Consider the following 144,179-nt stretch of genomic DNA (forward strand, 5'->3'; position numbering starts at 1 on the left):
TCAATTTCTAATGCTCCTAGATTGTTTTGCGTTGAGAGTTACATTCATTCTGTAGTCCACAATCACCTGACTATAAATTCTTACTTTCTTCTGCTAGTTATCTGGGTGTATTAATACGGTCTTTCCCATCTGCCTTGTAATCCAGATGGCAAACACAACTACTTGGCTCAAAGCCAGCTGTTTAATGTGATCAAAATGCACTGATATTCCTAGGCCTCAGCTTAAGTTCTGTACACACTGATCTGCACAGATTTCCCATCCCATCCACATCTCAAATTTAAAATTTGGCATCCTTGAGTTCAAATTCTACCAATCCCTCCCTATCTCTGTATCAAGTTAAAAATCACACAACACCAAGTTGTGTGGTATCTCCAAATCATATCTCGTATCCTTCTCCAGCCCTGCAATGCTCTCTGTCCCCTTCCACTTCCGCCCCCTGTCTCATCATCAGTTTTTATCTCTCCAGCGCACCGACCAAGCCTTCAGCTGCCATGGCCCCAAGCTGTAAAATTCTCTCCTAAAGCCTTCCTACGTCTCCCTTCTTCTTAAAGATCTTCCTTAAAAGCTACTCCTCAGACTGAGTACTTGCCCATCAATCCCCTTGGCTCCTTCTTTGACACTGCGCTGTCTGTTTTCTGGACTTGGAGTGTTTTACTACAATGAAAAGGCACTATATAAATGCAAGTTGGTATGGTGATTTGATCACTAACCACTCATTCCTCGTCTTACATGGGAACAGTGAAAATGCCAAAAGGACTTCTAAAGTCCTGGAGTGAGGGCTAGGGAACAGGAGATTGCTATGCAGGAGAGAGGCAAAAAGACAGGGAGAGGGAGACTTCTGAGGATTGGGGTGAAACTGTAACAAACTGACAAAACTAAACTGTCTGGCAGTCAGTGCAGCAAATGCACATGGACGAGTACAACAGACCAGGGACAGAGCTCCAGGTCGACCGAGAGGCCCACTTTGATACCAAGTTTCTAACTAAAGTCACTCTGCAATGGCGGTTTGATCTATTTTATAGGTAACATTTGAAAAGAATGCGGCAGAGGTTGGGCGTCCAGTTTTGAGAGCACCCTGCCTTTCACCTCACTACCATTGCATCCAAATGGAGCAGGGCACTGTGGGTGGGAGGGCCTGGAGGTCCCATCTATTGAGTTTTCCCGCTAATTGACTCTGAGATTCTTTTGTGGGTTTTCCGCTTGCCATTCCCAAGAGATTCCATCGGCTGGATTATACAGATTGTCGTGGGCCCCCTCCAGCCATAACTGAGAAACAAATCTGGGGGGGGGGGGGGGCTAAATTTGCTGATGCCCTCAGGGGGTGAGTCAAAAAGAGGGCATTAGGAGCCTGCTAAGGGAAAGTAACAGATTAAGTGAGTGAGCAGATGTGAACAGTCTGAGAAAATGAGAACTTCTGTTCACCTTGGCAGGAAGACTAAGAAAGGAATACATTATTTAACGGACATAGATTGCATAAGTCTAAACTGAGGAGGGATCTGGGTGTTTTGGTAGATGAATCACATAAAGTTCATATCCGGGTACAGTAAATGATTAGGGAGGCGAATGGAATGTTGCTTATTGCAAAGGGAATGGAATATAAAAGCAGGGAAGTGTTGCTACAGGCATCACTGAGAGTATTGTGTACTGACTTGGTCTCATTTAAGAAAGCATATAAATGAAAACGTTCAGAGAATGTTCATACAGCCAATTGCTGGGATGATGGCATTATTTTAAGAGGAAGTGTTTGACAGGTTGGGCCTGTATCTATTGGAGTTTAAAAGAACGAGAGGTGTTTTTATTGGAAGAGGTAAAATCCTGTGGTGACCTAACAGGGTAAATGCTGAAAGGATACGTTGAAGAGACCAAAAACAGAGGGCACAATTTCAAAATAAGGAACGTCCCATTGAAGACAGAGATGACGTGATTTATTATTCTCACAGGGCTGGGCATGTCGAAATGTGGCATAGATTCCAGCCCAGACAGGCCTTTCCCTTCAAGACAAGCACATACAATGTGTGACATTCCTGTATAAAGGTACCCACTTTCCCTTCACTCTCTGTGTAATGCAGATGGTGTTGTGTCTTCAATGTCTTTGTAAAGAAGGAAGAACATGGTCAAAAAATCATGTGTACGGTTATGCTAACTTGAACTAGTTCAAGAGATGGATTCATGAAAATATACCACTTTGTTGGGTCCTGCCAAGATCATATGATGTGGTAAGGAGCAATGGTCAAGCCCTGTGAAGACATAACCAACATAACAGATTATCTGTATAAGTCTCTGATATTGTAACCATGTAAATAGTTAGTGCTGTAAATAAACTTTGAGATATCTGTTTCACAAGAACCTTACTCTTTGTGGTATATGTTCCATGGGCTAACATACATTATATCAGAAACCACATCATGGATGGTGGATGAGCAGTGTCCAAGCATGTTGGTGCACTATTGCAAAGTTTGGGCATGGTTGGATGGTCTCTTTCAGACCTTTAATTAATTGTACGTTGTGAAGCAAGGGGAGAAATCTAAACAGAGAAAAGTGCAATCAGTGGATAAAACATAAAGCATATTTATAGCCTGGCAATGTGTTTAAAGCTCTGTCAATTAAAGTATGTTAATTTCCCCACGTCATAATTTCCATAATTTAAGCATCTTGTGGTTACACAGGAGGTCAAAGGTAACTCAGTCAGGCAGCTGTTCAATTCGAGTTCCATGTGGGGGAGTCAGTTCCTTTTGTTTCGCTCTCTCTTTGTGAACACTGGAGCCTGTTGTTGTCGAGTGCTCAAAGCCACCATCTATTCATATGTTTACCAAGAGCTTCTGCCAAGGGGTCTGCACTCAGTAACTGCATTGCGGTTGAACACTTGTACTGTAAATTAGATATTCCCACTCTTGTACCCCCACGCGTTCGCCTCCAGCTCAGAGCGCTGCTCCCAATCTCTGTGCAGACACTGCATTTATAGACCTGGGCATAATGTTTCCCACTTGTGGGTCACGAGGTCATGTAATTTAGTCTACACAGAGTTTAATTGTAACGCGGGGAAATCTAGGGCGATTGTGATGTCAATACTGACGTGTATCATGGACACTCTTGAAGTAATGTTTCAGCTTTTGATGCATGGCTCATTGTTGAACTAACCACACTGTAAACCCAAGCCTCTGCCCCTGCCATAATTTTGAGGCACTATTCTGAAAGCTTGGCACATTAGGCTATACGGTGTAGGAGCAGAAGTAAGCCATTCATCAGGGTAAAAGGCCCAGGCATAGAATTAAAATATACCAAGAGCACGGGTTTCCACTGTAAGTCATTAAGCTTTGTGTTCAGTGAAAAGATGATGTATGTGTATAGTGTCTTAAATAACTTTGGATACTCCCAAACCACTTCAGCCCCACTGAAGATCAGTCAGTGTTGTGTTGTAGGAGATCCAGCAGCCAACTTGCCCAGAGCAAGGTGCCACAAACAGTGAGAGAGAAATGAGACTTTGATTGCCATCTTAGGAAAGGACTGAGGCCTGTGCTGTGCTACTCTGACCTGTTTCATGGGGAATGGAACCACTGAAGCCTGATAATGTTCAGTGTCAAATTACTCCTGAGGAACGGAGGAGGAGCTTGATGGTGAATAGTAGTGAACTACTCTATCCGCATATGTCCCTCATGAGTCCATTTCATCCTCATCAATAGTTGGATTGCAAGACCTTTGCAAGGATAGTAAAACCTGCACCCACACCTCCCCCTCTGCTCCGTCCAAGGCCCCAAAGGAGCCTTCCACACCCATCATAGATTTACCTGCAGTTCCATTCATGTCATTTACTGTATCCGTTGCTCCCGATGCGGTCTCCTCTACATTGGGGAGACAGGAAGCCTACTTGCAGAATACTTCAGAGAACATCTCCGGGACATCTGCACCAAACAACCCCACCGCCCCATGGCCAAACACTTTAACTCCCCCTCCCACTCTGCCAAGGACATGCAGGTGCTGGGCCTCCTCCATTGCCAAATTTTAACTACGCGACGCCTAGAGGAAAAACGCCTCATTTTCCACCTTGGGACTTTCCAACCATACAGGAGCAATGTGAATTTCACCAGTTTCCTATTTCCCCTCCACCCACCTGATCCCAGTTTTAACTCGGCACCACCCTCATGACCTGTCCTATCTGTCCATCTTCCTTCCCACCTCTCTGCTCCATCCTCCTCTCCGATCTATCACCATTACCCCCCCACCTCCATCTACCTATCCCACTCTCAAGTACCTTCCCCACCCCAGCCCCACTCCCCTGCCATTTATCTCTCCACCCCTTTGGCTCACAAGTCTCATTCCTGATGAAGGGCTTAAGCCGATTCTCCTGCTCCTCGGATGCTGCCTGACCTGCTGTGCTTTTCCAACACTGCACTCTCGACTCATCCCTCCAGAGACATATAAGGTATGAATTAGGAACAGGCCATTCAATCCTTTATTCTGCTCTGCCATTCATAAACACCATCTGATTGTGGCCTTGATTCCATTTCCTACTTACCCCAAAGATTTACAAGGATGTTGCCAGGGTTGGAGGATTTGAGCTATGGGAGAGGCTGAACAGGCTGGGGCTATTTTCCCCAGAGTGTTGGAGGCTGAGGGAGGATCTTATAGAGGTTTATGAGAGGCATGGATAGGGTGAATAGCCAAGGTCATTTTCCCAAGGTAGGGGAGTCCAACACTAGAGGGCATAGTTTAAGGTGAGAGGGGAAAGATTTAAAAGTGACCTGAGTGGCAACTTTTTCACACAGATGGTGGTGCGTGTATGGAATGATCTGCCAGAGGAAATGGTGGACTTACACCATTTAAAGGACATCTGGATGGGTACATGAACAGGAAGGGTTTGGAGGGATATGGGACAAACACTTCCAAATGGGACTAGATCAGCTTAGGATATCTGATTGGTATGGACGAGTTGGACCGAAGGGTTCATTTCTGTGCTAACTTGCTCCAGTATCTCCTCAGTGACAAATTCCATGTCTTTTTCCCTGGAGCATCAGAGGCTGAGGGGTGACCTTATAGAGATTTATAAAATCATGAGGGGCATGGATAGGATAAATAGACAAAGTCTTTTCCCTGGGATCGGGGAGTCCAGAACTAGAGGACATAGGTTTAGGGTGAGAGGGGAAAGATATAAAAGGGACCTAAGGGGCAACATTTTCACGCAGAGGGTGGTCCGTGTATGGAATGAGCTGCCAGAGGAAGTGGTGGAGGCTGGTACAATTACAAAATTTAAAAGGCATCTGCATGGGTATATGAATAGGAAGGATTTAGAGTGATGGGGCCAAGTGCTGGCAGATGGGACTAGATTGGGCTGGGATATCTGGTCGGCATGGATGAGTTGGACCGAAGGGTCTGTTTCTGTGCTGTATATCTCTATGACTCTATGACCTTTGGCTTTCTTGGTGGTCAAGAATCGATTTACCTTTACTTTACAGATATTTAATAAACCTCTGAGGAGGTGGGCACCATTGATTCACAACTCTGAGAATAAAAAGGTTTCTCCTCATTTCTACTTTTAATGGAAGACCACTTTTTGAAAGACTAGACGAACCTCTCCCACAGGGGAAACCATCCTTTTGGCATTCAGCCTGTCAAGTCCTCTCAGGATCTGATCCGTTTTAATGAGGCCACCCCTCTTTCTTTCAAACTCCCGTCGATATAGGCCCAGCCTATCCAAGCATTCCTCATAAGATAACCTCTCCATTCCCAGGTATCAGTCAAGTGAATTTTCCACATGAGCAATTCACTTGAGGATTTATCCAAAATTCATGGCACCCAGGCTGTTTTCTCATGTGATCACTGCTTCCTGGGATGGGGAAATTGAATCTAGGATCTAGCTCATTCCTCTATTTCCTGGAAACATTTGTGGAAGTGGGTTGGGCCATTGGATAGCATTGCTTACCTCACCCAAGAAGACAAATCTTTTCCCTGCACTGGATAGAAGGAAGCAGATGGCCTGAACATCCTCCTACCTCGTAGAGTGACTGTAAGTTCTTTCCCGCTTGAGCTGTAACACACTTAACTGCTCAAAAGGTTACTTTAAGCAGTAATGTTAAGTGAGCTCCAGATCAAGGGTCACCTCAGGTCATCCTTTCACTGCTACAAAGCCTTTAAGTCATTGGGAAAAAAGGGAGAATACAGAAACTCATTGCAAACAAATGGAGGGGAGAAGAATGCGTCTTGTCTAACAAAAACAGTCTTTAACAGAGCCATTTAGCAGTTAGATACAAATGTAAGTAGTAACATCAGATTACTTTGACATGAATGATGTAAATCAGAAGACATGTGAGCCTACAGCATCTATCTTCGACGGTGAAAAGAAATAACCTGACTTTTTGTAGCACCTTTCACATCCTCAGAATGTCACAAAAGCCAATTACTTACATCTGAAGTGAAGTCGCTGCTGTAATGAAGGAAACGCTACAGCCCATTCGGTTCCAGCAAGTTCTCACAAAACAGCTGTATGATGATGATCAGATCCTCTGTCTTTGTAACGCTGCGTAAATATTGGCCAGGATATTAGGGAGAAACGTCACTGTTCTTTTTCAAAATACCGCCTTTCGTGTCCAGTCGCGAGAACAGACAGAGACAGAAGCAACCCATCTGAAAGGGGTGACTTCCAGCGAGTCAATTATGACTGAATCTGCCTCGACTCAATCTCCAGTTTTCAAGTGGATTCACAAATTGGTGGCGGCAATCACACCAACCTTCTGCTTACTACCTTGATGCATTAGCAGCAATATTTCTATCTGCTTGGGTGAGGACAGATACAGCAGTCGAGCCTGTGATGCTGCCAGATGTTATGCTTTAGTCTACACCCACTGCTATGTTATCCTGCACAAAGACGTGAGCACAGCACTCTGGCCTACTGTTTGGTGCAGCACCAAATGAGACATTAAATTTGGTCAGGAGGAACAACAACAGCATTTTGTACAAGAGCAGGGGAGCTCTCCTGTGTCCTGGACAATGCTTATCTCTCAGCCAACATCATAAAAAACAAATGTTCTGATCCCCATCACATTGCTCTTTGTGGGAGCCTGCCAATTGCAAATTGTCAGCTGTGTTTTCCTACGTTGCCAAATTACGCCCCTAAAGTAACGCACTGGTTGTAAAGACTGTTGGAGATGCTGAGGGGCTGATATAACCTTACTGCCAATGTGGTGTCATGTATCCTAGGGCCACAAAATAGAGCCTCCCACAATTACTCCTCTTTAATACCATGCACCATCAACCACCGCCGCCGCCCCCCCCCCCCCCTCCTCCCGCCCCCCACAAGCCATTCTCCACCACAAAATGAAGCATGGCAAAGAACAATTTCTTAAATCATTATGCGATAAAAAATATTGCCTTAGGTTTCTGGGAGTTTGCATTGCATTACCAACACCTGAAACTAGTGTAGAGAGTCTGAGGAAGTTTAAGGCGAATGACATGGACTGCAAGCCATGTTTGTGATTCTTAACTCCTAATTTCAAAAATATTGGCTTGAAATTTACAGTGGGTTTCGGGACCTAGCCATTGGGGGTAAAAACCTGACCAGCCACAGGGCTGTCTCAGTGACCCCCAGTTAGGCAGCCTCCCCACTTGTCTGCTCTCTGCTTGGGGACGTGGTTCGGCTCCATTCAGATGGTCAGAATGTATGAACGTACAGAAGTGGACCATTCAATCCCTCGAGCTGGCTCACCAGGACATTGTGTTTCTGATTCCACATTCCCATCTGCCTCCGAGAACCCTTGCTTCACTTGTCTAATGAGAATCTCTCCCCCACTGTCTTAAAAAGATGTAATAAACCTGCTCTTTGAAGCAGAGAGTTCTGAAGCCATCACAGCCGTTCTGAAAGATGGCGACATGAATAGGAAGGGTTTAGAGGGATATGGGCCAAATCTGGCAAATGGAACCAGATCAGATCAGAGTGTCTGCTGAGTGTGAATGAGATGGACCAAAGGGTCTGTTTTCTGTATGACTCTGCTGTATGACTTTATGGCTACAGGCTCCTCCTTATCCACAGTGAATGTTACTCCTTCAAAGAACCCCAATCCTTTGGTTAAAGATGACTTTCGTTGGATGAAAGCTCTTCCTTATTGGATTGAGTGTTTCTAAGTTTGCAGCAAGAGCTTCTGTAATGATCAATTCTAACACCGTCCCTGTGACAGACTTCAAGCGAACTGGCTTATGGTTTTCTTTCCTGTACCTCACTCACTTCTCGAATTATAATTACTAATTCCCAGTCTGGTGAAACCTTTCCTGAATCCATGGAGTTTTGGAAAATGAAGGCGGAAGTGATCAATGGTCCACTAACATCATTGTGCGAGTGCCGCCTGAAGCCAAATCCTCAGTCCAGTTCTGCAAATGCTTTTAATGCTTGGTGATTGTGTAAATAAGTGAGAGTAGGAATTTCAACCTTAACTTCATTTTGGAAAGTCAACACAATGTCAAACTCAAATTGGATCCAGATTGCACCCAGAAATTCTATTGGGAGTGTCCTGTGTCCTACTAGAGAGCTGGAAAGCAACAGCGAAACCCCAATTTGAAAGAGGTAATCTGGAATTGTTTAGTCATTAATGCTAGGGTTTGATTGTTTGTCTGCAGATGGGAGCATGACATTGCCATAATGTAGAGATATTAAGTTGCTCAAACAGACCATTAAGCAGTCTTTCTTAGCTCAGTCAAAACATCACAATGTAATTCTAAATCTCAGCATGAGATAGAATGGGTTTGATGGACTAAATCACCTTCCCTCATTCCACTGATTGTTAAAACCTTTCCTTCTGTCCAAGTAATAACAGTCATTACCACTTTAGGCCTAATAAAGGCTTACTGCTAGCAGCAGTGCCAAGCCAGTCCAGGGTCAAAGGTCATGGCAGGCAAGTCTTTCACTGCAACAAAGCTTCTGACCCTCATTATCTGTAGCAATCAGGCAGACAATGCAACCACTCCTACAGTTCTGTGTGGACGGACTTGTCAAAAGGAGAAAGAAATTTATTTACAACATGCCTTAAAAAGCAGCAACTTCTAGAAAACGCTGACGTTGTCTCCTTCTTCGACAAACTGCAACCTTTGGAGATGGATTAAACCAGCCAAGGCAAGGCAGGACAGCGACAACTCTCCGGGCTTATCCCTGACTCTCCGGGATTTGCAAACTATTTTGCAGGACACTGCCATGAGCAGACACGAGGAGAAAAATCATTAAAGGATTAAGGAAGAATGCTGTTCTTTCTTCAACTTCTGGAAGCACTTTTGTTCAGCATTTGCCAGGTGGCGTGAGAATGGTGGAGTCATGAGGTTGAGGGTATGGGCAGGGGGAGATGTGCAGAGAAGGGGCAAAGTTTTAATGGTGAGATCGTTGAAAGTAGGAAGGAAGGAAACTGGGCCTGGAATTTTCCCACCCCTGCTGGCACCATAGAATCCCTCCAGCATGGAAACAGACCATTCAGCCCAACAAGTCCACACTGACCATCCAAAGAGAATTTCACCCAAATCCTATAGCCGTGCATTTATCCCATGGCTAATGCACCTAACCTACACGTCCCTGAACACTATAGGTTAATTTAGCATGGCGAGGCCACGTAACCTGCACATCTTTGGACTGTGGGAGGTAACCAGAGCACCCAGAGGAAACCCACACAGACATAGGGAGAACACGCAAACTCCACACAGACAGTTGCCCGAGGCTGGAACTGAACCCGGGTCCCCGCCACTGTGAGGTAGCAGTGCTAACCACTGAGCCACCGGACTCCCGAATATTTTCGAGAAGACTGGGTAGGAGGCGAAACAGCTACCGACCCACAAACTTTGGATCGCCGATAGAATCAATGAAGGGACTGTCGCATGTGTTGAGATGCATTGCTTTGCAGTGCAGCAGTGAATATGGTACCCCAGGATAACTATTCTCATAACGCTTGGTTCCTGGCTTTGAGCTGAAATCAAAAGAATGTAGCACTGCATCCAACTGGAATTTTTCAGTGATTACTTGGTGGGTGGAGTTAGCCAACCTGACATGCTACCCTCCAAGCTTGTGAATGCAGTGGGAGCTAAGGGGGTCTACCCCTCCATGAACATTTAGGAATGCCCCATCCCTCAACCTCTGGGCCAAAGGTCGCTGCTGGTGCAAGGTGTTGAGTACAGCTGCGGGCCACCGACCTCCCAGCAATTTCTCATGATCACAACACTTAGAACAATTGTGGGATTGAAACATATAAAGGAATATGGGCTGTTCCATTATGTTTGTATGGGGCTGACGATATAGGTTGGTAACTGGTGAAAAATCGCCAATTGTAATTGGTATTGAGGCAGTGGCAGCTTGTGAAAGTGTGCCCCAGTGCTTACTGCCTTCAGCCCCGAGCAAACCTTTTAACATCTATCACTGAGATGGACAAGAGCAGCAGGTCAGTTGGAACATCATTAGCCTGACATTTCCCTCAAATCATACACCAGGCCCACATTGACAAGTATTGGCCACTTATTATATTGGAAGTTGGGGTCCCCATTATTCAGTATATCCTGTGTACTCATGGACAAGTTGGACTGAAGTGTCTGTTTACGTGCTGTACACCTCTATGACTCTATAACTGCGTTACAGTAGTACGTAGTCTTCATTATGAAGAGAGATGTTTATTGGGAGCCACATTATCCTAGTATGAATGCACTGTTTGGGAATACCAGAAGATTTTATTCTTACAGGAATAAAATCTAACTTTCAAATGAGAATGAGAAATGAACAACAGTCACCCTGGCATCATGAGTATCTGCCCTTAGCCACTGGTCAAAGGATTCAGACAATTGTTTAACACAGCACGAACTACCAGCCTCTAGAAATAGGGAAGTGGGAGCAGAGGGCAGTCCTCATCAGGTCATCCATATAGGCAGCAGTCCTTGTCAGGGAGCTGTCTTCACCAGAGTCAAGATGGACCAGAGGAGGAGGAAGACCCAGGGAAGAGTTCCCTAACTCATCGGTGAGAGATCACAACACAGCCCCCCTCATCTTTACTGAGATTGATGCATTCTGCACCAAGGGCTTGTTCATTCTCTAGTATCAGTGAATCATCTTCAGTTGTTACTGTTGTATACCTGCTTTGTTTAATTCACTTACGTATCTTATCTAATATGTTACTTCTTAACAAACTCGGTGGCACAGTGGTTAGCACTGCTGCCTCACAGCACCAGGGACCTGGGTCCAGATCCCGCCTCAGGCAACTCTCTGTGTAGAGTTTGCACATTCTCCCTGTGTCTGCGTGGGTTTCCTCTGGATGCTCCGGTTTCCTCCCGCAGTCCAAAAATGTGCAGGTTAGGTGAATTGGCCATACTAAATTGCTCGTATTGTTAGGTGAAGGGGTAAACGTAGGGGAATGGGTCTGGGTGGGTTGCTGTTCAGAGGGTCAGTGTGGACTTGTTGGGCTGAAGGGCCTGTTTCCACACTGTAAGTAATCTAAAAAAAAATATTGAGCAGAAGGAACATCACCATCGCTGTGATGCAGCAGGGTAGGGAGAACTTTACTTTCAGAGTAAAAGAGTAGGGAGAGGTTTACTTTCAGTTTAAAAGGGTAGACCAAGAAGCTGGAAGAACACAACAAGGCCAGGCAGCATTAGGAGGTGGAGAAGTCAATGTTTCAGGTGTAACCCTTCTTCGGGACTGCTGTTCCACTCGTGAAGAAGGGTTACACCTGAAACGTTGACTTCTCCACCTCCTAATGCTGCCTGGCTTGCTGTGTTCTTCCAGCCTCCTGCCTGTCTACCTAATCTAATAGATCTGAGCTGTGTGAAGCCATCATACATTAACTGTAAACTTGATGTTTCTGAAAAAAAACAAGCAGCCCCTGTTTAGTACTGGAAGCAAATGTAGCTTTTTCGATTCGCTCTTTCTTCAGTTTTCCCGTTTTTTAATAAAAGTTAAATTTAACAACTGCTTGAGGGCTTCACAGACCATGCTGCTTGCACAATCCTGAGACATTATGGGGATTAGGGAAAGAGTATAGTGGCTTGAAGGATGGGTAATCTCTGCAGCTTCAACCTTATAGTTGTAGCTACAAAGACAACTGATCAGTTTGTGGTTTAAAGGGCTGATTTTTACGTGCTTGACCATCTATTTACAATGAAGTGTCAACCAGACTACCTAGTTGCCCTCACAAATCTTTACTTCTCATTTCCCTTATGCTATATTTACCGTGAAGGGCAGGAACCCATTTGACCTGGTGCCCAGCTGGGCTTTAAAGCACATGGACGGTGGCAGCAAACCAGGAAGGGCCCAGCAGTGGCGAGAACGTCCTCCGACACTGAGTGCACGACAGCATGAGGGTGGCACCGTAACGCCCACTTTCTGAGGTAAGCAGCGGAGAACCACGCAAGATGCATTGCTGAATGTTGACAGAGAGAGAGAGAGAGAGACCCTCCTTGAAACTCCTTGAAGTTGACACTCAGCCAATTTTTCGGATGATTCAGCAGTCAGTACGTTTGAAAATTTTGCACATCAGTTAAGTAAAATCACCCGGGGCCAGGGATTGAGAAATCCAGCTTCGAATATCATGAAGGGGGGGACTTTTCTCTTTACATAAATGGCAGGAGTTTAATCCGTCATCCTCCCTGATACATTGGGTAGGATGACGTCAATGTGGTCACAGAGCAGCTGTTCCTCCTAAACATATATAGCAACCTTTCCATGCCAACAGTATGACCTGTGGAGCAGCTAGCTGTTATTTGTAAATGGCCAGGGTTCAACAGCACAGCTGCAGAGTACAAGCTTGTTCCAAGATGCCAACCCTAACAGCAAACAGGCAGAAGACATGGTGTCTTCACAGAGCAAGACGAAAAGAAATGCAGTGCTACAAACTGGATTCCTGCTGCACATATGGTTCAAAATTTTTGAAGTGCATAACAAAGCAGTGATTTATTCTCAGTCCAAGAAATTCGGGAACAAATGCGGATTTCTACCGTAACTTTCACAACCATAGGGGGCACCCTCCCCACCGAAGAATTCCACAGCCAATCAAGAATTTTTTTTTAATCGAAGTGTATGTTAAGACAAGATGTTAACAAACCAAGCCATGAGATGAAAGAGCAGTTAATCTGTTTCCACTTGGTGTTGCTTTGGAGAATTAACGTTGGGCTAGATTTTGTGGGCGGTGAGGGAATGGCACTTCCTGTTGTCCATAAAGGATGGAGCAAGATCTTCCTCCTTCCTTCTCGGACGTTAAGCTGAATGTAGCATCGCCCCAAAGAGATGTCAGTGATGTGCAATCGCCAGAGGGCAGGAAGAGAAATCATGATTTTTGTTTTGCAAAATTATCTTCTCTTCATGATTCTCCTGTTTAAGCATATTTAATACTGCTGAACACCTAAGATGTGATTAATAATCGCATGACATAGCTGGAGCATTGACAACACTCTGCAAGTCCAGACAACCTGTTCACTAGCACCTGGAGACTTGGCCTGCAACCTGCTGTGACTAAGAGCTTCCCAAAGTTGTCCCGATTCCCAAGAAAACTGTGACACAAAGGAATTGCAAATTGCTACCGTGGGCAGCACAGTGGCACAGTGGTTATCACTGCTGCCTCACAACGCCAGAGACCTGGGTTCAATTCCCGCTTCAGGCAACTGTCTGTGTGGAGTTTGCATGTTCTCCCTATGCCTGCGTGGGTTTCCTCCAGGTGCGCCGGTTTCCTCCCGCAGTCCAAAAATGTGCAGGTCAGGTGAATTGGCCACGCTAAATTGCCAGTAGTGTTAGGTGCATTAGTCAGAGGGAAATGGGTCTGGGTAGGTTGCTCTTTGGAGGGTCGGTGTGGACTTGTTGGGCTGAAGGGCCTGTTTCCACTCTGTAAGTAATCTAATCTAAAAAATACCAAGATGTTAATCGCATTCCAATGAGCCACTGAGATGAGTCATTAACACCTCCTCTCCTCACAATGGCCATTTTGATGAGGATGGTTGAGATTTCTTGTTCCTCTGAGTGGCCGAAACAGAAACCACTCAGACTGGAACCTGCACTTGCTGAACGGTGGATTAGCCAAGGGAAATGGAGGGTTATGGGGATGGCATAGTGGAGTAGTCAGAGTGGGCATTATTGTTTTGATTTTTGACTTCCATTGCTGGCCTTAACAGCAGGAGAAGAGCAGCTCCAGGCTTTAGCAGCTTGAAGGCATCTCCCTCCTGAAAGTCTTATCTACAGAAAGAATCTTGGAGTTGATCTGCCTCTCTCAACAGGACTACCTGTACAGGAAATGCTGCTGTCCTTTCATTTACACCCCAACTCCCAGGAAAAGAATCGTTACAATTTCAACCACTGACAGACTGCTAATTGGGCGACTGGCATCAAAACTCATTCCAAAATCTTTGAGTTTTTGAAAGAAGTTCATAAGTTGCAATTTCTTTCCTTCCCTGTCTCTTTCTTTCTACCTTGTATGCCTCAGTGTGAACTAAATAGCAAGCCAGTTCCTCTGCATTTTGACTGTTCTATTAAATAAACCCTACCTTTTGTTTCACCTTGAGGGATTTTGCTGTGGATTTATTTCCACGATTGGAAATAAGAAAGAATCTATGCGGGTTCAAGGCTAGTGTTCGCTTAGAGACTGAGTGAACAGCCCTGAGATGCAGACAAAAGTATCCTGTGATTGGTCTCCTGACTTAGACGCAGGTCCTTCAGCCCATCAAGTCCACACTAACTTTCCAAAGAGCTCCCTCTCAGGCTACTCCACTATGCTATCCCCATAATCCTCCATTTTCATTGGCTAATCCACCTAATCTGCAAATCTTTGGACTTTGAGAGGAAACCCGAGCACCAGGTGAAAACCCACACAGCCAAATGAGAACGTGCAAACTCCACACATTTACCTAAGGCTGGAATCCAACCTGGGCCTCTGATGCAGTGAGGCAGCAGTGCTAACTGCTGAGACACTGTGTCACCCTGACTTCTGTAAAATCTTCAGATCAGCAAAACATAAGTCAGGAAAGCGAAAGCTCACTACTGGCCTGGATGGGTACAGTTCCACAATACAGAAAAGACTTCATTTGTTCAGCACTTCAACATTCACTGCCCTGCTCCACTGTGGCTGCAGTGTGTCCTACCTACAAGACACAATGAAGCAGTAACAGATTTTCTTCAGCAACACTTCCCAAATCCAAGGCTTCTGCCACCTTGTCGAATAATGACAGCAGGCACATGGAAGCACCACCCCCTACAGGTTACCTTTCAAGTCACATGCTGTCCTAATCTGGATGGCCGTCATCATTGTTGGGTCAAAACCCAGGAGTACTGGAGGACCTTCACCTCACGGGCTGGACAAAAGATTCTGAAGGGACTTGATAGCACAGAAGATGAGAGATTGTTTCCACTGGGCAGGACACAGAGGCCTAGTCTCAGGATGAGGTGACAAGAAATGACTTCACTCTCAAGATGTCATGGCTCTTTTGGAATTCTGTAGAGTGTGTGGAACTTGAGTTTGTAGGGATAGGCCAGATTTTTGGTCCGTCATGGAAGAAGGGATGTGAGAAGCAGGAAGGAAATTGGAGTTGAAGCCCCCAAGATCAGCCGTGTTTACAGTAAAGAAGGGTTGCACCCGAAATGTCGACTTCTCCACCTCCTGATGCTGCCTGGCTTGCTGTGTTCTTCCACCGTCCTGCCTGTCTATTTTGGATTCCATCATTTGCAGTTTTTTTTGTCTCTATCCATACTAAATAGCAAGCAGGCTCAGAGGGCTACTCCTGCTCATCGGCAAAAGTAAGGACTGCAGATGCTGGAAATCAGAGTTGAGATCACCTCCAGAGTTGGTGCCGGAAAAGCACAGCAGTTCAGGCAGCATCCGAGGAGCAAGAAAATCGACGTTTCAAGCAAAAGCCCTTCATCAGGAATAGAGGCAGGAAGCCTCCAGGGTGGAGAGGTAAATGGGGGTGGGGTGGGGCTGGGGAGAAGGTAGCAAAGAGTACAATAGGTGAATGGGGGTGGGGATGGAGGTGATAGGTCAGAGGGAAGGGTGGAGCGGATGGGTGGGAAGGGAGATTGGCAGGTAGGACAGGTCATGGGGACAGTGCTGAGCTGGAAGGTTGGAACTGAGGTAAGGTGGGGGGAGGGGAAATGAGGAAACTGGTGAAGCCCACATTGATGCCCTGGGGTTGAAGTGTTCCGAGGCGGAAGATGAGGCGTTCTTCCTCCAGGTGTCGGGTGGTGAGGGAGCGGCGGTGGAGGAGGCCCAGGACCTCCATCTCCTCGGCAGAGTGGGAGGGAGAGTTGAATTGTTGGGCCACGGGGCAGTGGGGTTGATTGGTGCGGGTGTCCCAGAGATGTTTCCTGAAGCACTCTGCTGGGGGGGGCGTACAGTCTCCCCAATGTAGAGGAGACCGCATCGGGAGCAACGGATACAATAAATGACATTGGTGGGTGTGCAGGTGAAACTTTGATGGATGTGGAAGGCTCCTCTCTCTTTTGTCCTTGTGACTTCTGCAGTGCAGTTCAGTAAAGCAGGTCTCACCACCACCTTCTCAAGGGCAACCAGGGACTGGCAATAACTGCTGGCCCAGCCAGCGACAGCCACATCCTGTGAATGAATGAGGAATTAAAACTTGAAAGTAGCTAAGGCAGATGTTAGAACAAATTAAATCTTGAGCAATCCATCCAAAATGCCGAAGGACCTGGAAGCATGTGAATACTTTGTTCTGTTGCTCGATGTGTGGTTAGATTGCATATTGTAATGACGAATAAAGACGGCAATAATAATTCAGAGGAGCAAACTCCGAGGAGGAAAATGTAGGTGGTTGGTTGGTGGGGGTGGGGGCTGGGGATTAAATGAAAAGTCCAAGGAGAAAATGAAATCAGACAAAAAGGGATTTGTTTTGGAGCTGTATTGAGGGATGTGTCAAGGGGTATGAGCAAGGTTGAAGGCCCACTGCATTAGCGCTGTGTTTGTGTCTGAATTCTTCATGCTGTTTCCCATCTCTTCCTTTACCTTCCACCAGCCCTACAACTCCACAAGAACATGGTGTTCCTCCAATTCCGGTCTTGTGCATTCCCAATGATCTTCACTCTACCATTGGCCACCTCTCATTCCCCTAAACTCCAATGAGTATTGACCCAGTCTGCTTAATCTTTCATGGAAACAAATTCCTCATCCCAAGAATCAGCTGATGCTTTGAACTGCTTCCAATGCCAATATATTTCTCCTCGAGTGAGGAGACCAGAAGTCTACACAGTGCTCCGTATGAAGTCTTAGCAATGTCCTGTACAGCTGTAGCAAGGCTGCCATTCCTTTATACTCCATTCACCTTCGAATAAAGCCCAAGATTCCAATTGCATTCGCTATTTACTTGCTGTACCTGCACGCTAACACTTTGTGATTTGTCAAAAAGGACACTCAGCTCACACTGTGCTGCAGCATCGCTCCATTATAACGTGCTGCTTTTCTAATCCTCTTTCCTAAGTGGACACTCTTTCCCACATTATACTCCATCTGCCAGTCTATATCCTTTTGCTGACTGTTCTTATCAAGCAAATTATAACTGATGCATCTGCAACTCTGCAACCACTTCATTCAGTCCAGGGGTACAGCTCATCAGGTCCAGGGGATTTGTTGGTCTTTAGTCCGGTTAGTTTATCTGGTCAATTTTCTCCAGCGATTGTGGTTCTTTCCCCTTCATTTTTGCGCCTTGATTTTCTACCATTCTTGGGATTTTTAATGTGTCTTCTGCTCTAAAAACAGACACAAGGTATTAGCTTGAATAGGTAGATTGGGGAGTTGGGCAGAGAGATGGCAGATGGAGTTCAATCTGGACAAATGCGAAGTGATGCATTTTGGAAGATGCAATTCCAGAGTGAACTATACAGTAAATGGAAAGGTCCTGGGGAAAATTGGCATACAGAGAGATCTGGGTGTTCAGGTCCATTGTTTCCTGAAGGTGGCAACGCAGGTCAGTAGAGTGGTTAAGAAGGCACACAGCATGCTTTCCTTCATTGAACGGGGTTTTGAGTACAACAGTTGGCAGGTCGTGTTACGGTTGTATAAGACTTTGGTTCAGCCACATTTGGAATACTGCATACAGGTCTGGTCGCCACATTACCAAAAAGCTTTGGAGAGGGTGCATTGGAGGTTCACCGGGATGCTGTCTGGTATGGAGGGTGGTAGCTATGAGGAGAGATTAAGTAGATTAGGATTATTTTCATTGGAAAGAAGGCGGTTGGTTTGGGGGGGGGAGACAGGATCTGATTGAGGCCTACAAAACCATGAGAGGTGTCGACAGGGTGGATAGCAAGAAACTTTTTTCCCAGAGTGGAGGACTCAATTACTAGGGGTCACGAGTTCAAAGTGAGAAGGGAAAAGTTTCGGGGAGATATATGTGGAAAGGTCTTCATGCAGAGGGTGGTGGGTGCCTGGAATGCGCAGCCAGCAGAGATGGTAGGGGCAGGAACGATAAAGTCATTTAAGATGTATCTAGACAGATACATGAATGGGCAGGGAGCAGAGGGAGACTAGATGGCAGATTTAAATAGAGGATCTGGATCAGCGCAGGCTTGGAGGGCTGAAGGGCCTGTTCCTGTTTTGTAATGTTCTTTGTTCTTTGTTCTTGAAGTTCAGTTCCTTGTTTCCCATTACTGTATTAATTCTGCAATTTCATCATCTAAGAGACCAATGCTTATTTAGCTACTCTCTTCCTTTTTAGATGCTTGCACAAGTTTTTACAGTCAACATTTACATGTTTCTATTTATATAATGGTAGTATTCTTTCATAGTCCAATTTTTCTCTCCACTTAAAAAAAATTATTTAAAGGTTTCTAAAGTATCCCCAAAGTTCTGAGCTTCTGCTAATGTTTGCATCATTATTATATCTTTTCTTTCAATTTGATACCATTTTTAACTTAATAAATTAGTCACATATTGGTGCAAGCTTCTCATAATATCTTTATTTCTCAAAAGAAAGTTTATAAATATTTCCTTAAATATCTGCCACTGTTCCTTTTTCATATTTCCTTTAACTTAGCTTCCTAATGCACTGTAACCAGTTCCATTTTCCTACCTTTGCAATTGCCTTCATTTCAGCGTGAAACAGGTGTTTTAAACTCAACTAGACTCAAAGAGCTGCACAGCACGGAAACACACCCTTCGGTCCAACTTGTCCATGCCGACCAGATATCCTAAATTAATCTAGTCCCATTTGCCAGCATTTGGCCCATATCCCTCCAAACCCTTCCTATTCATATACTTTTAAATGTTGTAATTGTATCAGGCTCCAACACCTCCTCTGGCAACTCATTCCATACACGCACCATCCTCTGTGAGAAAAGGTTGCCCCTTAAGTCTCTTCTAAATCTTTCCCCTCTCACCTTAAACTTATGACCTGTAGTTTTGGACTGCCCCCAATCTTGGGGGGAAAGACCTTGTCTATTTACTCTATCCATGCTTCTTATGATTTTATAAACCTCTATAAGGTCACCTCTCAGCCTCCAACCCTCCAAGAAAAATACCCCAGTCTATTCAGCCTCTCCCTATAGCTCAAACCCTCCAAACCCCGGCAACATTCTTGTAAATCTTTTCTGAACCCTTTCAAGTTTCACAACATCCTTCCAATAGGAGGGAGACCAGAATTGAATGCAGTATTCCAAAAGTGGACTAACCAATGTCCTGTTTGGCTGCAACATGATGTGGTAACTCCTATACGCAATGCACTGTCTCACAAAGGCAAGCATACCATACACCTTTTTCACTATCCTGTCTACCTGCGACTTCACTTTCAAGGAACTATGAACCAATGTCTCTTTTTTCAGCACATTCCCCAGGACCTTACCATTAAATATATGAATCCTGCTCTGATTTGCCTTTCCAAAATGCAAAACCTCACATTTACCTAAATTAAACGCCATCTACCACTCCTCGGACTATTGGCATATCTGATCAAGATCCTATTATAATCCGAGGTAACTTTATTCGCTGTCCACTGCACCTTCAATTTTGGTGTCATCTGCAAACTTACTAATCATCCCTCCAATGTTCACATCCAATCAATTATATAGATGACAAAAAGCAATGGACCCAGCACTAATCCTTGTGGCACACCACTGGTCACAGGCCTCCAGTCTAAAAAGCAACCCTCCACCATCACCCCCTGTCTCCTACTTTTGAGCCAGTTCTGTGTCCAAAGGCTTGTTGTTCCAGTATTCTATGGGATCTAACCTTGTTAACCAATCTACCATGCAGAATCATGTTGAATGCCTTACTAAAGTCCTTATAGATCACGTCTACCGCTCTGCCCTCATCAATCCTCTTTGATACTTCTTCAAAAACTCAATCAAGTTAGTGAGACACAATTTCCCACATTCAAAGCCATGTTGACTAGCCCTAATTGGACCTTGCCTTTCCAAATACATGTAAGTCCTGTCCCTCAGGATCCCATCCAACAACTTGTTCACTACTGATGTCGGGCTCAAATCTTTCACCCTCAAATGGAATGTAAAATTCTGTCATGTTAAGATCACTGTTACCCGGCGAATCTTTTACAATGGGGTCAGCAATTAATCCTATCTCATTGCACATTAACAAATATTAATTGCCATTTTGGTTCCAAAATGATTTGTTCCAAGAAATTGTCCTGAATATATTTCATTAACTTATCCTCCAGGCTGACTTACAAATTTGATTCATCCATTCTATATGAAGATTAAAATTTCCTACAGTTTTTGCAATACCTTTCTTATAAGCCCCAATCATTTATTTAAATTCATTCCTACAGTGTAGCTATTGTCATTTGGACTTATAAACCTCAACCACACTAGTGACTAATTTCCATTGCTATCTTTACCTCCACCCAATCTGACTCTGCATCTTGGTCCTCCAAACCAAAATCATTTCTCACTATGGTAATAATCTCATTCTTTACCAACAAGACCTCTCACCCTGCATTTCCTCACTTTCTTAGAGGAGAAAGTGAGGTCTGCAGATGCTGGAGATCAGAGCTGAAAATGTGTTGCTGGAAAAGCGCAGCAGGTCAGGCAGCATCCAGGGAACAGGAGAATCGACGTTTCGGGCTTCTTCAGGAATTATGCCCGAAACGTCGATTCTCCTGTTCCCTGGATGCTGCCTGACCTGCTGCGCTTTTCCAGCAACACATTTTCAGCTTTCCTCACTTTCTGTCCATCCAAAACGATAAATACCCTTGATTATTCAAATTTCGGCCATAGTCATGATGTAATGGCTATTGTTTCACATACATTCATTTCAATTTGTGCTATCAATGCACCCATCTTGTTGCAAAATATTGTGCATTCAAGTAAAGAGCCATTAATTCTATCTTTTCACCATAGTTCCTTTATCTGACCTTATTTGATGGTACGTTACCCACTCTGTCCCTTCCTGTCATGCTCGGTTATTTCATTACTCACATTGTTACCCTGCACTACTGCCTTGTCCTGTCTATATAAATGCAAGCTGTTGTTGATAACATAAGTTTGACTCTGTTTCATAACTCACAGTTTTACTTATCGCCTGTGCAGCCATCAGAGTAAATACAAAGCAGATGGAGGACTGTGTGGGGAGAATGAAGTCAGTGAGAGAAACAGGATGAAGAACAGTGTTGTGGGAATCAGATAGAGATGAACAGAAAGAAACCTGGAATGCGGATGGAAAAATCTGATAAGGACCACAAGTGTTGGTAATTGACATGGAATTATATAGAAATTGACAGTATCAAAACAGATTACTGTACATATCTGTGAGTCTAAGTCTGACAGCATTTGCGGAGAGAGAAGCAGGGTTAATGTTTCAAGTCCAATGTAACACTGAAAAAGAATCTTATTAGATGAGCAATATGAACTCTGTTTTTCTCTCTCTACAGATGCTACCAGATCTGCTGACATTCTCTGCTTTTGTTGCAGGATCACACCTTGAAGTTGTCCTCCCCTCTGACTAGAGACAGGAGTGTGGTGCTGGAAAAGCACAGCAGGTCAGGGAGCATCCAAGAAGCAGGGGAAATCAATGTTTTGGGCAAAAGCCCTTCATCAGCAATGAGGTTTGTGAGGCAAGGGGGTGGAGAGATAAATGGGACAGGGGTGGGGCTGGGGGGAAGGTAGCTGGGAGTGCAGTAGGTTGATGGAGGTGGGGTAATGGTGATAGGTCAAAGGGGAGGGTGGAGTGGATAAGTGGGAAGGAAGATGGGCAGGTAGGACAGGTCATGAGGTCGATGCCGTGTTGGGAGGTTGGATCTGGAATAAGGTGGGGGAGGGAAAATGAGGAAAGTGGTGAAATCCACATTGATGCCGTGGGGTTGGAGGGTCCCAAGGCAGACACTGAGGCGTTCTTCCTCCAGGCATCGGGTGGTTAGGATGTGGTGATGGAAGAAGCTTGGGACCTGTGCAGTTGGAAGGGTGGGGTTCGAGGGCGGAGGTGCTGGAAGTGGATGAGATATTCTGGAGGGCATCATCGACTATGTGAGAGGAAAAATTGCATTCTTTGAAGAAGAAGGCCATCTGGTGTGTTCTGTGGTGGAACTGGTCCTCCTGGGAGCAGATGTGGCAGAGGCAGAGGAACTGGGAATAAGGGATAGTGTTTTTATAGGAGGCAGGGTGGGAGGAGGTGTAGTTCAGGTAGCTGTGTCAGTCAGTGGCTTTGTAGAAGACGTCCATGTTAAGTCGGTCACCGTTGATGGAGATGGAGAGGTGCAGGAAGGGAAGGGAGGTGTCTGAGATGGTCCAAGTGAACTTAAGGTCTGGGTGGAAGGTGTTGGTGAAGTTGATGAACTGTTCAACCTCCTCGTGGGAGCACGAGGTGGCGACGATACAGTCATCAATATAGTGGAGGAAAAGGTGGGGAATGGTGCCGGTGTAAATGCGGAATATGGACTGTTGCATATAATAGACAAAGAGACAGGCATAGCTGGGGCCCTTGTGGGTGCCCATGGCGACCCCTTTCATCTGGAGGAAGTGGGAGGATTCAAAGGAGAAATTATTGAGGGTGAGGACCAGTTCAGCCAAACGAATGAGAGTGTCAGTGGAAGGGTACTGGGGGGGATGCCGGGAGGGGAAGAAATCGAGGGCTTGGAGCCCTGGTCATGACGGATGGAGGTGTAGAGGGACTGGATGTCCATGGTGAAGATGAGGCATTGGGGGCCAGGGAAACTGAAGTCCTGGAGGAGGTGGAGGGCTTGGGTGGTGTCCTGAACGCAGGTGGGGAGCTCTTGGATTGGAGGGATAGAGCGTTGACAAGACGTTCGATGGGGCAGGAGCAGGCCGAGATGATGGGTTGGCCGGGGCAGTCAGGCTTGTGAATCTTGGATAGGAGGTAGAACTGGACGGTGCGAGGTTCCCGAACTATGAGGTTGGAAGCTGTGGATGGGAGCTCCCCTGAGGTGATGAGGTTGTGTACCGTCTGGGAGATGATGGTTTGGTGATGGGAGGGTGAAGTCATGGTCGAGGGGGCGGTAGGAGGTATCTTTGAGTTGGCGTTTGGCTTCAGCGGTGTAGAGGTCAGTGCGCCAAACTATCATTGCACCCCCTTTGTCCACTGGTTTGATGGTGAGGTTGGTATTGGGGCAGAGTGGAGGGCTACGCATTGTGAGGTGAAAGGTTGGAGTGGGTGAGGGGGGTGGACAGGTTGAAGCGGCCAATATCCCGGGGGCAGTTTGAAATGAAGAGATCAGAGCTCCCCTTTGATTAGTCCTACCAATCCAGGCCGAGATCCACTTCCTTGGTTGGATGCTGATGCAGCCTGATCCTGGTCTCACAAATAAGATAATAGTGGCAGTTCTTTGCAAATTGCTTCCAAATAAGTGATTAAGCGGTGAAAGAAAGACATTGTCCCCAGCGAACAATGTTAGACACCATATATTTTCCAAGCTTTCGGACTGTAACATGGAATGGAAGTTGGGCTGCTTTAATTGAAAAACGGGACGGTTTTGCCACTTGGGAAAACACTTGTTGCATATTGTTGAGCTGTGCAACACTATGTCGCTTCTTGGAAGCAAAAAGAGGAGGTAAATCAAAACTTAACAGCATTGCCGAGCTTTCGTTTTGAGAAACTTCCTCCTAGCAACAGCTCTCTGATTGGTTGAGCTGCGAAAGGTTTTATTTAAAACAATAGCTGTTCGCGCCAAGAGCAGCAGAAAGAGTGATAACATCCAAAGCTTGCAAATAGCAGTCCCCCTTCCTCCACTGTGTGGTGGTGATGGTAGAGACTGCAAAGCTCAGAAAGCTTAAAAGAGATAATTCCCACAAGATAATTGTCAAGTGCCTGATCAATCATCAAATCGAAGGACAGCTCTCATCAGAAGCACAGTCAGAAATTTGCTGGGGGGACAAAAGACTCAGCAGGTCTGGCAGCATCTGTGCAGAGAAAGCAGAGTTAACGTTTCGAGACCAGTGACCCTTCTCAGAATAGATTTTTGCTCGGAAGAGGTTGCTATCTATGCTGAAGCTGACCTCGGGGGGAAAGAGCAGCAAATGTCTTTAAGAGTTGGTGCTCGGCCTTATCTTCAGGTTGAAAATGTGTTGCTGGAAAAACGCAGCAAGTCAGGCAGCATCCAAGGAGCAGGAGAATCGTCGTTTCGGGCATGAGCCCTTCTTCAGGAGGTTTGCTAACAAGATCAGGGTTGGATCTGAGAGAATGGGAATGCCGCAACTTCGGAGAGAGGCAGGTTAGAGTGGAGGAATTAATGCAACCAGTATCAGGTCAGCAATTCTCAATGAAGAGAGTCAAATGCAGGTAAAATGACAGGGGGAGGAGTTCAGGTGGATGCTGTGTATTTGAGATTGTGCTTCTGACTGGTTGCAGTTCTAACGGTGGCCACAAGAGGCACTGATGGGACCGCAGACCTCGCAACTCTGGATTGGCCAGCCCGTGGGGTTGGGATCACGTCCATTCAAGGGACATGAGACCTAACAGCGTTTTCCATCATGTCTTTTTGTTTTTTAAATTTCAGATTTCTTGCATATGCAGTATTTTGCTTTTATTACACAATTGCCATTGATTATTCACATATCCAGGATTGGCTGTACGTTGGGTTGATAAGGACTTTACCTGGGATGAAAGAAGGAGCTTGGATTTATATAGCACCTTCCATGAGGCCTCAAAGGCCCTTACAGCCGATTAAGCAGCTTTTGTGATGTAAGAAATTTTTTTTAAAAATCTATTTACAAACACAATCAGGGAAAACTCCCTTTTTAAAGCAGAATTCTAATGGGAAAAGCGAAAATAAACAAAACCTTACACTTAAGATGTCTCCATGACCTCAGGATCTCCTGAAGTGCTTTATAAGCCAATATAAGACATTTGAAGTCCGGTCACTCTTTTATAGGACACACTGTAGCAAATACGCACCACAAACAGCTACAAACAGTAAGGTGAAAAATAATCGTCTTTACAATAATTGTGATGCTTGGCAATGGAAAAATATTGCACATTATTCAAAAGAAAATAGCCCTCTTGTCCATTAAAATTGTACATTGCCTCATTTGCCTGAGAAACAGAAAAGCCCTCTGTTTTAATCTAGTACAACACTACCTGTACGTTATCCTTTGAACTAATTAACCATATTGATTTCAGCAGTCATTGCCCTATCGTAGAGATGACATAAGTATGGCAAGCTAGAAGTCACATTGAAATAGATACTGCCCCAAATACAAAACCTTTTTCTTGGAAAAAGGTATGCATGCATCATCATTTACATTTTCAGTTACCAACAATGCACATATCTATTTTCTTGCTTTAGCAGTTCATCATTCTTGTCAGTCTCTGTATTAGCCTTCCATACATGGTCTTCAACTTGATGCCAGTCTCTTAATGGCACAAATATGCAATGTTGTAGGCTGTTCATTTGGGGGATGTTCCATCGTGGGGTGTGTCATTTCCTTGTTGTTTGTCATTGTCATAGTACATCTTATTGTTCTGTTGGGGTGCTATGGACACCTGGGACTGATGGTTGATTTGTGTCTGCGTTGATGAAGAGTTAACTCCTTACCGATCAGACAACTTGCAGTTGAGGAACAACTGTTCCAGTTGCATTGTTTTTGTTCTTACATGGGACATGGATGTTGCTGGCTGTACCAGCATTTATTGCTCATCCCTAATTGTCCTTGAGAAGGTGGTGCTGAGCTGACCTCTTGAACTGCTGTCGTCCACTTGCTGCAGGCATACCCACAATGTTGCTAAGGGGTAAGTTCCAGGATGTTGACCCAGTGACACTGAAGAAACAGTGATACATTTCCAAGTCAGGATGATGAGTGCTTGGAGATGGTAGTAGAACGTAAAATATGGAACAGTACAGCACAGTACAGCCGCTTTGTTGTGCCAGCCTCTTATCCTACTCGAAGATCAGAATAACCTACATACCCTTCATTGTACTATCATCCATGTGCCTATCCAAGAATGGCTTAAATGTCCCTAATTTATCTGACTCTACTACCACTGCCGGCAGTGCACTCCACACACTCACCACTCCCTCTGTAAACAACCCATCTCTGACATCACCCCTAAACCTTCCTCCAACCACCTTAAAATTATGCCCTCTCATGATAGGCATTTCTGCCATGGGAAAAAGTCTCTGGCTATCCACTCTATCTATGCCACCCAATATCTTGTACACCTCTATCAAGTCACCTCTCATCCTTCTTCACTCCAATGAGACATAGGACTTATACACTTAATGGTAAGGTCCTAGGGAGTGTTGCTGAACAAAGAGGCCTTGGAGTGCAGGTTCATAGTTGCTTGAAAGTAGAGTAGCAGGTAGAGAGGATAGTTAAAAGGGTGTTTGGTATGCTTTCCTTTATTGGTCAGAGGTTTGGATATAGGAGTTGGGAGGTCATGTTGAGGCTGTACAGGATGTTGGTTAGGCCACTTGTGGATTATTACATGCAATTCTGATCTCCTTCCTATCGGAAGGATGTTGTGAAACTTGAAAGGGTTCAGAAAAGATTTACAAGGATGTTGCCAGGGTTGGAGGATTTGAGCTATAGGGAGAGGCTGAACAGGCTGGGGCTGTTTTTCCCTGGAGCATCGGAGGCTGAGGGGTGACCTTATAGAGGTTTATGAAATCATGAGGGGCATGGATAGGATAAATAGACAAAGTCTTTTCCCTGGGGTGGGGGAGTCCAGAACTAGAGGGCATAGGTTTAGGGTGAGAGGGGAAAGATATAAAAGAGACCTAAGGGGCAACATTTTCATGCAGTGCATGTTGCATTTTTAGATTAGATTAGATTAGATTACATTACAGTGTGGAAACAGGCCCTTCGGCCCAACAAGTCCACACCGCCCCGCCGAAGCGAACCCACCCATACCCCTACATTTACCCCTTACCTAACACTACGGGCAATTTAGTACGGCCAATTCACCTGACCCTGCACATCTTTGGACTGTGGGAGGAAACCGGAGCACCCGGAGGAAACCCACGCAGACACGGGGAGAACGTGCAAACTCCACACAGTCAGTCGCCTGAGGCGGGAAGTGAACCATTTATGGAATAAGCTGTCAGAGACGGCTAATACAATTGGAGCATTTAAAAGGCACCTGGACGGGTATATGAATATGAAGAATTTAGAGGCATATGGGCCAAGTGCTGGCAAATAGGACTAGATTAGGATAGGATATCTGGTCGGCATGGACGAGTGCTGTACATCTCTATGACTCTATAACATGCCCTCCAGTCCAGGGGGCATCCTGGTAAATCTCCTCTGCACCCTCTCTAAAGCTTCCACATCTTTCCTATAATGAGGTGACCAGAACTGAACACAATATTCCAATTGTGGTCAAACTAGGGCTTTATAGAGCTGCAGCATAACCTCACGGCTCTTAAACTCAATCCTCCTGCAAATGAAAGCTAACACACCATTCACCTTCTTAAAAACTCTATCAATCTGGGTAGCAGGTTTGAGGGATCTATGGACCTGGACCCCAAGATCCCTCTGTTCCTCCACACTGCCAAGAATCCTGCCTTTGACACTGTAATCTGCTATCAAATTTGACATTCCAAAGTAAATGACTTCACACGTTTCCAGGTTTGAACTCCATCTGCCACTTATCAGCCCAACTCTGCATCCTGTCAATGTCTCATTGCAGCCTACGACAGCCCTCCACACTATCCACCACTCCACCAGCCTTCTTGTCATCAGCAAACTTACTAACCCACCCTTCCACTTCCTTATCCAAGTCATTTATAAAAACTACAAAGAACAGAGGTCCTAGAACTGATCCCTGCGGAACACCACTGGTCACCAAGCTTCAGGCTGAATACTTTCCATTTACCACCACCCTCTGTGTTCTATGAGCTAGCCAATTCTGTATCCAGACAGACAGGTTTCCCTGTGTCCCATGCCTCCTTACTTTCTGAATGAGCCTATCATGGGGAACCTTATCAAACGCCTTGATTAAATGCATGTACACCACATCTACTGCTCTACCTTCATCAATGTCTTTTGTCACATCCTCAAATAATTCAGTAAGGTTTGTGAGCCATGACCTGCCCCTCACAAAGCCATGTTGATTATCTCTAATCAAACTATGGTTTTCCAAGGAATCATTAAACCTGTCTCTCAGAATCCTCTCGAATACTTTGCCCCCATTGACATAAGACTGATTGCTCTGTACTTCCCAGGATTATCCCAATTCCCTTTCTTGAACAAGGGAATAACATTTGCCATCCTCCAATCATCTGGCACTACTTCAGTGGACAGTGAGGACGCAAAGATCATCGCCAAAGGCACAGCAATCTCTTCCCTCACTTCCTGTAGAAATCTTGGGTAAATCCTGTCTGGCCCAGAGGACTTATCTACCCTTATGTTTATCAAAATTTTCAGCACATCCTCCTTCCTAACATCAATATGTTCTAGCATATCACTCTGTTTCACGCTGTCCTCAGAAATGCCAAAGTCCCTCTCAGTAGTGAATATTGAAGCAAAGTATTCATTAAGGACCTCCCCTCCTTCCTCCGAGTCCAGGCGCAAGTTCCCTCCACTATCCCTGATCAGCCCTACCCTCACTCTGACCATCCTCTTGTTCCTCACATAAGTGTAGAACACCTTGGGGCTTTCCTTAATCCTAACTGCTAAAGCTTTTTCAAGCCCCCTTCTAGCTCTCCTAAGTCCATTCTTAAGTTCCTTTCTGGCTACCTTGTAACCCTCTAAAGCTCTGTCTGATCCTTGCCTCCTCAACCTGAAGTAAACTTCCTTCTTCCTATTGACTAGATCCCTTGTCACCCAAGGTTCCTTCACCCTACCATCCCTTCCTTGCCTCAGTGGGACAAACCTGTCCAGAACTATCAGCAAGTGCTTCCTAAACAACCTCCACACTTCTGTCACGTATTTCCCTGAGAATATCTGTTCCCAATTTAGGCGTCCCAGTTCCTGCCAAATAGCATTGTAATTCCCCCTTCCCCCAATTAAATACTTTCCCATACCATCTGCTCCTATCCCTCTCTATGAATAAAGTAAAGGTCAGGGAGTTATGGTTGCTGTCACTGAAATGCAGTCCCACCAAGAGATCTGACCCCTGGCATGGTTCATTGTCTGGCACAATATGGCCTCCCCTCTCGTCAACCTATCTACATATTGCATCAGGAACCCTTCCTGGACACACCTGACAATAACTGCTCCATCCAAACTATTTGCACTGAGGATGTTCCAACCAATATTCGGGAAGTTAAAGTCATGCATGACAACAACCCTGTTACTTCTGCACCTTTCCACAATCTGCCTCCCAATCTGCTTCTCTGTGACTCTGTTATTATTGATTGGCCTGTAGAAAATTCCCAATAAAGTGGTTGCTCCTTTCCTGTGTCTGACTTCCACTCATACTGACTCTGTCGACAATCCCTCATTGACAATCTCCCTTTCTGCAGCAATGATACTATCCCCACTTAGCAATGCCACTCCTCCATCTCTCTTACGTTCACCCCACCCCCCCATTCCTTTTGAAACATCTAAACCCTGGAACATCCAACAACCATTCCTGCCTCTGTGATATCCAAGTCTCTGTAATGGCCACAACATTATAGTTCCAAGTACTGATCCATGCTCTGAGTTCATCACCCTTTTTCCTGATACTTCTTGTATTAAACTAGACATACTTCAACCCATTACACTGACTGCACCTTTGCCCTATCAAGTGCCTATCCCTCCTCACAGACTCTCTGCACACTGCATCTGGCTGTTCACTACCTACTCCACCATCTGATCCGTAGTTCTGGTTCCCACCCCCTTGCCAATCTAGTTTAAACCCTCTGGAAGAGCTCTAGCTCTGGTAGTGTTCCCATGTGTCTGCTGCCCTTGTCCTTCTAGATGGTCGTGGTCATAGATTTGCACGATGCTGTCTCGGGATCTTTGGTGAATTTCTGCAGTTCATCTTGTAGATGGTACACACTGTTGCTACTGAGTGTGGTGGAGGGAGTGGATGCTTGCAGATGTGGTGCCAATCAAGTGGGATGCTTTCTCTTGGATGGTGTCACGATTCTTGAGTGTTGTTGGAGTTGCACCCATCCAGCCAAGTGGAGAGTTTTCCAACACATCCCTGACACTGTTGTTTGTCATTTCTATAAACAATTTGAATGAGAATTTAGGAAGGACGATTAGAAAGTTTGGGAATGACACCAAAATTGGTGGTATAGTGAACAGTGAAGAACATTATCTAAGGGTAGAAAGAGATCTTGATCAATTGGGCCAATGGGCTGAGGAGGGGCAGATGGAGTTTAATTTGGATAAATGTGCGTTATTGCATTTTGGTAAAACAAATAAGGGCAGGACTTATACAGTTAATGGTAGGGCCCTGGAGACCCAGGGGTTTAGATACATAGTATTTTGAAAGTTGTGTCTCAGGTGGACAGGATGGTTAAGGTTAGATTAGATTCCCTAGAGTGTGGAAATAGGCCCTTTGGCCCAACAGGTCTACATCAACCCTCCAAAGAATAATCCACCCAGACCCATTTCCCTCTAACTAATGCACTTAACACTATGGGCAATTTAGAATGCCCAATTCACCCGACCAGCACATCTTTGGACTGTGGGAGGAAACCCACACAGACACGGGGAGAATGTGCAAACTCTACACAGACAGTCGCCCGAGGGTGGAATTGAACCTGGATCCCTGGCGCTGTGAGGCAGCAGTGCTAACCATTGAGCCACCGTGCCACCAAACAGTTAGCCCACTTGCCTTCATTGCTCAGACCGCTGACTATGGGAGTTAGGGCCTTATGTTGAAGTGGTAAAGGACATTGGTGAGGCCTCTTCTGGAGTACTACATAAATTCTGGTCATCCTGTTACAGAAAGGATATTGCTAAATTGGAGAGAGTTCAGAAAAGATTTACCAGGATGTGGCTGGAACTAGAGAGTTTGAGTTCTAAGGAAAGGCTGGATAAACTGGAACTTTTTAAATTGGAGTGCAGGAGGTTGAGGGGTGACCTTGCAGAGGTTTATAAAATCATGAGGGGCATAGATAAGGTGAATAGCAAAGGTGTTTTCCTGAAAGTAGGGGAGTTCAAACTGAGGGGTATATTTTTAAGATGAGATGAGAAGGATTTAAAAGGGACCTGAGGAGCAAATCTTTCACACAGAGAGTGGTTCATATGTGGAATGAACTGCTAAAGGAAGTGGTAGATGCAGGTACAGTTACAACATTTAAGATATTTTGTCTGGTGCATGAATAGGAAAGGTTTAGAGGGATATAGGCCGAATGCAGTCAAGTGGGACTAGTTTGGGATACTTGGACAGCATGGATGAGTTGTACCAAAGGATCTGTTTCCATGCTGTGTGATTTTGTAACTCTATGACTTGTGCTTTGTAAGTGATGGACAGGTCTTTGGGAGTCAGGAGGTGTGTTACTCACTACAATATTCATAGCCTCTGATCTTCTTTTGTAGCCCTAAGACCGTCAGGTGTAGGAACAGAAGTAGACCATTCAGCCCATCGAGTCTGCTCCACCATTCAATCATGGCTGATATATTTCTCAACCCCATTCTCCCCAGTCTATCTGGGTCTTAAATACACTCAGTGACTTGGCCTCTACAACAATGAGTTCCACAGAGTCACCACCTTCTGGCTGAAGAAATTCCTCCCCATCTCAGTTCTAAATGGTCATCCGTTCACTCTGAGGCTGCGCCCTCATTAAGAATATAGCTTTCTAATTTAATTTCCTGTCTCTTTGTGTCATGTGTTTTTAACTAGACAGTGCTGCCTGACACAACCTCCAGTCTGAGTGAAAAGTTACGCAGGAATTGCTGACTTTCATAAATTAATCCAATAACCACAGAACTATAGTGGCCAAGCGTTTTTGAATTTGCGTCAATAGCATGATGGAATTGCAATTTGAAAATGTCAACTCGTTTAACGTGTTATGTGCAATCACTCAAGCACTATTTGATTCGGGGAAGGATTGGAAAATCTTTACACAAACCGTTGAGATGTAAGGATCTGGATATCATTATAAAACGGTGGTTCACTCTGCTCTAACTCACATAACAGAATATTCCCCTCTCTGGATGTGTCTGGCTGTGGCCAGAAGGGAAAAGCATTGGGCAAGTTTGCCCTTGGAAGGAACTTTCCTGCTTCTTGCCATCTCTGCAATTAAATGATCATTAGCCATAGGAGCAAAAGGGCCATTAACCCATCAAGTCTGTACACCATTCAATGAGCTCACGGTTGTCCGGCTGATCCTTAATAACACTTCCTGCCTTTTCCCTATAATCCTTGATTCCCTTCCTAATTAAAAATCTGTCTGTCTCAACCTTGACTATACTTAATGACACCGTATGAAGTAGCCCTCTGCAGTATAGAATTTTACAGATCACTACCCTCTGAGGGAAGAAATTCCTCCTCATTTCTGTCTTGAATGGGTGACTTCTTACTCTGAGATTATGCCCTATGGTCTTAGACTCTGCTACGAGGGGAAGCAATCTACTATGTCAAGACTCCTAAGAATCTTATATATTTCCATAAGGTCGCCTCTCATACTTCTAAACTCCAATGGATGCAGTCCAAGCTTATTCAACCTCACCTCATAACGCAGTCCCTCCATACCCAGAATCAGTCCTAGTGAACCTTCTCTGGACTGCCTCCAAAGATAGTGTATCCTTCCTTGGATAAGTGCCCTACACTGTTCACAGTATGCCAGTGAAGATTTTAAACTTGATGCTTTGAGCAGCAGGGAATCAATGCAGGCAAGCAAAGGATGGAGGTGAGGAATGAGCATATCTTACCGAGGGGCACGGCGCGAACATACAAACATAGAAAACAGGGAACGGAATTTCAGGCCATTTCACTCCTCGAGCCTCCTCCACCTTTCAATAACAAAATGGCTGACCTGCTGGTGTTTCAAGTTCCCTGATAACCTTTGACTGCCTCGTCTAACAACAATCTATCTACCTCTGCCTTCATAATATCCATCTATTCCCATCCCCACCCACCCCGAGGCAGAGAGTTTCAAAGTCATTCAGCCATCTGAGAGAAAACCCTCTCCTCATCACTGTCCTGAGAAGGAACCCTTCATTTTAAAGCATGCCCCCTAGTGCTGGACTTAGCTGCAAGAGGAAGCACTCTCTCCACATCACCTGGCCATTCAGGATTTTATATGCTTCAACCATGTTACCTCTCCCTCTTCTAAACTTCAGTGGCAACAAACTCAGTCTGTTCAACCTTTCCTCATAAGTCAACCTGTTCATCCCAGATCTCAGCCTGGGAAGTCTCCACTGAACTGCCACCAACACGTCTGCATCCTTCTTTAAATAAGGAGACTAAAAGTACACACTGTATTCGAAATGTGGTCTCACCAATGTCCTGTGTAACTGAGGCATGACATTCTTATTTTTATGTTCAATTCCTCTCGTCATAAAGGATAGCGTCCCTGTTAGCCTCCCTTGTTACTTGCTGTACCTGAGTACTACTGTTCTGTGACACATAGAGTCATAGAGATGTACAGCATGGTAACAGACCCTTCGGTCCAAACCCTTCCATGCTGACCAGTTGTCCCAACCCAAGCTAGTCCCACCTGCCAGCACCCGGCCCATATCCCTCCAAACCCTTCCTATTCATATACCCATCCAAATGCCTCTTAAATGTTGCAATTGTACCAGCCTCCACCACATCCTCTGGCAGCTCATTCCATACACGTACTACCCTCTGCGTGAACACATGTACTATAACGCCCCACTCCCTCTGCACCTGAGGTCTGCAGCCGTTCTCGTGCTTTTTCTATCTTCCTGCTAAGCAATTCCACATTTCCCCACAATGTACATTATCTGCCCATTTTTCTGCCCACTGCCTCAACCAATCTCGAAGACTTTCCTGTGTATCTTTGCATCAACTGCAAATGTAGCTACTCTGCTTTCACTTCCTTCACCTAAGTCATTGAGAGTGGTTGAGAACAGTTCTGCATAATTAGTAGCTTAAAGGGGATAGAGATGAATATAGCATTTAAGAAATGAAGGCATCCGAGGTGGAGATAAAAGTTTGGGCAGTAATAAAAACAGAAAATGCTGGAAAGGCAGCTGATGCTGCCAGACCTGCCGAGCCTTTCCAGCAATTCCTGTTTCTGTTTCTGATTTACTGCATCCGCAGTTCCTTCAATTTTATGATGTTTTGGCAACAGTAGTTCTAAGGTAGAGGCAGAATCAAGGTGCTTTGGGCATCTTGCTATGTGCAAATTGACATTATAACAGTGATTAGTCTTTATTCTGAAACACACTGGACACTCTGAGATTGTGAAAGGTGAGGTTAGATCGCAAGGTATCGTTGCTCATTCAATTTCTTTCGGATTATTGCTCACCCAATACTCGTCTGACTGCTTGTTCCACATGCAGACCCATCAGAGAATAAACAGGGTGGCTACCTAGGCTGAGTGTCATCCTCCTTCATTGTAGGATATCAAGGTAATTGACCCAGGCCAACTAACTCAGTCCTGGCTCTGTGTGGCGAAGGGACTATGCCAGGACTGCTGCTCCCTAGTGAACCTTCACTTGAGGGGTGGGGATAGGAGAAAGGGAATACTGTGTCAATCATTTTTAACTGTACCTTCAGTTGAACCCTCTGACATCAGAGTTGTTACCTGTTACACAACACTGTTGGAGTAGCAATTAAAAATTTAATATGTGTTCATACAACCTCTCTGCCGGTCCATTGTCAAACCAACTTTATTTATAATCGAGGCGGAGGTAAACAGGGTGATGATATGTTTTGCTCAGAGGTATCAGTTTCAGCCGCTGCCCTGGATCCCAATGAACTCGCGTACTCTGTGTGCCCTTCGGTGCTATCAGAATGAGTGGGAGCAGAAAGGGCTCCCAACTAGCTCAATCTAACTGCTGTCAGACTAACGTCTCAGACTCACCAGGAGCACTCTCACCCCGGGACCAAAACATCATGTGGTGTTCAAATGCAATAATCCAACCTGTCACTTCCACTATAGTACTGACAGGGATGCTGTCTTTTGTTGGATGAGATGTTGAACTGAGACCCCTACTGACCTTTCTGATGGAAACGAAAGATCCAGTGGCCTTATGTTGGAATGGCTTTTGTCCCCAGTGTCTTGGCCAATATCTAGCCCCTACATAATCCTAATCTGGTCATTGTCTCACTGTTACAACAGTGACTACATTTCAAAAGTACCCCATTGGTACTGAAGCTGTGCCAGGCTGTCAGATCAACACATCAGCATTCCACAGTGCGTTAAAGGAGATCACTTTAAGAGGATAAACAAAGTCTGCTCTTGAACCATGAGTCTGCCAGTGTGACCACTCAGGTGTAGTGAAACTGACCAGGAGCATTACCTGTCACTCAGTCAGCCAGTGATCATCTGCGAACTGAACATGAGTGAGCTCTGTCCACCAGAGAGTCTTCGCGAAATCATTTCAACGTGTTGCAAATCTGGGATTTTTCCTAGTAATGTAAACTGGAAATGTCACCAAAGGGCTACAGTTTGTAAGCAATGAGTATAGGTTAATGGTTAAACCCTGTCATGCTAATATGCTTCATTTGCAGTGGCTCCTGACACACTTGATTGGTTTATTCTTGTCACATGTATTGAGATGCAGTGAAAAAAAAAGTGTTGTTTTGCATGTTGTACAGGCAGATTGTACAATACAAAGTGCATCAGATTATCAGAACAGAGCAAACAATACAGTGTTACAGCCACAGAGAAGGTGCAGGGAGAGAGAGTCAGAATTAACATTTGAGTGGTCCGTTCAAAAGTCTGATAACAGCGGGGAAGAAGCTGTTCTTAAATCTATTAGTATGTGCATTAAAACTTTTATGTCTTATATATGATGGAAGAGGATGGAAGAGGGTATAACTGGGTGATTATTTTGGTTGTTTTCCCATGTCAGTGGATGGAAGGCTGGGTTTGCATGATAGACTGTATTCACGACTCTCTAGTTTCTTGCGATCTTGGGCAGAGCAGTTGCCACACTAAGCTGTATTGCATCCAGACAGGATGCTTTCTATGGTGCATCTGTAAAAATAGATAAGAGTCCTTATGAGCATGCCAAATTTCACTAGCTCCCTGAGGAAGGAGAGATGTTGTTGTACTTTCTTGATCGTCGCATTGATATGGGTGGACCAGGACAAATTGTTGGTGATCATCACACTCAGGAACTTGACGCTTTTGATCATTAGACCATAAGACATAGGAGCAGAAATTAGGCCATTCAGCCCATCAAGTCCCCTCTACCTTTGAATCATGGCTGATAAGTTTCTCAACTGCATTCTCCTGCTTTCTCCTCTTGACAATCAAGAACCGATCTATCTCAGCCTTAAATATACTCAAAGACCCGGCTTCCACAGCCTTCTGTGGCGATGAATTCCATAGATTCCCCACTCTCTGGCTGAAGAAGTTTCTCCTTATCTCCATTCTAAAAGGTCTTCCCTTGTCTCTAAGGCTGTGCCCTTTGGTCCTAATCTCTCCTACCAGTGGAAACATCTTGCCAACATCCACTCTGTCCAGGCCATTCAGTATTCTGTATGTTTCAATGAGGTCCCGCACACGAGGATAGTGAGTAAAATTAGGGCGCATGGTATTGGGGGCAAAGTACTAGATTGGATTGAAAATTGGTTGGCAGATAGGAAACAAAGGGTAGTGATAAACGGCTCCATTTCGGAATGGCAGGCAGTGACCAGTGGGGTACCGCAGGGATCCATGCTGGGACCGCAGCTTTTTACAATATATATTAATGATATAGAAGATGGTATCAGCAATAACATTAGCAAATCTGCTGATGATAGAAAGCTGGGTGGCAGGGTGAAATGTGATGAGGATGTTAGGAGATTACAGGGTGACCTGGACAAGTTAGGTGAGTGGGCAGATGCATGGCAGATGCAGTTTAATGTGGATAAATGTATGGTTATCCACTTTGGTGGCAAGAACAGGAAGGCAGATTACTACCTCAATGGAATCAATTTATGTAAAGGGGCAGTACAGAGAGATCTGGGTGTTCTTGTACACCAGTCAATGAAGGTAAGCATGCAGGTACAGCAGGTAGTGAAGAAGGCTAATAGCATGCTGGCCTTCATAACAAGAGGAATTGAGTATAGAAGCAAAGAGGTGCTTCTGGAGCTGTACAGGGTCCTGGTGAGACCACACCTAGAGTACTGCGTGCAGTTCTGGTCTCCAAATTTGAGGAAAGACATTCTGGCTATTGAGGGAGTGCAGCGTAGGTTCACGAGGTCAATTCCTGGACTGGCAGGATTACCTTACACTGAAAGACTGAAGCGACTGGGCTTGTATACCCTTGAGTTTAGAAGACTGAGAGGGGATCTGATTGAGATGTATAAGATTATGAAAGAATTGAACACTCTGGCAGCAGGAAACATGTTTCCGCTGATGGGTGAGTGCCGAACCAGAGGACACAGCTTAAAAATACAGGGTAGACCATTTAGGACAAAGATAAGGAGAAACTTCTTCACTCAGAGAGTGGTGGCTGTGTGGAATGCTCTGCCCCAGAGGGCAGTGGAGGCCCAGTCTCTGGATTCATTCAAGAAAGAGTTGGATAGAGCTCTCAAAGATAGTGGAATCAAGGGTTATGTAGATAAGGCAGGAAGAGGATACTGATTAGGAATGATCAGCCATGATCATGTTGAATGGCGGTGCAGGCTCGAAGGGCTGAATGGCCTACTCCTGCACCTATTGTCTATTGTCTATTGTCTGTTATCCGCCCTCACCCATCTAAACTCCATCGAGTATAAACCCAGAGTCCTCAAATGTTCCTCATATGCTAAGCTTTTCATTCCTGGGACCAGTCTCATGAGCCTCCTCTGAACACCTTCCAGGGCCAGTACATCCTTCCTGATTGGTGCAGACAGGGGCGTGCTGTCTGCTTCCTGAAGTCAATGACCAGCTCCTCTGTTTTGCTGACATTGATGGAGAGATTGTTGTTTTAACACCAGACTACTAAGCACTCAATCTATTTCCTGTATTCTGTCTTGTCATTGTTTGAGATCCACCCTCCAGCAGTGGCGAGGTTAAAATATTTGTAAGTGGAGTTGGTATGGAATTTGGCCACACTGTCATGTGTTTATAAGGAGTATAATAGGGGGCTGAGAATGCAACCTCGCGTAGCACTGGTCTTGAGGATAATCATGGAGGAGGTGTGGTCACCTCTTCTTACTGATTTCGATAGATGGGTCAAGAAGTCAAGGATCCAGTTTCAGAGGGAGGGAAGCTGAGACCTAGGTCTTGGAGTTCAGAAATGAATTTGTTTTTAATTATGATGTTGAAGGCAGAGCTGAACTCAATATGTAGGAACCTGACATAAATATCCTTGTAATCCTGATGTTCCAGGCATAAGTAGAGGGCCAGGGGGATGGCGTCTGGTGTGGATCTATTGTGCCGGTCGGCAAATTGCGAGGGCTCAACGGACTTCATAATTACAGAGGTCAGAGCCACCAGGCTATAGTCATTGAGGCGTGCTGCGTGATTTTTCTTTGGAATCAGGATGATGGTGGTCTTTTTGAAGTAGGTGAGGACTTTGGATTGTAGTAAGGGGAGGTTGAAGATGCCAGCGAGTACTCCCACCCGCTGGTCCACACGGGATCTGAGTGCATGGCCGGGGACTTCATCTAGGCCGGTCGCTCTCCTCTTAGAACCAGGCGCAAGACAGAAAGGTTGTATACTCTCTCCTGTGTATTACTGTAGGTATGGTATATAGTTAATACAAGTTTCCAGTTCACAGGTATGAAGATTGACTCATTTCTCTCTGTATAACCTCACAGCAATATGTTGAAGTATGTTTGGTAATCAGGGTAGATTACAGTGAGCACAGGGAAACACATATGAAAGTTGCTGGACAAATAAAGTTAAAAATCACACATCACCAAGTTATAGTCCAACAGGTTTAATTGGAAGATGTTTCGGTACCCATAGGGAGGGCCTCAACTGGGACCTTGGGTTCATGTCACATTACAGGTGACCACCATTGCACTATACACGCACAAACAGATACTCCCCCACTCACACATGCACTCCCTCATAGACTTAAAACACTCTGCACTCACTACACACACACACATACACTTTTTCACACTCACGACTCCCAACCTAGATAACAGACAGACAAAGACCCACATGCACACATATATTTTGTGGGGTGAATTTGTACTTGCAGAGTTACATTGTACTTTGCTCAAAAACTGCATGCATTCATGTAGAACTCTGAGCTCAAAAACTGCATGAATTTATGTAAAACTCTGTTATCTAACTTTTTAGATTAGAATCAATCTAAACATCATGGCATAGACAGCACGGTGGCTAACACCTTCAACATATTGTCTCGCTATCACCATTGTTAACAGCTAACCTGAGAATGCAACTTTTTAAAAACGTTTTGAGAGTTACACATGAAAGAAGTGAAATTATCACGATATTCAGACTTAACAGACAATCAATTTTTAAATGTATAATTTCAATTACATCACACTGTAAATTTTTGCTATAAATTCTGTGATAGGATTGAGCCCTTCACTATCACCTGATGAAGGAGTGACGCTCCGAAAGCTAGTGTGCTTCCAATTAAACCTGTTGGACTATAACCTGGTGTTGTGTGATTTTTAACTTTGTACACCCCAGTCCAACACCGGCATCTCCAAATCATGGACAAATAAAAGTCTACTAATCTAACCAGCCCCTCCCACATCACTGTGCTGGCCTTGAGTGTTGCAATGCAGACACTGTTCACTCTCCCATTCACCTGGGGGTGGGGGAGATAAACTAGATTAGAACCCAGGTCAGTTAGAAAGAAAATGACTGGAAACTTCCTCTCCAAGCCTTTCGGGTCATCAAAACTGGTTCAGGAGACCACTCGGCTCTGATTAACATTTCCTTCTGTACAAGGTGATCTTGTCCCAAGGCACAAATGGGTCCAGCTCTTACGAGAAACAATCCAGCAATTTGCCATCCACTGCCAAAGCCAGTTTCACAGGCCTCCAAAGCTACCAAGAAACCATTTCTCACCATAAACGATTTGCAATGATTGACTCTAAGCCTTGCAAGGCTTTTTAATTGAATCAAACTGTCCATGTAAACACACTGTTTCCTTCATCAAGTGGAGCATGAATCTAAACAAGCCCTTCGTTCCTTTTTGAATGCTTTATGCATAAAGCATGACCTTATTCGTAAAGGGAATGAAATGTAACTCCTGGCCTGTGAGAGTAAAAATCAGTGCGTGCGTGCGTGTGTGTTCATATACCTTCATAAGCCCCAGAACATCCTAAGTTACTCTAATTGCTGACATGGTGCTTAGGTCCACAAACATCTGACTGCACAGTGATATGCTATTCATGACTAATGCCTATATACTACAGCTCTGCCATCCCAGAAGGAGAAAACCAGTTGTACTTGTTCATGAGACATACTGGTTTGACTGGTCTCATACAGGTAAAAACAATGATTGCAGATGCTGGAAACCAGATTCTGGATTAGTGGTGCTGGAAGAGCACAGGAGTTCAGGCAGCATCCAAGGAGCTTCGAAATCGACGTTTCGTGCAAAAGCCCTTCATCAGGAATAAAGGCAGTGAGCCTGGAGCGTGGAGAGATAAGCTAGAGGAGGGTGGGGGTGGGGAGAAAGTAGCATAGAGTACAATGGGTGAGTGGGGGAGGGGATGAAGGTGATAGGTCAGGGAGGAGAGGATGGAGTGGATAGGTGGAAAAGGAGATAGGCAGGTGGGACAAGTCCGGACAAGTCAAGGGGACAGTGCTGAGCTGGAAGTTTAGAACTAGGGTGAGGTGGGGGAAGGGGAAATGAGGAAACTGTTGAAGTCCACATTGATGCCTTGGGGTTGAAGTGTTCCGAGGCGGAAGATGAGGCGTTCTTCCTCCAGTCCTCCGCCTCCGCCGGATCTGCTCCCAGGAGGACCAGTTCCACCACAGAACACACCAGATGGCCTCCTTCTTTAGAGACCGCAATTTCCCTTCCCACGTGGTTAAAGATGCTCTCCAACGCTTCTCGTCTACATCTCGCATCTCCACCCTCAGACCCCACCCCTCCAACCGTAACAAGGACAGAACGCCCCTGGTGCTCACCTTCCACCCTACCAACCTTCGCATAAACCAAATCATCCGCCGACATTTCCGCCACCTCCAAACAGACCCCACCACCAGGGATATATTTCCCTCCCCACCCCTTTCCGCCTTCCGCAAAGACCGTTCTCTCCGTGACTACCTGGTCAGGTCCACGCCCCCTACAACCCACCCTCCCATCCTGGCACTTTCCCCTGCCACCGTAGGAACTGTAAAACCTGCGCCCACACCTCCTCCCTCACCTCTATCCAAGGCCCTAAAGGAGCCTTCCACATCCATCAAATTTTACCTGCACATCCACTAATATCATTTATTGTATCCGTTGCTCCTGATGCGGTCTCCTCTACATTGGGGAGACTGGGCGCCTCCTAGCAGAGCGCTTTCGGGAACATCTCCGGGACACTCGCACCAATCAACCACACCGCCCCGTGGCCCAACATTTCAACTCCCCCTCCCACTCTGCCGAGGACATGGAGGTCCTGGGCCTCCTTCACCGCCGCTCCCTCACCACCCGATGCCTGGAGGAAGAACGCCTCATCTTCCACCTCGGAATACTTCAACCCTAGGGCATCAATGTGGACTTCAACAGTTTCCTCATTTCCCCTTCCCCCACCTCACCCTAGTTCTAAACTTCCAGCTCAGCACTGTCCCCATGACTTTTCCGGACTTGTCCCACCTGCCTATCTCCTTTTCCACCTCTCCACTCCCCCCTCTCCTCCCTGACCTATCACCTTCATCCCCTCCCTCACTCACCTATTGTACTCTATGCTACTTTCTCCCCACCCCCACCCTCCTCTAGCTTATCTCTCCACGCTGTGGTCTCATACACTTGAAGTCTCAGCGGGTTGGTGGATATGTGGTGAGTGCAGTTCGCAGCTCACCAATGCACATATGTGTTCCGCTGCAATCTGTCTTTACCAGTGGTGTATGCACCTCGGCCTTACATTTGGATGTGATGCTTCTTAAGCATGAATAGCTTGTCAATGGATTTGAGCTAGTACCCACTAATCCCAGCCACTGGGGCCAAAAAGAAACTGAATGGAAGGAAATATTTGTTTGCCCCAGCAATGTTGCCGACTGCTATGCAAAGCTGAAACTAATCAAAGGATTTTGAATTATGTATAAGAGTGTGAGGTCGCCCTGGCAACGAAAGCAATTCCTTCCAGTTCCAGACAGGTCCTTGAGACAATGCTCTCAGTATCATAGGAGCCTAATAACTTACTGATAAATGATCCTAAAGATAGTTACAGAACGGTAATTGAGAGCAGTGAGCTGCTAAAAAAAAATGTGAGCCCATATCCAACAAAGTGCAGAGGGATGCAATTGGATATGGAGTGTTGGGACCGTCGCTCGCCAAATGTGGCTCCAGATCACAGGGCTGATGAAGAAGGACAGTTTTATAGTGAGGGTGAGTGGATTGGTTCACCCTCTGTTTGCAATGCTTCCACTTATTACTTGCAATGACCCCACTTTCAATGATCCATTCCAATCATGAACCCTCCTATGTTATCCCAGGACTTGAGAAGGGGCTTTACCTCTTGGAAAGCCTCTGGCAACCTTGGTTCATAGTATTTTTTGTCTTCTTGCTCTCCGTTGCTCTTCTGCTTCCAGTGTGATGCAGCTCCCCAGTACAGCTATCCCACTCATTTAACTCAGGTGAAAGCCGTAGCTGATAATCCTGGCTGACGTTCCCACTGCAATGCAGAGGGTGGGTTGCAGTGTCAGAGGTGCTGTGCTTCAGGTGAGACATGAAACTTGCCCTCTCAAATGAATGCAAAAGCTTTCATGGCACAGCTTTAGCAAAGAGCTACAGGAGTTTCCCCTGGTAAACACCTCACCCTGAGCCAATATCACTAAAAAGAAAATACATGGTCAAAATTATTTGCCTGTGAAGAACTTTGCTGGGTTTTTTTCCAAATTTTAAGGTGAGAGGGGAGAGATACAAAAGGGTACAGAAGGACAATTTCTTTCACTCAGAGGGTGGTGCATGTCAGGAACAGGTCTGGACACGCGTGCAATTTTGTCATTTATGGAACATTTGGACAGGTACATGGATGGGGCAAGTGTGGAGGGATATGGACCAAATGCAGGCAAATGGGACTGGTTTAAATGTGAAAACTGAGTAGCATGGGCAGGTTGGGCCGAAAGGCCTGTTGGAGATAGAACTGTAGATGCTCGAGATCAGAATGGATAAAGAGTGGAGCTGAAAAAAACTCAGTTGGTCAAGCAGCAACAGACAAGGAAGGGATCAGACGCTTCAGGTCAGAACCTTTCATCAGGCCCTGTTTCCATGTTATCGACCTCTATGACACTACGACTGTAAATTGGCTATTGCATTCCTGATAGTGTTATGATAGTAGCTACATGTCAAATATCAGCTGCAAATGCTTGGAGATGTCCTGAAGTTCTGAAAAACATCATGCAAATCAAGTTTCGTTTTTACTTTTGCTGTAAAATTACATCGCACAGAAAATGGTCATTTGATCCTGTTCATGCCTGTTCAATTCATCCTTCTCCTTCCCTTAGTAATGGCTTCTCTTCTGAAGCATGCATCCAATTCCGAAACTATGAAATTGCTTTCCAGATTGGAATAGCTTGCTAAATAAAAAAATAATTCTGTCATTTCCCCTGCGGCCCTTAACAGTGTCGCGTGTGTGTCATTTGGTTACTGACCTTAACAGCAGTGAAATATTTTTTTCCTAATCAATATTTCATAATTTTCAATATCTCTAGTCAATCTCCCTTTTATATTTTTTCTGCTCTGAAGAGAACTATCTCTAGGCTCTCTGCATGTCGATGATATTCGAGAGTGTGGTGCTGGAAAAGCACAGCAGGTCAGGCAGCATCCCAGGAGCAGGAAAATCAATGTTTCGGGCAAAAGCTCTTCATCAGGCCCTCCTGATGAAGGGCTTTTGCCTGAAACATCGATTCTCCTGCTCCTCGGATGCTGCCTGACCTGCTGTGCTTTTCCAGCACTACATTCTCGACACTAATCTCCAGCATCTGCAGTCCTCACTTTCGCCTATGTCGATGATATTATTGTACCTTGTAGGTAGCAAACAAGCATTGGGGTCGGGAGCAGAAAGTGAATTACTCACTAACCACTGACTGGCACAGTGGCTCAGTGGTTAGCACTACTGCCTCTCAATGCCCAGGTTCAATTCAGGCTGTGTGGAGTTTGCACATTCTCCCTGTGTCTGCGTGGGTTTCCTCCAGGTGCTCCAATTTCCTCCCACATTCCAAAGATGTGCAGGTCAGGTGGATTGGTGATGTTAAATTGCCCATAGAGTACAGAGATGTGAATTAGCCGTGGGAAGTGCAGGATTACAGAGTGGAGGATGTTCTTTGGTGGGGATGGGCTGAATGGCCTGCTTCCACATTGTGGGGATTCTATGATTCTATTCTTGTAACCATAGTATTTGTATGGGTGGTCCAGCTCAGCTACAGTTGTTGTTATTGGGTGTTTGAGCAATGGGGTGCCATTAAACTTCAGGGGATGATGGTTAGATTCGCTCTTTTGATGGGCGTGGTCATCATCTGTGTTATCACCACACACTGGCAAGGCACCCCAAATTATTATGGGTTCAGACAGCTACCCGAAATCATTCATCTCCTGCATGAAGAAGGGTGAAAGGGCATTGCTTCTTTATTTACTTTCCCTCTCGGTTGGTCATCTTTATCAGAGATTCAAATGAATCTATGTTTTAAAAGGAGCCAATAAAACGAACCAGACTTTCTTGAGTTCATAAAGGAGTGGGTTTATTAATTACTAAATGCAAGAACAAATAATAATACATGGCACACACACATGGAGTACAAACAAGGTGCCACACCAAAAGAAAGATGAATTGAAAAGATATGCAGACATTCCTCTGGGCCGTTCAATGAGGATAGATAGTGAAATGTCACAAGTTGAAAACTTGGTTTAGGGATTTTTGGCTTTGAAGGCGATTGAAATCCTTTTGTTTTGTCTCCTGTTGACAGTGCTTGGCTGGTATTAGAGTGAGAGAGTATGACTGGCTTGCTGGCCAGTTAGAGCGAGAGTCTCCTTTTTCCTGCAATGCAGGTTTGAATATTGGATGGCTTCTTGACTGTGACCATCGCAGGGTTTGAACCCAAGCTTGTAAAAGGCTGCCTCAGTTCCACTAGCGCACACAGACCAAGACTGCAGTCAGTTTATAGTCCACAAGGACAAAATACTCCCACATGTCTGCAAGAGGTGGTTTTCTGCAGAGTAGGAGGGACACAGTAAGCCCATCATTATTTCTTCCTGTTACATCTCTATATCAATTTGTAGTTTCCCTGACACACTACATGTGTAACATTTCATAGGTCCCACCCAGGACATTGCCAGACCCATTGAAGTTACTCTCACAATTTAGCTTCGTTTGTAGTATTCCTCTTTTGAAAACCATGTTTTAGAAATTAAAAGTTAAAAAAATGTCCATAGTACTTTAGGGTCCTAATCCAAAATCGTGACACCCGGCATGAAAATGTGGCATGCAAGTTACTTATCATTTCTTAGCCCAAACCTGGATGTTACCAGACTTTGGAAATGCTGTATTTTGGAAATGGGCTTCATTATTAGAAGAGTTGTGAATGAGTCATAGAGTTGTACAGGATGGAAACAGACCCTTCGTTCCAACTCATCCATGCCGACCAGATATTCCAAACTGATCTAGCTCCATTTGCCAGCATTTGGCCCATAACCCTCTTAACAGGGGATATGACCAAGAGACTCACAAATGACACAAAGCGAACAAAGTAATGAGGAGGATAGCTGGAAAATGCAGGAGGATATCAAAGGACTGGTCAGCTGGACAAAACAGTGCCAAATGGTATTCAACCCAGTAATATGCCAGGGGAAAGGCTAACAAGGCAAGGGATTGCACGATGAGTGATAAGAGCCTGGAAAGTGCTGAACTCCAGAGGGATCTTGGTATGCATTTCCACAAATATCTGAAAGTTGCAGAGCAGGTAGATAAGGTGGTTAAGAAGGAACTTGGGATACTTGCCCTGGTTAGCCAAGGCATAGAGCCAGGAGGTTAGGCCAGAACTGTATAAAATGCTGGCTAGTCTACAACCGGAGTACTGTATGCAGTTGTGGGCACCACATCTATAAGGAAGATGTGAGGGTAGAGAAGAGATTTACCAGGATGCTGTCTGGGCTAGAGAGTTGTAGAAAAGAAAGATTGGACAAGCTGGGGCTTTTTTCCTTGGAGCAACTAAGACTGAGAGGGGAGCTGATAGAGGTGTATAAGATTATGAAGAACTTGGATAGGGTAGATCGGAAGGTCCTTTTTTCCATTTGTAGAGGGGTAAGTAACCAGGGGGCATTGATTTAAGATAAGAGGTGAAAGGGGAGATGAGGTGGAGGTTTTCTCACTCGGAGGGTGGTGGGAACTCAGAACCCACTGACTGACTGAAAGGATGTTCAAGTAGAAACTCCCACAAAATTTCAGCAGTATTTATATAGGAAGGTATGAACAGGAGTAGGCCACTCAGCCCATCAAACCTGTTCTGCCATTTAATGAGATCATGGCTGATCTGTGCCTTAACTCCATATACCTGTCTTTGGCCCTTATCACTTAATATCTTTGCTTAACATAATTTTACCTATCTTGCTTTTAAAATCAACAACAGACCTAGTCACCCACTTGACCTACCAAAGTCTCTAAGAAAGAGCTGGAAAATAGAATTAGTATTGTCAGATCTTTGTTAACTGGCACAAATACAATGGGCTGATTGGCCTCCTTCTGTACTGTAAATGTTTGAGTCTACGAAACTAATGTACGTTCATCAGTGAACATACCCACTTCTGACCTTATGATGGAGGGAAGGTCATTGATGAAGCAACTGAAGATGGTTGGGGCTATGACACTACCCTGAGGAACTCCTGCAGACTTATCCCTGGAGCTGAGATGGCTGACCTCCTACAAACACAACCATCCTCCTCTATGCCAGGTATGACTAACCAGCGGAGAGCTTGCCCTGATACCCATTGATTCCAATTTTGCGAGGCCTCCTTGATGCCACACTTGGTTGAATGTGACATTGATGTCAAGGGCTGTTGTCTCACCTCTCCTCTGGAATTCATCTTTTTTGTCCATGTGTGGACCAAGGCTGTAATGAGGTCAGGAGCTGAGTGGGCCTGGTGGACCCCAAACTGGGCATCACTGAACAGGTTATCGCTGAGCATGTGCTGCATGAAAGCATGGTTGATGACACCTTCCATCACTTTACTGATGATCAAGAGTAGGCTGATGGGACGATAATTTGCCAAGTTGGATTTGTCCTGCTTTTTCTTTGTGTCGAGGGCAATTTCCCACAGTGTTGTAGCTGTACGGGAACAGCTTGGCTAGGGGTGTGGCAATTTCTGCAGCCCAAGTCTTCAGTGCTATTGCTGGAATATTGTCAGCACCCATGGCCTTTCCAATATCCAGTGTTTCCAGCTGTTTCTTGTCATCACATGGAGTGAATCAGATTGACTCTAGTCTGGTATCTGTATTGCTGGGGAAGTTTTGGGGGAGGCCAAGATGGATCATCCACGTGGTAGTTCTGATTGAAGATAGATGCTAATACCTCAACCTTACTTTTTTCACTGAAATGTTGGGATTCCCCAACAATCAGGATGGGGATGTTTGAGTTTTTTAATTGGCCACCATTACTCAAGACTAGACGTGACAACAGGGCTTAGATCTGACCCGTTGGTTGTGGGATCACTTAGCTCTGTCTGTCACATGTTGTTTGCACTGCTTGGCATTCAGGCAGCCCTCTGTTGTAGCTTCACCAGGTTGGTAACTCTCTTTTACATCTGGTGCTACCCCTGACATGCCCTCCTGCTCTGTTCATTAAATCAGGGAAGTCAGTGTTAAGATCCATAATGGCGGCAGTTACAGGCCAGAGCAGGAGGTACACAATTGCACCGTTTGTCATCCACTGCTGTGTAAGGAAGTTTCTGTTCAAAAACAGGTAGCTGCATTTCATTCTGTATTATCAAAGAATGCAGTGAGCATGCCCCTCCTCTAGGATCATGGGATTCCCCATGGCACAAAGTGGCATTGATTGCACATGTTAATTTGCAATTGTCAATTCCGCCATGCAATGAATTCAAAAGATGTTCTAATCCTCAAAGGCCCACTGGTGTGGCGGTGGGCTGACAATCATGCAGATCGACGTACAGAATTCTGACAGTCATGCTGCCTTCATGCAGCGGCCAACTGTAGCGGGTAGCTACTGGGTGGCAAGGGCTGTCCGCTGGCCACATGGTTGGTCCATTGGCTACGCAATCTACACACACGTTGGTAGCGTGCATGCAGTGAGAGTCATGCTGCCAATTGAAATGCTACAGAGTGTATTGGCATGCTGGACCACTCTAGGATATTACTCAGCAGCGGGATGTCAAAACTCAAGGTCTGCTCCCTTGAACTGCCAGTGTGCAGTGCAGCAAGATATCAAGGATTTTGCACTAGCACCTCCGAACTGACCCATAAACTCCGGTACCAAGGGCAGCAGATACATGGGGAACCACCAGTCTCAGGCTCTCCTCTGTGTCAAACACCTTGGTAATACATCGCTGTTGCTTCATTGTCAGTGGGTCAAAATGAAGCACTCTCTACCTCTTAGAGTACCTTCACTAAGCAGCTCAAAATGGAATCTGTTCAATAATTTGGATTAACGTGGAATGATCAATAAATGTTGATCTTTCCTGTGATAACTTATGTCCTAAGAATCAACTCCTAGCCAAGTAATACTATGGAAAAGGTTCAGTATCCTTTGGTGGCAACCCATCCCATTCATGTCACTGATAAGGGAGCACGTTCTGAATCTGTAACAAGCATGGGTATGGTCATAGAGTCATAGAGATGTACAGCATGGAAACAGACCCTTCGGTCCAACCCGTCCATGCTGACCAGTTATCCCAACCCAATCTAGTCCCACCTGCCTGCACCCGGCCCATATCCCTCCAAACCCTTCCGATTCATTTACCTATCCAAATCCCTTTTAAATGTTGCAATTGTACCAGCCTCCACCACATCCTCTGGCAGCTCATTCCATACACGTACCACCCTCTGTGTGAAAAAGTTGCCCCTTAGGTCTCTTTTTTTCTTTCCCCTCTCACCCTAAACCTATGCCCTCTAGTTCTGGACTCCCCCAACCCATTGGACTTTGCTGATTTACCCTATCCATGCCTCTCATAATTTTGTAAACCTCTATAAGGTCACCCCTCAGCCTCCGATGCTCCGGCAAAAACAGCCCCAGCCTGTTCAGCTTCTCCCTACAGCTCAAATCCTCCAACCCTGGCAACATCCTTGTAAATCTTTTCTGAACCCTTTCAAGTTTCACAACATCTTTCTGATAGGAAGCAACCCTCCACCACCACCCTCTGTCTTCTACCTTTGAGCCAGTTCTGTATCCAAATGGCTAGTTCTCCCTGTATTCCATGAGATCTAACCTTGCTAACCAGTCTCCCATGGGGAACCTTGTTGAACACCTTACTGAAGTCCATATAGATCACGTCTACCACTTTGCCCTCATCAATCTTCATTGTTACTTCTTCAGAAAACTCAATCAAGTTTGTGAGACATGATTTCCCACACACTAAGCCATGTTGACTATCCCTAATCAGTTCTTGCCTTTCCAAGTACATGTACATCCTGTCCCTCAGGATTCCCTCCAACAACTTGCCTACCACCGAGGTCAGGCTCACTGGTCTATAGTTCCCTGGCTTATCTTTACCACCCTTCTTAAACAGTGGCACCATGTTTGCCAACCTCCAGTCTTCCAGCACCTCACCTGTGACTATCGATGATACAAATATCTCAGCAAGAGGCCCAGCAATCACTTCCCTAGCTTCCCACAGAGTTCTTGGGTACACCTGATCAGGTCCTGGGGATTTATCCACCTTTACCCATTTCAAGACATCCAGCACTTCCTCCTCTGTAAATCTGGACATTTAGCAGATTTCCCTACAGTCTATATCTTCTATTTCCCTACAGTCTATATCTTCCGTATCCTTTCCCACAGTAAATACTGATGCAAAATATTCATTTAGTATCTCCCCCATTTTCTGCAGTTCCACACAAAGGCCGCCTTGCTGATCCTTAAGGGGCCCTATTCTCTCCCGAGTTACCCTTTTGTCCTTAATGTATTTGTAAAAACCCTTTGGATTCTCCTTAATTCTATTTGCCAAAGCTATCTCATGTCCCCTATGGTGTTGAAACTAGCTTTTTCTTTGCTGTTTATAAAAGTTTAAAGTATTGGACAAAAAGCTGAATTTTAAAAAAAAAGGTATTTGTGGACAACAGGATCGTGTTTGATTTTAATGACCCAATGAATGGTTGTTCCTCCATCTAAAAAGACAAAGTAAGGATAATTATCTGACACCTTTCATATCTTAATGGTGACTTCAAGCTTGTCACAGTCAATGAAGTACTTATGAAGTGTAGCCATTGTTGTAGTGTACAACAGTAGAACGTCAACTTTCACACAGCAAGACTTCCGTAATGATATACAAAGCAGGATCAACTCTTATATTTCTCTAAGGATTTGAGATGCCTGCTGTACAATACTCATGTTTCCAATGCACACAGAAACACTAACACTGCTGCCCTGTAGACCCTCAGCTCACTGGTGGCAAAAAGGGGTGGTAAAAAGACCAATGTCAGTTAGCACAAAGGGAAGAACATGTGAATATACGACTATCCAGGTCCACTTAACAGACATTGATGACCTCCTCCTGTGTGTCTGTGCAGCCTTTAGCTGTCTGAGGAACTCTGTGTTCGATGACAGATTTCTCAAACCCAGAAGCGAGCTGAGGGTTTACAGGGCAGCAGTGTTAGTGAGCTTTCCATTTGCATTGGAGATATGGATAATGTACAGCAGGCATCTCAAATCCTTAGAGAAACATCACCTGCAGTGCCTCTGCAAAACCCTGCAATCCAGTGGCAGGGAGGTGCTGTAATATCAGTGTCCTCTCACAGTCATATAGTCCCACTATGGAAGCACTGATTATGCTAGACAGCAGCATTAGGCAGGTTACATCTTCTGCACGCCTGATACATGTCCTCTAAAACAAGTTCTCTTCTCCTGGCTTTGCCATGCCAAACATTTACCAGGAAGACAGAGGAAATACTTCAAGGACATCCTTAAAGCCTCCCTAAAACACATGCAAAATCCCCATTGACTCACGGAATCTCAAGCTCAAAAAGGGACATGATGTCATGTTGATGCTGTACAGGATGTCAGCGAGGCCTCTTCTGGAGTGCGCCCAGTTCTGGCTGGATACGTAGGAAAGATATTATTAAGCTGGAGAGGGTTCAGAAGAGATTTACCAGGATGCCAGAAATGGAGGGTATGCTTTATAAGGCGAGGCTGGATAGGCTGGGACATTTTTCACTGAAATTTGAGGGGCGACCTTACAGGGGTTTATAAAATCATAAGGGGCATGGATAAAGTGAATGGCAGGTGACTTTTCCGTAGGGTGGGGGATTTCAAGACCGGGGGTATATTTTTAAGGTGAGAGGAGAAAGATTTTAAAAAGACATGAGGGGCATTTTTTTTAAACAGAGATTGGCTCGTGGGTGGAATGAACTTCCAGAGGAAGTGGTGGATGTGGGCACAGTTTCAACATTTAAAAGACATTTAGATAAATACATGAATAAGAAATATTTGGAGGGAAATGGGCCAAGTGCAGGCAGGTCAGACTAGATTAGTTTGGGATTATGGTTGGCGTGGACTTGTTGGACCAAAGGGTGTGTTTCCATGCTGTATGACTCTATGAAGTATTCACAAAGGTGCCAATCATTTTCTTCATCCCTGACTGGGGCAGGTGGAGGCCTAAGGAAAGCTGCGGAAGGAGTGGGAGCAACCCACCTGCCTTTCCAAACCCCGGCTGCCTTACCTTGGGCAGGATATGCAGATCCATCTGTGGACGGGTTCAGTCAGCTGATTGGATGAAAGTCATCCTCTGTCCCAAGGGGCTTGCCTAAGAAGAAAAAGACATCACGCTGGGTTACAAAGAGCGTGCTGTTTCACTGTCTTAGCTGACAGTGTAACATTCCCTTTGTACTGCACTGGAGCAATCAAGCAGATCAGGGACTCCAGTCTCCAGAGCCAGACGTGAACCCCCATCACTTTCTTGTCTCAGAGACAGGAGAGACGCCACTACAAGTCTGGGCTCAAGTGAAACGTGACGGAAGTAACAGAGGGCATGAGTCAACAACTCCCAGAAAGCAGGGCAAAAGCATTGAATACGAGGACTGACAGCAGGATCGCCCATATACAGCTGGGGCAAAACTAAAATTCTTTCAGAAAAGAAGGCAATTCTTGGAACACAGTGGAAACCCCACCCCTAAACTCTCTCGCCTTACCGAGCTTCTTCCCATACCTCTGATAGGGCTTGGTCCCGTCACTAGATCTGACTGATGCACTAAGTGTTTACGAGCTGCATGCATATTAGATGAGAGTCTGGGAACATTACACAATAGGGGGAATAAAAGACAAACACATATACATGACTCAGGGACTTGCAGGCGCCGAAAGGGCTCCTTCACTCGACCCGTCAACATGAAATGTCAGGAGAAATGCCGGTAGCAGGCATGAAAGTGCCCAGTGCTCTGCCAGCATGCATGACTGGGTGCTTCAATTGACAATGGAACAACAAGTTAGCACAGGCAATGACAAACTTTACTCAGCAAACATCTATAGCTAAAGGCAGAGAGTGTTAGATAAATCCGGGGAGAATATGAACGCGGTAATCGGTTAGCTGGCCGAGCTGTTGGGTTACCGTGCGGACGTTTCGTTACCATGCTGGATAGCATCATCAGTGCGACTTCTGTGAAGCACTGTTGTTCTGTCCCACTTGGTCCAGTCTGCTGGGGTGAGTGTCACATCCAGGTCTGCTTTGCAGTGGTTTGTACACCAGGTCTATCTCTATGTTGCAGCGACTGCATGAAGCACTACATAGGACAAACCGGTAGAAAACTAGCCATCTGACTTCACAAACACCAACTGGCTACTTAACAACATGGTTCACACATAGACTAGCGGGGCCATCAATCCAACTACGACAAAGTAACCATTCTGGGACAGGCCAACCTGAGAGACGCAAGAGAGTTCTTGGAAGCCTGGTTTTCTACCAAAACAGTCATGAACAAATACAGATCGGCCCAGTGTACGAGGTAGGCCCAGTGTACAAACCACTGCAGAGAAGACCTGGAAGTGACACTCACCTCAATGACCACACATAAGCCAAATGGAGCAGAACAACAGCACTTCACGGAATTGACACTGATGATGTTACACAGCGTGATAACAAATCATCAGCACGATAACCCAGCAGCTCAACGACCTCATCCACAACCTGAGCTACAAATCTTAGCAAAGCCTTAATGTATATGAACGCATGAATGTCCTGCTACCAGCATTTGTATTAACTTTTAAAAAGTATATGGACTAAATTTTGACCATATTAAAGGAGAGTGAATTGTCAAGCTAAGGGATTTCAATGCTGCAGAAGTGAATATACAGGGTTCAATTATAGAATCTACAGTTCCGGACAGTTATGCAGTGTGTTAAAACTATTTCAGCCACAATTATCCCACCTTAACTGCACAAGCAGTGTGTGTTCAGACTAATCCAACTGGTTCCCAGTTCCCATTCATACTTCCGAATTATGATTTTAGATGTCAGGAAATTTGACATGTCTATAAGGACCCACACCAACTTCTACAGATGCACCATAGAAAGCATACTGTCCAGGTGCATAACGGCCATAATGGCAACTGCTCTGCCCAGAACTGTAAGAAACTACAAAAAGTTGTGTGCACAGCCCAGACCATCACGGAAGCCAATCTTCCATCACAGACTCCATTTACACGCTTCGCTACCACGGAGAGGCTGCCAACATCATCAAAGACCCATCGCACCCTGGTAATGATCTCCTACAACCTCTTCCAGCAGATAGAAGGTACAGAAGCCTGAACACACGCACCAGAAGGTCCAGGAACAGCTTCTTCCTGGCTGTTATTAGACTGATGAATGGACTCTCTAGCCTCAAATAATTCTGATCTTGCTATGTTGATCTGGCCCAGTGCCCATCCTGTGCAATGTAACCTGTATGCTTCTGTCTATGTCTTTTTATAACCTCTGATATGTGTATTCTTGCTTACAATGATCTGTCTGTACTGCTTGTAAACAAAGCATTTCACTATACTTTGGTACACTTTGTTACAATGAGTCAATCAATCAATCAGGTAGATTTCAGACTACCCTTATCTGTTTCAAATTGGGCCTTTAAGCTCTATAAATGCCTTGTTAGAAATGCCCAGGTATAATTTCTCTTGATTGTAGTTTTCTAATCTGCAAATCAAGGTACGGATTTGAAAAAAATTCTTCCTCTTCCAAATATGAGTCAGGTATTGTGAGCAGTCCTCATTGTGTAACATCTTGAGGGCAGGCGCTATAGTAACCTGGCCACGAACCAGCAATCCAGAGGGCTTGAGCAACTATCTGAAAAAAACATGAGTGTCACCATGGGAGGTTGAAAAGGTGAGTTATGTCTTTTAAAAGTGAGGAAATTTAAAAAGAAACTGGTGTCAGTAAAAGTGGGCTGAATGGAACTGACATTATCCATGTCGCATGTCAGGAAAGTCAAGGCAACTTCCTGTCCTTACCAGATCTGACCTACATATGACCTCTACTCCATACCAAGTTGAGTACCTCCTAACTGCTCTGTCCTGCTGCAGTTTCAGAAGAAGCTCTGTTGTCACTTTCTTGGGTAAACCAAAGGGATGGCAATAATCACTGGCCTTAAACCACTGGCATCCAGACCCTAAGAAAGAAGGAATAATGGAACTATACAGTTTAGTTACAGAGCACTTTTATCCCCGAAAAGTGCTCTCAGGTTGAATGCAAGAAGCAGCTCTGTGACAACAATAGCAACAGCTGGCATTTGGATGGCACCTTTAATATAGCAAATTATCCCCCTGGGGTTTCACAGGAGCATTCACAGATTAAAATTTGACACTGAGTCAAAGAACGTGCTATTGGAGCAGGTGACCAAAAGTTTGGTCGGAGGGGTTATTTCAAAGACTACCTTAAGGAGAGGTTTGGGGAGAGGATTCCAGAGTTTAAAGACTGAAGGCACTGAACCAAAGTTAGTTCTTAAGCCCAGGATCACAAACTATTGGAGCAAGATCATTGACATGCCCCAGAGCAGCTCTATCTATACGTCCTCTGTGTGAAGTTTTGATCATCATTGCGTGCTACAGATTTGGGTTGGGATTTCCACATCATGCATAGTCAGCAAAGAGATGAAACACTGATAGAAGAGAATCCCTACAGTGTGGAAACAGGCTCTTCTGCCTAACAAGTCCACCCCGACCCTCCGAAGAGTAACCCACTCAGACCCATTCTCCCCAACCTGTTATCCTTCATTTACCCCGTCTAATGCACCTAACCTATACATCCCTGAACACTATGGGCAATTTAGCATGGCCAATTCACCCAACCTGCACGTCTTTGGATTGTGGGAGTAAACAGTGCACCCAGAGGAAACCCACAGAGACACAGGGAGAACGTGCAAACCCCACACAGACAGTCTGTCTGAGGTTGGAATCGAACCTGGGTCCCTGGCGCTGTGAGGCATAGTGGCGCTATCCATTGAGCCACCTTCCTGATGTATGGATTAAATCGAGCAAAGAGTGTCACATTGTAATTTAGCTCGAGGGGCTTGTCCATTTTCGTTTCATTGATTCAAGCGACTTGGGCATTGCTGGCAAGGCCAGCATTTATTGCCCTTCCCTGGTTGTACTGAAGGAAGTCCGAAGATGTGCAGGTTAGATGGATTGGCCATGCTAAATTGCCCATAGTGTTCAGGGATGTGTGGGCAAGGCGCATTAGTCAGGGGCAAATGTAGAGTAATAGGGCAGCGGAATGGGTGTGGTGGGATAACCTTCAGAGGGTCGGTGTGGACTTGTTGGGCCGAAGGGCCTGTTTCCACACTGTAGGGATTCTATGAAGTGTTAGTGAGCTGCCTCCTTGAGCTGTTGTAGTCCTTTCTGGGGGACGGTATTTGATATCAGGCCCATCATTAAATCAGCCTTGGTTGACATTTTCTGCAGATGTCCTGCAATATTTTTGGACCCAGGAAGAAAGGAAATGGTTTCCACAACAATTACAGACACTTATTAGTAAAACATTGGCACAAGCTGAAGGTAGGATTTATATCAGAGGGTGTCATTGATGCCACAGTAAGACTGGTTCAGGGTAATAATTACTGGATTAATTGAGCCATTGATATCCTGAGCGAATGTTATCTGCTGTCCTGTTGACAGTTAATCCTTACTTGTATAAAAGCAAAAATACATTGAATGCCGGAAATCTGAAATGAGAAAAACACATGATGTTCTGGAGAAACTCAGCAGGTCTGGCAGCAACTGTGGAGCAAGTAACAGAGTTAACATTTCGAGTCCAGGGACTCTCCTTCAGTACACTGGTCGTAAATGGACTCAAAACTTGACTTCATATCACTGCCTCATGGCTCTTTACCTAATAGTAAACACCAAGATAACAGCAGAGTAGCCGTCCTAAGCCAGATTTTGCATGCTCCGTCCATTTCTTTCCTTCTCTCCCTTTATGGTTTTTTTTTCTTTTTACCTCCTGGGCAGCATCAGCGGGGATTCCCAGCCTCAACGTGGACTCAAGCTCCCGACCTCAGCGTGGACTCAAACTCCCGACCTCAGTGTGGACTCAAGCTCCCGACCTCAGTGTGGACTCAAACTCCCGACCTCAGCGTGGACTCAAACTCCCGACCTCAGTGTGGACTCAAGCTCCCGACCTCAGTGTGGACTCAAACTCCCGACCTCAGTGTGGACTCAAGCTCCCGACCTCAGTGTGGACTCAAACTCCCGACCTCAGTGTGGACTCAAACTCCCGACCTCAGTATGGACTCAAACTCCCGACCTCAGCGTGGACTGAAACTCCCGACATCAGTGTGGACTCAAACTCCCGACCTCAGCGTGGACTCAAACTCCCGACCTCAGTGTGGACTCAAACTCCCGACCTCAGTGTGGACTCAAACTCCCGACCTCAGTGTGGACTCAAACCCCCGAACTCAGTGTGGACTCAAACCCCCGACCTCAGCGTGGACTCAAACTCCCGACCTCAGTGTGGACTCAAGCTCCCGACCTCAGTGTGGACTCAAACCCCCGACCTCAGCGTGGACTCAAACTCCCGACCTCAGTGTGGACTCAAACTCCCAACCTCAGCGTGGACTCAAACTCCCGACCTCAGTGTGGACTCAAACTCCCAACCTCAGCGTGGACTCGATGTCCAGGCCTCAGCATGGACTCGATGTCCAGGCCTCAGCGTGGACTCGATCTCCCAGCCTCAGCGTGGATTCGAACTCCCGGCCTCAGCGTGGATTCGAACTCCCGGCCTCAGCGTGGACTCGATCTCCCGGCCTCAGCGTGGACTCGATCTCCTGGCCTCAGCGTGGACTTGATCTCCCGGCCTCAGCGTGGACTCGATCTCCCGGCCTCAGCGTGGACTCGATCTCCCGGCATCAGCGTGGACTCGATCTCCCGGCCTCAGCGTGGACTCGATCTCCCGGCCTCAGCGTGGACTTGATCTCCCGGCCTCAGCGTGGACTCGATCTCCCGGCCTCAGCGTGGACTCGATCTCCCGGCCTCAGCGTGGACTCGATCTCCCGGCCTCAGCGTGGACTCCGACTCCCGGCCTCAGCGTGGACTCAGACTCCCAGCATCAGCGTGGACTCGATCTCCCGGCCTCAGCATGGACTCGATCTCCCGGCCTCAGCGTGGACTCAGACTCCCGGCCTCAGCGTAGACTTGAACTCCCAGCCTCAGCTTGGACACGATCTCCCGACCTCTGCGTAGACTCGATCTGCCAGCCTCAGCATGGACTCAATCTCCCGGCCTCAGCGTGGACTCGATCTCCAGGCCTCAGCGTGGACTCAGACTCCCGGCCTCAGTGTGGACTCGATCTCCCGGCCTCAGCGTGGACTCGAACTCCAGACCTCAGCGTGGACTCGATGTCCAGGCCTCAGCGTGGACTCGATCTCCCAGCCTCAGCGTGGATTCGAACTCCCGGCCTCAGCGTGGATTCGAACTCCCGGCCTCAGCGTGGACTCGATCTCCCGGCCTCAGCATGGACTTGATCTCCCGGCCTCAGCGTGGACTCGATCTCCCGGCCTCAGCGTGGACTCCGACACCCGGCCTCAGCGTGGACTCAGACTCCCGGCCTCAGCGTGGATTCGAACTCCCCACCTCAACATGGACTCGATCTCCCGGTCTCAGCGTGGACTCAGACTCCCAGCATCAGCGTGGACTCAGACTCCCGGCCTCAGCGTAGACTTGAACTCCCAGCCTCAGCTTGGACACGATCTCCCGACCTCTGCGTAGACTCGATCTGCCAGCCTCAGCATGGACTCAATCTCCCGGCCTCAGCGTGGACTCGATCTCCAGGCCTCAGCGTGGACTCAGACTCCCGGCCTCAGTGTGGACTCGATCTCCCGGCCTCAGTGTGGACTCGAACTCCAGACCTCAGCGTGGACTCGATCTCCCGGCCTCAGCGTGGACTCGATCTCCCGGCATCAGCGTGGACTCTGACTCTCAGCCTCAGCGTGGACTCAGACGCTCAGCCTCAGCGTGGACTCAGACTCCCGGCCTCAGCATGGACTCGATCTCCCAGCCTCAGCGTGGACTCGAACTCCCCACCTCAACGTGGACTCGATCTCCCGGCCTCAGCGTGGACTCAATCTCCCGGCCTCAGCATGGACTCGATTTCCCAGCCTCAGCGTGGACTCGAACTCCCCACCTCAGCTTTGGGTCAAACTCCTGGCCTCAGCGTGGACTCATTCTCCCGGCCTCAGCGTGGACTCGAACTCCCGACCTCAGTGTGGACTCGAACTCCCGACCTCAACGTGGACTCAGACTCCCGGCCTCAGCGTAGACTTGAACTCCCAGCCTCAGCTTGGACACGATCTCCCGACCTCTGCGTGGACTCGAACTCCCCACCTCAGCTTTGGGTCAAACTCCTGGCCTCAGCGTGGACTCGATCTCCCGGCCTCAGCGTAGACTTGAACTCCCGACCTCAGTGTGGACTCGAACTCCCGACCTCAACGTGGACTCAAGCTCCCGACCTCAGCGTGGACTCGATCTCCCGGCCTCAGCGTGGACTCAGACTCCCAGCATCAGCGTGGACTCGATCTCCCGGCCTCAGCATGGACTCGATCTCCCGGCCTCAGCGTGGACTCAGACTCCCGGCCTCAACGTAGACTTGAACTCCCAGCCTCAGCTTGGACACGATCTCCCGACCTCTGCGTAGACTCGATCTGCCAGCCTCAGCATGGACTCAATCTCCCGGCCTCAGCGTGGACTCGATCTCCAGGCCTCAGCGTGGACTCAGACTCCCGGCCTCAGTGTGGACTCGATCTCCCGGCCTCAGCGTGGACTCGAACTCCAGACCTCAGCGTGGACTCGATGTCCAGGCCTCAGCGTGGACTCGATCTCCCAGCCTCAGCGTGGATTCGAACTCCCGGCCTCAGCGTGGATTCGAACTCCCGGCCTCAGCGTGGACTCGATCTCCCGGCCTCAGCGTGGACTTGATCTCCCGGCCTCAGCGTGGACTCGATCTCCCGGCCTCAGCGTGGACTCGATCTCCTGGCCTCAGCGTGGACTCCGACTCCCGGCCTCAGCGTGGACTCAGACTCCCGGCCTCAGCGTGGATTCGAACTCCCCACCTCAACATGGACTCGATCTCCCGGTCTCAGCGTGGACTCAGACTCCCAGCATCAGCGTGGACTCAGACTCCCGGCCTCAGCGTAGACTTGAACTCCCAGCCTCAGCTTGGACACGATCTCCCGACCTCTGCGTAGACTCGATCTGCCAGCCTCAGCATGGACTCAATCTCCCGGCCTCAGCGTGGACTCGATCTCCAGGCCTCAGCGTGGACTCAGACTCCCGGCCTCAGTGTGGACTCGATCTCCCGGCCTCAGCGTGGACTCGAACTCCAGACCTCAGCGTGGACTCGATCTCCCGGCCTCAGCGTGGACTCGAACTCCCGACCTCAGTGTGGACTCGAACTCCCGACCTCAACGTGGACTCAAGCTCCCGACCTCAGCGTGGACTCAAACTCCCGACCTCAGTGTGGACTCCAACTCCCGACCTCAACGTGGACTCAAACTCCCGACCTCAGCGTGGACTCAAACTCCCGACCTCAGTGTGGACTCAAACTCCCGACCTCAGTGTGGACTCAAACTCGTGACCTCAGTGTGGACTCAAGCTCCCGACCTCAGTGTGGACTCAAACTCCCGAACACAGTGTGGACTCAAACTCCCGACCTCAGTGTGGACTCAAACTCTCGACCTCAGCATGGACTCAAACTCCCAACCTCAGTGTGGACTCAAACTCCCAACCTCAGTGTGGACTCAAACTCCCGACCTCAGTGTGGACTCAAACTCTCGACCTCAGCATGGACTCAAACTCCCGACCTGAGTGTGGATTCGATCTCCACCTCAGTGTGGATTCGAACTCACGGCCTCAGTGTGGACTCAATCTCCAGGCCTCAGCGTGGACTCGAACTCCCGGCCTCAGTGTGGACTCAAACTCTCGACCTCAGCATGGACTCAAACTCCCGACCTGAGTGTGGATTCGATCTCCACCTCAGTGTGGATTCGAACTCACGGCCTCAGCGTGGACTCGAACTCCCGGCCTCAGCATGGACTCGAACTTCCGACCTCAGCGTGGATTCAGACTCCCGGCCTCAGTGTGGACTCAAACTCCCGACCTCAGTGTGGACTCAAACTCTCGACCTCAGCATGGACTCAAACTCCCAACCTCAGTGTGGACTCAAACTCCCGACCTCAGTGTGGACTCAAACTCCCGACCTCAGTGTGGACTCAAACTCCCGACCTCAGTGTGGACTCAAACTCTCGACCTCAGCATGGACTCAAACTCCCGACCTGAGTGTGGATTCGATCTCCACCTCAGTGTGGATTCGAACTCACGGCCTCAGTGTGGACTCAATCTCCAGGCCTCAGCGTGGACTCGAACTCCCGGCCTCAGCATGGACTCAAACTCCCGACCTCAGCGTGGATTCAGACTCCCGGCCTCAGCGTGGACTCGAACTCCCGACCTCAGCGTGGACTCGATCTCCCGGCCTCAGCGTGGATTCGAACTCCCGGCCTCAGCGTGGACTTGAATTCCCGGCCTCAGCGTGGACTCGAACTCCCAGCCTCAGCGTGGACTCGATCTCCCGGCCTCAGCGTGGACTCGATCTCCCGGCCTCAGCGTGGACTCGATCTCCCGGCCTCAGCGTGGACTCGATCTGCCAGCCTCAGCGTGGACTCGAACTCCCGACCTCAGCGTGGACTCGATCTCCAGGCCTCAGCGTGGACTCAGACTCCCGGCATCAGCGTGGACTCAGATTCCCGTCCTCAGCGTGGACTCAGACTCCCCACCTCAACGTGGACTCGATCTCCCGGCCTCAGCGTAGACTCAATCTCCCAGCCTCAGTGTGGACTCGATGTCCAGGCCTCAGCGTGGACTCGATGTCCAGGCCTCAGCGTGGATTCGAACTCCCGGCCTCAGCGTGGACTCGACCTCCCGGCCTCAGTGTGGACTCGAACTCCCGGCCTCAGCGTAGACTCGGACTCCCGGCATCAGCGTGGACTCGATCTCCCAGCCTCAGCGTGGACTTGATCTCCCGACTTCAGTGTGGACTCAAACTCCCGACCTCAGTGTGGACTCAAACTCCCGACCTCAGTGTGGACTCGAACTCCCGACCTCAGTGTGGACTCAAGCTCCCGACCTCAGCGTGGACTCATACTCCCGACCTCAGTGTGGACTCAAACTCCCGACCTCAGTATGGACTCAAACTCCCGACCTCAGCGTGGACTCAAACTCCCGACCTCAGCGTGGACTCAAACTCCCGAACTCAGTGTGGACTCAAACCCCCGACCTCAGTGTGGACTCAAACTCCCGACCTCAGTGTGGACTCAAACTCCCGACCTCAGTGTGGACTCAAACTCCCGACCTCAGTGTGGACTCAAACTCCTGACCTCAGTGTGGACTCAAACTCCCGACCTCAGCGTGGACTCAAACTCCCGACCTCAGCGTAGACTTGACTCCCGGCCTCAGTGTGGACTCGATCTCCCGGCCTCAGCGTGGACTCGAACTCCCGGCCTTCGCGTAGACGTGAACTCCCGGCCTCAGTGTGGACTCGATCTCCCTGCCTCAGCGTAGACTTGAACTCCCGGCCTCAGCGTGGACTCGATCTGCCAGCCTCAGCGTGGACTCGATCTGCCAGCCTCAGCGTGGACTCGATCTGCCAGCCTCAGCGTGGATTCGAACTCCCGACCTCAGAAGTGGACTCGATCTCCAGGCCTCAGCGTGGACTCAGACTCCCGGCATCAGCGTGGACTCAGATTCCCGGCCTCAGCGTGGACTCAGACTCCCCACCTCAACGTGGACTCGATCTCCCGGCCTCAGCGTAGACTCAATCTCCCAGCCTCAGTGTGGACTCGATGTCCAGGCCTCAGCATGGACTCGATGTCCAGGCCTCAGCGTGGACTCGATCTCCCAGCCTCAGCGTGGATTCGAACTCCCGGCCTCAGCGTGGATTCGAACTCGCGGCCTCAGCGTGGACTCGATCTCCCGGCCTCAGCGTGGACTTGATCTCCCGGCCTCAGCGTGGACTCGATCTCCCGGCCTCAGCGTGGACTCGAACTCCCCACCTCAACGTGGACTCGAACTCCCCACCTCAGCCTTGGGTCAAACTCCTGGCCTCAGCGTGGACTCGTTCTCCCAGCCTCAATGTGGATTCGAACTCCCGGCCTCAGCGTGGACTCGATCTGCCAACCTCAGCATGGACTCGATCTCCAGGCCTCAGCGTGGACTAAGACTCCCGGCATCAGCGTGGACTCAAATTCCCGGCCTCAGCGTGGACTCAGACTCCCGGCATCAGCGTGGACTCAGACTCCCGGCCTCAGGGTGGACTCGAACTCCCGACCTCAACGTGGACTCGATCTCCCGGTCTCAGCGTGGACTCGATCTCCCAGCCTCAGTGTGGACTCGATCTCCAGGCCTCAGCGTGGACTCGATCTCCCAGCCTCAGCGTGGACTCGATCTCCCAGCCTCAGCGTGGACTCGATCTCCCGGCCTCAGCATGGACTTGATCTGCCAACCTAAGCGTGAACTCAATCTCCCGGCCTCAGCGTGGACTCAATCTCCCGGCCTCAGCATGGAGTCGATCACCCAAGCTCAGCGTGGACTCGAACTCCCCACCTCAGCCTTGGGTCAAACTCCCGGCCTCAGCGTGGACTCAGACTCCCGACCTCAGCGTGGACTCAATCTCCCGGCCTCAGCGTGGACTCATTCTCCCGGCCTCAGTGTGCACTCGAACTCCCGCCTCAGTGTGGACTCAAACTCCCGACGTCAGCGTGGACTCGAATTCCCGGCCTTAGCGTAGACTTGAACTCCGGGCCTCAGTGTGGACTCGATCTCCCGGCCTCAGCGTAGACTTGAACTCCCGGCCTCAGCGTGGACTCGTTCTGCCAGCCTCAGCGTGGACTCGATCTCCCGGCCTCAGAGTGGACTCGATCTCCAGGCCTCAGCGTGGACTCAGACTCCTGGCCTCAGCGTGGACTCGATCTCCAGGCCTCAGCGTGGACTCAGACTCCCGGCCTCAGTGTGGACTCGATCTCCCGGCCTCAGCGTGGACTCGAACTCCAGACCTCAGCGTGGACTCGATCTCCCGGCCTCAGCGTGGACTCGAACTCCCGACCTCAGTGTGGACTCGAACTCCCGACCTCAACGTGGACTCAAGCTCCCGACCTCAGCGTGGACTCAAACTCCCGACCTCAGTGTGGACTCCAACTCCCAACCTCAACGTGGACTCAAACTCCCGACCTCAGCGTGGACTCAAACTCCCGACCTCAGTGTGGACTCAAACTCCCGACCTCAGTGTGGACTCAAACTCGCGACCTCAGTGTGGACTCAAGCTCCCGACCTCAGTGTGGACTCAAACTCCCGAACACAGTGTGGACTCAAACTCCCGACCTCAGTGTGGACTCAAACTCTCGACCTCAGCATGGACTCAAACTCCCAACCTCAGTGTGGACTCAAACTCCCAACCTCAGTGTGGACTCAAACTCCCGACCTCAGTGTGGACTCAAACTCTCGACCTCAGCATGGACTCAAACTCCCGACCTGAGTTTGGATTCGATCTCCACCTCAGTGTGGATTCGAACTCACGGCCTCAGTGTGGACTCAATCTCCAGGCCTCAGCGTGGACTCGAACTCCCGGCCTCAGTGTGGACTCAAACTCTCGACCTCAGCATGGACTCAAACTCCCGACCTGAGTGTGGATTCGATCTCCACCTCAGTGTGGATTCGAACTCACGGCCTCAGCGTGGACTCGAACTCCCGGCCTCAGCATGGACTCGAACTTCCGACCTCAGCGTGGATTCAGACTCCCGGCCTCAGTGTGGACTCAAACTCCCGACCTCAGTGTGGACTCAAACTCTCGACCTCAGCATGGACTCAAACTCCCAACCTCAGTGTGGACTCAAACTCCCAACCTCAGTGTGGACTCAAACTCCCGACCTCAGTGTGGACTCAAACTCTCGACCTCAGCATGGACTCAAACTCCCGACCTGAGTGTGGATTCGATCTCCACCTCAGTGTGGATTCGAACTCACGGCCTCAGTGTGGACTCAATCTCCAGGCCTCAGCGTGGACTCGAACTCCCGGCCTCAGCATGGACTCAAACTCCCGACCTCAGCGTGGATTCAGACTCCCGGCCTCAGCGTGGACTCGAACTCCCGACCTCAGCGTGGACTCGATCTCCCGGCCTCAGCGTGGATTCGAACTCCCGGCCTCAGCGTGGACTTGAATTCCCGGCCTCAGCGTGGACTCGAACTCCCAGCCTCAGCGTGGACTCGATCTCCCGGCCTCAGCGTGGACTCGATCTCCCGGCCTCAGCGTGGACTCGATCTCCCGGCCTCAGCGTGGACTCGATCTGCCAGCCTCAGCGTGGACTCGAACTCCCGACCTCAGCGTGGACTCGATCTCCAGGCCTCAGCGTGGACTCAGACTCCCGGCATCAGCGTGGACTCAGATTCCCGTCCTCAGCGTGGACTCAGACTCCCCACCTCAACGTGGACTCGATCTCCCGGCCTCAGCGTAGACTCAATCTCCCAGCCTCAGTGTGGACTCGATGTCCAGGCCTCAGCGTGGACTCGATGTCCAGGCCTCAGCGTGGATTCGAACTCCCGGCCTCAGCGTGGACTCGACCTCCCGGCCTCAGTGTGGACTCGAACTCCCGGCCTCAGCGTAGACTCGGACTCCCGGCATCAGCGTGGACTCGATCTCCCAGCCTCAGCGTGGACTTGATCTCCCGACTTCAGTGTGGACTCAAACTCCCGACCTCAGTGTGGACTCAAACTCCCGACCTCAGTGTGGACTCGAACTCCCGACCTCAGTGTGGACTCAAGCTCCCGACCTCAGCGTGGACTCATACTCCCGACCTCAGTGTGGACTCAAACTCCCGACCTCAGTATGGACTCAAACTCCCGACCTCAGCGTGGACTCAAACTCCCGACCTCAGCGTGGACTCAAACTCCCGAACTCAGTGTGGACTCAAACCCCCGACCTCAGTGTGGACTCAAACTCCCGACCTCAGTGTGGACTCAAACTCCCGACCTCAGTGTGGACTCAAACTCCCGACCTCAGTGTGGACTCAAACTCCTGACCTCAGTGTGGACTCAAACTCCCGACCTCAGCGTGGACTCAAACTCCCGACCTCAGCGTAGACTTGACTCCCGGCCTCAGTGTGGACTCGATCTCCCGGCCTCAGCGTGGACTCGAACTCCCGGCCTTCGCGTAGACGTGAACTCCCGGCCTCAGTGTGGACTCGATCTCCCTGCCTCAGCGTAGACTTGAACTCCCGGCCTCAGCGTGGACTCGATCTGCCAGCCTCAGCGTGGACTCGATCTGCCAGCCTCAGCGTGGACTCGATCTGCCAGCCTCAGCGTGGATTCGAACTCCCGACCTCAGAAGTGGACTCGATCTCCAGGCCTCAGCGTGGACTCAGACTCCCGGCATCAGCGTGGACTCAGATTCCCGGCCTCAGCGTGGACTCAGACTCCCCACCTCAACGTGGACTCGATCTCCCGGCCTCAGCGTAGACTCAATCTCCCAGCCTCAGTGTGGACTCGATGTCCAGGCCTCAGCATGGACTCGATGTCCAGGCCTCAGCGTGGACTCGATCTCCCAGCCTCAGCGTGGATTCGAACTCCCGGCCTCAGCGTGGATTCGAACTCCCGGCCTCAGCGTGGACTCGATCTCCCGGCCTCAGCGTGGACTTGATCTCCCGGCCTCAGCGTGGACTCGATCTCCCGGCCTCAGCGTGGACTCATTCTCCCGGCCTCAGTGTGCACTCGAACTCCCGCCTCAGTGTGGACTCAAACTCCCGACGTCAGCGTGGACTCGAATTCCCGGCCTTAGCGTAGACTTGAACTCCGGGCCTCAGTGTGGACTCGATCTCCCGGCCTCAGCGTAGACTTGAACTCCCGGCCTCAGCGTGGACTCGTTCTGCCAGCCTCAGCGTGGACTCGATCTCCCGGCCTCAGAGTGGACTCGATCTCCAGGCCTCAGCGTGGACTCAGACTCCTGGCCTCAGCGTGGACTCGATCTGCCACCCTCAGCGTGGACTCGATCTCCCGGCCTCAGCGTAGACTCGATCTGCCAGCCTCAGCGTGGACTCCGACTTCCGGCCTCAGCATGGACTCGATCTCCCAGCCTCAGCGTGGACTCAGACTCCCAGCCTCAGGGTGGACTCAAACTCCCCACTTCAACGTGGACTCGATCTTCCGGCCTCAGCATGGACTCGATCTCCCGGCCTCAGCGTGGACTCGATCTCCCAGCCACAGTGTGGACTCGATGTCCAGGCCTCAACGTGGACTCGATCTCCCGGCCTCAGCGTGGACTCGATCTCCCAGCCTCAGTGTGGACTCGATCTCCAGGCCTCAGCGTGGACTCGATCTCCCAGCCAGTGTGGACTCGATCTCCCGGCCTCAGCGTGGACTCGATCTCCCAGCCTCAGCGAGTACTCGATCTCCCAGCCTCAGCGTGGACTCGATCTCCTGGCCTCAGCATGGACATGATCTCCCAGCCTAAGCGTGATCTCGATCTCCCGGCCTCAGCGTGGACTCAATTTCCCGGCCTCAGCATGGAATCGATCACCCAGGCTCAGCGTGGACTCGAACTCCCCACCTCAGCCTTGGGTCAAACTCCCGGCCTCAGCATGGACTCAGACTCCCGGCCTCAGCGTGGACTCAATCTCCCGGCCTCAGCGTGGACTCAATCTCCCGGCCTCAGCGTGGACTCATTCTCCCGGCCTCAGTGTGGACTCGAACTCCCGCCTCAGTGTGGACTGATTCTCCCGCCCTCAGCGTGGACTCAAACTCCCGACCTCAGCGTGGACTCAAACTCCCGGCCTCAGTGTGGACTCGATCTCCCGGCCTCAGCGTAGACTTGAACTCCCGGCCTCAGCGTGGACTCGATCTGCTAGCCTCAGCGTGGACTCGATCTCCCGACCTCAGTGTGGACTCGATCTCCAGGCCGCAGCGTAGACTTGAACTCCCAGCCTCAGCGTGGACACGATCTCCCGACCTCAGCATAGACTCGATCTGCCAGCCTCAGCGTGAACTCGAACTCCCGACCTCAGCGTGGACTCGATCTCCAGGCCTCAGCGAGGACTCAGACTTCCGGCATCAGCGTGGACTCAGACGCTCAGCCTCAACGTGGACTCGATCTCCCAGCCTCAGCGTGGACTCAGACTCCCGGCCTCAGCGTGGACTCGACCTCCCAGCCTCAGCGTGGACTCGAACTCCCCACCTCAACGTGGACTCGATCTCCCGGCCTCAGCGTGGACTCAATCTCCCGGCCTCAGCATGGACTCGATCTCCCAGCCTCAGCGTGGACTCGAACTCCCCACCTCAGCCTTGGGTCAAACTCCTGGCCTCAGCGTGGACTCATTCTCCCGGCCTCAGCGTGGACTCGAACTCCCGGCCTCAGCGTAGACTTGAACTCCCGGCCTCAATGTGGATTCGAACACCCGGCCTCAGCGTGGACTCGATCTCCCGGCCTCAGCGTGGACTCGATCTGCCACCCTCAGCATGGACTCGATCTCCAGGCCTCAGCGTGGACTCAGACTCCCGGCCTCAGGGTGGACTCGAACTCCCCACCTCAACGTGGACTCGATCTCCCGGTCTCAGCGTGGACTCGATCTCCCAGCCTCAGTGTGGACTCGATCTCCAGGCCTCAGCGTGGACTCGATCTCCCAGCCTCAGCGTGGACTCGATCTCCCAGCCTCAGCGTGGACTCGATCTCCCGGCCTCAGCATGGACTTGATCTCCCAACCTAAGCGTGAACTCAATCTCCCGGCCTCAGCGTGGACTCAATCTCCCGGCCTCAGCATGGACTCGATCTCCCAGCCTCAGCGTGGACTCGAACTCCCCACCTCAGCCTTGGGTCAAACTCCTGGCCTCAGCGTGGACTCATTCTCCCGGCCTCAGCGTGGACTCGAACTCCCGGCCTCAGCGTAGACTTGAACTCCCGGCCTCAATGTGGATTCGAACACCCGGCCTCAGCGTGGACTCGATCTCCCGGCCTCAGCGTGGACTCGATCTGCCACCCTCAGCATGGACTCGATCTCCAGGCCTCAGCGTGGACTCAGACTCCCGGCCTCAGGGTGGACTCGAACTCCCCACCTCAACGTGGACTCGATCTCCCGGTCTCAGCGTGGACTCGATCTCCCAGCCTCAGTGTGGACTCGATCTCCAGGCCTCAGCGTGGACTCGATCTCCCAGCCTCAGCGTGGACTCGATCTCCCAGCCTCAGCGTGGACTCGATCTCCCGGCCTCAGCATGGACTTGATCTCCCAACCTAAGCGTGAACTCAATCTCCCGGCCTCAGCGTGGACTCAATCTCCCGGCCTCAGCATGGAGTCGATCACCCAAGCTCAGCGTGGACTCGTACTCCCCACCTCAGCCTTGGGTCAAACTCCCGGCCTCAGCGTGGACTCAGACTCCCGACCTCAGCGTGGACTCATTCTCCCGGCCTCAGTGTGCACTCGAACTCCCGCCTCAGTGTGGACTCAAACTCCCGACGTCAGCGTGGACTCGAATTCCCGGCCTTAGCGTAGACTTGAACTCCCAGCCTCAGTGTGGACTCGATCTCCCGGCCTCAGCGTAGACTTGAACTCCCGGCCTCAGCATGGACTCGATCTGCCAGCCTCAGCGTGGACCCGATCTCCCGGCCTCAGAGTGGACTCGATCTCCAGGCCTCAGCGTGGACTCAGACTCCTGGCCTCAGCGTGGACTCGATCTGCCACCCTCAGCGTGGACTCGATCTCCCGGCCTCGGCGTGGACTCGATCTGCCAGCCTCAGCGTGGACTCCGACTTCCGGCATCAGCGTGGACTCGATCTCCCAGCCTCAGCGTGGACTCAGACTCCCAGCCTCAGCGTGGACTCAGACTCCCAGCCTCAGCGTGGACTCAGACTCCCAGCCTCAGGGTGGACTCGAACTCCCCACTTCAACGTGGACTCGATCTTCCGGCCTCAGCATGGACTCGATCTCCCGGCCTCAGCGTGGACTCGATCTCCCAGCCACAGTGTGGACTCGATGTCCAGGCCTCAGCATGGACTCGATCTCCCGGCCTCAGCGTGGACTCGATCTCCCAGCCACAGTGTGGACTCGATGTCCAGGCCTCAGCGTGGACTCAGACTCCCAGCATCAGCGTGGACTCGATCTCCCGGCCTCAGCATGGACTCGATCTCCCGGCCTCAGCGTGGACTCGAACTCCCGGCATCAGCGTGGACTCGAACCCCCCACCTCAACGTGGACTCGATCTCCCGGCCTCAGCATGGACTCGATCTCCCGGCCTCAGCGTGGACTCAGACTCTCAGCCTCAGCATGGACTCAGACTCCCGGCCTCAACGTGGACTCGAACTCCCCACCTCAACGTGGACTCGATCTCCCGGCCTCAGCATGGACTCGAACTCCCGCCTCAGTGTGGAGTCATTCTCCCGCCCTCAGCGTGGACTCAAACTCCCGGCCTCAGCGTGGACTCGAACTCCCGGCCTCAGCGTAGACTTGAACTCCCGGCCTCAATGTGGACTCGATCTGCCAGCCTCAGCGTGGACTCGATCTCCCGGCCTCAGTGTGGACTCGATCTCCAGGCCTCAGCGTGGACTCAGACTCCCGGCCTCAGCGTGGACTCGATCTGCCACCCTCAGCGTGGACTCGATCTCCAGGCCTCAGCGTGGACTCGATCTCCCAGCCTCAGCGTGGACTCAGACTCCCGGCATCAGCGTGGACTCGATCTCCCGGCCTCAGCGTGGACTCAGACTCCCGGCCTCAGGGTGGACTCGAACTCCCGGCATCAGCGTGGACTCAGACTCCCGGCCTCAGCGTGGACTCAGACTCCCGGCCTCAGGGTGGACTCGATCTTCCGGCCTCAGCGTGGACTCAGACTCCCAGCATCAGCGTGGACTCGATCTCCCGGCCTCAGCATGGACTCGATCTGCCGGCCTCAGCGTGGACTCGATCTCCCAGCCACAGTGTGGACTCGATGTCCAGGCCTCAGCATGGACTCGATCTCCCGGCCTCAGCGTGGACTCGATCTCCCAGCCACAGTGTGGACTCGATGTCCAGGCCTCAGCGTGGACTCAGACTCCCAGCATCAGCGTGGACTCGATCTCCCGGCCTCAGCATGGACTCGATCTCCCGGCCTCAGCGTGGACTCGATCTCCCAGCCACAGTGTGGACTCGATCTCCCGGCCTCAGCGTGGACTCGATCTCCCAGCCTCAGCGAGGACACGATCTCCCAGCCTCAGCATGGACTCGATCTCCCGGCCTCAGCGTAGACTCGAACTCCCGACCTCAGCCTTGGCTCGAACCCCCGGCCTGAGCGTGGACTCAGACTCCCGGCATCAGCGTGGACTCGAACCCCCCACCTCAACGTGGACTCGATCTCCCGGCCTCAGCATGGACTCGATCTCCCGGCCTCAGCGTGGACTCAGACTCTCAGCCTCAGCATGGACTCAGACTCCCGGCCTCAACGTGGACCCGAACTCCCCACCTCAACGTGGACTCGATCTCCCGGCCTCAGCATGGACTCGATCTCCCGGCCTCAGCGTGGACTCAATCTCCCGGCCTCAGCGTGGACTCATTCTCCCGGCCTCAGTGTGGACTCGAACTCCCGCCTCAGTGTGGACTCATTCTCCCGCCCTCAGCGTGGACTCAAACTCACGGCCTCAATGTGGACTCGAACTCCCCACCTCAACGTGGACTCGATCTCCCGGCCTCAGCATGGACTCGATCTCCCGGCCTCAGTGTGGACTCATTCTCCCGGCCTCAGTTTGGACTCGAACTCCCGCCTCAGTGTGGAGTCATTCTCCCGCCCTCAGCGTGGACTCAAACTCCCGGCCTCAGCGTGGACTCGAACTCCCGGCCTCAGCGTAGACTTGAACTCCCGGCCTCAATGTGGACTCGATCTGCCAGCCTCAGCGTGGACTCGATCTCCCGGCCTCAGTGTGGACTCGATCTCCAGGCCTCAGCGTGGACTCAGACTCCCGGCCTCAGCGTGGACTCGATCTGCCACCCTCAGCGTGGACTCGATCTCCAGGCCTCAGCGTGGACTCGATCTCCCGGCCTCAGTGTGGACTCGATCTACCAGCCTCAGCGTGGACTCTGACGTCCGGCATCAGCGTGGACTCGATCTCCCAGCCTCAGCGTGGACTCAGACTCCCGGCATCAGCGTGGACTCGATCTCCCGGCCTCAGCGTGGACTCAGACTCCCGGCCTCAGGGTGGACTCGAACTCCCGGCATCAGCGTGGACTCAGACTCCCGGCCTCAGCGTGGACTCAGACTCCCGGCCTCAGGGTGGACTCGATCTTCCGGCCTCAGCGTGGACTCAGACTCCCAGCATCAGCGTGGACTCGATCTCCCGGCCTCAGCATGGACTCGATCTGCCGGCCTCAGCGTGGACTCGATCTCCCAGCCACAGTGTGGACTCGATCTCCCGGCATCAGCGTGGACTCGATCTCCCAGCCACAGCGAGGACACGATCTCCCAGCCTCAGCGTGGACTCGAACTCCCGACCTCAGCCTTGCTCGAACCCCTGGCCTGAGCGTGGACTCAGACTCCCGGCATCAGCGTGGACTCGAACCCCCCACCTCAACGTGGACTCGATCTCCCAGCCTCAGCGTGGACTCGATCTACCAGCCTCAGCGTGGACTCCGACGTCCGGCATCAGCGTGGACTCGATCTCCCAGCCTCAGCGTGGACTCAGACTCCCGGCCTCAACGTGGACTCGAACTCCCCACCTCAACGTGGACTCGATCTCCCGGCCTCAGCATGGACTCGATCTCCCGGCCTCAGCGTGGACTCAATCTCCCGGCCTCAGCATGGACTCTATCTCCCGGCCTCAGCGTGGACTCATTCTCCCGGACTCAGTGTGGACTCGAACTCCCGCCTCAGTGTGGACTCATTCTCCCGCCCTCAGCGTGGACTCAAACTCCCGGCCTCAATGTGGACTCGATCTTTCGGCCTCAGCGTGGACTCAGACTCCCAGCATCAGCGTGGACCCGATCTCCCGGCCTCAGCATGGACTCGATCTCCCGGCCTCAGTGTGGACTCGATCTCCCAGCCACAGTGTGGACTCGATCTCCCGGCCTCAGCGTGGACTCGATCTCCCAGCCTCAGCGAGGACACGATCTCCAGGCCTCAGCGTGGACTCGATCTCCCGGCCTCAGCGTGGACTCGATCTCCCAGCCTCAGCGAGGACACGATCTCCAGGCCTCAGCGTGGACTCAGACTCCCGGCCTCAGCGAGGACTCAGACTCCCGGCATCAGCGTGGACTCTGACTCTCAGCCTCAGCGTGGACTCAGACGCTCAGCCTCAGCGTGGACTCAGACTCCCGGCCTCAGCATGGACTCGATCTCCCAGCCTCAGCGTGGACTCGAACTCCCCACCTCAACATGGACTCGATCTCCCGGCCTCAGCGTGGACTCAATCTCCCGGCCTCAGCATGGACTCGATCTCCCAGCCTCAGCGTGGACTCGAACTCCCCACCTCAGCTTTGGGTCAAACTCCTGGCCTCAGCGTGGACTCCTTCTCCCGGCCTCAGCGTGGACTCGAACTCCCGGCCTCAGCGTAGACTTGAACTCCCCACCTCAGTGTGGACTCGAACTCCCGACCTCAACGTGGACTCAAGCTCCCGACCTCAGCGTGGACTCAAACTCCCGACCTCAGTGTGGACTCCAACTCCCGACCTCAACGTGGACTCAAACTCCCGACCTCAGCGTGGACTCAAACTCCCGACCTCAGTGTGGACTCAAACTCCCGACCTCAGTGTGGACTCAAACTCGCGACCTCAGTGTGGACTCAAACTCCCGACCTCAGTGTGGACTCAAGCTCCCGACCTCAGTGTGGACTCAAACTCCCGAACACAGTGTGGACTCAAACTCCCGACCTCAGTGTGGACTCAAACTCTCGACCTCAGCATGGACTCAAACTCCCAACCTCAGTGTGGACTCAAACTCCCAACCTCAATGTGGACTCAAACTCCCGACCTCAGTGTGGACTCAAACTCTCGACCTCAGCATGGACTCAAACTCCCGACCTGAGTGTGGATTCGATCTCCACCTCAGTGTGGATTCGAACTCACGGCCTCAGTGTGGACTCAATCTCCAGGCCTCAGCGTGGACTCGAACTCCCGGCCTCAGTGTGGACTCAAACTCTCGACCTCAGCATGGACTCAAACTCCCAACCTCAGTGTGGACTCAAACTCCCGACCTCAGTGTGGACTCAAACTCCCGACCTCAGTGTGGACTCAAACTCTCGACCTCAGCATGGACTCAAACTCCCGACCTGAGTGTGGATTCGATCTCCACCTCAGTGTGGATTCGAACTCACGGCCTCAGTGTGGACTCAATCTCCAGGCCTCAGCGTGGACTCGAACTCCCGGCCTCAGCATGGACTCGAACTCCCGACCTCAGCGTGGATTCAGACTCCCGGCCTCAGTGTGGACTCAAACTCCCGACCTCAGTGTGGACTCAAACTCTCGACCTCAGCATGGACTCAAACTCCCAACCTCAGTGTGGACTCAAACTCCCAACCTCAGTGTGGACTCAAACTCCCGACCTCAGTGTGGACTCAAACTCTCGACCTCAGCATGGACTCAAACTCCCGACCTGAGTGTGGATTCGATCTCCACCTCAGTGTGGATTCGAACTCACGGCCTCAGTGTGGACTCAATCTCCAGGCCTCAGCGTGGACTCGAACCCCCGGCCTCAGCATGGACTCAAACTCCCGACCTCAGCGTGGATTCAGACTCCCGGCCTCAGCGTGGACTCGAACTCCCGACCTCAGCGTGGACTCGATCTCCCGGCCTCAGCATGGACTCGATCTCCCGGCCTCAGCGTGGACTCAGACTCTCAGCCTCAGCATGGACTCAGACTCCCGGCCTCAACGTGGACTCGAACTCCCCACCTCAACGTGGACTCGATCTCCCGGCCTCAGCATGGACTCGAACTCCCGCCTCAGTGTGGAGTCATTCTCCCGCCCTCAGCGTGGACTCAAACTCCCGGCCTCAGCGTGGACTCGAACTCCCGGCCTCAGCGTAGACTTGAACTCCCGGCCTCAATGTGGACTCGATCTGCCAGCCTCAGCGTGGACTCGATCTCCCGGCCTCAGTGTGGACTCGATCTCCAGGCCTCAGCGTGGACTCAGACTCCCGGCCTCAGCGTGGACTCGATCTGCCACCCTCAGCGTGGACTCGATCTCCAGGCCTCAGCGTGGATTCGATCTCCCAGCCTCAGCGTGGACTCAGACTCCCGGCATCAGCGTGGACTCGATCTCCCGGCCTCAGCGTGGACTCAGACTCCCGGCCTCAGGGTGGACTCGAACTCCCGGCATCAGCGTGGACTCAGACTCCCGGCCTCAGCGTGGACTCAGACTCCCGGCCTCAGGGTGGACTCGATCTTCCGGCCTCAGCGTGGACTCAGACTCCCAGCATCAGCGTGGACTCGATCTCCCGGCCTCAGCATGGACTCGATCTGCCGGCCTCAGCGTGGACTCGATCTCCCAGCCACAGTGTGGACTCGATGTCCAGGCCTCAGCATGGACTCGATCTCCCGGCCTCAGCGTGGACTCGATCTCCCAGCCACAGTGTGGACTCGATGTCCAGGCCTCAGCGTGGACTCAGACTCCCAGCATCAGCGTGGACTCGATCTCCCGGCCTCAGCATGGACTCGATCTCCCGGCCTCAGCGTGGACTCGATCTCCCAGCCACAGTGTGGACTCGATCTCCCGGCCTCAGCGTGGACTCGATCTCCCAGCCTCAGCGAGGACACGATCTCCCAGCCTCAGCATGGACTCGATCTCCCGGCCTCAGCGTAGACTCGAACTCCCGACCTCAGCCTTGGCTCGAACCCCCGGCCTGAGCGTGGACTCAGACTCCCGGCATCAGCGTGGACTCGAACCCCCCACCTCAACGTGGACTCGATCTCCCGGCCTCAGCATGGACTCGATCTCCCGGCCTCAGCGTGGACTCAGACTCTCAGCCTCAGCATGGACTCAGACTCCCGGCCTCAACGTGGACCCGAACTCCCCACCTCAACGTGGACTCGATCTCCCGGCCTCAGCATGGACTCGATCTCCCGGCCTCAGCGTGGACTCAATCTCCCGGCCTCAGCGTGGACTCATTCTCCCGGCCTCAGTGTGGACTCGAACTCCCGCCTCAGTGTGGACTCATTCTCCCGCCCTCAGCGTGGACTCAAACTCACGGCCTCAATGTGGACTCGAACTCCCCACCTCAACGTGGACTCGATCTCCCGGCCTCAGCATGGACTCGATCTCCCGGCCTCAGTGTGGACTCATTCTCCCGGCCTCAGTTTGGACTCGAACTCCCGCCTCAGTGTGGAGTCATTCTCCCGCCCTCAGCGTGGACTCAAACTCCCGGCCTCAGCGTGGACTCGAACTCCCGGCCTCAGCGTAGACTTGAACTCCCGGCCTCAATGTGGACTCGATCTGCCAGCCTCAGCGTGGACTCGATCTCCCGGCCTCAGTGTGGACTCGATCTCCAGGCCTCAGCGTGGACTCAGACTCCCGGCCTCAGCGTGGACTCGATCTGCCACCCTCAGCGTGGACTCGATCTCCAGGCCTCAGCGTGGACTCGATCTCCCGGCCTCAGTGTGGACTCGATCTACCAGCCTCAGCGTGGACTCTGACGTCCGGCATCAGCGTGGACTCGATCTCCCAGCCTCAGCGTGGACTCAGACTCCCGGCATCAGCGTGGACTCGATCTCCCGGCCTCAGCGTGGACTCAGACTCCCGGCCTCAGGGTGGACTCGAACTCCCGGCATCAGCGTGGACTCAGACTCCCGGCCTCAGCGTGGACTCAGACTCCCGGCCTCAGGGTGGACTCGATCTTCCGGCCTCAGCGTGGACTCAGACTCCCAGCATCAGCGTGGACTCGATCTCCCGGCCTCAGCATGGACTCGATCTGCCGGCCTCAGCGTGGACTCGATCTCCCAGCCACAGTGTGGACTCGATCTCCCGGCATCAGCGTGGACTCGATCTCCCAGCCACAGCGAGGACACGATCTCCCAGCCTCAGCGTGGACTCGAACTCCCGACCTCAGCCTTGCTCGAACCCCTGGCCTGAGCGTGGACTCAGACTCCCGGCATCAGCGTGGACTCGAACCCCCCACCTCAACGTGGACTCGATCTCCCAGCCTCAGCGTGGACTCGATCTCCCAGCCTCAGCGTGGACTCAGACTCCCGGCCTCAACGTGGACTCGAACTCCCCACCTCAACGTGGACTCGATCTCCCGGCCTCAGCATGGACTCTATCTCCCGGCCTCAGCGTGGACTCATTCTCCCGGACTCAGTGTGGACTCGAACTCCCGCCTCAGTGTGGACTCATTCTCCCGCCCTCAGCGTGGACTCAAACTCCCGGCCTCAATGTGGACTCGATCTTTCGGCCTCAGCGTGGACTCAGACTCCCAGCATCAGCGTGGACCCGATCTCCCGGCCTCAGCATGGACTCGATCTCCCGGCCTCAGTGTGGACTCGATCTCCCAGCCACAGTGTGGACTCGATCTCCCGGCCTCAGCGTGGACTCGATCTCCCAGCCTCAGCGAGGACACGATCTCCAGGCCTCAGCGTGGACTCGATCTCCCGGCCTCAGCGTGGACTCGATCTCCCAGCCTCAGCGAGGACACGATCTCCAGGCCTCAGCGTGGACTCAGACTCCCGGCCTCAGCGAGGACTCAGACTCCCGGCATCAGCGTGGACTCTGACTCTCAGCCTCAGCGTGGACTCAGACGCTCAGCCTCAGCGTGGACTCAGACTCCCGGCCTCAGCATGGACTCGATCTCCCAGCCTCAGCGTGGACTCGAACTCCCCACCTCAACATGGACTCGATCTCCCGGCCTCAGCGTGGACTCAATCTCCCGGCCTCAGCATGGACTCGATCTCCCAGCCTCAGCGTGGACTCGAACTCCCCACCTCAGCTTTGGGTCAAACTCCTGGCCTCAGCGTGGACTCCTTCTCCCGGCCTCAGCGTGGACTCGAACTCCCGGCCTCAGCGTAGACTTGAACTCCCCACCTCAGTGTGGACTCGAACTCCCGACCTCAACGTGGACTCAAGCTCCCGACCTCAGCGTGGACTCAAACTCCCGACCTCAGTGTGGACTCCAACTCCCGACCTCAACGTGGACTCAAACTCCCGACCTCAGCGTGGACTCAAACTCCCGACCTCAGTGTGGACTCAAACTCCCGACCTCAGTGTGGACTCAAACTCGCGACCTCAGTGTGGACTCAAACTCCCGACCTCAGTGTGGACTCAAGCTCCCGACCTCAGTGTGGACTCAAACTCCCGAACACAGTGTGGACTCAAACTCCCGACCTCAGTGTGGACTCAAACTCTCGACCTCAGCATGGACTCAAACTCCCAACCTCAGTGTGGACTCAAACTCCCAACCTCAATGTGGACTCAAACTCCCGACCTCAGTGTGGACTCAAACTCTCGACCTCAGCATGGACTCAAACTCCCGACCTGAGTGTGGATTCGATCTCCACCTCAGTGTGGATTCGAACTCACGGCCTCAGTGTGGACTCAATCTCCAGGCCTCAGCGTGGACTCGAACTCCCGGCCTCAGTGTGGACTCAAACTCTCGACCTCAGCATGGACTCAAACTCCCAACCTCAGTGTGGACTCAAACTCCCGACCTCAGTGTGGACTCAAACTCCCGACCTCAGTGTGGACTCAAACTCTCGACCTCAGCATGGACTCAAACTCCCGACCTGAGTGTGGATTCGATCTCCACCTCAGTGTGGATTCGAACTCACGGCCTCAGTGTGGACTCAATCTCCAGGCCTCAGCGTGGACTCGAACTCCCGGCCTCAGCATGGACTCGAACTCCCGACCTCAGCGTGGATTCAGACTCCCGGCCTCAGTGTGGACTCAAACTCCCGACCTCAGTGTGGACTCAAACTCTCGACCTCAGCATGGACTCAAACTCCCAACCTCAGTGTGGACTCAAACTCCCAACCTCAGTGTGGACTCAAACTCCCGACCTCAGTGTGGACTCAAACTCTCGACCTCAGCATGGACTCAAACTCCCGACCTGAGTGTGGATTCGATCTCCACCTCAGTGTGGATTCGAACTCACGGCCTCAGTGTGGACTCAATCTCCAGGCCTCAGCGTGGACTCGAACCCCCGGCCTCAGCATGGACTCAAACTCCCGACCTCAGCGTGGATTCAGACTCCCGGCCTCAGCGTGGACTCGAACTCCCGACCTCAGCGTGGACTCGATCTCCCGGCCTCAGCGTGGATTCGAACTCCCGGCCTCAGCGTGGACTTGAATTCCCGGCCTCAGCGTGGACTCGAACTCCCAGACTCAGCGTGGACTCGATCTCCCGGCCTCAGCGTGGACTCGATCTCCCGGCCTCAGCGTGGACTCGATCTCCCGGCCTCAGCGTGGACTCGATCTGCCAGCCTCAGCGTGGACTCGAACTCCCGACCTCAGCGTGGACTCGATCTCCAGGCCTCAGCGTGGACTCAGACTCCCGGCATCAGCGTGGACTCAGATTCCCGTCCTCAGCGTGGACTCAGACTCCCCACCTCAACGTGGACTCGATCTCCCGGCCTCAGCGTAGACTCAATCTCCCAGCCTCAGTGTGGACTCGATGTCCAGGCCTCAGCGTGGACTCGATGTCCAGGCCTCAGCGTGGATTCGAACTCCCGGCCTCAGCGTGGACTCGACCTCCCGGCCTCAGTGTGGACTCGAACTCCCGGCCTCAGCGTAGACTCGGACTCCCGGCATCAGCGTGGACTCGATCTCCCAGCCTCAGCGTGGACTTGATCTCCCGGCCTCAGCGTGGACTCAGACTCCCGGCCTCAGCGTGGACTCGATCTGCCAGCCTCAGCGTGGACTCGAACTCCCGACCTCAGCGTGGACTCGATCTCCAGGCCTCAGCGTGGACTCAGACTCCCGGCATCAGCGTGGACTCAGATTCCCGTCCTCAGCGTGGACTCAGACTCCCCACCTCAACGTGGACTCGATCTCCCGGCCTCAGCGTAGACTCAATCTCCCAGCCTCAGTGTGGACTCGATGTCCAGGCCTCAGCGTGGACTCGATGTCCAGGCCTCAGCGTGGATTCGAACTCCCGGCCTCAGCGTGGACTCAACCTCCTCGGCCTCAGTGTGGACTCGAACTCCCGGCCTCAGCGTAGACTCGGACTCCCGGCATCAGCGTGGACTCGATCTCCCGGCCTCAGCGTGGACTTGATCTCCCGGCCTCAGCGTGGACTTGATCTCCCGGCCTCAGCGTGGACTCGATCTCCCGGCCTCAGCGTGGACTCGATTTCCAGGCCTCAGCGTGGACTCAGACTCCCGGCCTCAGTGTGGACTCGATCTCCCGGCCTCAGCGTGGACTCGAACTCCAGACCTCAGCGTGGACTCGATCTCCCGGCCTCAGCGTGGACTCGATCTCCCGGCCTCAGCGTGGACTCAGACTCTCAGCCTCAGCGTGGACTCAGACTCTCAGCCTCAGCGTGGACTCAGACTCCCGGCCTCAGCATGGACTCGATCTCTCAGCCTCAGCGTGGACTCGAACTTCCCACCTCAACGTGGACTCGATCTCCCGGCCTCAGCGTGGACTCAATCTCCCGGCCTCAGCATGGACTCGATCTCCCAGCCTCAGCGTGGACTCGAACTCCCCACCTCAGCCTTGGGTCAAACTCCTGGCCTCAGCGTGGACTCATTCTCCCGGCCTCAGCATGGACTCGAACTCCCGGCCTCAGCGTAGACTTGAACTCCCGACCTCAGTGTGGACTCGATCTCCCGGCCTCAGCGTGGACTCGATCTCCCGGCCTCAGCGTGGACTCGATCTCCCGGCCTCAGCGTGGACTCGATCTGCCAGCCTCAGCGTGGACTCGAACTCCCGACCTCAGCGTGGACTCGATCTCCAGGCCTCAGCGTGGACTCAGACTCCCGGCATCAGCGTGGACTCAGATTCCCATCCTCAGCGTGGACTCAGACTCCCCACCTCAACGTGGACTCGATCTCCCGGCCTCAGCGTAGACTCAATCTCCCAGCCTCAGTGTGGACTCGATGTCCAGGCCTCAGCGTGGACTCGATGTCCAGGCCTCAGCGTGGATTCGAACTCCCGGCCTCAGCGTGGACTCGACCTCCCGGCCTCAGTGTGGACTCGAACTCCCGGCCTCAGCATAGACTCGGACTCCCGGCATCAGCGTGGACTCGATCTCCCAGCCTCAGCGTGGACTTGATCTCCCGGCCTCAGCGTGGACTCAGACTCCCGGCCTCAGCGTGGACTCGATCTGCCAGCCTCAGCGTGGACTCGAACTCCCGACCTCAGCGTGGACTCGATCTCCAGGCCTCAGCGTGGACTCAGACTCCCGGCATCAGCGTGGACTCAGATTCCCGTCCTCAGCGTGGACTCAGACTCCCCACCTCAACGTGGACTCGATCTCCCGGCCTCAGCGTAGACTCAATCTCCCAGCCTCAGTGTGGACTCGATGTCCAGGCCTCAGCGTGGACTCGATGTCCAGGCCTCAGCGTGGATTCGAACTCCCGGCCTCAGCGTGGACTCAACCTCCTCGGCCTCAGTGTGGACTCGAACTCCCGGCCTCAGCGTAGACTCGGACTCCCGGCATCAGCGTGGACTCGATCTCCCGGCCTCAGCGTGGACTTGATCTCCCGGCCTCAGCGTGGACTTGATCTCCCGGCCTCAGCGTGGACTCGATCTCCCGGCCTCAGCGTGGACTCGATTTCCAGGCCTCAGCGTGGACTCAGACTCCCGGCCTCAGTGTGGACTCGATCTCCCGGCCTCAGCGTGGACTCGAACTCCAGACCTCAGCGTGGACTCGATCTCCCGGCCTCAGCGTGGACTCGATCTCCCGGCCTCAGCGTGGACTCAGACTCTCAGCCTCAGCGTGGACTCAGACTCTCAGCCTCAGCGTGGACTCAGACTCCCGGCCTCAGCATGGACTCGATCTCTCAGCCTCAGCGTGGACTCGAACTTCCCACCTCAACGTGGACTCGATCTCCCGGCCTCAGCGTGGACTCAATCTCCCGGCCTCAGCATGGACTCGATCTCCCAGCCTCAGCGTGGACTCGAACTCCCCACCTCAGCCTTGGGTCAAACTCCTGGCCTCAGCGTGGACTCATTCTCCCGGCCTCAGCATGGACTCGAACTCCCGGCCTCAGCGTAGACTTGAACTCCCGACCTCAGTGTGGACTCGAACTCCCGACCTCAGTGTGGACTCAAACTCCCGACCTCAGCGTGGACTCAAGCTCCCGACCTCAGTGTGGACTCAAACTCCCGACCTCAACGTGGACTCAAGCTCCCGACCTCAGTGTGGACTCAAACTCCCGACCTCAGCGTGGACTCAAACTCCCGACCTCAGTGTGGACTCAAACTCCCGACCTCAGCGTGGCCTCAAACTCCCGACCTCAGCGTGGACTCAAACTCCCGACCTCAGTGTGGACTCAAACTCCCGACCTCAGTATGGACTCAATCTCCCAGCCTCAGTGTGGACTCGATGTCCAGGCCTCAGTGTGGATTCGAACTCCCGGCCTCAGCGTGGACTCGATCTCCCAGCCTCAGCGTGGATTCGATCTCCCGGCCTCAGCTTGGATTCGAACTCCCGGCCTCAGCGTGGACTGGATCTCCCAGCCTCAGCGTGGATTCGAACTCCCGGCCTCAGCGTGGATTCGAACTCCCGGCCTCAGTGTGGACTCGATCTCCCGGCCTCAGCGTAGACTCGGACTCCCGGCATCAGCGTGGACTCGATCTCCCGGCCTCAGCGTGGACTCGATCTCCCGGCCTCAGCGTGGACTCGATCTCCCGGCCTCAGCGTGGACTCAGACTCCCGGCATCAGCGTGGACTCAGACTCCCGGCATCAGCGTGGACTCAGACTCCCGGCCTCAGGGTGGACTCGAACTCCCCACCTCAACGTGGACTCGATCTCCCGGCCTCAGCGTGGACTCGATCTCCCAGCCTCAGTGTGGACTCGATCTCCAGGCCTCAGCGTGGACTCGATCTCCCAGCCACAGTGTGGACTCGATCTCCCGGCCTCAGCGTGGACTCGATCTCCCAGCCTCAGCGAGTACTCGATCTCCCAGCCTCAGCGTGGACTCGATCTCCTGGCCTCAGCATGGACATGATCTCCCAGCCTAAGCGTGAACTCAATCTCCCGGCCTCAGCGTGGACTCAATTTCCCGGCCTCAGCATGGAATCGATCACCCAGGCTCAGCGTGGACTCGAACTCCCCACCTCAGCCTTGGGTAAAACTCCCGGCCTCAGCGTGGACTCAATCTCCCGGCCTCAGCGTGGACTCAATCTCCCGGCCTCAGCGTGGACTCATTCTCCCGGCCTCAGTGTGGACTCAAACTCCCGGCCTCAGTGTGGACTCGATCTCCCGGCCTCAGCGTAGACTTGAACTCCCGGCCTGAGCGTGGACTCGATCTGCTAGCCTCAGCGTGGACTCGATCTCCCGACCTCAGTGTGGACTCGATCTCCAGGCCTCAGCGTAGACTTGAACTCCTAGCCTCAGCGTGGACTCGATCTCCCGACCTCAGCGTAGACTCGATCTGCCAGCCTCAGCGTGAACTCGAACTCCCGACCTCAGCGTGGACTCGATCTCCAGGCCTCAGCATAGACTTGAACTCCTAGCCTCAGCGTGGACTCGATCTCCCGACCTCAGCGTAGACTCGATCTGCCAGCCTCAGCGTGAACTCGAACTCCCGACCTCAGCGTGGACTCGATCTCCAGGCCTCAGCGAGGACTCAGACTTCCGGCATCAGCGTGGACTCAGACGCTCAGCCTCAACGTGGACTCAGACTCTCAGCCTCAGCGTGGACTCGATCTCCAGGCCTCAGCGTGGACTCGAACTCCCCACCTCAACGTGGACTCGAACTCCCCACCTCAGCCTTGGGTCAAACTCCTGGCCTCAGCGTGGACTCGTTCTCCCAGCCTCAATGTGGATTCGAACTCCCGGCCTCAGCGTGGACTCGATCTCCCGGCCTCAGCGTGGACTCGATCTGCCAACCTCAGCATGGACTCGATCTCCAGGCCTCAGCGTGGACTCAGACTCCCGGCATCAGCGTGGACTCAAATTCCCGGCCTCAGCGTGGACTCAGACTCCCGGCATCAGCGTGGACTCAGACTCCCGGCCTCAGGGTGGACTCGAACTCCCCACCTCAACGTGGACTCGATCTCCCGGTCTCAGCGTGGACTCGATCTCCCAGCCTCAGTGTGGACTCGATCTCCAGGCCTCAGCGTGGACTCGATCTCCCAGCCTCAGCGTGGACTCGATCTCCCAGCCTCAGCGTGGACTCGAACTCCCCACCTCAGCCTTGGGTCAAACTCCCGGCCTCAGCATGGACTCTGACTCCCGGCCTCAGCGTGGACTCAATCTCCCGGCCTCAGCGTGGACTCAATCTCCCGGCCTCAGCGTGGACTCATTCTCCCGGCCTCAGTGTGGACTCGAACTCCCGCCTCAGTGTGGACTGATTCTCCCGCCCTCAGCGTGGACTCAAACTCCCGACCTCAGCGTGGACTCGATCTCCCAGCCACAGTGTGGACTCGATCTCCCGGCCTCAGCGTGGACTCGATCTCCCAGCCTCAGCGAGGACACGATCTCCCAGCCTCAGCATGGACTCGATCTCCCGGCCTCAGCGTAGACTCGAACTCCCGACCTCAGCCTTGGCTCGAACCCCCGGCCTGAGCGTGGACTCAGACTCCCGGCATCAGCGTGGACTCGAACCCCCCACCTCAACGTGGACTCGATCTCCCGGCCTCAGCGTGGACTCGATCTCCCGGCCTCAGCGTGGACTCAGACTCTCAGCCTCAGCATGGACTCAGACTCCCGGCCTCAACGTGGACTCGAACTCCCCACCTCAACGTGGACTCGATCTCCCGGCCTCAGCATGGACTCGATCTCCCGGCCTCAGCGTGGACTCAATCTCCCGGCCTCAGCGTGGACTCATTCTCCCGGCCTCAGTGTGGACTCGAACTCCCGCCTCAGTGTGGACTCATTCTCCCGCCCTCAGCGTGGACTCAAACTCCCGGCCTCACTGTGGACTCGAACTCCCCACCTCAACGTGGACTCGATCTCCCGGCCTCAGCATGGACTCGATCTCCCGGCCTCAGTGTGGACTCATTCTCCCGGCCTCAGTTTGGACTCGAACTCCCGCCTCAGTGTGGAGTCATTCTCCCGCCCTCAGCGTGGACTCAAACTCCCGGCCTCAGCGTGGACTCGAACTCGCGGCCTCAGCGTAGACTTGACCTCCCGGCCTCAATGTGGACTCGATCTGCCAGCCTCAGCGTGGACTCGATCTCCCGGCCTCAGTGTGGACTCGATCTCCAGGCCTCAGCGTGGACTCAGACTCCCGGCCTCAGCGTGGACTCGATCTGCCACCCTCAGCGTGGACTCGATCTCCAGGTCTCAGCGTGGACTCGATCTCCCGGCCTCAGCGTGGACTCAGACTCCCGGCATCAGCGTGGACTCAGACTCCCGGCCTCAGCGTGGACTCAGACTCCCGGCCTCAGGGTGGACTCGAACTCCCCACCTCAACGTGGACTCGATCTTCCGGCCTCAGCGTGGACTCAGACTCCCAGCATCAGCGTGGACTCGATCTCCCGGCCTCAGCATGGACTCGATCTGCCGGCCTCAGCGTGGACTCGATCTCCCAGCCACAGTGTGGACTTGATCTCCCGGCATCAGCGTGGACTCGATCTCCCAGCCACAGCGAGGACACGATCTCCCAGCCTCAGCGTGGACTCGAACTCCCGACCTCAGCCTTGCTCGAACCCCTGGCCTGAGCGTGGACTCAGACTCCCGGCATCAGCGTGGACTCGAACCCCCCACCTCAACATGGACTCGATCTCCCAGCCTTAGCGTGGACTCGATCTACCAGCCTCAGCGTGGACTCCGACGTCCGGCATCAGCGTGGACTCGATCTCCCAGCCTCAGCGTGGACTCGATCTCCCAGCCTCAGCTTGGACTCAGACTCCCGGCCTCAACGTGGACTCGAACTCCCCACCTCAACGTGGACTCGATCTCCCGGCCTCAGCATGGACTCGATCTCCCGGCCTCAGCGTGGACTCAATCTCCCGGCCTCAGCATGGACTCTATCTCCCGGCCTCAGCGTGGACTCATTCTCCCGGACTCAGTGTGGACTCGAACTCCCGCCTCAGTGTGGACTCATTCTCCCGCCCTCAGCGTGGACTCAAACTCCCGACCTCAGCATGGACTCAAACTCCCGGCCTCAGTGTGGACTCGATCTCCCGGCCTCAGCGTGGACTCAGACTCTCAGCCTCAGCATGGACTCAGACTCCCGGCCTCAACGTGGACTCGAACTCCCCACCTCAACGTGGACTCGATCTCCCGGCCTCAGCATGGACTCGATCTCCCGGCCTCAGCGTGGACTCAATCTCCCGGCCTCAGCGTGGACTCATTCTCCCGGCCTCAGCGTGGACTCGAACTCCCGCCTCAGTGTGGACTCATTCTCCCGCCCTCAGCGTGGACTCAAACTCCCGGCCTCAGCGTGGACTCGAACTCCCCACCTCAACGTGGACTCGATCTCCCGGCCTCAGCATGGACTCGATCTCCCGGCCTCAGTGTGGACTCATTCTCCCGGCCTCAGTTTGGACTCGAACTCCCGCCTCAGTGTGGACTCATTCTCCCGCCCTCAGCGTGGACTCAAACTCCCGGCCTCAGCGTGGACTCGAACTCCCCACCTCAACGTGGACTCGATCTTTCGGCCTCAGCGTGGACTCAGACTCCCAGCATCAGCGTGGACCCGATCTCCCGGCCTCAGCATGGACTCGATCTCCCGGCCTCAGCGTGGACTCGATCTCCCAGCCACAGTGTGGACTCGATCTCCCGGCCTCAGCGTGGACTCGATCTCCCAGCCTCAGCGAGGACACGATCTCCAGGCCTCAGCGTGGACTCAGACTCCCGGCCTCAACGTGGACTCGAACTCCCCACCTCAACGTGGACTCGATCTCCCGGCCTCAGCATGGACTCGATCTCCCGGCCTCAGCGTGGACTCATTCTCCCGGCCTCAGCGTGGACTCATTCTCCCGGCCTCAGTGTGGACGCGAACTCCCGCCTCAGTGTGGAGTCATTCTCCCGCCCTCAGCGTGGACTCAAACTCCCGGCCTCAGCGTGGACTCGAACTCCCGGCCTCAGCGTAGACTTGAACTCCTGGCCTCAATGTGGACTCGATCTGCCAGCCTCAGCGTGGACTCGATCTCCAGGCCTCAGCGTGGACTCAGACTCCCGGCCTCAGTGTGGACTCGATCTGCCACCCTCAGCGTGGACTCGATCTCCAGGCCTCAGCGTGGACTCGATCTCCCGGCCTCAGCGTGGACTCGATCTACCAGCCTCAGCGTGGACTCCGACTTCCGGCATCAGCGTGGACTCGATCTCCCAGCCTCAGCGTGGACTCAGACTCCCGGCATCAGCGTGGACTCAGACTCCCGGCCTCCGCGTGGACTCAGACTCCCAGCCTCAGGGTGGACTCGAACTCCCCACCTCAACGTGGACTCGATCTCCCGGCCTCAGCGTGGACTCGATCTCCCAGCCTCAGTGTGGACTCGATCTCCAGGCCTCAGTGTGGACTCGATCTCCCAGCCACAGTGTGGACTCGATCTCCCGGCCTCAGCGTGGACTCGATTTCCCAGCCTCAGCGAGTACTCGATTTCCCAGCCTCAGCGAGTACTCGATCTCCCAGCCTCAGCGTGAACTCGATCTCCCGGCCTCAGCGTGGACTCAATTTCCCGGCCTCAGCATGGAATCGATCACCCAGGCTCAGCGTGGACTCGAACTCCCCACCTCAGCCTTGGGTCAAACTCCCGGCCTCAGCGTGGACTCAGACTCCCGGCCTCAGCGGACTCAATCTCCCGGCCTCAGCGTGGACTCAATCTCCCGGCCTCAGCGTGGACTCAATCTCCCGGCCTCAGCGTGGACTCATTCTCCCGGCCTCAGTGTGGACTCGAACTCCCGCCTCAGTGTGGACTCATTCTCCCGCCCTCAGCGTGGACTCAAACTCCCGACCTCAGCGTGGACTCAAACTCCCGGCCTCAGTGTGGTCTCGATCTCCCGGCCTCAGCGTAGACTTGAACTCCCGGCCTCAGCGTGGGCTCGATCTGCTAGCCTCAGCGTGGACTCGATCTCCCGACCTCGGTGTGGACTCGATCTCCAGGCCTCAGCGTAGACTTGAACTCCCAGCCTCAGCGTGGACTCGATCTCCCGACCTCAGCGTAAACTCGATCTGCCCGCCTCAGCGTGGACTCGAACTCCCGGCATCAGCGTGGACTCGATCTCCAGGCCTCAGCGTAGACTCAGACTCCCGGCCTCAGTGTGGACTCGATCTCCCGGCCTCAGCGTGGACTCGAACTCCAGACCTCAGCGTGGACTCAGACGCTCAGCCTCAACGTGGACTCAGACTCTCAGCCTCAGCGTGGACTCGATCTCCCGGCCTCAGCGTGGACTCGATCTCCCGGCCTCAGCGTGGACTCGATCTGCCAACCTCAGCATGGACTCGATCTCCAGGCCTCAGCGTGGACTCAGACTCCCGGCATCAGCGTGGACTCAGATTCCCGGCCTCAGCGTGGACTCAGACTCCCGGCCTCAGGGTGGACTCGAACTCCCCACCTCAACGTGGACTCGATCTCCCGGTCTCAGCGTGGACTCGATCTCCCAGCCTCAGTGTGGACTCGATCTCCAGGCCTCAGCGTGGACTCGATCTCCCAGCCTCAGCGTGGACCCGATCTCCCAGCCTCAGCGTGGACTCGATCTCCCGGCCTCAGCATGGACTTGATCTCCCAACCTAAGCGTGAACTCAATCTCCCGGCCTCAGCGTGGACTCAATCTCCCGGCCTCAGCATGGAGTCGATCACCCAAGCTCAGCGTGGACTCGAACTCCCCACCTCAGTCTTGGGTCAAACTCCCGGCCTCAGCGTGGACTCAGACACCCGGCCTCAGCGTGGACTCAATCTCCCGGCCTCAGCGTGGACTCATTCTTCCGGCCTCAGTGTGCACTCGAACTCCCGCCTCAGTGTGGACACAAACTCCCGACCTCAGCGTGTACTCGAATTCCCAGCCTTAGCGTAGACTTGATCTCCCGGCCTCAGTGTGGACTCAGACTCCCGGCCTCAGCGTGGACTCAAACTCCCGACCTCAGCGTGTACTCGAATTCCCAGCCTTAGCGTAGACTTGATCTCCCGGCCTCAGCGTGGACTCAGACTCCCGGCCTCAGCGTGGACTCAAACTCCCGACCTCAGCGTGTACTAAATTCCCAGCCTTAGCGTAGACTTGATCTCCCGGCCTCAGTGTGGACTCAGACTCCCGGCCTCAGCGTGGACTCAAACTCCCGACCTCAGCGTGTACTCGAATTCCCAGCCTTAGCGTAGACTTGATCTCCCGGCCTCAGTGTGGACTCGATCTCCCGGCCTCAGCGTAGACTTGATCTCCCGGCCTCAGTGTGGACTCGATCTCCCGGCCTCAGCGTAGACTTGAACTTCCGGCCTCAGCGTGGACTCGATCTGCCGGCCTCAGCGTGGACTCGATCTCCCGGCCTCAGTGTGGACTCGATCTCCAGGCCTCAGCGTGGACTCGATCTCCCGGCCTCAGCATGGACTCGATCTCCCGGCCTCAGCGTGGACTCGATCTCCCAGCCGCAGTGTGGACTCGATCTCCCGGCCTCAGCGTGGACTCGATCTCCCAGCCTCAGCGAGGACACGATCTCCCAGCCTCAGCATGGACTCGATCTCCCGGCCTCAGCGTAGACTCGAACTCCCGACCTCAGCCTTGGCTCGAACCCCCGGCCTGAGCGTGGACTCAGACTCCCGGCATCAGCGTGGACTCGAACCCCCCACCTCAACGTGGACTCGATCTCCCGGCCTCAGCGTGGACTCGATCTCCCGGCCTCAGCGTGGACTCGATCTCCCGGCCTCAGCGTGGACTCAATCTCCCGGCCTCAGCGTGGACTAAGACTCCCGGCCTCAGCGTGGACTCAGACTCCCGGCCTAAGCGTGGACTCGATCTGCCACCCTCAGCGTGGACTCGATCTCCAGGCCTCAGCGTGGACTCGATCTCCCGGCCTCAGCGTGGACTCGATCTACCAGCCTCAGCGTGGACTCGATCTCCCAGCCTCGGCGTGGACTCAGACTCCCGGCATCAACGTGGACTCAGACTCCCGGCATCAGCGTGGACTCGATCTCCCGGCCTTAGCATGGACTCGATCTGCCGGCCTCAGCGTGGACTCGATCTCCCAGCCACAGTGTGGACTCGATCTCCAGGCCTCAGCGTGGACTCGATCTCCCGGCCTCAGCGTGGACTCATTCTCCCGGCCTCAGCGTAGACTTGAACTCCCGGCCTCAGCGTGGGCTCGATCTGCTAGCCTCAGCGTGGACTCGATCTCCCGACCTCGGTGTGGACTCGATCTCCAGGCCTCAGCGTAGACTTGAACTCCCAGCCTCAGCGTGGACTCGATCTCCCGACCTCAGCGTGAACTCGATCTGCCCGCCTCAGCGTGGACTCGAACTCCCGGCATCAGCGTGGACTCGATCTCCAGGCCTCAGCGTGGACTCAGACTCCCGGCCTCAGTGTGGACTCGATCTCCCGGCCTCAGCGTGGACTCGAACTCCAGACCTCAGCGTGGACTCAGACGCTCAGCCTCAACGTGGACTCAGACTCTCAGCCTCAGCGTGGACTCGGTCTCCCGGCCTCAGCGTGGACTCGATCTCCCGGCCTCAGCGTGGACTCAGACTCCCGGCCTCAACGTGGACTCGAACTCCCCACCTCAACGTGGACTCGATCTCCCGGCCTCAGCATGGACTCGATCTCCCGGCCTCAGCGTGGACTCATTCTCCCGGCCTCAGTTTGGACTCGAACTCCCGCCTCAGTGTGGACTCATTCTCCCGCCCTCAGCGTGGACTCAAACTCCCGGCCTCAGCGTGGACTCGAACTCCCCACCTCAACGTGGACTCGATCTTTCGGCCTCAGCGTGGACTCAGACTCCCAGCATCAGCGTGGACCCGATCTCCCGGCCTCAGCATGGACTCGATCTCCCGGCCTCAGCGTGGACTCGATCTCCCAGCCACAGTGTGGACTCGATCTCCCGGCCTCAGCGTGGACTCGATCTCCCAGCCTCAGCGAGGACACGATCTCCAGGCCTCAGCGTGGACTCAGACTCCCGGCCTCAACGTGGACTCGAACTCCCCACCTCAACGTGGACTCGATCTCCCGGCCTCAGCATGGACTCGATCTCCCGGCCTCAGCGTGGACTCATTCTCCCGGCCTCAGCGTGGACTCATTCTCCCGGCCTCAGTGTGGACGCGAACTCCCGCCTCAGTGTGGAGTCATTCTCCCGCCCTCAGCGTGGACTCAAACTCCCGGCCTCAGCGTGGACTCGAACTCCCGGCCTCAGCGTAGACTTGAACTCCTGGCCTCAATGTGGACTCGATCTGCCAGCCTCAGCGTGGACCCGATCTCCAGGCCTCAGCGTGGACTCAGACTCCCGGCCTCAGTGTGGACTCGATCTGCCACCCTCAGCGTGGACTCGATCTCCAGGCCTCAGCGTGGACTCGATCTCCCGGCCTCAGCGTGGACTCGATCTACCAGCCTCAGCGTGGACTCCGACTTCCGGCATCAGCGTGGACTCGATCTCCCAGCCTCAGCGTGGACTCAGACTCCCGGCCTCCGCGTGGACTCAGACTCCCAGCCTCAGGGTGGACTCGAACTCCCCACCTCAACGTGGACTCGATCTCCCGGCCTCAGCGTGGACTCGATCTCCCAGCCTCAGTGTGGACTCGATCTCCAGGCCTCAGCGTGGACTCGATCTCCCAGCCACAGTGTGGACTCGATCTCCCGGCCTCAGCGTGGACTCGATTTCCCAGCCTCAGCGAGTACTCGATCTCCCAGCCTCAGCGTGGACTCGATCTCCCGGCCTCAGCATGGACATGATCTCCCAGCCTAAGCGTGAACTCGATCTCCCGGCCTCAGCGTGGACTCAATTTCCCGGCCTCAGCATGGAATCGATCACCCAGGCTCAGCGTGGACTCGAACTCCCCACCTCAGCCTTGGGTCAAACTCCCGGCCTCAGCGTGGACTCAGACTCCCGGCCTCAGCGTGGACTCAATCTCCCGGCCTCAGCGTGGACTCAATCTCCCGGCCTCAGCGTGGACTCAATCTCCCGGCCTCAGCGTGGACTCATTCTCCCGGCCTCAGTGTGGACTCGAACTCCCGCCTCAGTGTGGACTCATTCTCCCGCCCTCAGCGTGGACTCAAACTCCCGACCTCAGCGTGGACTCAAACTCCCGGCCTCAGTGTGGTCTCGATCTCCCGGCCTCAGCGTAGACTTGAACTCCCGGCCTCAGCGTGGGCTCGATCTGCTAGCCTCAGCGTGGACACGATCTCCCGACCTCGGTGTGGACTCGATCTCCAGGCCTCAGCGTAGACTTGAACTCCCAGCCTCAGCGTGGACTCGATCTCCCGACCTCAGCGTAAACTCGATCTGCCCGCCTCAGCGTGGACTCGAACTCCCGGCATCAGCGTGGACTCGATCTCCAGGCCTCAGCGTGGACTCAGACTCCCGGCCTCAGTGTGGACTCGATCTCCCGGCCTCAGCGTGGACTCGAACTCCAGACCTCAGCGTGGACTCAGACGCTCAGCCTCAACGTGGACTCAGACTCTCAGCCTCAGCGTGGACTCGATCTCCCGGCCTCAGCGTGGACTCGATCTCCCGGCCTCAGCGTGGACTCGATCTGCCAACCTCAGCATGGACTCGATCTCCAGGCCTCAGCGTGGACTCAGACTCCCGGCATCAGCGTGGACTCAGATTCCCGGCCTCAGCGTGGACTCAGACTCCCGGCCTCAGGGTGGACTCGAACTCCCCACCTCAACGTGGACTCGATCTCCCGGTCTCAGCGTGGACTCGATCTCCCAGCCTCAGTGTGGACTCGATCTCCAGGCCTCAGCGTGGACTCGATCTCCCAGCCTCAGCGTGGACTCGATCTCCCAGCCTCAGCGTGGACTCGATCTCCCGGCCTCAGCATGGACTTGATCTCCCAACCTAAGCGTGAACTCAATCTCCCGGCCTCAGCGTGGACTCAATCTCCCGGCCTCAGCATGGAGTCGATCACCCAAGCTCAGCGTGGACTCGAACTCCCCACCTCAGTCTTGGGTCAAACTCCCGGCCTCAGCGTGGACTCAGACACCCGGCCTCAGCGTGGACTCAATCTCCCGGCCTCAGCGTGGACTCATTCTCCTGGCCTCAGTGTGCACTCGAACTCCCGCCTCAGTGTGGACACAAACTCCCGACCTCAGCGTGTACTCGAATTCCCAGCCTTAGCGTAGACTTGATCTCCCGGCCTCAGTGTGGACTCAGACTCCCGGCCTCAGCGTGGACTCAAACTCCCGACCTCAGCGTGTACTCGAATTCCCAGCCTTAGCGTAGACTTGATCTCCCGGCCTCAGCGTGGACTCAGACTCCCGGCCTCAGCGTGGACTCAAACTCCCGACCTCAGCGTGTACTCGAATTCCCAGCCTTAGCGTAGACTTGATCTCCCGGCCTCAGTGTGGACTCGATCTCCCGGCCTCAGCGTAGACTTGATCTCCCGGCCTCAGTGTGGACTCGATCTCCCGGCCTCAGCGTAGACTTGAACTCCCGGCCTCAGCGTGGACTCGATCTGCCGGCCTCAGCGTGGACTCGATCTCCCGGCCTCAGTGTGGACTCGATCTCCAGGCCTCAGCGTGGACTCGATCTCCCGGCCTCAGCATGGACTCGATCTCCCGGCCTCAGCGTGGACTCGATCTCCCAGCCGCAGTGTGGACTCGATCTCCCGGCCTCAGCGTGGACTCGATCTCCCAGCCTCAGCGAGGACACGATCTCCCAGCCTCAGCATGGACTCGATCTCCTGGCCTCAGCGTAGACTCGAACTCACGACCTCAGCCTTGGCTCGAACCCCCGGCCTGAGCGTGGACTCAGACTCCCGGCATCAGCGTGGACTCGAACCCCCCCCCTCAACGTGGACTCGATCTCCCGGCCTCAGCGTGGACTCGATCTCCCGGCCTCAGCGTGGACTCGATCTCCCGGCCTCAGCGTGGACTCGATCTCCCGGCCTCAGCGTGGACTCGATCTCCAGGCCTCAGCGTGGACTCAGACTCCCGGCCTAAGCGTGGACTCGATCTGCCAGCCTCAGCGTGGACTCCGACTTCCGGCATCAGCGTGGACTCGATCTCCCAGCCTCAGCGTGGACTCGATCTCCCAGCCTCGGCGTGGACTCAGACTCCCGGCATCAGCGTGGACTCAGACTCCCGGCCTCAGGGTGGACTCGAACTCCCCACCTCAACGTGGACTCGATCTTCCGGCCTCAGCGTGGACTCAGACTCCCAGCATCAGCGTGGACTCGATCTCCCAGCCTAAGCGTGAACTCGATCTCCCGGCCTCAGCGTGGACTCAATTTCCCGGCCTCAGCATGGAATCGATCACCCAGGCTCAGCGTGGACTCGAACTCCCCACCTCAGCCTTGGGTCAAACTCCCGGCCTCAGCGTGGACTCAGACTCCCGGCCTCAGCGTGGACTCAATCTCCCGGCCTCAGCGTGGACTCAATCTCCCGGCCTCAGCGTGGACTCAATCTCCCGGCCTCAGCGTGGACTCATTCTCCCGGCCTCAGTGTGGACTCGAACTCCCGCCTCAGTGTGGACTCATTCTCCCGCCCTCAGCGTGGACTCGATCTCCCGGCCTCAGCATGGACTCGATCTCCCGGCCTCAGCGTGGACTCATTCTCCCGGCCTCAGTTTGGACTCGAACTCCCGCCTCAGTGTGGACTCATTCTCCCGCCCTCAGCGTGGACTCAAACTCCCGGCCTCAGCGTGGACTCGAACTCCCCACCTCAACGTGGACTCGATCTTTCGGCCTCAGCGTGGACTCAGACTCCCAGCATCAGCGTGGACCCGATCTCCCGGCCTCAGCATGGACTCGATCTCCCGGCCTCAGCGTGGACTCGATCTCCCAGCCACAGTGTGGACTCGATCTCCCGGCCTCAGCGTGGACTCGATCTCCCAGCCTCAGCGAGGACACGATCTCCAGGCCTCAGCGTGGACTCAGACTCCCGGCCTCAACGTGGACTCGAACTCCCCACCTCAACGTGGACTCGATCTCCCGGCCTCAGCATGGACTCGATCTCCCGGCCTCAGCGTGGACTCATTCTCCCGGCCTCAGCGTGGACTCATTCTCCCGGCCTCAGTGTGGACGCGAACTCCCGCCTCAGTGTGGAGTCATTCTCCCGCCCTCAGCGTGGACTCAAACTCCCGGCCTCAGCGTGGACTCGAACTCCCGGCCTCAGCGTAGACTTGAACTCCTGGCCTCAATGTGGACTCGATCTGCCAGCCTCAGCGTGGACCCGATCTCCAGGCCTCAGCGTGGACTCAGACTCCCGGCCTCAGTGTGGACTCGATCTGCCACCCTCAGCGTGGACTCGATCTCCAGGCCTCAGCGTGGACTCGATCTCCCGGCCTCAGCGTGGACTCGATCTACCAGCCTCAGCGTGGACTCCGACTTCCGGCATCAGCGTGGACTCGATCTCCCAGCCTCAGCGTGGACTCAGACTCCCGGCCTCCGCGTGGACTCAGACTCCCAGCCTCAGGGTGGACTCGAACTCCCCACCTCAACGTGGACTCGATCTCCCGGCCTCAGCGTGGACTCGATCTCCCAGCCTCAGTGTGGACTCGATCTCCAGGCCTCAGCGTGGACTCGATCTCCCAGCCACAGTGTGGACTCGATCTCCCGGCCTCAGCGTGGACTCGATTTCCCAGCCTCAGCGAGTACTCGATCTCCCAGCCTCAGCGTGGACTCGATCTCCCGGCCTCAGCATGGACATGATCTCCCAGCCTAAGCGTGAACTCGATCTCCCGGCCTCAGCGTGGACTCAATTTCCCGGCCTCAGCATGGAATCGATCACCCAGGCTCAGCGTGGACTCGAACTCCCCACCTCAGCCTTGGGTCAAACTCCCGGCCTCAGCGTGGACTCAGACTCCCGGCCTCAGCGTGGACTCAATCTCCCGGCCTCAGCGTGGACTCAATCTCCCGGCCTCAGCGTGGACTCAATCTCCCGGCCTCAGCGTGGACTCATTCTCCCGGCCTCAGTGTGGACTCGAACTCCCGCCTCAGTGTGGACTCATTCTCCCGCCCTCAGCGTGGACTCAAACTCCCGACCTCAGCGTGGACTCAAACTCCCGGCCTCAGTGTGGTCTCGATCTCCCGGCCTCAGCGTAGACTTGAACTCCCGGCCTCAGCGTGGGCTCGATCTGCTAGCCTCAGCGTGGACACGATCTCCCGACCTCGGTGTGGACTCGATCTCCAGGCCTCAGCGTAGACTTGAACTCCCAGCCTCAGCGTGGACTCGATCTCCCGACCTCAGCGTAAACTCGATCTGCCCGCCTCAGCGTGGACTCGAACTCCCGGCATCAGCGTGGACTCGATCTCCAGGCCTCAGCGTGGACTCAGACTCCCGGCCTCAGTGTGGACTCGATCTCCCGGCCTCAGCGTGGACTCGAACTCCAGACCTCAGCGTGGACTCAGACGCTCAGCCTCAACGTGGACTCAGACTCTCAGCCTCAGCGTGGACTCGATCTCCCGGCCTCAGCGTGGACTCGATCTCCCGGCCTCAGCGTGGACTCGATCTGCCAACCTCAGCATGGACTCGATCTCCAGGCCTCAGCGTGGACTCAGACTCCCGGCATCAGCGTGGACTCAGATTCCCGGCCTCAGCGTGGACTCAGACTCCCGGCCTCAGGGTGGACTCGAACTCCCCACCTCAACGTGGACTCGATCTCCCGGTCTCAGCGTGGACTCGATCTCCCAGCCTCAGTGTGGACTCGATCTCCAGGCCTCAGCGTGGACTCGATCTCCCAGCCTCAGCGTGGACTCGATCTCCCAGCCTCAGCGTGGACTCGATCTCCCGGCCTCAGCATGGACTTGATCTCCCAACCTAAGCGTGAACTCAATCTCCCGGCCTCAGCGTGGACTCAATCTCCCGGCCTCAGCATGGAGTCGATCACCCAAGCTCAGCGTGGACTCGAACTCCCCACCTCAGTCTTGGGTCAAACTCCCGGCCTCAGCGTGGACTCAGACACCCGGCCTCAGCGTGGACTCAATCTCCCGGCCTCAGCGTGGACTCATTCTCCTGGCCTCAGTGTGCACTCGAACTCCCGCCTCAGTGTGGACACAAACTCCCGACCTCAGCGTGTACTCGAATTCCCAGCCTTAGCGTAGACTTGATCTCCCGGCCTCAGTGTGGACTCAGACTCCCGGCCTCAGCGTGGACTCAAACTCCCGACCTCAGCGTGTACTCGAATTCCCAGCCTTAGCGTAGACTTGATCTCCCGGCCTCAGCGTGGACTCAGACTCCCGGCCTCAGCGTGGACTCAAACTCCCGACCTCAGCGTGTACTCGAATTCCCAGCCTTAGCGTAGACTTGATCTCCCGGCCTCAGTGTGGACTCGATCTCCCGGCCTCAGCGTAGACTTGATCTCCCGGCCTCAGTGTGGACTCGATCTCCCGGCCTCAGCGTAGACTTGAACTCCCGGCCTCAGCGTGGACTCGATCTGCCGGCCTCAGCGTGGACTCGATCTCCCGGCCTCAGTGTGGACTCGATCTCCAGGCCTCAGCGTGGACTCGATCTCCCGGCCTCAGCATGGACTCGATCTCCCGGCCTCAGCGTGGACTCGATCTCCCAGCCGCAGTGTGGACTCGATCTCCCGGCCTCAGCGTGGACTCGATCTCCCAGCCTCAGCGAGGACACGATCTCCCAGCCTCAGCATGGACTCGATCTCCTGGCCTCAGCGTAGACTCGAACTCACGACCTCAGCCTTGGCTCGAACCCCCGGCCTGAGCGTGGACTCAGACTCCCGGCATCAGCGTGGACTCGAACCCCCCCCCTCAACGTGGACTCGATCTCCCGGCCTCAGCGTGGACTCGATCTCCCGGCCTCAGCGTGGACTCGATCTCCCGGCCTCAGCGTGGACTCGATCTCCCGGCCTCAGCGTGGACTCGATCTCCAGGCCTCAGCGTGGACTCAGACTCCCGGCCTAAGCGTGGACTCGATCTGCCAGCCTCAGCGTGGACTCCGACTTCCGGCATCAGCGTGGACTCGATCTCCCAGCCTCAGCGTGGACTCGATCTCCCAGCCTCGGCGTGGACTCAGACTCCCGGCATCAGCGTGGACTCGATCTCCAGGCCTCAGCGTGGACTCAGACTCCCGGCCTCAGGGTGGACTCAGACTCCCGGCCTCAGGGTGGACTCGAACTCCCCACCTCAACGTGGACTCGATCTTCCGGCCTCAGCGTGGACTCAGACTCCCAGCATCAGCGTGGACTCGATCTCCCAGCCTAAGCGTGAACTCGATCTCCCGGCCTCAGCGTGGACTCAATTTCCCGGCCTCAGCATGGAATCGATCACCCAGGCTCAGCGTGGACTCGAACTCCCCACCTCAGCCTTGGGTCAAACTCCCGGCCTCAGCGTGGACTCAGACTCCCGGCCTCAGCGTGGACTCAATCTCCCGGCCTCAGCGTGGACTCAATCTCCCGGCCTCAGCGTGGACTCAATCTCCCGGCCTCAGCGTGGACTCATTCTCCCGGCCTCAGTGTGGACTCGAACTCCCGCCTCAGTGTGGACTCATTCTCCCGCCCTCAGCGTGGACTCAAACTCCCGACCTCAGCGTGGACTCAAACTCCCGGCCTCAGTGTGGTCTCGATCTCCCGGCCTCAGCGTAGACTTGAACTCCCGGCCTCAGCGTGGGCTCGATCTGCTAGCCTCAGCGTGGACTCGATCTCCCGACCTCGGTGTGGACTCGATCTCCAGGCCTCAGCGTAGACTTGAACTCCCAGCCTCAGCGTGGACTCGATCTCCCGACCTCAGCGTAAACTCGATCTGCCCGCCTCAGCGTGGACTCGAACTCCCGGCATCAGCGTGGACTCGATCTCCAGGCCTCAGCGTGGACTCAGACTCCCGGCCTCAGTGTGGACTCGATCTCCCGGCCTCAGCGTGGACTCGAACTCCAGACCTCAGCGTGGACTCAGACGCTCAGCCTCAACGTGGACTCAGACTCTCAGCCTCAGCGTGGACTCGATCTCCCGGCCTCAGCGTGGACTCGATCTCCCGGCCTCAGCGTGGACTCGATCTGCCAACCTCAGCATGGACTCGATCTCCAGGCCTCAGCGTGGACTCAGACTCCCGGCATCAGCGTGGACTCAGATTCCCGGCCTCAGCGTGGACTCGATCTCCCGGCCTCAGCGTGGACTCGAACTCCAGACCTCAGCGTGGACTCAGACGCTCAGCCTCAACGTGGACTCAGACTCTCAGCCTCAGCGTGGACTCGATCTCCCGGCCTCAGCGTGGACTCGATCTCCCGGCCTCAGCGTGGACTCGATCTGCCAACCTCAGCATGGACTCGATCTCCAGGCCTCAGCGTGGACTCAGATTCCCGGCCTCAGCGTGGACTCAGACTCCCGGCCTCAGGGTGGACTCGAACTCCCCACCTCAACGTGGACTCGATCTCCCGGCCTCAGCATGGACTCGATCTCCCGGCCTCAGCGTGGACTCATTCTCCCGGCCTCAGCGTGGACTCATTCTCCCGGCCTCAGTGTGGACGCGAACTCCCGCCTCAGTGTGGAGTCATTCTCCCGCCCTCAGCGTGGACTCAAACTCCCGGCCTCAGCGTGGACTCGAACTCCCGGCCTCAGCGTAGACTTGAACTCCTGGCCTCAATGTGGACTCGATCTGCCAGCCTCAGCGTGGACCCGATCTCCAGGCCTCAGCGTGGACTCAGACTCCCGGCCTCAGTGTGGACTCGATCTGCCACCCTCAGCGTGGACTCGATCTCCAGGCCTCAGCGTGGACTCGATCTCCCGGCCTCAGCGTGGACTCGATCTACCAGCCTCAGCGTGGACTCCGACTTCCGGCATCAGCGTGGACTCGATCTCCCAGCCTCAGCGTGGACTCAGACTCCCGGCCTCCGCGTGGACTCAGACTCCCAGCCTCAGGGTGGACTCGAACTCCCCACCTCAACGTGGACTCGATCTCCCGGCCTCAGCGTGGACTCGATCTCCCAGCCTCAGTGTGGACTCGATCTCCAGGCCTCAGCGTGGACTCGATCTCCCAGCCACAGTGTGGACTCGATCTCCCGGCCTCAGCGTGGACTCGATTTCCCAGCCTCAGCGAGTACTCGATCTCCCAGCCTCAGCGTGGACTCGATCTCCCGGCCTCAGCATGGACATGATCTCCCAGCCTAAGCGTGAACTCGATCTCCCGGCCTCAGCGTGGACTCAATTTCCCGGCCTCAGCATGGAATCGATCACCCAGGCTCAGCGTGGACTCGAACTCCCCACCTCAGCCTTGGGTCAAACTCCCGGCCTCAGCGTGGACTCAGACTCCCGGCCTCAGCGTGGACTCAATCTCCCGGCCTCAGCGTGGACTCAATCTCCCGGCCTCAGCGTGGACTCAATCTCCCGGCCTCAGCGTGGACTCATTCTCCCGGCCTCAGTGTGGACTCGAACTCCCGCCTCAGTGTGGACTCATTCTCCCGCCCTCAGCGTGGACTCAAACTCCCGACCTCAGCGTGGACTCAAACTCCCGGCCTCAGTGTGGTCTCGATCTCCCGGCCTCAGCGTAGACTTGAACTCCCGGCCTCAGCGTGGGCTCGATCTGCTAGCCTCAGCGTGGACACGATCTCCCGACCTCGGTGTGGACTCGATCTCCAGGCCTCAGCGTAGACTTGAACTCCCAGCCTCAGCGTGGACTCGATCTCCCGACCTCAGCGTAAACTCGATCTGCCCGCCTCAGCGTGGACTCGAACTCCCGGCATCAGCGTGGACTCGATCTCCAGGCCTCAGCGTGGACTCAGACTCCCGGCCTCAGTGTGGACTCGATCTCCCGGCCTCAGCGTGGACTCGAACTCCAGACCTCAGCGTGGACTCAGACGCTCAGCCTCAACGTGGACTCAGACTCTCAGCCTCAGCGTGGACTCGATCTCCCGGCCTCAGCGTGGACTCGATCTCCCGGCCTCAGCGTGGACTCGATCTGCCAACCTCAGCATGGACTCGATCTCCAGGCCTCAGCGTGGACTCAGACTCCCGGCATCAGCGTGGACTCAGATTCCCGGCCTCAGCGTGGACTCAGACTCCCGGCCTCAGGGTGGACTCGAACTCCCCACCTCAACGTGGACTCGATCTCCCGGTCTCAGCGTGGACTCGATCTCCCAGCCTCAGTGTGGACTCGATCTCCAGGCCTCAGCGTGGACTCGATCTCCCAGCCTCAGCGTGGACTCGATCTCCCAGCCTCAGCGTGGACTCGATCTCCCGGCCTCAGCATGGACTTGATCTCCCAACCTAAGCGTGAACTCAATCTCCCGGCCTCAGCGTGGACTCAATCTCCCGGCCTCAGCATGGAGTCGATCACCCAAGCTCAGCGTGGACTCGAACTCCCCACCTCAGTCTTGGGTCAAACTCCCGGCCTCAGCGTGGACTCAGACACCCGGCCTCAGCGTGGACTCAATCTCCCGGCCTCAGCGTGGACTCATTCTCCTGGCCTCAGTGTGCACTCGAACTCCCGCCTCAGTGTGGACACAAACTCCCGACCTCAGCGTGTACTCGAATTCCCAGCCTTAGCGTAGACTTGATCTCCCGGCCTCAGTGTGGACTCAGACTCCCGGCCTCAGCGTGGACTCAAACTCCCGACCTCAGCGTGTACTCGAATTCCCAGCCTTAGCGTAGACTTGATCTCCCGGCCTCAGCGTGGACTCAGACTCCCGGCCTCAGCGTGGACTCAAACTCCCGACCTCAGCGTGTACTCGAATTCCCAGCCTTAGCGTAGACTTGATCTCCCGGCCTCAGTGTGGACTCGATCTCCCGGCCTCAGCGTAGACTTGATCTCCCGGCCTCAGTGTGGACTCGATCTCCCGGCCTCAGCGTAGACTTGAACTCCCGGCCTCAGCGTGGACTCGATCTGCCGGCCTCAGCGTGGACTCGATCTCCCGGCCTCAGTGTGGACTCGATCTCCAGGCCTCAGCGTGGACTCGATCTCCCGGCCTCAGCATGGACTCGATCTCCCGGCCTCAGCGTGGACTCGATCTCCCAGCCGCAGTGTGGACTCGATCTCCCGGCCTCAGCGTGGACTCGATCTCCCAGCCTCAGCGAGGACACGATCTCCCAGCCTCAGCATGGACTCGATCTCCTGGCCTCAGCGTAGACTCGAACTCACGACCTCAGCCTTGGCTCGAACCCCCGGCCTGAGCGTGGACTCAGACTCCCGGCATCAGCGTGGACTCGAACCCCCCCCCTCAACGTGGACTCGATCTCCCGGCCTCAGCGTGGACTCGATCTCCCGGCCTCAGCGTGGACTCGATCTCCCGGCCTCAGCGTGGACTCGATCTCCCGGCCTCAGCGTGGACTCGATCTCCAGGCCTCAGCGTGGACTCAGACTCCCGGCCTAAGCGTGGACTCGATCTGCCAGCCTCAGCGTGGACTCCGACTTCCGGCATCAGCGTGGACTCGATCTCCCAGCCTCAGCGTGGACTCGATCTCCCAGCCTCGGCGTGGACTCAGACTCCCGGCATCAGCGTGGACTCGATCTCCAGGCCTCAGCGTGGACTCAGACTCCCGGCCTCAGGGTGGACTCAGACTCCCGGCCTCAGGGTGGACTCGAACTCCCCACCTCAACGTGGACTCGATCTTCCGGCCTCAGCGTGGACTCAGACTCCCAGCATCAGCGTGGACTCGATCTCCCAGCCTAAGCGTGAACTCGATCTCCCGGCCTCAGCGTGGACTCAATTTCCCGGCCTCAGCATGGAATCGATCACCCAGGCTCAGCGTGGACTCGAACTCCCCACCTCAGCCTTGGGTCAAACTCCCGGCCTCAGCGTGGACTCAGACTCCCGGCCTCAGCGTGGACTCAATCTCCCGGCCTCAGCGTGGACTCAATCTCCCGGCCTCAGCGTGGACTCAATCTCCCGGCCTCAGCGTGGACTCATTCTCCCGGCCTCAGTGTGGACTCGAACTCCCGCCTCAGTGTGGACTCATTCTCCCGCCCTCAGCGTGGACTCAAACTCCCGACCTCAGCGTGGACTCAAACTCCCGGCCTCAGTGTGGTCTCGATCTCCCGGCCTCAGCGTAGACTTGAACTCCCGGCCTCAGCGTGGGCTCGATCTGCTAGCCTCAGCGTGGACTCGATCTCCCGACCTCGGTGTGGACTCGATCTCCAGGCCTCAGCGTAGACTTGAACTCCCAGCCTCAGCGTGGACTCGATCTCCCGACCTCAGCGTAAACTCGATCTGCCCGCCTCAGCGTGGACTCGAACTCCCGGCATCAGCGTGGACTCGATCTCCAGGCCTCAGCGTGGACTCAGACTCCCGGCCTCAGTGTGGACTCGATCTCCCGGCCTCAGCGTGGACTCGAACTCCAGACCTCAGCGTGGACTCAGACGCTCAGCCTCAACGTGGACTCAGACTCTCAGCCTCAGCGTGGACTCGATCTCCCGGCCTCAGCGTGGACTCGATCTCCCGGCCTCAGCGTGGACTCGATCTGCCAACCTCAGCATGGACTCGATCTCCAGGCCTCAGCGTGGACTCAGACTCCCGGCATCAGCGTGGACTCAGATTCCCGGCCTCAGCGTGGACTCGATCTCCCGGCCTCAGCGTGGACTCGAACTCCAGACCTCAGCGTGGACTCAGACGCTCAGCCTCAACGTGGACTCAGACTCTCAGCCTCAGCGTGGACTCGATCTCCCGGCCTCAGCGTGGACTCGATCTCCCGGCCTCAGCGTGGACTCGATCTGCCAACCTCAGCATGGACTCGATCTCCAGGCCTCAGCGTGGACTCAGATTCCCGGCCTCAGCGTGGACTCAGACTCCCGGCCTCAGGGTGGACTCGAACTCCCCACCTCAACGTGGACTCGATCTCCCGGTCTCAGCGTGGACTCGATCTCCCAGCCTCAGTGTGGACTCGATCTCCAGGCCTCAGCGTGGACTCGATCTCCCAGCCTCAGCGTGGACTCGATCTCCCGGCCTCAGCATGGACTTGATCTCCCAACCTAAGCGTGAACTCAATCTCCCGGCCTCAGCGTGGACTCAATCTCCCGGCCTCAGCATGGAGTCGATCACCCAAGCTCAGCGTGGACTCGAACTCCCCACCTCAGTCTTGGGTCAAACTCCCGGCCTCAGCGTGGACTCAGACACCCGGCCTCAGCGTGGACTCAATCTCCCGGCCTCAGCGTGGACTCATTCTCCCGGCCTCAGTGTGCACTCGAACTCCCGCCTCAGTGTGGACACAAACTCCCGACCTCAGCGTGTACTCGAATTCCCAGCCTTAGCGTAGACTTGATCTCCCGGCCTCAGTGTGGACTCAGACTCCCGGCCTCAGCGTGGACTCAAACTCCCGACCTCAGCGTGTACTCGAATTCCCAGCCTTAGCGTAGACTTGATCTCCCGGCCTCAGCGTGGACTCAGACTCCCGGCCTCAGCATGGACTCAAACTCCCGACCTCAGCGTGTACTCGAATTCCCAGCCTTAGCGTAGACTTGATCTCCCGGCCTCAGTGTGGACTCGATCTCCCGGCCTCAGCGTAGACTTGATCTCCCGGCCTCATTGTGGACTCGATCTCCCGGCCTCAGCGTAGACTTGAACTCCCGGCCTCAGCGTGGACTCGATCTGCCGGCCTCAGCGTGGACTCGATCTCCCGGCCTCAGTGTGGACTCGATCTCCAGGCCTCAGCGTGGACTCGATCTCCCGGCCTCAGCATGGACTCGATCTCCCGGCCTCAGCGTGGACTCGATCTCCCAGCCGCAGTGTGGACTCGATCTCCCAGCCTCGGCGTGGACTCAGACTCCCGGCATCAGCGTGGACTCAGACTCCCGGCCTCAGGGTGGACTCGAACTCCCCACCTCAACGTGGACTCGATCTTCCGGCCTCAGCGTGGACTCAGACTCCCAGCATCAGCGTGGACTCGATCTCCCGGCCTTAGCATGGACTCGATCTGCCGGCCTCAGCGTGGACTCGATCTCCCAGCCACAGTGTGGACTCGATCTCCCAGCCTCAGCGTGGACTCGATCTCCCAGCCTCAGGGTGGACTCGAACTCCCGACCTCAGCCTTGGCTCGAACCCCCGGCCTGAGCGTGGACTCAGACTCCCGGCATCAGCGTGGACTCGAACCCCCCACCTCAACGTGGACTCGATCTCCCGGCCTCAGCGTGGACTCGATCTCCCGGCCTCAGCGTGGACTCGATCTCCCAGCCTCAGCGTGGACTCAATCTCCCGGCCTCAGCGTGGACTAAGACTCCCGGCCTCAGCGTGGACTAAGACTCCCGGCCTCAGCGTGGACTCAGACTCCCGGCCTCAGCGTGGACTCGATCTCCCGGCCTCAGCGTGGACTCGATCTACCAGCCTCAGCGTGGACTCGATCTCCCGGCCTCAGCGTGGACTCGATCTACCAGCCTCAGCGTGGACTCCGACTTCCGGCATCAGCGGGGACTCGATCTCCCGGCCTCAGCGTGGACTCAGACTCTCAGCCTCAGCGTGGACTCAGACTCCCGGCCTCAACGTGGACTCGAACTCCCCACCTCAACGTGGACTCGATCTCCCGGCCTCAGCATGGACTCGATCTCCCGGCCTCAGCGTGGACTCATTCTCCTGGACTCAGTGTGGACTCGAACTCCCGCCTCAGTGTGGACTCATTCTCCCGCCCTCAGCGTGGACTCGATCTGCCAGCCTCAGAGTGGACCGATCTCCAGGCCTCAGCGTGGACTCAAACTCCCGGCCTCAGCGTGGACTCGAACTCCCGGCCTCAGCGAGGACTTGAACTCCCGGCCTCACCGTGGTCTTGATCTCCCGGCCTCAGCGTGGACTCGATCTGCCAGCCTCAGCGTGGACTCGATCTCCCGGCCTCAGCGTGGACTCGATCTCCCGGCCCCAGCGTGGACTCAGACTCCCGGCCTCAGCGTGGACTCAGACTCCCGGCCTCAGGTTGGACTCGAACTCCCCACCTCAACGTGGACTCGGTCTCCAGGCCTCAGCGTGGACTCAGACTCACAGCATCAGCGTGGACTCGATCTCCCGGCCTCAGCGTGGACTCGATCTCCCGGCCTCAGCGTGGACTCAGACTCCCGGCCTCAGCGTGGACTCGATCTCCCAGCCTCAGCGAGGACACGATCTCCCAGCCTCAGCATGGACTCGATCTCCCGGCCTCAGCGTAGACTCGATCTCCCAGCCTCAGCGAGGACACGATCTCCCAGCCTCAGCATGGACTCGATCTCCCGGCCTCAGCGTAGACTCGAACTCCCGACCTCAGTCTTGGCTCGAACCCCCGGCCTGAGCGTGGACTCAGACTCCCGGCATCAGCGTGGACTCGAACCCCCCACCTCAACGTGGACTCGATCTCCCGGCCTCAGCATGGACTCGATCTCCCGGCCTCAGCGTGGACTCAATCTCCCGGCCTCAGCATGGACTCGATCTCCCGGCCTCAGCATGGACTCAATCTCCCTGCCTCAGCGTGGACTCATTCTCCCGGCCTCAGTGTGGACTCGAACTCCCGCCTCAGTGTGGAGTCATTCTCCCGCCCTCAGCGTGGACTCAAACTCCCGGCCTCAGCGTGGACTCGAACTCCCGGCCTCAGCGTAGACTTGAACTCCCGGCCTCAATGTGGACTCGATCTGCCAGCCTCAGCGTGGACTCGATCTCCGGGCCTCAGTGTAGACTCGATCTCCAGGCCTCAGCGTGGACTCAGACTCCCGGCCTCAGCGTGGACTCGATCTGCCACCCTCAGCGTGGACTCGATCTCCAGGCCTCAGCGTGGACTCGATCTCCCAGCCTCAGCGTGGACTCGATCTACCAGCCTCAGCGTGGACTCCGACTTCCGGCATCAGCGTGGACTCGATCTCCCAGCCTCAGCGTGGACTCAGACTCCCGGCATCAGCGTCGACTCGAACTCCCCACCTCAACGTGGACTCGATCTTTCGGCCTCAGCGTGGACTCGATCTCCCAGCATCAGCGTGGACCCGATCTCCCGGCCTCAGCATGGACTCGATCTCCCGGCCTCAGCGTGGACTCGATCTCCCAGCCACAGTGTGGACTCGATCTCCCAGCCTCAGGGTGGACTCGATCTCCCAGCCTCAGCGAGGACACGATCTCCCAGCCTCAGCATGGACTCGATCTCTCGGCCTCAGCGTGGACTCGAACTCCCGACCTCAGCCTTGGCTCGAACCCCCGGCCTGAGCGTGGACTCAGACTCCCGGCATCAGCGTGGACTCGAACCCCCCACCTCAACGTGGACTCGATCTCCCGGCCTCAGCGTGGACTTGAACTCCAGACCTCTGCTTGGACTCGATCTCTCGGCCTCAGCGTGGACCCGATCTCCTGGCCTCAGCGTGGACTCGATCTGCCAGCCTCAGCGTGGACTCGATCTCCAGGCCTCAGCGTAGACTCAAACTCCCGGCCTCAGCGTGGACTCGAACTCCCGGCCTCAGCGTGGACTTGAACTCCCGGCCTCAATGTGGACTCGATCTCCAGGCCTCACCGTGGACTCGATCTCCCGGCCTCAGCGTGGACTCGATCTGCCAGCCTCAGCGTTGACTCGATCTCCAGGCCTCAGCGTGGACTCGATCTCCCGGCCTCAGCGTGGACTCGATCTCCAGGTCTCAGCTTGGACTCAGACTCCCGGCCTCAGCGTGGACTCAGACTTCCGGCCTCAGGGTGGATTCGAACTCCCCACCTCAACGTGGACTCGATCTCCCGGCCTCAGCTTGGACTCGATCTCCCAGCCTCAGCGTGGACTCGATCTCCCAGCCACAGTGTGGACTCGATCTCCCGGCCTCAGCGTGGACTCGATCTCCCAGCCTCAGCGAGGACACGATATCCCAGCCTCAGCATGGACTCGATCTCCCGGCCTCAGTGTGGACTCGAACTCCCGACCTCAGCCTTGGCTCGAACCCCCGGCCTGAGCGTGGACTCAGACTCCCGGTCTCAGCTTGGACTCAGATTCCCGGCCTCAGCGTGGACTCAGACTCCCGGCCTCAGGGTGGACTCGAACTCCCCACCTCAACGTGGTCTCGATCTCCCGGCCTCAGCGTGGACTCGATCTCCCAGCCTCAGTGTGGACTCGATCTCCCGGCCTCAGCGTGGACTCGATCTCCCAGCCACAGTGTGGAGTCGATCTCCCAGCCTCAGCATGGACTTGATCTCCCAGCCTAAGCGTGAACTCGATCTCCCGGCCTCAGCATGGACTCGAACTCCCGACCTCAGCCTTGGCTCGAACTCCCGGCCTGAGCGTGGACTCAGACTCCCGGTCTCAGCTTGGACTCAGACTCCGGGCCTCAGCGTGGACTCGAACTCCCGGCCTCAGCGTGGACTCGATCTCCAGGCCTCAGTGTGGACTCAGACTCCCGGACTCAGACCTCCCGGGAGATTGAGTCCACGCTGAGGCCGGGAGTTCAATTCCAGGCTGAGGCCGGGAGTTCAATTCCAGGCTGAGGCAGGGAGTTCAATTCCAGGCTGAGGCAGGGAGTTTGAATCCACGCTGAGGCCGGGTGATCGAGTCCACGCTGTGGCCTGGATATCGAGTCCACGCTGAGGCTGAGAATCTGAGTCCACGCTGAGGTCGGGTGTTCGATCCACACTGAGGCTGGGAGATCGAGTCCACGCTGAGGCCGGGAGATTGAGTCCACACTGAGGCCGGGAGTTCGAGTCCACGCTAAGGCTGGGAGTACACGTCCAGGCTGAGGCCGGGAGTTCAGGTCCACACTGAGGCCGGGTGATAGAGTCCACGCTGAGGCTGGGAGTCTGAGTCCACGCTCTGGTCGGGAGTTCGAGCCCACGCTGAGGTCGGGAGATTGAGTCCACACTGAGGCCGGGAGATTGAGTCCACGCTGAGGCCGGGAGTCTGAGTCCATACTGTGGCCTAGAGATCGAGTCCACGCTGAGGCTGGGAGTTCGAGTCCACTCTGAGGCTGGGAGTACACGTCCAGGCTGAGGCCGGGAGTTCAAGTCCTGGTTAAGGCCGGGAGTTCAGGTCCACACTGAGGCTGGGAGTTCGGGTCCAGGCTGAAGCCGGGAGATCGAGTCCATGATGAGGCCTGGAGATCGAGTCCACACTGAGGCCTGGAGATCGAGTCCACGCTGAGGCTGGGAGTCTGAGTCCACGCTGATGCTGGGAGTCTGAGTCCAGGCTGAGGCCGGGAGTTTGGGTCCATGCAGAGGCCTGGAGATCGAGTTCACGCTGAGGCCGGGGTTCTGAGTCCACGCTGAGGCCGGGAGATCGAGTTCACGCTGAGGCCGGGGTTCTGAGTCCACGCTGAGGCCGGGAGATCGAGTTCACGCTGAGGCCGGGCGTCTGAGTCCACACTGAGGCCTGGAGATCGAGTCCACGCTGAGGCTGGGAGTCTGAGTCCACGCTGATGCCGGGAGTCTAAGTCCAGGCTGAGGCCGTGAGTTTGGGTCCATGCAGAGGCCTGGAGATCGAGTTCACGCTGAGGCCGGGGTTCTGAGTCCACGCTGAGGCCTGGAGATCGAGTTCACGCTGAGGCCGGGGTTCTGAGTCCACGCTGAGGCCGGGAGATCGAGTTCACGCTGAGGCCGGGCGTCTGAGTCCACGCTGAGGCCTGGAGATCGAGTCCACGCTGAGACCTGGAGATCGAGTTCACGCTGAGGCCGGGGGTCTGAGTCCACGCTGAGGCCTGGTGTTCGAGTCCACACTGAGGCTGGGAGTTCGAGTGCACGCTGAGGCCTGGAGTTCAAGTCCAGGCTGAGGCCGGGAGTCTCAGTCCACACTGAGGCCTGGTGTTCGAGTCCACACTGAGGCTGGGAGTTCGAGTCCACGCTGAGGCTGGGAGTACACGTCCAGGCTGAGGCCTGGAGTTCAAGTCCAGGCTGAGGCCGGGAGATCGGGCCATACTGAAGCTGGGAGTTCAAGTCCAGGCTGAGGCCGGGAGTTCGGGTCCACACTGAGGCCTGGAGATCGGCGTCAGCGTGGACTCAGACTCCCGGCGTCAGCGTGGACTCAATCTCCCGGCCTCAGTGCGGACTCAATCTCCCGGCCTCTGCCTGGACTCGAACTCCCGGCCTCAGTGTGGACCTGAACTCCCGGCCTTAGCCAGGACTTGAACTCCTGGCCTCAGCCTGGACGTGTACTCCCGGCCTCAGTGTGGACTCGATCTCCAGGCCACAGTATGGACTCAGACTCCCAGCCTCAGCGTGGACTCGATCTCCAGGCCTCAGTGTGGACTCAATCTCCCGGCCTCAGCCTGGACTCGAACTCCCGACCAGAGCATGGACTCAGACTCCCAGCCTCAGCGTGGACTAGATCTCCAGGCCTCAGTGTGGACTTGATCTCCAGGCCTCAGGGTGGACTCGAACTCCCAGCCTCAGTGTGGACCCGATCTCCCGGCCTCAGCCTGGACTTGAACTCCCGGCCTCAGCCTGGACTTGAACTCCCGGCCTCAGCCTGGACGTGTACTCCCAGCCTCAGCGTGGACTCGATCTCCCGGCCTCAGTGTGGACTCGATCTCCCGGCCTCAGCGTGAACTCGAACTACCGGCCTCAGTGTGAACTCGAACTCCCGGCCTCAGTATGGACTTGAACTGCCAGCCTCAGTGTGTACTCGATCTCCAGGCCACAGTATGGACTCAGACTCCCGGACTCAGCGTGGACTCAATCTCCCGGCCTCAGTGTGGACTCAATCTCCCGGCCTCAGCGTGGGCTCGATCTCCCGGCCTCAGCGTGGACTCAGACCTCCAGCCTCAGCGTGGACTCGATCTCCAGGCCTCAGCGTGGACTCAATCTCCAAGCCTCAGCGTGGACTCGATCTCCCGGCCTCAGTGTGGACTCGGGCTCCCGGCCTCAGTGTGGACTCGATCTCCAGGCCTCAGCGTGGACCCGAACTCCTAGCCTCAGTATGGACCTGAACACCCGGCCTCAGCCTGGACTTGAACTCCCGGCCTCAGCCTGGACGTGTACTCCCGGGCTCAGAGTGGACTCGAACTCCCAGCCTCACTGTGGACTCGATCTCCAGGCCACAGTGTGGACTCAGACTCCCGGCCTCAGCGTGGACTCAATCTCCCGGCCTCAGCGTGGACTCGATCTCCCGGCCTCAGCGTGGACTCAATCTCCCGGCCTCAGTGTGGACTCAATCTCCCGGCCTCAGCGTGGGCTCGATCTCCCGGCCTCAGCGTGGACTCAAACTCCCGGCCTCAGCGTGGACTCGAACTCCTGATCTCAGCATGGACTTGAACTCCTGGCCTCAGCATGGACTCAATCTCCCGGCCTCAGCGTGGATTCGATCTCCCAGCCTCAGTGTGGACTCGAACTCCCGACCTCAGCGTGGAATCAATCTCCAGGCCTCAGTGTGGACTCGATCTCACGGCCTCAGCCTGGACTCAAAGACCCGGCCTCAGTGTGGACTCGAACTCCCGTCCTCAGTGTGGACTCGAACTCCTGGCCTCAGCCTGGACTTGAACTCCCGGCCTCAGTGTGGACACAATCTCCAGGCCTCAGCATGGATCCGATCTCCCGGCCTCAGCGTGGATTCGATCTCCCGGCCTCAGCGTGGACTCGAACTCCCGACCTCAGCGTGGGCTCGAACTCCCGGCCTCAGCGTGGGCTCAGACTCCCGGCCTCAGCCTGGACTCGAACTCCCAGCCACAGTATGGACCGAACTCCCGGCCTCAGCCTGGACGTGTACTCCCGGCCTCAGCGCGGACTCGATCTCCCGGCCTCAGCGTGGACTCGATCTCCAGGCCTCAGCGTGGACTCGATCTCCAGGCCTCAGCGTGGACTCGATCTTCAGGCCTCAGCGTGGACTCAGACTCCCGGCCTCAGTTTGAACTCGAACTCACAGCCTCAGTGTGGACTCGAACTCCCGACCTCAGCCTGGACTCGAACTCCCGGCCTCAGTGTGGACCCGAACTCCCAGCCTCAGCCTGGTCTTGAACTCCCAGCCTCAGCATGGATTTGAACTCCCGGCCTCAGCGAGAACTCGATCTCCCGGCCTCAGCGTAGATTTGAACTCACAGCACAGCGGGGCCTTGAAATCTCGGCTTCAGCTTGGTGGTGATGGAAGGACTGTTATTCTGAACTCTTATGTCTCTACTTTTTAAATTAATTATTGGATTTTTTATTTCTTAATTTTTCTAATTTTTTCCCTAAGAATCTGTACTTAAGAATCTATACCTAGGTACTTTGGTACCTTAGATTGTGCCACAAGTGGCAATTTGTCAACTTTTCAATGTACTCATGTGAGTACATGTGACAATAAAGCTAATTCTAATTCTAAAAAGTCTCTGGGAAAAGGATGAAGTACTAAGCTGCTTTCAAGCTAAAAGTTGTGACATTTTTGAGCATGTTAAATAACTGTGCTGCAGGAAAGGAATCCAGTATCAGTGGAAAACTACCACAAGAAAGGAGGCGAGGAAGGAAACCATCCTGTAGAAGATGCCCAAGGCCAAATGGATAGAGAACACTCACTGGCCTAATCTTGAGAAACATTGTTCAGTCGAATGTTTTGGGCAGAGATTAAAGAAAAAAAAACAGTGAGGGAAAGTGGGCATTGGTAGGAGTAGCATACAGATTCCCAAAGGTTATAGATCAACAAACTATAGGACCCCATGGATGATTTGAATCTTGGTTAGTCAAATTGGAAAGGGTATCTACAGCAACAAATTCATAGAGTGTGTTAGGGACTAGAGCAATGTGTCATAAAGCCAACAAGGGAGCAAGCTATCCAGATCTGGTCATGGGTAATGAGGCAGGTTTAATAAATGACCTCTTGAGTAAAGGATCCCCTGGGAAGTAGTGATCATAACATGGTAGAGTTTACTATTCAGTTTGGGAATGAGAACCTTGAGTCAGAATCAACTGAGCTTAATTTAAATAAAGAGAATTACACTGAAATGACAATAGAGTTAACTAAAGTGGCCAGGGTGGATAGATTAGCAGGAATGACAGTAAGCAAGCAGTGGTAGACACTTAAGGAGATAATTCATGACTCTCAGCAAAAATAAATCCTAGTAAAGAGGAAAGATTCTGTGAAAGGCATAAACCAACCATGGCTAACCAAGGAAATTACAGAGAGTATTAAGTTGAAAGATAAAGCATACTTGGAGGCAAAAATCAGAGATAGCCCTGAAGACTGGATTAAATTCAGAACTACATTCAAAGGAGGACTAAAAAGATAATAAAGGCAGAGGAAAATAAATTATCAAGCCAAACTAGCGAGAATGTTTCCCCTCATGGCAGAGTCTAGGACCAGAGGGCAGTCTCAGAACAAAGAGGTACCTATTTAAGACTGAGATGAGGAGGAATTTCTTTTCTCAGAGGGTCGAGAGTCTTCGGAACTCCTTGTCTGAGAGAGCTGTTGGACAGCTTGAGTCCTTGTTATATTCAAGACAGAGATGAGAAAGGTGAATCAAGGTTCCTGGGAAAAGGGCAAGAGAGTGGATCTGAGGAATGTCATATTGGCCATGATCCTATTGAATGGTGGATCAGTCTTGCGATGTGAGCAGCCCACTCCTATTCTGATTTCTTACGGTCCCGGGATCAAAGATCATCAGAATAGTTTCATCATCATCATCATTCATCTGAGCACGGTGGCTCAGCGGTTAGCCCTGCTGCCTCACAGCATCAGGGATCTGGGTTCGATTCCAGCCTCGAGCACCTGACTGAGTGGAGTTTGCACATTCTCCCTGTGTTTGCGTGAGTTTCCTCCCACAATACAAAGATGTGCAGGTTAGGTGAATTGGCCATGAGACATTGCCCATAGTGTTCAGGGATGTGTTAGTTTGGAGTAAAATGTACAGTAATAGTGGTTTGGGTGGTTACTCTTTGGAGGGTTGGTGTGGACTTGTTGGGCCAAAGGGCCTGTAGGGATTCAATGCAATCATTTGAAGAAATCAGCTTTTGTATCCACTTTTTCTATTGAGCAAACCAGCAATCTATGACTAGTAGCTTTCATGGAACAAACAATTCCAAAGGTGTGGCAATGAGGAACCTTGATTATCTAATATAGACTGGGATGGTGGTAATGTAAAGTGCAATGAGGGGCAAACAATCCAAGATTGAAATCAGAACAATTTTCTACAGTTGTTAGAAAGGGGGCACTGATGGACCTGACTCTGGGAAAGCGATGGGTCAGTAGGGAAGCATTTAGGAGACAATAGAAAAGGACAAGGAATAATCTGGAGCAAGAATAAATAATTGATGGAGAGCTGAATTTGATGAAGTAAGCTCATTTCAGTGCTGGCCAGAATAGACAGAAACTGAAGTGGAGAAGCAGGCCATTTAGCCCATCAAGTCCACACTGACGTCCAAACAGCGTCCAGTCCAGATCTAACCTCTCCCCCCCACCCCGACCCTATCCCTGTAACCCTACTTTTCCCACACCTCATCCACCTAGCTTGCACATCCCTGGAAACTATGGGCAATTTAGCATGGCCAATCCATCTAACCTGCACTGTGGTGGGAAACCGGAGCACACGGAGGAAACCCACGCAGACACGGGGAGAACGTGCAAACTCGACACAGAGAGTCACCCAAGGGTGGAATCAAACCCGAGCCCCTGGCGCTGTTAGGCAGCAGTGCTAGCCATTGAGCGTCTTATGATCTGAGTACAGAAGCTTGGGAAATCAAAGTGGCAGGGGTAGCCATGAGGAAAAAAGTCAGAGTGTCTGCAGGGCAGCCTCCAAGAACAATATGTGGCAAATCCAACAGGGATCAGATTATTTTGGATCTCAGAATGTGTAATAAGGCAGTTTTAATGAATGATCTCAGAGTGAAACAATGACTGTAACATGATAGAATTTAGCATTCGGATCAAAAGATAGAATTCTGAGCTGGAATCTAAACATGAATAAGGGTAATTATGAAGGAATGAGGGCAGGGCTGGCTGGAGTCGACTGGGATAATAGTCTAGCAGAAAAATTACTTGCTGAACAATGGTAAACATTTAAGAAAATAGTTCATAACTCAGAAGGCTGTATCCCAGTGAGCAAAAAGGATTATAGTTGGAGGATAAACCAATCACAGTTAACAAAGGAAGTTAAGAATAGTTTCAAAATGGAAGAAAAAATCCCAGCAAAATATGGTAAAGGCATCATCATCTTACCAAGCCATAGGGGGCTGCTCTCTCATCAGAAAAGGAGGACCGCCAGTGATGGTTTAACGTGAGGGTCACCATACCTCAGATGAGGGGAGATGTTGTGAAGGAGAGTCTTTCATGGTCACCACAGCCTTCGGGGAAATTGAACCCATGCTATTGGTGTTAGTCTACATCACAAATCAGCCAGCCAGCCAACTGAGCTAACCAACCCCCAACAAGACAAAGATTAGTGGTAAACCAGAAGGTTGGGAAAGTTCTAAGAAACAACAAAACATGACAACAAGGAGGGAGAAAATAAACTTTGAGTGCAAATTAACTTCTAATAATAGGAAGACTTTCCTCAAATATATAAGAAGGAATAGAGATGCCAAAGTGATGATAAGCTCTTTTGATAATGAAACTGGGTGAATAATAACAGGGAGCTAGGAAATGGCAGAGGAGTTGAATACATACGATGCATCAGTCCTCCCAATAGAAGACACAAAAATGCTAAATATTCAAGATGAAAAGATGGAGAAGGAAATAATTACAATACCTATCACTACAGAACATGTACTAGGAAAATTATTGGGGCTAGTCCCTGAGCCTCAAAAGTTCATATGTCAGAATTTAAAGGAAGTAACTGCACAGATAGTGGTTTAACTGGTAGTAATCTTCCAAGAATCCTTAAAGTGTCAAAGAATTGGGAAACTGCCAATGTAAGACCTTTATTCAAAAAGGGAGGGAGACCGAAAGCAAGTAATTACAGTATTGCTCAAATCTGTCATTGGTAAAATGTTAGTCCATTATAAAAGATGCAATAGCTGAACATTTAGAAATATATAATACAATCAGGCAGAGTCATAATGCCTTCATGAAAGGAAAATCATGCCTAACAAATTTAATAGAATTCTTTAAGGAGGTAACAAGCAGGATAGATAAAGGGGATCCGGTACATGTAAAGCATTTTGATTTGCAAAAGGTGTTCAAGAGAGTACCATGTATAAGGCTATTTAATAAGATAAGAACCAACTGGTATTGTGGGCACTATATTCGTCTGGATAGATGATTAACCAACTGATAAGGAAACAAGACCTTGGGGTATTGAGAGGTGTTTCCTGGATGGCAATCTGTAACACATAGTCTAAGTCAAGGGATCAGTACTGGGGACCACAATTATTTAACAACCTACCATAGAATCCCTAGAGTGCAGAAACAGGCTGTTCAGCCCATCGAGTCCACACCAACCCTCTGAAGAGCATCTCACCCAGAACCAGCCCCTACTCTATCCCTGTAACCCTGCATTTCCCATGACTAACCCACCTAGCCTGCACATCCCTGGATGGCCCATCCGTCGAACTTGCATAACTTTGGGCTGTGGGAGGAAACCAGAGCAAACCCACACAGACACGGGGAGAATGTGCAAACTCCACACAGACAGTCGCCTGAGGGTGGAATTGAACTGGGGTTGCTGGTATTCTGAGGCAGTAATGCTAACCACTGAGCCACCGTGTCACCTCTATATTAATGACTTGGATAAAGTAAGTAAATGCCAATTTTTTTGGATGACATAAAAATAGAGAGGAAGGCAAGTGATAAAGATGACAGAGTTTACAGAAAGCTTTAGGCTCCTCATGCATAAATCACAAAAAGATGAGTGTATAAGTTCAAAAGGTAATGGGGAAGGCAAATGGAATATTGACCTTTACTTCAAAAGGAATGAAGTATAAAAATAGGCAAGTCTTGCTACAACTGTACAAGGAGAAAGTGAGGACTGCAGATTCTGGAGATCGGAGCTGAAAAATGTGTTGCTGGAAAAGCGCAGCAGGTCAGGCAGCATCCAAGGAGCAGGAGAATCGACGTTTCGGGCATAAGCCCTTCTTCAGCAACACATTTTTCAGCTCATAACTGTACAAGGTCCTTGTTAAACTATCCTTGAATATGGTGAAAAGATTTGATTCTGTTTTTGAAAGGAAGATATATTAGCATTGGAGGCAATCCGAAGAAAGTTTGCCAAGTTGAGCACATAGAAGAATGAGAGGTGACCTTATTGAAACATTTAAGATTCATGGGGAGGGGGGGCTTGACAGTATAGATATGGAGATATTGTTTCCCCTTGTGGACAGTCTAGAACCAGCGAGCAAAATCTATGTGTAAGGAGGTGTCACCCATTTAAGACAGAGGTAAATTTCTCCATCTTGCAGTTAAGTTGTGGAATTCTTTCCTATAAGGGCTGGATCTTCATGTATAATGTATTCCAGGCTGAGATGGACAGCTCGTTAATTGGTAAGGGAATCAAGGCAGAAAGCAGAAAACTGTAGCTGAGAATTATCAGAGCAGCCTTGATCTCATTGAATGATGACTTGAAAGAAGTTCTGGGATTTACAAATGAATCACTCAATGCCTATATCTCCACTCTAAGTGATTCAGGATTTAACAGAAATCCAGGTTTGATCAATACATCACATCCGTTGTATGACAGTTTGATATTTTACTATAAGTTCTGTGTCCAATGATCCTGCCCCATTAGCTACCTGACAAAGGAGCAGCACTCTGAAAGCTTGTACTTCCAAATAAACCAGTCCAACACCGGCACCTCCACATCATTGAAGGATGGAATGGATGCAAAGGAGTTTTTGCTTCCATACCTTACATTCTTATAACTTTATGCAATCCCTAAGTCTTCCATATGCGGCTGAACAGTAAAATGTTAGTAAAGGTGGAATAAGACCAATTAGGCATTAAAAAGGTGATTAACACTTGGAAGTATTAGGCTTGGCTGAGGGGTTGGTTGAATACTGTCTTTCCTTGTTAAGCAAGAAGATACAGGTCAGGCCATAGCGACAGAGGAAGAAATGTTTGAAATTAATAATGTCAGGCATTGAGGTTTACAGCATGGAAGCAGGCATCTCAGCCAAACGTGTCTATACCAGCCAGTTTTCATTGAGTCATTGATCCATACAGCGTGGAAACAGACCCTTCGGTCCAACCAGTCCATAATCCCAAACTAAACACATCCTACCTGCCTGCTCCTGGCTCAGATCCCTCCAAACCTTTCCTATTCATGTATCTATCCAAATGTCTTTTAAATGTTTTAATTGTGCCCACATCCACCACTTCCTCAGGAGGTTCACCTTCGATGTAAAAGATTTGCTTCTCATGTCCTCTTTAAATGTCTCTCCTCTCACCCTAACAATGTGCCCCTAGTCTTGAAATCTCCCATCCTATAGATTTATTCTATCTATACCTCTCATTATTTTATAAACTTCTATCAGGTCGCCTCTCAACCTCCTACACTCCAGTGAAAAAAAATCCCAGCCTACCCAGCCTTTCTTTATAACTCAAACCTTCCACATCCATCAACATCCTGGTAAATCTCTTCTGAACACTCTCCAGTTTAATAATATCCTTCCTATAACAGGACAGCCAGAACTGGACGCAGTACTCCAGAACAGGCCTCACCAATGTCCTGTACAACCTCAATATGACTCCCTAACTCCTATATTCAATGGACTGAGGAATGAAGGCAAGCGTACCAAACACCTTTTTAATCACCCTGTCTATATGTGACACAAACTTCAAAGAATTATGTACCTACACCCCTAGGTCTCTCTGTTCTACAAAAGAAAGCCCTACCATTAATTGTATACGCCCTGCCCTTGTGTGTTGTACCAGATTGAACTACACCTGCCATTTTTCAGCCCATTGACCCATTTTATCAAGATCCCTTTGTAATCTTCGAAAACCTTCTTCACTGTTTACTATGACACCAATTTTTGGTGTCATCTGCAAACTTACTAACCATGCCTTCCATATTCTCATCTAAATCAGTTATATAAATGACACACAAAAGAGAATTAATCTAGTCCCATTTGCCTGCATTTGGTCCATATCCCTCCATACCTATCCCATTCATGTAATTGTCCAAACATTTCTTAAATGGCAAAATTGTACTCACTTCCACCACTACCTCTGGCAGCCTATTTTAGACCCTCACCACCCTCTTTGTGAACAAATGCCTCTCTGGACCCTTTTGCATCTCTCCTCTCTCACTGTAAAGCTATGCCCTCTAGGTTTAGACTTCATTACCATATGAAAACGCTGTTGGCTATCTCCCTTATCTATACCTCTTATGATTTCATAGACTTCTATAAGGTTACCCCTCAGTCTTCTATGTTCCAGCATCTCCTTATAACACAGGCCTTCCATTCCAAGTAGCATCTTAGTAAATCGTTTCTGCACTCTTACTCCTTTAATTATATCCTTTCTATTGCAGGGTGAACAGAACTGCACGCCATACTCCAAATGTGGCCTTATCAACATCTTGTACAGCTGCAACAAGATGTCCCAACACCAATACTCAATGCTTTGACCAATGAAAACATGCAAGTCTTCTTCACCACTCTGTCTACCTGTGACTCCACTTTCAAAGAGCAATGAACCGTTGGCCCTAGATCTCTTTGTTCTGTAACATTCCTCAGAGCCCTACCATTGAGCGAAAGATATTGAATTGGCTGTAGGTACTTCAGGTTGATAAGATACTGAAGCGAGATGATGCGTCCGAGGATATTGAAGGAAGTGAGAGTAGAAATTGCAGAAGCATTGGTCATAATCTTTCGATCTTCCTTCGACTCAGGAGTAGTGCGAGAGGACTGGGGAGTGTTGCTGATATTATACCTTGGTTCAAGAAGGTTGTACCAGGGCTAGGGTGACTTCCTGAAACAATCTTTCCAACATAGAATGAATAGTCACATGATAAACTCTGGGTTAATTAGGAAGGGCCAGCATGGATTTTTGCAGGGAAAATCATGTTGAACTAACTTGCTAGAGAGCTTTGAAGAGGTACAGAGAGAGGAGGAGAAAGTGAGGACTGCAGATGCTGGAGATCAGGGTCGAAGAGTGTGTGGCTGGAAAAGTACAGCAGATCAGGCAGCATCTGAGGAGCAGGAGAATCAACATTTCGAGTATAAGCTCTTCATCAACTTATGCTCGAAACATTGACTCCCCTGCTCCTCGGATGCTGCCTGACCTGCTGTACAGAAAGAGTTGACATAGGTAATGTTGTTGATATGGTGTAGATGGATTTCATAAAGGTGTTTGATACAGTGCCACGCAACACACTGATGAAAAATGTTAAAGCTCATGGAATAAGCAGGACTGTAGCCTAACGGATTGTCTGAGCTTCCAAAATGCATATTTTTCAGGTTGCAGGGAAGTTTGTAATGGAGACCTGCAGAGGTCAGTTTTGGTGTAATTTCCAAGTTTGCAGATGATACGAAACTTGGAAGCACTGTGAGATGTGAGGAAGATAGTGACAATTGGATGATGGATGATAGGTGACAGATGAAGTTTAAAGCAGGAATGTGAGGTGACACGTGGTCACGCTGGCCCAGCCAGTGATGCCCATGTGCCACAAATGCATTTTAAAAAACACTTGGAAATTCAGGATAAAAAAACATGCTAAGGTTAGGTGAATTGGCCATGCTAAATTGCCCGTAGTGTTAGGTGAAGGGGTAAATGTAGGGGAATGGGTCTGGGTGGGTTGCGCTTCGGCGGGTCGGTGTGGAATTGTTGGCCGAAGGGCCTGTTTCCACACTGTAAGTAATCTACTCAAAAAAAATATAAAAACATAACAGGTCAGCGAGTTGTAATTGCGCATAAGTTATGAAATGTGACATGACAGTTAGAGAGAGCTCTTAAAAATGACCCTGAGCTTCCAGTTGACTGCCACTTCAACACCACCAGGTTCCCTGGCCAACATCTCTGTTAATGACCTTTGAGAAGATTTGTAACTCAGGTTGAGGTGCTATATGTAGGTTTGCTCACTGAGCTGGAAGGTTTGGTTTCGGACGTTTTGTCACCATTCCAGGTAACATCTTCAGTGAGCCTCCGGTGAAGCCTCCTCTACATCAAAGACATCTTGGAAATGACTGCCAGACTACTCAGGCCTCTTGGCACCATGATAACCACAAACACACTAAAACAGTAGCTAAGGAACTTGAAAGACCCGATACACACAACAAGCAAAATGAATGTAATTTATAACATATCTTGCAAGAGCTGTAGCAAACACTACATTGGACAAACAGGCAGAAAAGTAGCCACCAGGATACATGAACATCAATTAGCCACAAAACGACATGACCCTTACTCACTAGTATCCTTACATACAGGTGAGGAAGGACACCACTTTGGCTGGGACAACACATCCATCCTAAGACAAGCCAAACAGAGACATGCACGAGAATTTCTAGAAGCATGGCATTCCAACCAGAACGCTATCAACAAACTATCTATATGGACCCCATCTACCACCCTCTGAAAAAAAGAACAGGAATTGACATCACCAACACAGGAAACCTAGACACATAAATAGAAAGGGGGACATAACACCAGCGCTTCACTGGAGGTTCACTGATGATGTTACCTAGTTTGGTGATGAAACGTCTGAGAACAAATCTACCAGCTCAGCGAGCAACCTTACATCCACAACATCTCTGTCTCAAGCTGGCTATAATACTCTACTGAAGCTCAGTGCAAAATGGAAGAACAGTATCTCATTTTCTGCTCGAGGACCCTGCAGTCTTCCAGATTTACTATCAAGTTCAATAATTGTAGGGCCACCTTCTCCTATGTCCTGCCCCCAACCCCCACACACCAGACCTTGTCATCACAAGGTCTGCTACCACAGACAATCCATTGCGAGCCATGAATGGGCCCCCTTAGCAGCTATGGATTCTCCCAGGCTGACCTTTACCCATTCCTTTGTCTGTCCAACTGTTTTTCTCTCTTCCTGGACTCCATCTCCACCTATCGTTTACTCCTTACCCCTTCCCTCACTCCATCTCCAGCATGTATACTCTCATTTACCAGGATACTATCACTTCTGAAGAAGGGTCACTCAATCCAAAATGTTAACCCTGATTTCTCTCCACAGTTGCTGCCAGACCTGTTGAACTTTTCCATCAATTTCTGTTGTTGTTTGTGTACAGTATTCCAGGTTTTACCAATAACAATACAGAACACAGGAGCAGGGAAGTGATGCTGAACTTATGTAAGACGCTGTTAGACCATAGTTGGAGTATTACATACAGTCCAGGGTGCCACAATTTAGGAAGGCATTAAAAGAGTGCAAAAGAATTTGATAAGAATAGTTCCAGCAATGAAACTTCAGCGACGAGGATAAATTGGAGAGGAGCAGGCTCAGAGGACATCTGATTGAAGTTTTTAACTCATCATGGGGCTAGAGAGAGTGGATACAGGGAAAGTATTCCCACTCATGAACCAGCAGCCGCAAATTTAGGGTAATTTGCTAACGAAGCAAATGTGATTTGAGAGAAAATGTTTTCATACAGCGAGTGGTAATAAGGGTCTGGAGGCAGGTTCAATTGAGTCATTCGAGGGGGCATTTAAAAGAAACTATATTCAGGTTTATTGGGAAAAGGCAGAATGCTTATTCAGAGAGCCGATATAGATACCATGCACTGAACAATGCAGATACAATGTACAGATTCAAGATGGCAGTACCAAGATTCGGGCTCCTGGGCCCTTCTGCTCCAGGTGTCCACTTCCTCCCTTTCTTCCTTTACCCTTTTTGTCCTTCTTTTTCTTTTTCGTTTTTCCTTGTCTTCTTCCTGGTGGTGGTAGAGAAAGTGACATCGCCAAGGGGAACAGCTGTAGTGAGATTATTGGCTAAATGGCAGCCTAACCTGGCATTGGAGCCAGGGACCCCTGGTTGTGGTAGGCCCGGAGTAGGGATGCCTCGTTGTAGTAGGCCTAGAGATGGGATGCCTGGTTGCAGTAGGCCAGAGCAGGGACCCCTGGTTGCAGTAGGCCAGAGCAGGGACTCCTGGTTGCAATAGGCCAGAGCAGGGACTCCTGGTTGCAGTAGACCCAGAGTAGGGATGCCTGGTTGCAATAGGCCTGAAGTAGGGATGCCTGGTTGCATAGACCCAGAGTAGGGATGCCTGGTTGGATAGGCCCGAAGTAGGGATGCCTCGTTGCATTAGGCGGGAGCAGGGATGCCTGGTTGTGGTAGGCCCAGAACAGGGATGCCTGGTTGCTGTAGGCCCGAAGTAGGGATTGTGTTACAGAATGGATTTGTCGAGTGTTGCAGCAGGAGATCAAGATCACTCAGATACTGCCAAAAGATCTCAACATATCATGACCAAATTCATGCGATCCATCATCACACAGTGCCACGAGTACCCTGCATCTCACAAAGGAAACATGAACAAAGTGTCTGTGAACTTCAATGTACCCAACATTTGAAGTATGGAGTGAAAGGGTACAAAGTAAGCTCGAAGTAAAAACCACAGAAGAAGACAGGATTCACTGTGGCACTCACCTGCTTGGTTGATGGAATAAAATTCAAGCTTCTGATAATGTTCAGACATTAAAACCATGTGGAAAATCAAGTTTCCTGCAAAATGTTTTGCGCACATCCATGGCAACAGTTGGAAGGACAAGGAAGCTGTGAACCGATAATGTATTGAGTAGATGCCCTGGTGGCTTTCATAAAGGATATAGCTGTTTAGTATGGAACATGTTCTGATCCCATATAACCTTAGAGAAAGAAAGCCATCCAGGAAACAATAATATCCACATAACTGCTGGACAAGGGGGCCTGATGTACACAGTCCAAATCTGATCCAGAGTAGGATGCTGCAGGTGAGTTGGAATATAACATAAAACATCTGAGCAGAAATTAAGCCATTCAGCCCATCGAGTCAGCTCTGCCATTCAATCATGGGCGATAAGGTTGGAATACGTAAGGCAATGAATTTGACGTTTTTAAAAATGTTGTGGTAGTGATTCAAATTATTTATGTAGGTTTATTTCTCCAAATGAAATGGAACATTGGTTTTGTTTGATTTACTGGCATTATGTTTTTTTCACATTCCAAAATGGAAGCCACTCACACTGCCACTGGCTGGAAAAACCTTTTACTTGTTCTTCGGAGGACTTTCCGAAGCTCCTAAAGATTCCACTTTTTTACAGATCGCTTTCTAGTGTAAATAGATTTCACCTGACGGCAGGGATCGACTCAGTTTGGATGCATCCTGAGGCACAACAGTCCAACAACCTAACATAAAGATTGGATATGGTGTTAGGGGACAAGTGGTGTTCATGGAACTGCAGCCCATTGTGAGCCTGTCACCCTTAGGCCATGAAGGGATGGCCTGGGCTGTAAGGTCAGATGGTGGGGTCAGAGATTCATGCTTCTGTCTGAAGAGGAAAGTACACTCAGGTTACTCTGTATCAGAGACAGGCAGTTCAGATCCTGCTCGTGATCTCCTTCGTAATGCTAACCCGTGCCCCGACTGAAACTCGACTCAACACTCCTGCGAAGCTATCTGTGACCTCTGTCAAGGTTTGATTTCATTCTCTTGACCTGGCTGTCTGCTGTTGAGAAAATCTTTAATTTTGCACTGATTAAAAATTTACATTCTATGACTTCAGTTCTTTGCTGCTCCGAGCTGTTTGTCACGTCTGCTGTCATCCCAGACGCTAGGATTCTTGTGCTGTCATCCTGCTCAAGCGGAATATTTCCCTCGGCTGAACTAGAGAAGCAGATAATTCCAACTGGCCGCCCCATTATAGGGATATTCAGTCACACAGCCCACTGACACTCCATACTGACATCCATGCATAGACAGTACCTAACAATTGGCACTTATACAGAGCTGTTACAACACCCAAGGTCTTTCCAGAGATTGCAATTATAAAGACCTTTTTTTGATTCATTCATGGGATGTGGGCATCATGGGCTAGGCATTGTTCAGTGCCTGTTCATTGCCCAGAGGGCATTTGAGAATCAATCACATTGCTGTGGGTCTGGAGCCAAGTAGGATGGCAGATTTTCTTCCCTGAAGGGTATTAGTGAACCAGATGAGTTTTTAGAACAATGGTCATCAGTAGATTCTTAATTCTAGACATTCTTTTTTTATTGAATTCAAATTCCACCATGTGCTGTGGTGGGATTTGAACTCAGTTGCCCAGCACATTTGCTCTAGATTAATAGTTTAGTGATAATACCACCATGCCATTGCCTACTACCTTGCTCATTTAAAATACCAAAGGGGCAAATTCTTAAAGAGAAGTGAGGGGGCAAATTCCAGAGCTTAAGAGAACAGACAGCCATAGCAACAGCATCGATGGTTGGGTGAAGGGTGTGCACGAGGCCAAATTGGAGGAACACAGCGATCACTGGAAGAGGCAGACAGAGAGAGCTGTTATCATGATAGGATTTGAACATGAAGATCAAAGTTCATGAAGACTGGAAGTCCATTCAGGGTCAACATGAATGGAACTTTGACACACGCGCCATTCTGATAGCCCAATCTCCTCCCTTATGTAATCAATATGAATTCATTGAACACTCCTTTCTTTTCCTGATATATTTCTTCTGCAATGGTTAGTTCTGCATTGATGATGGATGGACCCCAGAGAATTACAGAGTAATTTTTTTTTAATTCCAGCACGTGGTTCTTGAAAAGGGGGAACTGCTGCAGCCAAAACAAAGATTGCCAATGCAAACTCAGTGACTGCCTGAGCGGGGTGGGGGAGATTCCTATGTGAATCGTTGGAATGTCACCTCTGCAGTAAGGAAAACCTCAAATAGAAAGAGTAACCACAAAGAGGTAAGGTGAAGCTGACTACCACCACCCTCCTTGCACCAAAAGAAAAACAGGAAGCCATATTCATCTCTACCCTTCCAGGGCTATGCAAAGTAGGGGATACAAGTCAACTGCAACCCCTGGTCTGCATATGTTAGTGGACTGATGTATTAATATGTGGATTAGTGTGTTGTAAAGGTCACATTTTGAATGCAACCATTATGCACTCCTGCACTGTAGGCAGCGTAGAAATATGCAATGTTGCTCTGAGTGCTGTTAGCTAGGCACTGTTAAAAAGAACGAGGACAAAAGAATTTCAGTCAACCAGCAAAACTAAGAACCTCGAAATTGAATGCTCAACCACCAATGTGAACAATACCAGTCACATCCACTGCAATGTTGTACAATCTACTGTTCATGAATGAGTCATTGAGTCATACAGCACAGAAACAGACCTTTCAGTCCAACTAGTCCACATCGGCCATAATCCCAAACTAAACTAGGATAGTGAACAAGGCGTTTGCTACCTGCCTCCACCTGGCACATGCCCCTCCAAACAATTCTTGGACATGTACTTATCTAAATGTCTTTTAAATGTTGTAATTGTACCCACATCCACCACTTCCTTTGGAAATTCATTCCACACACGAACTATTCTCTGTGTAAAACAGTTGCCCCTCATGTCATTTTTAAATCTTTCTCCTGAACAACATGCCCCCTAGTCTTGAAGTTCCCCAACCCTAGGGAAAAGACACTTGCCATTCAACTTATCTATACCCCTCATGATTTTAGAAACCTCCATATAGTCACCTCTCAACCTTCTACACTCCATTTATTTTTTTTTACTTGCTTCTTGGTAGTGTGGATGAGCAGAGGGATCTTGGTGTCCATGTACACAGATCTCTGAAAGTTGCCACCCAGGTAAATAGTGCGGTGAGGAAGGCATATGGCGTACTGGCTTTTATTGGTAGAGGAATTGAGTTCCGCAGTCCTGAGGTCATGATGCAGTTGTATAAGACTCTGGTGCGGCCACATCTGGAGTATTGTGTGCAGTTTTGGTCGCCATACTATAGGAAGGATGTGGAGGCACTGGAACGGGTGCAGAGGAGGTTTACCAGGATGTTGCCTGGTATGGAAGGAAAATCGTATGAGGAAAGACTGAGGCACTTGGGGCTGTTTTCACTAGAGAAAAGAAGGTTTAGGGGTGACTTGATTGAGGTGTACAAGATGATTAGGGGGTTAGATAGGGTCGACAGTATGAACCTTTTCCCGCGTATTGAGTCGGGTATTACAAGGGGGCATAGCTTTAAATTAAGGGGGGGTAGATATAGGACTGATGTTAGGGGTAGGTTCTTCACTCAGCGAGTCGTTAGTTCATGGAATGCCCTGCCAGTAACAGTGGTGGACTCTCCCTCTTTATGGGCATTTAAGAGGGCATTGGATAGGTATATGGAGGATAGTGGGTTAGTGTAGTTTAGGTGGGCTTGGATCGGCGCAACATCGAGGGCCCAAGGGCCTGTACTGCGCTGTATTCTTCTATGTTCTATGTTCTATGTTCTTATTCCTAATCAATGCATATTTGTGTTGCGTTATTATTTGTTTTCTCATGATTAATAAAAATTAAGCTCATTATTTTGTTAGCGCAAGAAAGCCTGGTAAAATTGGTTCCTTTTAAACATAAGTTCATGAGAGAAAGGAATCGGCAAAGGGAAGGCACCCTTTTCAAATTAACTTTGTTGTGACCAACCAAGAGGGTGGTAAGTAGAGAAGGGGAAGCCAGTTCATTCCTTCTTATCTCGGAGTTTAATGATCTAAGTTGTCCATCAAGAACCAGAATAAACTGGTGAGCCTCACCTATAGACTGGTGAACAAAGAGATCTTGGAGTGCAGGTTCATAGCTCATTGAAAGTGGAGTCGCAGGGAGATAGGATAGTGAACAAGGCGTTTGGTATACTTTCCTTTATTGGTCAGAGTATTGAGTACAGGAGTTGGGAGGTCATGTTGCGTTGTACAGAACATTGGTTCGGCCACTGTTGGAATATTGCGTGCAATTCTGGTCTCCTTCCTATCGGAAAGATATTGTGAAACTTGAAAGGGTTCAGAAAAGATTTACAAGGATGTTGCCAGAGTTGGAGGATTTGAGCTATAGGGAGAGGTTGAACAGGCTGGGGCTGTTTTCCCTGGAGCATCGGAGGCTTGAGGGGTGACCTTATAGAGGTTTATAAAATCATGAGGGGCATGGATAGGATAAATAGACAAAGTCATTTCCTTGGTGTGGGGGAGTTCAGAATTAGAGGGCTTAGGTTTAAGGTGAGAGGGGAAAGATATTAAAGAGACCTAAGGGGCAACCTTTTCGCTCAGAAGGTGGTACATGTATGGAATGAGCTGCCAGAGAAAGTAGTGGAGGCTGGTACAATTGCAACATTTAAAAGTTATCTGGATGGGTATATGAATAGGAAGGGTTTGGAGGGATATGGGCCGGGTGCTGGCAGGTGGGACTAGATTGGGTTGGGATTTCTGGTTTTCATGGATGTGTTGGACCGAAGGGTATGTTTCCGTGCTGTACGTCTCTATGACTGGTCATAAAATTCATCACGTAGCCTGTGTCACCTTTTCCTGTGCACTAGTGAGAGGAAGTCCAAGAGTTCAGAACCTGCAATAATAAATAGCTATCAATTCATTGTGAGTCACGAAATTGATTGAAAATCTACCCTGGATCATTTCAAGGCACTGAATGGTTTCTGAGTTGAGAAGGAAGGCAATTCAAAACAATTGTGTTTGAAGTTTCTGACTTGCTGAAATTTTACCGCTCTGGTTTCCTAGGTAGCATTCTACACCTGAGTGAGAGATGGGTGAGCTCACATCTCAGTCCAAACACTTGAGTACAAACTCTGTTCTGGCTAGCCTTGCTCCCTGAGTACTTCACTGGGTGCACAGGGCCAGGGGAGTTCTGTACTTTGTATGAAACATTAACCAAAGATAACAATGACCGCTCAGGAGGAAATCTAAGATCCTACAGAGCTGCACTGAAGAAGGTAAATTTGCCTTTATTGATCAGAGCATTGAGTATACGAGTTGGGAGGTCATGTTGTGGCTGTGCAGGACATTGGTTAGTCCACTTTTGGAATATTGTGTTCACTTCTGGTCTCCCTGCTATAGGAGAAATGTTGTAAAACTTGAAATGGCACAGAAAAGATTTACAAGGATTTGCTGGGATTGAAGGGTTTGAGCTATAGGGACAGGCGAAAAGGCTGGGGCTATTTTCCCCTGGGTGATCTTATCGAGGTTTATAAAATCATGAGGGGCATGGATAGGATGAATAGCAAAGCTCTTTCCTCCAGTGTAGGGGAGTCCAGAACTAGAGGGCATAGTTTAAAGTGAGGGGAAACATTTTAAAGGTATGTAAGGGGCATTTTTTTCATGCAGAGGGTAGTGCGTGTATGGAATGAGCTGCCAGAGGAAGTGGTGGAGGCTGGTACAATTAAAACATTTAAAAGGCATCTGGATAGGTATATGAATAGGAAGGGTTTAGAGAGATATGGGCCATATGCTAGCAATTGGGACAAAGTTAATTTAGTAAACCTGGTTGGCATCAACGAGTTGGACCAAAGGGTCTGTTTCTGTGCAGTACATCTCTATGACTCCATGACTCCGAGAGGAGTGGAGCTTTCCCTGCCGCCTTGCCCAGTATTTATCACTCAGCCAATGATCTCCAGAATAGATGATCCAGCCATTATCACATTGCTGTTACTGTGATCCCCTTGGTGAACAAAATGGCTGCCCCTCCTCCTGTTTTGCAGCAGTGACCTCAGAACAAGGCAATTTCCTGGAAAGCCTTTTGAAGCGCCCTGAGACTACAAACGGCAGTATATAAATGCAGAGTCGAGAGTGTGGTGCTGGAAGAGCTCAGCGGGTCAGACAGCATCCGAGGAGCAGGAGAATCGACGTTTCAGTCAAAAGCCCTTCATCAGGAATGAGGCTGGGAGCCGAGGGAGTGGAGAGATAAATGGGAGGGGGGGTGGGGCTGGGGGGAAGGTAGCTGAGAGTGCAATAGGTGGGTGGGGTGGGAGTAATGGTGATAGGCTGGAGAGGAGGGTGGAGCGGATAGGTGAGAAGGAAGATGGAGGCGTCGGGTGAATAGGGCGTGGTGATGGAAGAGGCCCAGGACCTGTGCAGTTGGAGGGGTGGAGTTTGAGGGCAGAGGTGCGGGAAGTGGATGAGATACTCTGGAGGGCATCATCGGCTACCTGGGAGGGGAAATTGTGGTTTTTGAAGAAGGAGGCCATCTGGTGTGTTCACTGGTGGAACTGGTCCTCCTGGGAGCAGATACGGCAGAGGCAGAGGAATTAGGAATAAGGGATAATGTTTTTACAGAAGGCAGGGTGGGTGGAGGTGTAGTCCAGGTAGCTGTGGGAGTCGATGGGTTTGTTGAGAAGATGTCCATGTTGAGTTGCTCACTGATGATGGAGATGGAAAGGTCCAGGAAGGGTAGGAGGTGTCCAAGATGGTCCAGCTGAACCTAAGGCCGGACACCTAAAATACCCGATGCCTGGAGGAAGAACGCCTCATCTTCCACCTTGGGACCCTCCAACCCCAGGGCATCAATATGGATTTCGCCAGTTTCCTCATTTCCCCTCCTCACGTCTATCCCAGTTCCAACCTCCCAACTCGGCACCGTCCTCATGACCTGTCCTACCTGTCCATCTTTCTTCCCACCTATCCGCTCCACCCTCCTCTCCAACCTATCACCATTACCTCCCTCTTCATCCACCTATCATACTCTCAGCTACCTTCCCCCCATCCCCACCCTGCTCTCATTTATCTCTCCATCCCCTCGGCTCACAAGCCTCATTCTTGATGAAGAGCTTTTGCCCAAAACATTGATTTTCCTGCTCCTCAGATGTTGCCTGACCTGCTGTTCTTTTCCAGCACCACACTCTTGTCTCTGATCTCCAGCATCTGCAGTCCTCACTTTCTCCTAGTATATAAATGCAGGTTCTTTCTTTCTTTCCACATCTGACAGTGATTGATTGGAAAATTGGACATGGAGCAGAGTTAGGTAGGACACGGGGAAGCGATATCATCATGCTACTATTGCTCGACTATTAATCTAGAGTCCCAAGTAATATTCTGGGGACCTGGTTCAAATCCCACCAAAGTAGATGGTGGAATTTGAAGTCAATAAGGAAATAAATCTGGGATCATAAGTCTAGTGGTGACCATTTGGAAAAATCCATTGATTCATTAATGTCCTTTAGGGAAGGAAACTGCTACCCTTACCTGGTCTGGCCTCCTTGCGACTCCAGAGACACAGCAATGTGGTTGACTCTTAGCTGCTCATTGGGCAATTAGGGATGGCCTGGCCTACATCCGTGAATAAGTGGAGTAAAAAAAAACATGCAGACCTGATCTGAAAATAGAGCCAAGGCCAATGAGGAGAGAAATTAGGAATCACCTTTTCACATAAACTGTGGAAGAAGTGTGGAGCTGTTTCCCACAAAAAGCAATAGATGCAAACTCAATGGGTTTGTGTTGCAATGAGCCTGGTGACTCAGGGTTCTATACTGAACAATGGAGGATAGGCATTCTTTCTTCTTGTTGGCTGCGGCCTTTAATGGTTTATCCTTCCCCATGAATGATTGCTGCCTGACTAGAAAATTCCTGCAAACTCATACTATTCTGCATAATCCTGATCTCCGTAAGTACATCTTTCACTGTACAGTCTATTGTGTCCTTTCTTCAGAGTTTCTTGGACATCACTGCTACAACAGTTGTCACTGTTACATTCTCATTAACTACATCAGTTAGGAGTTTTAAATTTGAGACCAAAAGGGTTTTACCAGACAGGGGTAATAGTGGAAAGTTATGAAGCTGAGCAGGTTTTCAGAAGACTAGTATGTTTTGGGAGGATGGGGTTTTTGGGAGGATGTTGAGAAACAGAGAGAGAGAGTTGCACGTTACAGAAAAACAAATGTACTTCAATCACAAGAGGTCCACAGAAAGTGAGAGAAGAAGAGAAGAAAAAAAAGAGAGGAAGAGGAAGAGAAATTAAAAGGCCTGTGAAGGAAGTCAACAAGTGCCTTGGAGATGGGTAGAGTGATAAGCTTTTATGATGAACAAGACCCAGTTTTATTCTGTTTTCATCCATGAGCATCTCAACGGTTTAAACGGTTTTGTATTTGAGAAAAGGCACATTTTCAATATCCGATTTAAATTTTCTTTCTGCTGGTTACCATTCTTTATCCTACTCCCCTTACTTTGGTTTATCTATACTCTAGATATATAGCATTGAATATTTTATACCCCTCAACTAGGTCCTTCTTCAGTAACTTTCATTCCAGGCTGTAGAGCTAGAATGTGTCTCATTTTTGCTCACATTACATCTTCTCCTTTGCACTTGGCAGCAGTTACGTTTCCCTCTTGTGCACTCCAACACCAGAAAAAGGACATAAACAGACAGAGCGCTTGTGTGACTGCAAAACGCATCAGCAGTTTGGGTGGGATACATGGTTGAAAATGTAGCACATATCCGTCTAATCGAGGAGGAGCAAATTACTACAGATGCTAAAATCTGAACTGAAAACAACAAATGCTGGAGGTCACAGTGGGTCAGGCAGCATCCATGGAGAGAGAGCAAGCTAATGTTTTAAGTCTAGATGACTCTTCATCAGAGCATTAGATTCATCATCTAATCGATATTGGGGCTGCAAAATTATGATGGTAGATTTCATAGACTGGGATTGTATTCCCTTCAGAATAGAGGATTAAGGAGAGATTTAACTGGTTTTAAGATAATTAAAGCAATTCAGAGAGATCAAGTGTGATGATTTTTTCAAATCAAAAATATACTTTATTCGTACAATTTATAAAGTATGCTCGGTGATCGTATGAAGTTGACAGTACATAGTGTGCAAACATAATCATGTTTCTAATGTTGTATCTACTCAATACATTAGCACTTACAGTTGCTACTTACAATATTCATTCCACATACAAACATCCCTTTATTTTTCACTAGTTTCCAACCACTCACGTACCAATGACTGAAGGGACTTGACTGGTGAGTTTCCCCAAATGCCCTTTTGCCGCAGAATTTGCCAGATTCTCACCAAAATAAATTTATATTCTTCCCAAAAATCCATAAAACTTAAACAAAGTGCTTTACATGATTGTTCAAAGTTGATATTACCTGAACTGCAAAATATATCAGTATTTTCCAGTACTCTGTGTCACAACACTTAGCAGTCCAGTCAATACTTACAACAATCATTGCATGTCAGACTAGAAAGGGGTTTCATTCTCTCTGTCGGGCGAGTTCGGAAATTTAACATTAAAGCACCTCTTCACTCAAAGGGGAATGGGAATCTTCAACTCACCCTCCCCAACGAGCTGTCGAGGCTGGGGACCAATTGAAAATTTCGCAACAAAGTCTGATCAATTTTGATTAGACCATGGTAGTGTAAAATACAGGGGTATAATACAGCCACAATCTATTTGAATGGCAGAAGAGGTATACTTCTGGTTTGAATAGGTTCACCAGAATCTTGACTTTAAAATCTTTCCTTAACATTCAATCCCAGAATTATGGATGCGTCTAGCGAGGCTGTATTTACCACCCTTCAGAAGATGCTTCTTGATGGTCCTTCTTGTTGAACTGCCACTCTCCACGTGTGTTAAAGTCTCCTGCCATGCTGATACAGAGAGAGAGGTCCAGGATTTTGGCCCAAGGATTGTAGCCAAACCCTGATGGCATTTGATTTCAGAGGGATCATGACGTATTGAAATTCCTATGTACATCCCTTAGGTGGGGGCTTCTTTTTTGGGAGGTGCAAGTTGTTAACTTAGCCCCGGTAGAGTGGACTGGACACAAACTCAGATAGTGCAATGTGTAACAAGTCCTAAGTTCCCCCAATGGAACTGATTTTGTTTCGAGGGAAAAGTCCACACATGCTTTGAATACGAGGTGGAGGGAGGGACTGAGGTGAGGAGCTGTGGATGATCTTGATAACCTCCACACAAGTTGAAAATTTGAGATAAGCTAGCTGTATACTTTGTCAGCATTTGTGTGCAGCTCTGAAATGTAAGTAGCCTGTGTACTGCATGACCTAGGATCAAGTAATATGTCGTCCTGTAGGGCACTATAAGATCATATAACCAGGGAGCTGATGACCTCTGCAACCAATTGAATCCATTTAGGATTCAAAGTCAAAATATGAGCTTCTCCTTAACTATTTAAGACATGTTGACAGTGATTAATGTGCAGTGCCTCTTGGATTATAGACCACAGAGTGACAGGGCACGGGTGAGTAGTAAAAGCATTCAATTAAAAATTAACCTCCTTGAGCCTTATTTTGGGAGTATCCTTGTTATAACGTGAGAAGGAGCCTTTTTGTTGGTTTCAGAACCTATAATATGGTTAATTATATTAGATTCCAGAACAACCAGTTTAACACCATAAGGCACAGCATTTTGCAATATTTAAATACAATAGTGTTCAACATTAAGAAGAACTACCGGGAAATGTCACACTCAGGCATAGATTAAACTGCAAACATTATCCTGAGAAGCTGCTTATAAAGGGAGTGTGCAGGATGTTCTATACTGAGATGATATGTGAGGTGCTACTCAGCATGTAGATGGTTCAAAGAGGGGTTTGGACCAGAAAAGATCTTGGGCTGTATGTCTGACAAGATTATACACTGTAAACATCAAGAGTGTTGCAACTGCATTGAGGCACCTCTGATTGCCGTATACTGCATGGAGGCAAGTTAAATGCGGAGTGCACTTTCCATACCATTCAACTTTAAATGTCTTTAGAATGTACTTTTACAAATTTCATGAATAAAGTATATTTTCAGAAAGCGAATAACAGACTAAGAGGAGTAATGGCATTAGTGGGATTAGACAGCAGTGGTGATCGGCTTACTGGTGGTGGCCGTTACACTGTGTGACTTGGATGTCGCTGGCTGGCCAGCATTTATTGCTTGCCCCAGTTGCCCTTGTGAAGGTGGTAATGAGCTACCTTCTTGAACCGCTGCAGTCCACATGCTGTGGTTGATCCACAATGCCATCACAGAGGGAAGTGTCATGGGTTTGGAAGGTGCTGTCTAAAGATCTTTGGTGAATTTCTGCAGTGCATCTTGTAGACAGTATACACTGTTGCTACTGAACATTGGTGATGGAGGGACTGGATGTTTGGGGATGTGGTGCCAATCCAATAGCTGCTTTGTCCTGGATAGTATCAAGCTTTTTGAGTGTTGTTGGAACTGCATTCATCCAAACAAGTGGACGTATTCCATCATACTCCTGACCTTTGCCTTGGAAATGGTAGACAGGCTTTGGGGAGACAGGAGGTGAGTTACTTGCTGCAGAACTTTGGCCTGTAACCTGCTCTTGTAAGCACTATTTATATGTGGAGGCCAGTTGAGTTTCTGGTCAATGGTAACCCCTAGAATGTTGACAGTGGGAGATTCAATGATGGTAGTACCATTGAATGCCAAGGGACTGTGGTTAGGTTGTCTCTGATAAATCATAGGATCCCTACATTGTGGAAGCAGGCCATTCAGCCCATTGAGTCTACACCAACCCTCCAAAGACCATTCCACCAAGACTCTCCCCTTCTACCCTATCGTCTTACATTTCCCATGGCTAATTCACCAAATCTACACATCCCTGGACACTGCGGTGCAATTTCACATGGCCAATCCACCTAATCTATACATCTTTGGACTGTGGGAGAAAACTAGAGCACCCAGAGGAAACCCACATAGATTCAGGGAGAATATGAAAACTCCACACGGGCAGTCAAGCAAGGCTGGAATTGAACCCAGGTCCCAAGTGCTGGTGCCCAATATTATTGGAGATGGTCTTTGCCTGGCATTTGTGTAACAGGAACATTACTTGCCACTTGTCAGCCCAAGCCTGGATATTGTCCAAATCTTGTTGCAAGTGCACATGGACTATTTAGTCTCACAAATAATGCCTGAACATTGTGCAATCATTAGTGAACATCCCCATTTCTGACCTTATAATGGAGGAAAGGTCGTTAATGAAGCAGCTGAAGATGATGGTTGGACCGAAGACATTACCCTGCAGAGACGCCCTGCAATTGAGATGTCTGACCTCCAGTACCCACATCCATCTTTCCTACATGCCAGGTATGACTCCAACCAGCTTAGGCTCCTTTGTAGTGCAGTGGTAGTGTCCCTACTCTGGGTTCAAGTCCAACCTGTTCCAGAGGTGTGTAATAACATCTTGGTTGGAAAATTGATTAATTAGCAAAACAGGTTCACAAAAAAAATGACTCCAACCAATGGAGAGTTTGTCTCTGATACCCATTGACTCGAGTTTTGCTGAGGATCCTCAATGCCACACTTCGCTGAATGTGGCCTTGATGTCAAGGACTGTCATTCTCATCTCACCTCTGAAATTCAACTCTTTTGTCCATGTTTTAATGAAGCTCAGGAGCTGAGTGGTCCTAGTGGAACCCAAGCTAAGTGTCACTGAGCAGGTTATTGCTGAGCAGGTGCTGCTTGATGGCACTGTTGATGACACCTTGCATCACTTTACTGATGATCGAGAGTAGACTGATTGAACAGCAATTGGCTGAGTTGGATTTGTTCTGCTTTTTGTATACAGGACATACATTGGCACTTAATGTAAAAATCTTCCAATTAACTTTGCTTGTGCTAATACCTCTAGGTTTGCCTGACTAATTTAGAAAAAGGTATTAAACAATGATGGGTCTGAGAACGATTATTGGTTCAGTCTCTGAATCACCAACTACTCCATACAGGTCATTTCCCCATAATTTCTAGTACCACTACAGTTTAAAAATCTGTCTCAGCCTCCAACACACTTAATGTCCCAACCTCAACAGCACTGTGCAGTCAAAAACGCCACCAACTCTCTACCCTCTAAGAGGAGAAATTTCTCCTCATTTCTGTCTTAAATAGGTGACTCTTTATTCTGAGGTTACACCCTTTGGTCCTAGACTCTCCCACAAGGGGAACCAACCTTTCAGCATTCACCCTTTCACACACTCTAAGTATAATATATGTTTTGTTAAGGTCTCTTACATTTTTTTTAAACTCCAGTGAGAACAGGCTCAACGTCTCAAGCTTTCTTCAAGAAAATCCCTCCATACTCAAGATCAACCTACTGAATGTTCTGTGTACTACCTAAATACAAATATATCTTTCCCTTAATGAGCTGTTCACAGTATCAAGGTATGGTCTAACTAGCGCTTTCTTTATTTTGGTAAGATTTCCCTATTTTTATGAAATAAGGACTAAACTTACATATGCCTTCCCTATTGCTTACTGAACTTGCTGTGATTTATGCACAATTATTCTGTGCTGCAGCTTTCTGCAGTCTTTCTCTGTTTAAATAATATTCAGCTCCTCTATTCTTCCTGCCAATTTGCATAACCTCCCATTTTCCCATATTTTGTTCCATCTGTTAAGTTTTTGCCCACTCACTTTCCAGTCTCTATCCCTCTGTCATTGTCATCATTCGCACCCCCGACCTTTTTGTGGGAAATTGGATTCCAATCTAAGCCCTCCCCTCAAGGAGAGGAAGTTGGAGCATTCAGGAGGTGAGGATCGGAGAAAAGATTTTACAAATGAGCGATGTCCAAAGTTGAATGAACCTGAAAACTCTTATTTTGATGAAGTTCATTCAGTGGTAGTCAGTAAAGCCTCCATAATCCAAGACTGCCTACTGGCAAAAAAGGTACTTCAGGCTTGAGGGGCTGAATAGTCCACTCCTAATTCATATAAAGGATGCTTCCTCCTTTATAAATTCATACTTTCAATTCTTTTAGCATTATGGAAAATTATCTGGGCATTTATATAGCACTTAGAACAGAATCCCTACAGTGTGGAAACAGGCCCTTTGGCCCAACAAGTCCACACCGACCCTCCAAAGAGTAACTCACCCAGATCCATTTCCCCTACCCTATTTCTCTACATTTCCCACTGACTAATGCATCTAACCTACACATCTCTGAACACTATGGGCAATTTAGCATGGCCAATTCACCTAACCGGCACATCTTTGGACTGTGGGAGGAAACCCAGAGCACCCAGAGGAAACCCACGCAGACACAGGGAGAATGTGCAAACTCCACACACACACAGTCGCCTGAGGCTGGAATCGAACCTGGACCCCTAGCACTGTGAAGCAGCAGTGCTAATCACTGAGCCACCATGCCGCCCCCACTTCTTGTGATACGAGCACTTCACAATGGACTTTTACAGCAAAGGGAGCATTTTTGAAATATTGTAGTGTGGGAAGCACAGTGGCCAATTCATGCACAACAAGATCCCACTGAATGCTTTTAAATTAACGATCAGGTAATCTGTGCTTTAATGGTGCTTGTTGAGAGTTAAATATTGGTCAGGACACTGATATTATGTAGAAGGGGAAAATAATGTTTTGGGCCAGTTTGCAAATGTTTATGAAGATGACACCTATAGTCTGCACTCAACATCATATCTTATGCACATCAATATGCAAACTCAAAGCACTCTGATGGAAGGTAGCTATCCTTTGGGAGTAAACCTGATTTCATCTGCGCAATTGTTGCCATTTGAAAGATGAGCACTTTAAGACAGTTCCTCAGCTTTTAAACACGGTGTTGAAATCCCATTGAGAGACGGATGAGGTAACCTGACCACAGGCCACTCCAGGTGTCCTGCCATGGATTTCAATGGGAAGCAATGTTTATTGGCATGAATGAGGCAGTGTACTGCTGAGCTTCAAATGGAATTACCTAATTCCTGAGGTATCCTGAGCTCAAACTGTGTTCCTCAAATATGGTGACCTCATGCTAAAGGAATCAATGACTGGGACCTAGCGCTGACTATTGTTAAGAATCAGCAGGCAGAGTGGGAAAGGCAGGATTAGTGCGGTAATCAGTTGAGTAAACATTGGGGTGACATCACTGTCCATTTCCATTGAACAAGCAGAGAGGATCATTCGAGTTTGGCACAGGGGGACAATTGATAACATGGGACTGTAGGAGCAAAGTGAATGAAGGAGACACAGTGATTCGATACGGTAATGATTGATCAATGTGAGCACTGGAGCTGTACTGACAGACTGTCAATAAAAGATGGGATCATGTTAATGAACACATCGCTGCTGCTGAATGGAGATCTGGTCCCAAGTATTCCATTTAAAACTGCTGCTCTGGAAAGCTCTCTCAACTCACTCTAACAAAACTTTCTTGTACCTATTTTGAACTGCCATCAGCAGTGTTAGGAAAATCCTCACTTAGAATCGTGGATGAGGAAATCTCTGTGAAGGAGAGAACTTGCATTTGGTTTCTGGTGTTTACACACCAGGGCCTCTGAAAAGCACTTTACAATAAATGAAATATCTTTTGAAGTACAACCCTTGTTATAATGCGGGAAACCCTACATTCAGTTTACGCACTGCAGGAACAGTGGCATTATACTGATAAATATGGAGCAAGACATCTGGGGATTAATTTCTCTCCTTCTTTTACTTAAATAGCTCTATGGATATGTTTTCAAATCTGAGGAAAGCTAAGGCCTTGGTTTAATTATTCATCTGAAATCAGGGCATCACAGTTGCTCAGTGGTTAGCACTGCTGCTTCAGAGCACCACGGACCTGGATTTGATTCCAGCCTCGGGTGATTGTCTGTGTAGACTTTGCATGTCCTCCCCATGTCTGCATAGATTTCCTCTGGTTTCCTCCCACAGTCCAACGATATTTATGGTTAGGTGAATTGCCCATGCTAAAATTGCCCCATAGCGTCCAGAGATATGCAGGCTAGGTGGGTTAGCCATGGCAAATGCAGGGTTACAGAGTCAGGGTGGATCAAGGATGCTCTTTGGAGGTTCAGAATGGGCCAAATGGCCTTCATTTTCATATCATAGGGATTCTCTGAAAGCTGGTACCTACAGCAGTGCAGAGCTTCCTTTGCGCTGCATTAGAATGTCATCCTGGATTCTCTGATGTGGGTCTTGAACCCACACCCTGCTGACCCAGAGGTGAGAATATTACCACCCAAGGAATGGCCGATCACCCCCACTACTCACTCGATCAGCAGCCGTAGCAAACCTGGGGAAGTTAGCTTTGCTGTTACTGGTGCTGTAAACTCTCGTGTCGGGAGTCGGTTGCACTGCTGATGTACTGAGCTAACATCAAAGTGATGACAGTTTTAGACTCTTCTGATTTAGTTCTATGTGCCATGAAACAAAACCACCCGCTAAAGCTGCAAGAAAACATGTTGCATATTAGGCTGAATTTCCCATGATTCAAAGAAGTCCCACTGCCTGGAATGAGCAGAAAGCGAACCTGCTCGGGCGGATGGTGGCGACTTTGTAAAAGATGCCATGGACTGTGGACCAGCCCACTCTGGAAGGACATGTCCTTCCCAGAATGTCGCTGGGATAGCAGCCAGCCTGACAGGGCCACACAGCAGGGGCTTATGGTCAGAGGTGGGTATATTGGTCAAGTACTGACTGAATTGGCTGCCTGCCCCCACAGTCAGTAAGGCCACACTGCTTCTGGGAGTCCCAAGGAAGCAACAACACACCATGCTTCCCTCTTGATATCACTTGCTGCTGTTTTATGAACTCCCACCTCCACCTCCCATTTCCAGAATGCTTGTAAAATTCACTGTTTTGTCTTTCACCTGAATAATTCCTCCTGTACCATAGGCCTCGCAATGAATGATGTTGAGTTTTGGCTCCAGTCGCAACATTGAGTCACAGGTCCCATACTTTCTAATAGCACTCCACACTGTGCTGTCAAACTGGCGTGGTGTTGCCCAGTGTCTCAGGTTCCTGAATGCCCCCACAACCTTCTCCACTTTATCAATCTACAATGCATCACTCTTATAGGCTCATTCCCCACCGCTTTCAAATATTTACACATTCTCTCTATTTCATGTACATCTTTTGTTCCTCTGGCTTTGGTCATTCTGTCATGTCCCCACCTGTCATTCACCAGTGATCCCAATTGTAAGTCAGTGTGTGACAGCAATGGAGCGTCACCGAGGCTCTGACAAATAGCACAGCAAATGCAACCGACATTGAAAGCATCTGCATCCACCGTCCCACTTATTCTGTTTCTCCAATCATGTTTTTTTATTCATTCAATGCCCATATCCCTGCCTAGGCCTAGTTGGCCAGATAGCAGTTAAGAGTCAATCACATTGTTGTGTATTTGGAGTCACATATAGGCCAGACCAGGTAGGGATGGCAGGTATCCTCACCTAAAGGACATTAGTGAACCAGATGGGCTTTTCCAACAATGGCTTCATGACAATCACTAGACTCTTAATTATAGATGTTATTTTAATGAATTCAAATTCCACCATCTGCCATGGCGAGATCCCAGAACATTGTCCCCAGAACATTGTCTGGACCTCTGGATTAATATCTAGCGATAATGCCACTAGGCCATCACCTTCCCCTTAAAGAAGAATGATTAAGTATGTGCTTCATACTTTCTCTTGTCCCTTCACTTAACCCAACTCTTGGCCCTTTTCCCTTTCAAATACACAAGCTCTGGAGCACTGTTAGGAAGGGAGTTGAATCGAGTGGCAGTGAAGCTGAACTGAAACAATGATATGTTTCCGAATCAAAATGGTGCGTGACTTAGAGCGGAACTTACAGGTGGTGGTGTTCCCATGTATCTGCTGCCTTGTCGTTCTACATGGAAGTGATGGTGGGTTTGGAAGGAACTATTTAAGGATCTTTGGTGAATTTCTGCAGTGCATCTTACTGATAGTACATACTGCTGCCACTGTTCATTGTCAGTGGAGAGAGGGTTTGCTGAAGGTGTTAGATGGGATGCCAACCAAGCGGGCTTCTTTACCTTAGATGTTAACAAGTTTCTTGACTGCTGTTGGAGCTGCATTCATCCAGGCAAATGGGGCGTATTCCATCACACTCTTGACTTGAGCTTTGTCCAAACGTGGTGTCACTAATATTCTGTATAAACTCAACATGACGCCCTAACTCTTATACTCAATGGTCTGATCAATGAAGGCAAGCGTTCTAAATGCCTGCTTAACCACCTTGTTACTTTTGACATAATTTGCAAAGAACCATCAACCTGAACCCCTCGGTCCCTCTGTTTGACAACAGTATCCAGAGCCCTACCATTAACTGTGTAAGTCCAGCCCATGTTCAACATTTACAGTGATATCCTTAAACCTCCAGTAATCACAACCATCTTCCTTTGTGCTGGATATGTCTCACCCAGCAGAGAACTACTCCCATGATGCCTATAGACTCTGATTTTGCTAGGGCTCCTTGACACCACACTTGGGCAAAAGCAGCTTTGACTAAAAGGCAGACGCTCTCATATCACCCCTGGAGTTGAGCTCCTTTGCCAATGTTTGAAACAAGGCTGTACTGAGGTCAGGAGCTAAGTGACGCTGGTGGACCACAAACTGGGTGTCACTGAGCAGCTTATTGCTAATCAAGTGCTGCTTGATCACACTGTTGATGACACATATTGATAGTCGAGAGTAGGCTGATGTGGCGGTAAATGGCCAGTTGGATTTGTCTTGGATTTAGACTTGATCTATTTTCCATACCAAATTAGCCAATATTAAATGGCTTCAATGGCCACTGTCAAAGATGGTGGAAATTAGTCCTGGGCTCCCATTACTGCTACAACACAATAAGTGCTTACCTACACTGGCTCCTGGTCTGTTGGCTCTGCCAACTCACCACCCTTGTTATATGTTAGCAACTAGTCACACATTACACCAAAATGGTAAACAGAAACTTTGAGTATCTTTGACCTGTATAGGTCAGCATTTATTGCTTGTCCCTAATTGCCAAGTTTCAGTCATTTCTTTGGATTTTGTAACAGCTTGGTTTGCCAGGCCATTCCAGGTGACAGCTAAAAGTCATCCACATTTCAGTCTGTTTTCAGTCGTGTGGGAGGCCTGGCCAGGTAAGGAGGGCAGATTTCTGACTGGAACGGACATTTGTAAACTTTATGGGTATTTAATGACAATTGACATGATTACCACTAAGCTAGCATTTTTATTTCAGAATTTGAAATAAAAGTATTCCAGTATTCAAATTCATCGACAAGACACAAGTCAGGAGTGTGATGGAATACCCCTCACTTGCCTGGATGGGTGCAACTCCAATAACATCAAGAAGCTTGACACCATCCAGGACAGAGCAGCCCACTTGATTGGCACCACATCCACAAGCATTTGCTCCCTCCACCACCATCACTCAGTAGCAGCAGTGTGTACTATCTACAAGATGCATTGCAGAAATTCACCAAAGATCCTCAGACAGCACCTTCAGACCGACCACTTCCATCTTGAAGGGCAAGCGCACTAGATACATGGTAACGCCATCACCTTTGAGATCCCCTCCAAGCCACACATCATCCTGACTTGGAAATATATCACCATTCCTTCACTGTTGCTGATCAAAATCCTGGAATTCCCTCCCTAAGGGCATTGTGTGTCAACCCGCCGCAGGACTGCAGCGGTTCAAGAGTGCAGCTTACCACTGTGTTGTCAAAGGCAACCAGGGACAGGGCAACAAATGCTAGCCAGATAATGATGCCCACATCCCACAAATGAAAACAAAAATTGGGATATGAACTTAGATCCCTGGAAAATTCACCTGGAGTTTTGGAATGGTAGTCCAGTTACACTACTAATAGGCCACCATCTCCAATTAACTGAGTGCAAGCTGATAAGTTTATTGGAAATGCATATCTGGACCTCTGTAGCCTGTCATACTGAACAAAACACTGCAGCATGGAACTGAAAGTATCAGCAGAAGGAGCATCGTTTGACATGTGCATGATTAAATGGTGTGGATTACCATCAGGAGACTGCAGTGTGTGTGTCGTTGTTTTTGAGCGCTCATGCATACACTATAATCCCTGACCCTGGGAAACAGATCAGGAACAAAATGAGCAATTAACTAAACAAATGTACAGCACCAACTGTGGCCTGTAATGGGCTGCAAACACTGATAACATCAGCACCGAGGTGTCATGTCACCTGGCACAGTCATGAATGCTCAGTGTCTGATGTCACTCAGTTAAGCTCTGCCATACTGTGCTAACATGCCTTTGTGCTTATTAAATTCAGGACCACTTGCCACAGCTTAATAGGTACCACTGCCACATTTAAGTCAAAAATGAGTGGTCCATCTCTCCCAACATTGTAAAGTGACCATAGTCCCGGAGGATCATGGGGATGGTTTCTCATCAGAGAGAGAGAGACATGACTAGTGGCAAGTTTAACCTGAGGGTCACCTGAGAAGGTGGGACCTCCACGATAACAGCAGCTGGTACAGGAATTGAAGCCACGCTGGTGATGTTACTCTGCAAC

The 144,179-nt window shown here is 51.3% G+C and overlaps 1 protein-coding gene, 1 long non-coding RNA gene and 2 pseudogenes across 2 annotated transcripts in view; 3 read left to right on the forward strand and 1 right to left on the reverse strand.

Moving 5' to 3' along the window:
- LOC148149440 (uncharacterized) overlaps nt 1-2,346 on the forward strand; it is an 8,367-nt gene extending 6,021 nt beyond the window's left edge. Inside the window, exon 2 of the long non-coding RNA XR_015757969.1 lies at nt 1-2,346. This exon is cut by the window's left edge and continues 3,923 nt beyond it. This is a non-coding gene — a long non-coding RNA (uncharacterized LOC148149440).
- The window catches only part of LOC122553815 (bcl-2-modifying factor-like), a 171,341-nt gene extending 164,797 nt beyond the window's left edge, over nt 1-6,544 (reverse strand). Inside the window, exon 1 of the mRNA XM_087990103.1 lies at nt 6,400-6,544. The gene's annotated coding sequence lies outside the window, so the exon portion shown is untranslated. The remainder of the gene's footprint in view (nt 1-6,399) is intronic.
- A 41,787-nt stretch (nt 6,545-48,331) lies between these two features.
- On the forward strand, nt 48,332-62,667 carry LOC148149441 (uncharacterized; annotated as a pseudogene).
- A 4,962-nt stretch (nt 62,668-67,629) lies between these two features.
- Nucleotides 67,630-112,554, forward strand: LOC148149442 (uncharacterized; annotated as a pseudogene).
- The last annotated feature ends 31,625 nt before the right edge of the window (nt 112,555-144,179 follow it).

The sequence above is a fragment of the Chiloscyllium plagiosum genome, unplaced genomic scaffold (assembly GCF_037043375.1).
Source record: "Chiloscyllium plagiosum isolate Xiang-an unplaced genomic scaffold, Cpla_swu_hap1 HiC_scaffold_8, whole genome shotgun sequence".
NCBI classification, from domain to species: Eukaryota; Metazoa; Chordata; class Chondrichthyes; order Orectolobiformes; family Hemiscylliidae; genus Chiloscyllium; species Chiloscyllium plagiosum.